Source organism: Carya illinoinensis, chromosome 2 (assembly GCF_018687715.1).
Source record: "Carya illinoinensis cultivar Pawnee chromosome 2, C.illinoinensisPawnee_v1, whole genome shotgun sequence".
Taxonomy (NCBI): domain Eukaryota; kingdom Viridiplantae; phylum Streptophyta; class Magnoliopsida; order Fagales; family Juglandaceae; genus Carya; species Carya illinoinensis.
In genome coordinates this window covers 6,795,990-6,940,168 of record NC_056753.1, presented here as the reverse complement: position 1 = coordinate 6,940,168, position 144,179 = coordinate 6,795,990, and the positions used below count along the sequence as shown (strand labels likewise).

At 35.9% G+C, this 144,179-nt stretch overlaps 7 protein-coding genes and 1 pseudogene across 10 annotated transcripts; 3 read left to right on the top strand and 5 right to left on the bottom strand.

Annotated features, from left to right (window-relative positions):
- Nucleotides 1–53,524: 53,524 nt before the first annotated feature.
- On the bottom strand, nt 53,525–77,064 carry LOC122299328 (acidic endochitinase-like). Of its 2 annotated transcripts, XM_043109540.1 has the most exons (2): nt 76,396–77,064; nt 53,525–54,149 (listed from the first exon to the last, which is right to left on the bottom strand). In XM_043109540.1, exons 1-2 carry the CDS (start codon nt 76,814–76,816, stop codon nt 53,677–53,679), a joined length of 894 nt encoding a protein of 297 aa, XP_042965474.1. In that variant the 5' UTR covers nt 76,817–77,064; the 3' UTR covers nt 53,525–53,676. The 2 variants fall into 2 exon arrangements, with proteins under 2 accessions (XP_042965474.1, XP_042965465.1); XM_043109531.1 differs by lacking the exon at nt 53,525–54,149 and having other exon boundaries at nt 75,687–77,047.
- Nucleotides 66,196–67,445, bottom strand: LOC122299323 (hevamine-A-like). Its single transcript, XM_043109520.1, has one exon. It carries the CDS (start codon nt 67,322–67,324, stop codon nt 66,428–66,430), a length of 897 nt encoding a protein of 298 aa, XP_042965454.1. The 5' UTR covers nt 67,325–67,445; the 3' UTR covers nt 66,196–66,427.
- Nucleotides 77,065–81,160: 4,096 nt separating the features above from the next.
- Nucleotides 81,161–82,497, bottom strand: LOC122301982 (protein BPS1, chloroplastic-like). The gene is made up of 2 exons (XM_043113320.1): nt 81,869–82,497; nt 81,161–81,730 (listed from the first exon to the last, which is right to left on the bottom strand). The coding sequence occupies exons 1-2, from the start codon at nt 81,957–81,959 to the stop codon at nt 81,381–81,383; spliced, it is 441 nt and encodes a 146-aa protein (XP_042969254.1). The 5' UTR covers nt 81,960–82,497; the 3' UTR covers nt 81,161–81,380.
- A 1,335-nt stretch (nt 82,498–83,832) lies between these two features.
- LOC122301980 (acidic endochitinase-like) lies at nt 83,833–84,954 on the bottom strand. The gene has a single exon (XM_043113319.1). The coding sequence runs from the start codon at nt 84,895–84,897 to the stop codon at nt 84,004–84,006; it is 894 nt and encodes a 297-aa protein (XP_042969253.1). The 5' UTR covers nt 84,898–84,954; the 3' UTR covers nt 83,833–84,003.
- A 3,022-nt stretch (nt 84,955–87,976) lies between these two features.
- LOC122299310 lies at nt 87,977–93,862 on the bottom strand (annotated as a pseudogene).
- A 4,080-nt stretch (nt 93,863–97,942) lies between these two features.
- On the top strand, nt 97,943–99,276 carry LOC122299317 (probable membrane-associated kinase regulator 6). Its single transcript, XM_043109507.1, has 2 exons — nt 97,943–98,745; nt 98,966–99,276. The coding sequence occupies exons 1-2, from the start codon at nt 98,028–98,030 to the stop codon at nt 98,971–98,973; spliced, it is 726 nt and encodes a 241-aa protein (XP_042965441.1). The 5' UTR covers nt 97,943–98,027; the 3' UTR covers nt 98,974–99,276.
- Nucleotides 99,277–118,901: 19,625 nt separating this feature from the next.
- LOC122301979 lies at nt 118,902–122,546 on the top strand. Its single transcript, XM_043113318.1, has 3 exons — nt 118,902–119,606; nt 121,064–121,102; nt 121,825–122,546. Exons 1-3 carry the CDS (start codon nt 119,478–119,480, stop codon nt 121,984–121,986), a joined length of 330 nt encoding a protein of 109 aa, XP_042969252.1. The 5' UTR covers nt 118,902–119,477; the 3' UTR covers nt 121,987–122,546.
- An 11,314-nt stretch (nt 122,547–133,860) lies between these two features.
- LOC122299301 (U11/U12 small nuclear ribonucleoprotein 59 kDa protein) lies at nt 133,861–142,545 on the top strand. Of its 3 annotated transcripts, none has more exons than XM_043109485.1 (10): nt 133,861–134,021; nt 135,952–136,108; nt 136,305–136,647; nt 136,755–136,838; nt 138,811–138,876; nt 140,257–140,329; nt 140,863–141,239; nt 141,463–141,503; nt 141,864–141,980; nt 142,101–142,545. In XM_043109485.1, the coding sequence occupies exons 2-9, from the start codon at nt 135,954–135,956 to the stop codon at nt 141,940–141,942; spliced, it is 1,218 nt and encodes a 405-aa protein (XP_042965419.1). In that variant the 5' UTR covers nt 133,861–134,021; nt 135,952–135,953; the 3' UTR covers nt 141,943–141,980; nt 142,101–142,545. The 3 variants fall into 3 exon arrangements, with proteins under 3 accessions (XP_042965419.1, XP_042965411.1, XP_042965401.1); XM_043109477.1 differs by having other exon boundaries at nt 141,864–141,985; XM_043109467.1 differs by having other exon boundaries at nt 141,864–142,545.
- Nucleotides 142,546–144,179: the final 1,634 nt, after the last annotated feature.

The following is a 144,179-nucleotide window of genomic DNA, read 5'->3' as shown; positions in this document are numbered from 1 at the left end:
TAAGAGAAAAGTACCTGTGCTATGGCCTATGCTATGTATGTAATGGCTAGAAGAACTGCACGCTGTAGCAAACCGAGTCAGACCGACGGCAAGTTTGATTGTTTGTAGCTTTATTGTTATTTCGGCCACAGACAGTAAGGTTCAAGGTTTTCTTTTTCTCAGTAAAATTACACGCAGATGGTATATAGGAAGAAGAGATGCGAATTTATTCTTAAAGACCATCCAACTTCTATTTTTATTTTTATTAACAATAAAAACCTGTCATTATAATTTTATTTTACATAAAATATATTTTATTTATTTTACTTTAGAATTAGATTAAAATTTTTTAAATTGAACTTATAAGTAAATAATCTATAAAACAAGCCAAGCACCACACTCTACACACAGTTGTTGACGTGAAGGGAGATTATTTTGTCCTCTGCTAGGGTTTCTTTGTTTTCATGTAGGGGTGTGGCCACGCCTCATGGTCTTGTCATGCAACCCTCTGGTAGCCGCCAGAGGGGGGGATGCGACTGATGGTCGGGGAGAGAGATTACGGGATGGTTTTGGTGGCGATGGAAGTGGAAAAAGAGTGTTTTATGCAGGGGTAGATGCTCGTTTGCTGAGGCCCTTCAAAGGTCTCTTCCAACTACAAAATTCAAACTGCCTTTGAGGAAACTAGAATTAATTAATAGGGCTTTGAGTTTTGGTTTTTTCTAATGTGGAGATGGATAGAGTGGCAGAAGAATTGAAGTTTGTTTTGGTCCTAAACTTTGTGTCGAAACGGCCCTCCATTGACTTGCTACGGCTTCAGATCATCAAAACTTGGATTTTTTGGAAGTCCATATGATCAGCTTCATGGATGAGGTCCATGTTCTTTTGCATTTGGTTGATGAGAGGGATTACCTACATGCTTGGGCGAGAGAAGGATGGATGGTAGCTAGCTGCCAATTTCAGTTGTTTAGTTGGTTAGTGGCTTTTGATGTTAATAAGGAGCCCTCCATTGCTCCACAATGGATTTTTCTGCCTGGGTTGCCACTGCACTTATATCATTTGGATTGCCTGCAAATCTTGGACCGCACTCAGGCCACAGGGGTGAGATTTTGTGTGGAAGTGGACCTCCAAGATGATCCAGTCGATGGTTTCCCACTAGTAATTGGCAAAAACCAGATTTGGCAGAAAGTAACGTACGAGAAATGGGGTTTCTATTGCACAAAATGCTATCGTCAAGGGCATACGGTAGTACCTTGTCGTTATGGTGTAAAAGCAGGGGTTAAAATCAACAAAAAAGAGGGGATGTGAGGACTAGGAAAGGATTGTGAAGATCAGGTTTGGAAGGAAGTGGGGAGGAAGGCAAATGTAGTGGGTCCTTTTGGTGAGAAGGAACAGAGTATGGAGGAAGGGATGCCATCTACTGTGGTGCGGAATGAGGGCTAGGTGAATGAGGTGGGTGTGATGACGGAGGTGGGGAAACAGAGTTCGATGAAGGATGGGAAGTTAAATGAGGAGGGGAAGGAATATGTGGCGGTGAGAAAGGAGGGGGAGGTGCCTAATTAGAGTGAGAGGGTATAGGAGGCTACACAAATGGTGGAAAGGGAGATGGTGCAAAATGCTTGTGAAAAGGTGGGGGCGGTTTTGAGTAAGGAGGTCGTGGATGATGGGCAGTAGCCAAAAATGGTCTAGCAGGTAGGTCCTAGCGAGCCAGATTCTCCTCCAGATCTTGTTAAGGGAAATTGTGCAAAATCACAGTTAAAGGTCTGAATGAAGATCTCAGAACTCAATGTTGATACTCTGGTAACTAAAACAAAGGAAGGTGCAGTTGAAAGTGAGGATGAGGGATGTGAGGAGGTGTGGTGCGATATGGATCCCTGAACTGTACGTGAGGAGTCCTTGCTGATTGCGTTAGAGCATGGAGCAAAACTTTCAAACCAACCGATGGAGGAACATAAAAGTCCTAGCTAGGGGATATAAGAATTTAAGACACAGTTGTGTGTATTGTAAAATTGTCACACCTCTATTGCATATGTGAAGAATATATATATACACAGCTAATACAATCATAAAAAGAAAGAACATATTAATGTTGCTTGGTTGTATAGAATATTACACGAGCTAAGATAGGTAAGTAAAAAAACTCAATCAACTCCAGGAATGGTGCACAACCTTGATCACGGAGGAATTGTTGTACGTAATTCCATTATCATCTATTACGCCCCCTCAAGATGGTGCTCCCATCAGTGACATCAATCTTGGACGGTAGAAGTTGAAAACGTGGCCGTGATAAGGCTTTGGTCAGTAAATCAGCGAGCTGGTCATGAGTAGAGACATGAGCGACTTGCAGAAGACCTATGCTAACATAGTCTCGTACAAAGTGTAAGTCAATGGCAATGTGCTTCATCTTCGAATGAAGGACATGATTAAGACTCAGTTGTGTAGCACCAATGTTATCACAGAGAATTTTTGGAGGTGACTTCATGGGAACCCCAAGCTCACGAAAAAGAGATTGAAGCCAAGCAAGTTCAGAGGTTGTACTAGCGAGAGCTCTGTATTCGGCTTCAGTGGATGAACGAGCCACAACTCGTTGTTTTCGAGTGCACCAGTAGATAGGATTAGCTCCAAGAAAAATAATGTAGGCTGAGGTAGAAGTTCTGTCATCAATACTCCTGGCCCAGTTGGCGTTTGAGTAGGCGAGAAGTTGAGGTGTAGACGAGCATTGAAGCTGGATCCCATGATAAATTGTATGTTTCAGATAGTGTAGGAGCCTCTTGACGGCTGTCTAGTGAACTTTAGAGGGGGAGTGCATGAATTGAGCCAGCTTATTGACAGTAAAAGTAATGTCTGGGCGAGTTAGAGCAAGGTACTAAAGGGCACCAATGACACTTCTGTAAGTAGTGCTAACAGCTGGGCTGGAACCATCGTTGAGTTGAAGTCGACTGGAGGTGGCCAGAGGTGTAGTAACATTTTTAGCACCTTCCATACCTGTTTTATACAAAATATCACGCATGTATTTGTGTTGAGAAAGAAATAAACCATCAGAAGTTGGAATAACTTCAACACCCAAAAAGAAATGAAGCTGCCCAAGATCCTTCAGAGAGAATTGAGAACCAAGCTTCGCAATGATGGTGGTAAGGAAACTAGAATCATTTCCTGTGAGGATCAAATCATTAACATATACAAGAAAGTAAGCAATAATCCTATGATGATGATAGATAAATAAGGAGGGATCCGAGGCAGATTTGACAAAGCCAAGTCCACAAAGACAGTCATGCAGAGCACGATACCAGGCTCTTGGTGCCTGTTTTAGTCTATAAATGGACTTTTGAAGATGACAGACATGATGAGGATAGGCAAGATCAATAAATCCAACAGGTTGGGCCATAAAGACATCCTCAATTAAATTGCCATGAAGGAATGTGTTGTTCATGTCCAGTTGACGTATAGACCAACCATTCATGACAATGAGAGACAAGATAATTCTGATTGTGGCAGGCTTCACAACTGGGGAGAACATGTCCGGGTAGTCAAGACCAGGACGTTGGTGAAAGCCCTTCGCGATGAGGAGTGCTTTATATCGATCAATAGAGCCATCTGAGTGACGTTTGATGCAGAAAACTTATTTTGAACCAACTAAGTTATGACGGGGGTTACCAGGGACTAATTTCCAAGTGCCATGACAGACAAGGGCAGTGAACTCCTCACTCATGGCTTGACGCCAATGAGGATCTTTAAGAGCTTGCTGGACACCAGTTGATTCCAAAGTGGATGGAATGGGATGCTTGGTAGCAAGATAAAACCTCTTTGGTTTATGAATATTATTCATCGAGTGTGTAACCATTTGGGTGGGTGGAGGAGGCCGTGTGTTAACAACTGGATCAGCAGGAGAAAGAGTTGGAGCCGTGCATGAGGTGGGACTTTTAGAGGAAGACATCCCAGGGGTGACACTGGTGCAAGTCACTGACGACAAGTGTTGGGAGCCAGCATTTTCCAGAGTGAGATCCATGGCAGGAGAACTTTGAGACACAGAATTAGCAAGTGTCAGGAGAGACGGAGGCGGGCTCACAGAGAGAAGTGGTGGTGAATTTTGGGAAGGCAAAGAATGAGGGAAGACAGACTCATCAAAGCGCACATGATGTGACAGAAAAATTCTATTAGTGATGGGATCAAGACACTTGTAGGCACTTTGAGAGGTAGAGTAACCAACAAAGATACAGGAACGAGACTTGGGTTCCAGTTTATGTTGAGAATATGGTTTAAGCCATGGAACACAAACAATCAAACACTCGAAGTTTGAGATAATTGGGAGGAGAATTGAATAGAATTTCAAAGGAAGATTTGAGGGAGTGTAGAGGTTTGGGCAGTCTATTTATGAGATAGATATCAGCTTGAAATGCCAAGTTCCAGTAAGTGGGTGGAAGATGTACTTGATGAAGTAAAGTCATGCCAGTTTCAACAATATGCCGGTGACAGCGTTCAACCACTCTATTTTTTTCAGGAGTGTGAGGGGCAGTCATGAGGTGACTGATTCCATTGTGACTGAGATAGCTCCGAAGGGCAACAAACTCTCCTCCATTATTAGAGTAGAGATGTTTGATTGGAAGAGAAAATTGTTTTTCAAGTATTGCTTTAAGTTGAGGAAATATAGTTGAAACCTCAGATTTTAGTTTCATGGGAAAATACCAACAATATTTGGTGTGATGATCAACAACTAAAACATAGTATCTGTAGCCTTCAATGGAGATGTGAGGGGCAGGACCCCAAACATCAGTGAATAAATATTCAAGAGGCAAGGAACTTGAGATACTAGAGACATGAAATGGTAACTTCTGACCTTTATTAATAGAGCATGAAGTACATAATGAGTGAGAAACACGATTATTGGATGGTAATTGAAAGGCTTTGATTAAATGGGTAACAAGTTGTCGAGAGGGATGACCTAAACAATTGTGCAAAGTTCAGACGAGACACGCTCAGTGTTGAAGACTGCCTTTGGATTTCCAACAGGAGAGGAAGATGCTGGCAGTGTGTAGATACCGTTGTCACATGATCCTTGCATGAGTGTCGCCCCCAACATCGGATCCTTCTCAAAGAAGTGATAAGGATGAAATTCAAGAACAAGGTTATTGGTTTTGGTAAACTCATGCACTGAGATCAGATTTTTATGAATGCCAGGAACACAAAGAGTATTGTTAAGAACACTACGAGTAGGTAACTGAAGTTTAACATTGCCAACATGGGAAATTTGCAAACTTGATCCATCACCTATGATAACTTCATCAGTGCCATCATACTCTGAATGTATAGAAAGTTTAGACAAATTAGATGTGATATGATGGGATGCTCCAGAATCAACCACCCAAGACTTATCAGAGGAGCCATCAGCAACACAACTTGTAGTCGGAGAAGGGGGATTCCAAAATTTTTTGCATTGGCGTGTGTGACCAGGTGTAGCACAAAACTAACACACTGTGGATGACTTGTTGGAGGAAGATTTTGAGTGATGTTGCTGGGATGATCGCTGAGTAGACCGCAAGTTGGGATTGCTTCTGTTGAATTTGCCTCAATGAGATGAAGAAGAAGAAGAAGGTCCTTTCTTCTGGTGGTAGTTGGTAGTAGCAACGATGGTTTGCTGCAGTGTCTCAAGGCGATGGAGATAGGTCTCATGACTGACCAGTAAGTCATGCAACTCTTCAAACGTGAGAGGGTTTTCACGTGTGCGAATGGACCCTGCAATATCACGGTATTTAGATCCCAGGCCATTTAGAATGTAGAAGGTGAGATCATCATTAATGAGGGGTGAATCCACTAGTGCTAGTTCATCAGCAGTGGATTTGACTTGTTGAAGATAATTAGTGACACTTTTGGCACCATGATTCAAGGACGTTAAAGTATCCTTGAGTTGCATAATCCTGGTTTTGGAACGATTGGCATAGAGCCGAGTCAGTTTGAGCCAAGCTTCTCTGGACTTACTAGAAGTAGCAATAAGGGGCATGATGGATTCAGAAACTGAAGCAAAATGCCATTGAGAAGAAGTATGTCTTGGTGAATCCAACGATTACGAGCAGCAATAACTTCTGCAGTGGGTGAACTCCCGAGCAGGGACAAGGGTGTGAGCCGGTGATAAAACCTTCGAGATCATAGCCAATGACAAGGCTGTCAAGTTGAGCATGCCATGCAGGAAAATTTGAGGAGGTCAGCTTGTAGGGAAGCTGAGCATTGGCATTAATGGCTATAATATTGGTTTCGGGAAGAGGAAGGGGGGAATTAGAGTTGGTGACAGAAGGAGGTGATTGAACCATAGCGGAAGGTAAGAACAGAGGATCAACTCGTTTGAGAGAGAAGGGCTTGTGATACCATATAAGAATTTAAGACACAGTTTTGTGTATTGTAAAACTGTCACACCTATATTGCATATGTGAAGAATATATATATACACAGCTAATACAATTATAAAAGGAAAGAACATATTAATGTTGCTTGGCTGTGCATATTACACGAGCTAAGATAGGTAAGTAAAAAAACTCAATCAACTCCAGGAATGGTGCACAGCCTTGATCACGGAGGAATTGCTGTATGTAATTCCATTATCATCTATTAGGAGAATGTGCTGTTGGGTTATTCATCTGAGTGGTAGGTTAGTGGAGTCTCTTTGTTAAGGGGAAAAGAAAAAATGTACGAATCGGACACTGAACAAAGGCTGAATTCTAAGAAGGTGATCGCGGAAAAAACATTGTGGAAGTCTTAGAGGGTCCATACACGTTCACATAAATTGGATTTATGATTGATACAATTTTATTTTGGAATCTTAGAGGGTTGGGTAGGTCGAGAGCTAGATTGAAAAGTTTATTGAGGAAGTTCCAAGTGGATTTGTGTGCCATCTCAGAACCGTTTATTGCTGAGGAGTGTAAGCCTTTATTGGGAAATTTTTTAGGTTATTACCATTCACTTTCAAATGAATGTCAGGGGGAAATGTTGGTGTTTTGGAAGGATTTAAATGCCTTTGAGGTGATCTTGATTACGACACAAATGATTTTGGGTTGGTTTAGCAAGGATGGACAAAGAATCTTGGTGAAATTTGTTTATGCGAGGTGCTCTTATATGGAGCGGAGAGAGCTTTGGAGGAGCCTGGAGGAGACTCAAGGTTGGGTGGATCCTTGGATGGTCCTAGGTGATGTTAATACAATTCGAACGGATGCGGAAAGGATTGGTGGAAATCCAAGGCCTTTAATATCCATGTTTGATTTTAATGATTGCATACACCAGTGTGGGCTAGTTGATTTATCTGCCACTGGACAACCAATGTCGTGGTGTAATGGCCATGAAGGGGCATCATGCAGTTGGCCGAAGTTTGATTGAGTGCTTGTTAATTCGGTTGTTTCATATCTTTTTTGTTCGGCTTATTTTCGTTACCTAAGTCCGAAGTCTTCTGATCATTGCCCTATGGTGGTATATTTGCATAATCCTTTCTCCTTGTATGGCCCTCCTCCTTTTTGTTTTCAGAATATGTGGTGCTCCTATGATGATTTTTTGCATGTGTTAAGGAGGCTTGGTGCAAGTGATTCGGCTTGGGGTATAGGGAAACTTGCAGTCCGTTTGAAGAGAACCAAAATTTCTCTTCATGCATGGAACCGAAATGCTTTTGGCAGAGTGGGTGATCATCTTCAATCTCTTGAGGAGTGGCTAGAAATTGCAGTTAGGTTATTCGGAGGAAGTGGAAGATGATTTTTTGGCTACCAAGCTGGAGATTAAGGTATGGGAAGGCAGAGAAGCAACTCGTTTGGGAAAAATTGTAAAAAAAAAAAAAAATGGTTAATTGAAAGGGATCAGAATTCCCGTTTCTTCCATTCGATGATCAATCAAAGGTGCAAGAAGGGCTGTCTAGATTGCATGGTTTTGACTGATGGTAGGATTTTAGATGGCGCGGAGGTAGTGCATCATGAGGTTGCAAATTTTTTCCAAAATTTCCTTGAGGAGCCGTCCTTGGTATAGCCTTGTGACCTCTCGGCACTTATACATAAGCAGATTTCAGTGGCTGAAAATAATCTCGTGTGCGGTCCAACAGATGAGGAAGTAAAAAGAGCAATGTTCTCTATCCTGAAAGAGAGTAGTCTGGGGCCTGATGGTTTTGGATTAGGATTTTATATGTCATGCTGAGATATTGTAAAGGAAGACCTCCTGGAAGTGGTTGAGGACTTTTTCCAAGGCACTTCTCTTCCCAAGTTCTACTCTTTATCATTTTTTGTTTTAATTCCAAAGGTGGAAAATCCTTCATGTTTTGATAAATTTCGCCCTATTAGTCTATGCTCAGTGGTCTACAATTTTTTTTCAAAGATTATTGTTTTTAGACTCACTTATGTACACTCTTTACATAAGAAATAGATGAGAGGAAATGTGATGGTCAAATTAGATATGGCCAAAGCTTACGATAGAGTAAATTGGAGTTTTCTTTTGGAGGTTATGAGGGCCTTTGGGTTCGAGGAGAATTTTTGCAGGCTTATAAAAAATTGTGTGGAAGCCCCATGGTTCTCGGTGATGATGAACGGAACTCCTAAAGATTTTTTCCAATCGGCCCGGGGTTTGCAACCAGGGGATCCCCTTTCTCCTTTGTTATTTATTATCATGGAGGAGGTATTGACAAGGCTACTTCGGCAGAATTTTGAGGAGGGTCGCATTGGGAAATTTCATCTTCCACTTGGGTCGTCGACAGTGTCTCATTTACTCTATGCGGACGATATCCTAATTTTTACCAATGGCGGGAAGAGGTTGATTAAGAATTTGGTCAATGTTCTTGAGACGTACGAGAAGTAGTTGGGCCAGAAAATCAGTAAGGCTAAGTCTGCCATTTGTTTTGTCTAAAGAGATAAGCCCAGCTCGTAAAAGGAGTTTACTAAGAAGCACCGGTTTTATGGAAGGAAAGTTCTGAGTGACGTATTTAGGCGTGCCATTGGTTTTAGGCAAGCTCACCTCCCGGGTCATGGAGCCTCTAGTGGATAAGATTCACATGAAAATTGCCGGATGGAAATTTAAATTACTCTCGCAAGGTGGTAGACTGATCCTGCTTCAACATGTGCAGTCTAGCACGCCTATATACTTAATGTCAGTTATTAATGTTCCGAGAGGAATCATCTCCTGCATAAATTCTCTCTTGGTGAATTTTTTATGGGGCGAGGTGGAAGGAAAAAGAAAAGTGCATTGGCTCTCTTTGGGAAAGGTTTGCAAACCAATTTCGGAATGAGGTTTGGGTGTGCGTGATCTAAAGGAAGTCCAGAAATCTCTCCAAATGAAACTTGCTTTCAGGTTGATTATAGCTAATAATTTATGGGAGAATTTTTTCAAGGCCAAATATTGCAGGAATAGCCATGTTCTAGATCGGACGGTGCGACACACTGGTACGCGATTTTGGAGATCGTTGGTGGCAATCATCCCGAAAGTCATGGAGAATGTGAAGGTCTTGGTGAAAGGTGGAAACTCTTCTTTTTGGTTTGACAGGTGGCTAACGTCGGGTCCATTATCTGCGACCACAGAAGCGATAACCAATAAGAAGCTAAGTATTCAAAATTGCTAGTTTCAAAATAATTGGAATTCAGAGTTATTGCTGGAATTAGTGGGGGTTGATAGACCGATGGGAATTATGCAGAATGTTTCGGCTGTAAAAATTGGTGACGACGTCTTTATGTGGAAATCAGCTTCTGATGGCACCTTCTCTACATGAACAACATGGGAGGCAATGAGGAATCGTGGAGAGGTTCTAGAGTGGAATGACTGGCTATGGCATCCTATTCTTCCTAAACAAATATCCATTTGTACATGGAAGGTTTGGTTCAATTGTTTGCCAGTAGATGAGATGGTCCAGGCCAAAGGAATATCGATGGCTTCGGCTTGTGATTGTTGTTCGCAGCGGTGCCAAGAAAATTGTGATCACATCCTATCGTCAGGTGATATTGCTGTAGAATATTGGCGACGGGCCAGTGTGCTGTTGGGGGCCCCATTTCAAAGGCTCACCCCTGAAAAAATAGAGTATCTTGTTGGTTTTCTTATGCAAAAAAATCATCTATCAGAGGCATTTTAATTGGAGTGAAGCCATGTGTGATTACATGGTGCTTATGGAAAAGAAGGTGTAGAGCAAGAATAGAGGGTGTGCAAAAAAATGTGGAACAGGTGTGGAGACAAATAAGGCACTGGATTAGCATTATTGCAGTGAACTCCAATACCTTACGGAAACCAACGATGCCTGACATGGAAATAATTCATGAACTTCAACTTCCATACTGTGTCCCTTGGTCAAGGATAGGTATGCATGTTGTGTGGACTAAGCCTCCTCCCGAATGGGTAAAACTGAATTGTGACGATAGCTGTAGGGGGAACCCGGGTAACTCAGGAGGTGGGGGAATTATTCACGACTACAGGGGTAGGGTGATTGCGGCTTTTTCTACTCTTTTTGGGCACATCACGAATAATATCGCGAAATTGAAAGGCATTCGGTTGTGTAAACAGCTTCAGTATTTTAATGTGGTAATTGAAAGTGACTCGCACATTGTTGTTGATTGGATCCGGAAAGGGCAAATGCTCCTTATGGTACCTTTGGGATTTTTGGGAGGAGCTAGTGGTGGCTTTAGAAGGGGTGAATTTCGTGGTAGTTCATCAATATAGGGAAGGGAATAGTGTAGCCGATTTTCTTGCGAATGAGGGGGAGTTGGGCAAGAATGTGATTTACGATTACTGAGCTTCGCTTCCTCGTCTTCTTAAGGGAATCCTCTGTTTGGATAGGTGGGGTCTACCCTCCTTTCGATCATAGTCTTGCTCGGGTGTTGAGTGGTTTTTGCTTTTTGGTTTTGAGCTTACGATTGCTTTATTAGTTGTTGGTGACTTGCTATAATAGGCATGTTCTGCCCAGTTTTTTGATTGTTTTGTATAGTCAATGCCAGTTCTCTTGCTTATATTTTGGGTTTGTTATCAAGGTATTCATTTGTCATAAATGAGGGGTTTTCATAAACTTGGATTGAGACCACGGCATGAGTGGTTACCGACTATTTAAAAAAAGAGAGTAAATAATCTATAAGATTAAAATAATTTTGTAATGTGAGTAATTTTATAAAGGGAGGGCCAAATTAATTTTTTATATAGGGGCCAACACAAGATAAAATTAATATTACCTTATTAAATTATAAAAAATTAATATATATTAATTTTTTTTCCAACTTTTGGGAGGGCCATGCCCCTGCCAGGACCTTAATAATTTTGCCGCTGGTGTTGGAGATCCACGGAGCTATTGGGCTCCCCTACATGCAGTAAAGTTCATAGGGCCACCATGGTGTTCATTGCTTAGTGCACAGCAGAGGACACTCTCCATGGTGCATGCAGCCTTGCGCTAAGCACGGTGCAACACATTGTGTCTTCAGCATGGGTGAGCGCTACACCACCCTTGTTGGAGAGACACTGCCAAGATGAGCTCAACTCAACTACTGTGTGCTGCACCACATTGCAGGTGGGTTGCACCCACGATGCGCGCTGCACCGTGGTGTTGTAGCACTGCTCCCATCAGCCAACGCTGCTCCTTATGGCAGTGTGAAGCTTTTCCCTATCAACTCCTTAGTTTTGGTTAAGGTTGCTCGTTACACCATGCTGATGGGCGTCTTTGCCTTACGACAACTCTTTCTAGTGCTACATCGTGGTAGCGTTGCACAATCATTAGGTGCCAAGCACCCAGTTGGTGCTTGCAGCGCCATGGGCGATGCATTACCAAGCTAGTGCCTACTGTTCCCATTTGGCTGTGAGCATGTCTGTGCGAGAGGCTTCCCCTTTGGTAGTGCCATGACCTTACACTATCTACTTGAGAAAACGCAGCACTGGTGCACCGGCTGTGTTTCACTAATCGTACTCATCAATCGACGCACCTCATGACAAAAACAAATGTTGCGCAGGGCCTTAGCCAGTTTCATTGTGCAACACCCTCGACGGAGCAACATTGTGGACAACGCTGCAATCGAATGATGCTTATAGTGCCTTGGCAGAACAAGGCTGCTTTTCATTTGCTCTGTCGGGCACCTCTAAGTAGTGGTTAGACAACCCCATTAACCAGGTGGCGGCACTTCATTAGTAAAAAATATGCTTCCTCGTGAACACAAGGAAAACACAAAAGTCCAGTGTACATAAACAAAGCAGATGAAAATGTAAATCGGGTCTAACCCATCTAGATTTGATACTAATGTTAAAAATACTAGATCAAAGTACATAGTAGAAGCGATATTACCTTATTGGCAAATTGTAGATCTAGTACGATTGTTCTATGGATTATCCATCGTAGTTGTTGATTCAAAATCTGTTGAAGTATATGGCTCATACACTGAAAGTATGGTAGGGGTATTTTTGTAATTTTTTTAAATACATCCGTACATCTAGGATTAGTATAAATACACATTACGTAAGTCTAATTGATTGATAGTGAATTTCATACCGCTCGCTCCCTGTAGATGTAGGCACATCGTTGAATCACATTAAATCTCTTGTCAATTTCTAATTTTCTCTTTTGATCATTCCTTACAATTCATTAGCAATCACTACAACAAATATGGCTTTTAGTGACAGATTATAAATAGTGACGGTTTCCAAACTGTGACTAAAACATATTTACTGTGACGGTTTGTGAGAACTGTCACTAAATATTGGGCAAGAATTTTAAAACGTTCGGACGTTTCGCACGTCACAATAACGTTCGAATGTTATGTATATTGACGTGCGAACGTAAAAATTTTAGCGTGAACATTCAAATGTTTTAACTAATTACGTGCGAAAGTTAATATATTAGTGCCAATGTTCGAACGTTAAAGTGATAAGGTTCGAATGTTATATGTTAATTTGCATAAATTAACCATAATATATATTTTTTTAATGGTAAGGTTGAGTAACGTTATATTAAAAAAAAATTAAGAGTAGAAATTAAGCTACACAATACATACATTAAATATTTGTGTCCATTACATATGTTGAAAATAAAAAATAAAATATGATAAATTTTTACAAATCACTTTCAGAACTGCTGGTTTACAAAAGATCGAAACTCCTTAGTCAATGTCTCAACCTTATTGTTTAGCACATCTACATGATGTGCAAGATGTGCGACAGCCTGATTTATATTCGCAATCTGTCTATCGATCTGTTAGTCTATATGCGCCTTCATATCTGTCATCACTGCATCAACCCAAGCAGGTCGCACATTCCCAGCAGATGTAACTCCCGGCTGCTGACTAGTACTCGCCAACGGGCGAGCAACATCGGCCCCAGACTCAGTCGGGGGAACAAGATCTGGCGTAGGACCAGATTGACGCCGAGCTGAGCCTTTCCCCTGTCCAATGCTCCAGCGGTGTGTGGTCATGTCGATGAGGCTCATCTGGTTTATCATCATCTCCTCCGCCTGGAGTGGCACTCCCCTGGCTAGTAATAAGCGGATGATGATGACTCCGTACGGGAGATTATCTATGGTAACAATGTTGGCCTCGTAACGGATCCGGTCAAATATAACAAGGGGCAAGTCAATGGGTTCACCACGTGCCAAGCAAATTAGGAACTGTGCACGAGCCCGACTGAATGTGCTCTTATGTGCCACCGGGTCTACATTTGTTGCAACAAAAATGTGCAACATGCGAAAGAAAGGCAGCAGCTGATTTTGGCTGAAGGAGTTCGGCCTATCGAGCTTCGTGCGGTCCGTGCCAGTGAGGATGTAGAAATCCTGGTCCTGCTCATCATCACCAACCTCAGCAGCAATAGGATGGCCCTCGGGTCGATCTTCTTCATGACTGGGCATCAACTCAACAGGGCCCGAAGATGAAGCAGAAGCGGCTGGATCTGCCTCGAATATGCCAGGGGAAAATGCAGCTGCTGTGTCACCAGCCTAAGCAGTTGTCGACTCAGGTAGTATACACGGAATTTGGAGTAAGTCGACGATAACATTCGCCGAGAACTGAAATTGTACACCGCGTACACTGAGAGTATGGGATGATGCATCATTAGGTATGGTGGCCATCCCAATGTAAAACTCTCGAACCATTGAGGGATAAATCTTTCCCCTCAATGTGCATATGGGGCCCCAGCCTCTGGTGACGAAGACGTCTCTCAGCGTCTTCAGCTCCCAGCTGAGCTCATCAAACTCATTAATGAGGATTTATCGTTCCCCCATAACAGTTCGTGCCCCCAGTCGAGCAATGTTAGGATTGCCTCCATCCCTCTCTCGCTTCCTTGTCGTCATATACTGAGCCATATCCTGAAAATTAAAAAAAATATATAAGTTATAATATTTTAAAAAAAATTATTAGAATCACAGATACATACGTATTATGACATATATAGATTATACAGAAAATTAAAATATCATCCTTATAAATTTACATAATTTTGGCAGTAAAATTTTTAAATAATTTCACTTTTTCAATATCTAAAATAATAATAATAAAAAGAAACAATATAAAAATATTTTAATTGGAAACGTTCGAACGTTAATGAAAGTACGTTCGCACGTTAAAATTCAAACTGTCACGTGCAAATTTACAAAGATGATACGTTCGGACGTTTTATCGAACGTATCATTCAAACGTTCGATAAAAACATACGAATGAGTTCATTGCATCCGAACGTATGATATAAACGTTTGGACGTAATGAATTTGAACTGTCATACGTTCGGACGTTCTTACTAGCCGAAGAAGACCAACGGTTTACGTTCGAACGTTTTATCCAACGTTCTATTAAAGCGTTGGATAAAAATGTTCGCACGTAAAAAATACGTTCACACGTTACAATTTAACATGCGAATGTAAAGAATACTAAAGGTCACATGTTTAGACGTTGTGTCGTGACGTCCGAACATTACAACACGGAATTGCTGAGTCGACTCAGCCATTACCGAAAGCTTCAAAATGCATGTTTCGAAGCCACAAACAACCAAAATAAGCATCTACTAACTGTGGGGAATGTTTCTACGGTCCTATTTTATCAATTTACGGTGAATGGTGGCCGAAAATGCAACGAACAATAACCGGCCTACGGTGGATTTCAAATTTTTGAAACCCACCGATTAAAATGGTACCAAATAGAAGAGGGAGAGGGCACATTACCTTTTAGTGACGGTTGTAGTGGCGTATGACGACGGTTGTGGCGGCATGCGCGGCGGAGAGGAAGAGAGAGTGAGAGTTTTAGTGCGAGAAATGGCCTGGAAACCGTCGGGCCTGGCTTTATATACAGTTAACGTTTGAACGTTCATTAATTAACGTTCGAACGCTTCATCTACATGCGAACGTTATGTATTATACGTTCAGACTGAGAATCATAAGTGCGAACGTATAATGTATACGTTCGGACGTTATATTAACATGCGAACATATAACGTATACGTTCGGACGTTATATTAACATGCGAACGTATAAGATATACGTTCAGATGTTAATCAATATGTCCGAACGTTTGAATTATAACATTCGAACGTTTTTTACACTGTATTTATTACATAATAAATAGTAATATATTATATTATATATAGTATATATTATATAATAAGTAGATATTCATCAATATATATAGTATATGAATTCTTTATTTAAACTTGAAATATCTACTGCTAACACACCGTTAGGACCTGAAAATGTAAATCAAGAAGATTACAGCATAATAGACATAGAGAGAAATTTACAAGATTGGACAATTCCTAATGTACCTAAAAATCAAATATATAAACATTCAACTTTTTCCTCAAAATTATCATTCCTTACAAATTATACAATTAAAACAGTAGAAAAAACTATTAGCCTAAACAATGATTATGAATCATTATAATTATTGACAAAAGAAGCCATTAAACACCATAAGGAGCAGAAATATTCATTTATACATATTGGATTGGTACAAGTGGCTGTAAAACCACTTACCAGAAATTGACTAAATGCTTCTGTATTACTTTGTTTAAGAGATGGAAGACATTATAATTTTCATGATTCATTACTTGGTATGGTTGAATCTAGTTTATTTCAAGGTCCAGTATATTTTAACTGTTATCCTAATTGTTCACTTTCATTATTTGATTCTAATATTCTACATGCTTTAACATTAAATATTAAAACAAATGGTTATCATATGATGAAACAATCACATCCTTTAACTGTAGTATATAGGATCCATTATAAATTAATGAAAATAACATTAGAGCCACAGGCTCTCATTACTAGTCCAAAAGGCTATACATTATTATTACAATCTAGTACACCAAATTCTAGCATACAAATTCCTAAACAAATTCATTGGAATCAGATTACTCTTCCTAATGAATGGCAATTAGAAAATATTATTCCATTACCGAATGTAGAAAATAATTCTAAAAATGATTTAGATTATATAAATCAAAATCAGGACGGAACAATCCAAATTACCTTTCAACCTTTTAGGAGATCATTTTCTCATTATTCTTCACCCTCCACCATACACCACGATCTACAATCAGTAGGAATAGATCACAAAATTTTGATAATAGATCTGCAATTACTTCAGTCTCTAGAAATAAATCACAAAATTTTGATACTAGATCTTCAAATTTAGATACTCAAATCCGGGGAGTTATTCCTGGAAATATTATTAATACACCTGTATATTCAGTCAATCACCCTGATTCAACATCCTATTCTAATCTTCATCAGAATAAGGAACCTTCTTTTCCAACCTATTCACAAGTAGTTGGAGATGACGCCCAAATCTTTACCCTAAGTAAAAAAGAATTTAAAATTAATAAAGAATATCTTAAACAAGATTATATGAAAGAAGAAAATAAACAGAAAAGACTTTCATTTTTCTCTACTTTCTCAAAATTAGAAAGAGATTATATCCAAATAAAATATTATGAATATTTAGAAAGTATACAGATTAATATATCTTTCTTTACATGGTTTGAAATATATAAATCAAATCAGTTGTCGACGATAAATAGGACTACTAATCAATGGATTAAAGTAGAAAATAAATCAAACTATTTATGAAGAATACCCTCCATTTGAAGCTATTAGGTATAATCAAAGAAATACACAAATACTGGCATCACCAATAAAGAGATTAACTTCTCCAGAAACTAAAAATACTGATAATATAATTCAACAAAATAATTATACTAATTTATATCTAAAAACCATGAGTAAACAATTAGAAAGAATTGAAAACTTAATATCTCCAATTAAAACTCCTGTTAAAGAAGTTAAAGAAATTCCTTATTTATTCCCCATGAAATACCTGCTCACTTAAAATCTAGTTTTTCTAAGACTAAAGAAGATCTACTAGAACAAATCTCTAGCAAACTAGAAAAATTAAGTATTGATAATAATGCATCCACTTCAAGACAATCTCATATTAATGTATTAAGTAAGACAGATTCACCTGATCTATCTGATTCTGAAATTAATAATATTGAAAATCAATTCAAAGAATTACAAATAAATAAAATTAAAGGAAATCATAGTAGAGAATTTTATCCTAGGGAATCTGCAAGGCATACTTCTATTACACGTAGTTGGTATCAGAGCCAACGGTTATTATATAATAGATATTATTATTAGCTATTTTATTTTATTGCTGTTCTGTTCTGTTTATGTTTAATTTCATGATGAATTATTACGCACATAATATTGGTTTTCGTGATCGCTATGAATTAAATTGTTTAGAATATAATTTGAGACTTGAATTAAATAATTTACAAGAAAGGATAAAACATCTTAAGGAAAAATAATTATTAATGAAACTAGATTATTGCTCAATGATGGAAAGATATCATGTATATAGAAGTAGACAAGCTGCAATAGAAGAATTAGAAGATCATTGTAACTTCTTAAGATCTGAAATTAAAAGTCTAAGAAATCACTTAAGTATTCTTGCTTTATAAAAAAAAAAAAAAAAAAGAGAGTAAAAATTCGTTGTTATAGAATTTTATCAATAGTAACCTACATAAAAGAAAAATTATTAAATATTTTTATACAATCAAGTGAAGAAGATAAAATCTCTTCATAAGAAGATGAAATTTATCAATTAAAAGAATCAAGTTTCTCAGAGCAATCTTCTGATAATGAGACAGAAGAAGATGTTATTCATGTTTGTAATTGTTTAGATAAAAATAATTGTATCTGTAATAAAACTATTAATGTATTATCGTCACATGAAAATATTATATTGGAATTAATAGATAAAATTAATGATCCCCAGGAAAGAAAAGAATATTTAGAAAAATTAAAAGATACTTTTAGTAATCCCAAAATTTCTGAACCTAATTCAACTCCCCCATCATATAATTTTCTAGAAATAATTAATAGATTCCAATCAGAAAAACAAAATATTACTTTAAAAGACTTATATCAAGAAATTAATGAAATAAAGAAAGAAATTAAAAATTTGAAAGCGTCCAATACCAAACTTGAAGTTTCTAATGAACAATTATTACAAGAAATCATACTATTAAAAATAGATAAAAATAATGACACTCCCAAAAAAGAACAAGGAGAAAGTTCAGCAAAAGTTACTAAAGAAGAGTCAGATAATTTTATAAACATATTTAATAAGATGAATTTTCAAAAATGGTATATTGAAGTAACTATTTTCATTAATGAAGAGTTCTCTTTTTCTGCAATAGCTTTATTAGATACAGGTGCAGATCTAAACTGTATACAAGAAGGGATAATACCCTCTAAATATTTTGAAAAAACAAAAGAAACACTATCTCAAGCTAATGGAGCAAAATTAAATATAAGTAATAAATTATCAAATGCACATATATGTAATGGTGGAATTTGTTTTAAAACAACATTCATTTTAGTAAAAAACATCAATATCAGAGTAATATTAGGAAACCCATTTCTTGCTTTACTTTACCCTTTCTCAATAACAGAAGAAGGAATTTCTACTAAAGTATTAGAAAAAGTAATTCAATTTAAATTTTTATTCCCTCCAGTCTCAAAAGAAATTAATTCCTTAAAAGAAGCCTCATTAACTAAAGAAATTAATTTTTTTAACAAAAGTTAAAATTAAAAGAAAATAAAAACAAATAAATTTCTTAAAACAAGAATTAAAATATAAAAGAATTGAAAAACAATTAAAAGATCCTTTATTAATTCAAAAAATTAATAATTTTAAAAATATAATTGAAAAAGAAGTATGTTCTAATTTACCTAATACTTTTTAGAGTAGAAAACAACATATAGTCGAATTACCTTATGAAAAAGAATTTTCTGAAAAGAATATTCCTACTAAGGCCAGAGTCATTCAAATGAATAAAGAATTATTAGAATTCTGTAAATAAGAAATTAATGATTTATTAGCTAAATGACTTATTAGAAAAAGCAAATCACCATGGAGTTGTGCTGCTTTTTATGTACAAAAACAAGCAGAATTAGAGAGAGGCGTTCCTAGATTAGTTATAAATTATAAACCTTTAAATAAAGTTTTACAATGGATCAGATACCATATTCCTAATAAAAAAAAATTATTATCTCGACTTTATGCTGCTACTATATTTTTAAAATTTGATATGAAAAGTGGATTTTGACAAATCCAGATTGCTGAAAAAGATAGATACAAAACTGCATTTACAGTCCCTTTTGGACATTATGAATGGAATGTTATGCCTTTCGGATTAAAAAATGCTCCTAGTGAATTTCAAAACATTATAAATGAAATATTTACGCCTTTTACTCATTTTTCTATAGTTTATATAGATGATGTATTAATATTCTTTTCATCAATTGAACAACATTGAAAATATTTAAATGCTTTTGTTCAAATTATTAAACAAAATGGATTAGTAGTTTCATCATCTAAAGTTAAATTATTCCAAAACAAGATTAGATTTCTTGGACATGATATTTATCAAGGAACTATTACTCCAATAAGTAGGCTATAGAATTTGTTAATAAATTTTCTGATGAAATAAAGGATAAACAACTACTACAAAGATTTCTAGGAAGTCTAAATTTTGTTGCTGATTTTTATCAAGCACTCAGGCCTTTATGTAAACCATTATTCAAAAGATTAAAAAAGAATCCACCCCCATGGACAGAGGAACATACAAATATTATAAAAAAAATAAAAACTCATGTTAAGAAATTACTATGCTTAGGACTCCCATCTCCTGATGCCTTTAAGATTGTTGAAACAGATGCCTCCGATCTTGGTTATGGAGGAATTTTGAAACAAAAATTATCAGATGAAAAGGAACAGATTATTCGATTCTATTCAGGATGCTGGAATCCTGCCCAAAAGAATTATAGTACTATTAAAAAAGAAATTTTAGCTATTGTATTATGTATTTCTAAATTTCAAGATGATCTTTTGAATGAAAAGTTTTTACTTAGAATTGATTGTAAGTCAGCCAAGGAAGTTTTAATAAAAGATGTTAAAAACCTGGCTGTTAAACAAATTTTTGCAAGATGGCAAGCTATTTTAAGTATTTTTTATTTTGATATTGAGCATATTAAAGGAGATTTTAATTCTCTTCCTGATTTTCTATCCCGAGAATTCTTACAGGGAAAATCATGTCTTCCTCAAAGTCCAGAGTGAAATCCAAATCCTCCTATGCCAAATCACCTTCTCCTCCTTATCCTTCACCCTGTCCTTCTGTCACACCAAAAGCCTATACAGTACTAGGGACATTACCACAGAACATTAGGCCATCCTATAATCCATTTTCACCATTATCTTCTCCAAAATTACCCACATATTCAAAAGCTGTTTCTTCTTTTGGTTCTTCTCCTTCTCAAATAATTAATCCTCCACCATTATCTCAGCCCTCTGTAACTCCTATTGTCTTCAAATCCCATTGGCATCCAGTCTTTCCTATTGAATCCGAATTACAGCATTTATCTGAGCCTTAAAAATTATTTGACGCATTTCTATTACCAGATTGACATTATGTTCCCCAGAACATTACCAAGACCCATAACTTTTATAAATTTATTTTAGTAGATACTGATTCTATTATCATTTCTGAAATTCCTTGCTCTTTACAATCTCAACCTTCTCCACCTGCAACTCCAATTATTGCATTCCACAAAGTTACTATTAAATAGGTCCTTACCTTAGAACAATGGGGAAAAAGCCCATATTTGACTAGAAGATTTTCTCAGCCATATGATCCTCCTTATTTCGGTTACTATGATTATCAACAAGCATGGAACAAAACATTCTTACGACAAAACAAGAATTTGCGCCATTCCTGGTTTCTCCATTTTGATAAATTATAGGAAATTAAAACTCTGCCACGATGGTTCTTATTATGGTGGGATCAATTTGGACTAGAATCTCTCATTCTTCCTCCACCTCTCCAGGAGAGTCTTCAAGCTTTTACATTACAGAACGATTGTCCACCTTCATTGTCACACTGTTCACCACTTCTCATTTTCTTTCTTAAAACCATATTAAATTGGATCATGAAGTGGGAATATGTCATTAAACCTCATCCTTCTCTCAAAAACATTATGATCATGTTGTAAAAATGTTCTAAAAAATTACCAAGGCTCCGGATGTTCTTGTTCAGAGAAGCAGATTCCAAGCTCAATTAGCAACAATTACCAATAAAAAAGATTTGAAAAAATTAGCAGAAGCAATGTCACAGGTATCAGACAGTGATGAGGAAGAAGACCATCAAGTCAGATTATCTCCAACACAGCAGACAACGTCATCGCCACTGCAACAGGCCTCTCCTTCCCAACAGGCCTCTCATTCTCATGACAACTCACCATATTATTCCTCACAGATGATGGATTCTCAAGATCCGTATGAACTGGAACTGGCAAATTATGACCCTCAGATTATGTAATTCCAAAAGATTATTGTCCTTTTGTCTATTATCAGAACACTGTTCAAGATGCTCGTCAGTCAAGAATCATCCAGCTGTCTAGTTATTGTTTAGCCGCCCATGTTTAATAAATGTAGCCGCCTATTTACTGTGTATGAGTTATTGGAGTCACTGTACATGTCAGTAATATTATTGTAAGGTACTGTTTCGGAATCTATAAATAGGCAGTTTGTAAGAGAGGAAGGTATTCAGAAAAATTCTCATCTGAAACCATTCCTAGTCCTTCTCTTTCGTCACTCTCAAAACTTCTTTCTTGTAAACTCTTTTCAATGTCTCCTGCCTTTCAATCCTTTGAGAATTAATCTCCTTGTAAGTATTATGTTTTCAATAAAGTTGATTTTATCTTATATTATTCTTTCCTTTAATTCATGCCCTTATTTTCTGCACTTCATGCATTTCTTTATTAATATTTATTCTATTATCTGTTAATATATCTATTATATTATCTATTATATATCCTGGTTTACGTAGTTGGTATCAGTATTATATTATATCTATAATATATTTACTATATAATATATTATACTAAATTATATAGTTATTATATATAGATCACATACTATATAATACTTATACTATATTATAGACTATAATATAGATAATATATTATATAATACTTATACTATATTATCTAATAACTATATTACTTTAATATAGTTATTAGATATACTATAATATGTACTATTATACTAGTATAATATACAATTTTTCCTATATAATATATTATAATATACTTGTTATAACTATAATATATAATATACTTATTATATTATAGTTATAATATAATATATATTTTATATTATTAGTTAATATAAAGTTATAATATATATAGTACGTTCTTATATAATACTTATGTTATATATATTATAATTGGTACAAATTATATATTAATTAATATTGTATAATTTATAATTTAATATATAAATATATTATGAGGAATATACTAAATTCTAATATGTAAATAATAATATTTACGTTCGAACCTTAATGTGTAACGTTCGGACGTTATAATAAATTCGGAGGGAAATTTCCCGCTGAAACCAAATTTAAACAGTACGTTTTAATGTTTATCTTAACGTTCAAATGTTATAGTCGAATACGTAGGCTGGAGAATCATACGTGCGAACGTACTGTATAATTGCTGGGCGGGATAATTATACGTTCGAACGTTACTGCGTGAACGTTTGCATGGAAAATTAAACGTTCAGATGTTCATTAATGAATGAACGTCCGAACGTTAATTGCATAACAAGAAAAATATAAAACTTTCACGCACGGGAAAGCAAATTCATTTATGCTTTCCTCCGTGCGTGTTAGAGTGAGAGACTGAGAGAGTTTTAGAGAGAAGGAGCTGAGAAGTGGAAACAGATGGAGAGACAGAGAGAGTTTTAGAGAGAGGGAGCTGAGAAGTGGAAACAGATGGAGAGACAGAGAGAGTTTTAGAGAGTGGGAGAGAAGAAGTGGAGTGTTATAGTGAGAGAGAGTTTGCAAAGGTATAGTTTTAAGCATTAAGGTAAAAAAAATTTCTCATTTTTTATTTGTAATTTACATGATAATTATCAATGTTTTTTTTTTATATATATTTAACTAACTAGTATTGTGTATTTTTTGAACGATCATTTGTTGTGAATTGTTGAAAATTTGTGATTTTTGAAGAGGAATTTCTTTAAAGCACAAGGTATATATACTAAACTCTATTGTTACATTTTATTGTGGATTTAATTTGTGATATGGATTGTGTTGTTTGGATGAATTAAAATGAAAAATTATTGTTATTGAATATGTTTATTCTTAATGTGATAATGTTTTAGTATAGTGTATGTTTTTGAATAATAATTATTTGTAAATTTATGTGTCTATTTTAGTAATATGTTGTGATTAAAGAATATATATAACAATTTCGATAAAAATAAATAGTGTGATTATTTGTGTAAAAATAAAAATAAATAGTATATAATTTATAATAACAATAATTATAAATTATAATATTACGATTAAAACTGTTATCTATATAATTAGTTAAATAACTAATATAATAAATTAGATATATTACTAAGTGTCAATTATAAGGCATAACTATATAGTATATATAAAAATTTGTATTACTAAAATTATAATATAAATAAGTATTTATATTATATATTAATAATTATTAATATATAATTATTATAAAATAATAATTCCTAAAAATCTAATAGCTCAATAATAATAAATATTTTATCTAATAATATATAGTATAGTGTTATTAGTATCAATCCCTAATAATAATTATCATGTAATGTATAGTATTAAAGAAGGATTAATAAGAAATAGATAAGTAATAATAATAAAAATGATTACTTGTTTAATAATAAAAATTATTATAATAATTATAATAATTTTGGTAATAATAGTAATAATTATATAATAACTGATAACAATTAAGTGTTATCAATATATAGTATAACTAGTAATTATAATCTAATTTACTATATATTATATTCAATACGAAATAAATAAGTAAAAATTGTTATTTTATGCTATAAAATAACAAATAAAATATAAGTGTTATCAGTAACTTATAATAGTAATTATAAGATATTTTATAGTAGTGTTGTATATTATATAGCTGATAATAAGTATAATTTGTTATTAGGAATTATATAAGTCTACAAATAATTTCTAAGTGTTATCAATCATTAATAATATAAATATTATTAGTACATCGGGATAATTCAAATAATGTGCACTAATTTATTTGTAGACTTTTTTGTTAGATATTGTATAACATTGCATAAATAATCTTAGACCCGTTTGGGAATTAGTATACATTTAGGTGTACATTAATTCCTGAATTGTCCAGTGTGGACAGTTTGAGATTATATTATCTGTATTGCACATAAACGTTATTCCTACTTTGAATGTTTAGTATGAAGTTTCGGTGTCTTCCTCATTTGTTCTTCGGGTATATTGTTCTTAGGGTCATAATCCCTATATGTGAACATGTATACTTGGAGAATTGCCGAAATTTTTACTAACGTTTAAAGTTGTAGAGTGACGGGACTTGTGCAATATGAAGAACATAATCTCGAATGGGATAGGACCAACTACCTTGAGAAAGAGTACGGTTGGGAACATGATGTATCATGACATGCATGTGTATTTAACTCTTATACGTGTTACTAAAAAATTAGATGTTTTTAGAAATGGATAAAAGTTGGATGCGTCTATACGATAGACTTGGAAAAGATTACATACCCTATGCGCGTGGAGTAAGGGCCTTCATTGATTTTGCAAAGGCCTCTGTCGATAGTCGTGGTTACATTAAGTGTCCATGTCGAGGTTGTAAAAATTTGTGTGCGATAGGATTGGATGAAGCTGAAAGTCATATATTTGTGAACGGTATGGATTTGGGGTATACTCGATGGGTACTGCATGGTGAGCCGTATGCAGAATCAGCGGATGACTTATTCAGTCAGCGGGAAAATTTGCAGCACGTGGATGATGATTATGAGCGAGATGAGATGGAGGAGATGTTGAGTGATATTGGAGCTGGGATGTTTATGGATGAGGTTGACGACAATGGCTCAAGTGGGCGACGGAATGATTCAGATAATTTTCCAGAAATGTGGGAAGATGCAAAGCGCGAGCTTTATCCAGGCTGTACACAACATTCTAAAATGTCGTTTATTGTGCGGTTGCTTCACATAAAGTCATTGTGTGGAATGTCAACCAAAGCAATTAACATGGTATTAGACTTATTTAACGAAGTGCTCCCTGAAGGATCTGCATTGCCGAAGAACTTTTATGAAGCGAAACAGTTGAGAAAGGGATTAGGGTTGGAGTATAAGTCCATACATGAGTGCAAGAATGATTGTGTTTTATTTTGGAATGAGAACGAGGAGAAACAAGCATGTCCTGTATGCGGAGAGTCGAGATGGAAGGATAAGAAAAGCGTGCCGGTTAAAGTATCACGATATTTCCCATTGAAACTCCGGTTGCAAAGATTATACATGTGTAAGAAAATAGCTCACGATATGAAGTGGCACAAAGAGAAAAGAGTTCAAAATGATGGATTTATGAGGCACCCTGCTGACTCACTTGTGTGGCAATCTTTTGATAATCAGTATCCAGAGTTTGGGATAGAAGCAAGGAACGTGGGCCTCAGACTCACAAATGATGGATTCAACCCTTTTGGAAATATGAGTGCAAGTTATAGCACTTGGCCTGTAGTGTTGATTCCATACAATCTTCCACCATGGAGGTGCATGAAGGCGCCCAACTTTTTGTTAACTTTGCTTATCCCCGGCCCGAGATCACTTGGGAATGACATTGACGTATATTTGCAGCCGTTGATTGAAGAGTTGAAAGAGTTATGGGAAGTAGGCGTCAGAACTTATGATGCATCCACGTCAACAACTTTTCAGATGCATGTTGCGGTAATGTGGACGATAAATGACTTTCCGGCATATGTGAATCTTTCCAGCTGGAGTACTAAAGGAAAGTTAGTGTGTCCGACGTGTAATAAAGAAACTACTAGTGAGTGGTTAAAATATTCTCAAAAGTTGTGTTTCATGGGTCATCGACGTTATCTACTAACAAATCATGCATGGAGAACAGAATCCGCTAAGTTTGATGGACGAGTAGAAAATAGAATTGCACCAAATGAGTTGTCTGGGGAAGAGATCCTGGAACAATTGGTACATGTGGTTGCAAATGGTTGCAAGGTGTGAAGTTGCCAGATGGTTATGCTTGAAATATCAGTAGATGCGTAAGCCATGATGACTGAAAAATTGGCGGATTGAAAAGTCATGACTGTCACGTATTTTTGCAGAAGTTATTACCAGTGGGAATTCGTGGGAAGCTAACATCTGCTGTACGTGTTGCCATAACTGAACTGTGTATGTTTTTTAAGGATTTGTGTGCTCGGGTAGTGAATCGAGATATGCTGTAGAAATTGGAAGAAGACATTGCTACTATACTATGTAAATTTGAGCAAATCTTTCCACCGTCATTTTTTGATGCCATGGTCCATTTAGCAATACATTTACCCCGGGAGATCATGTTGGGTGGACTGGTACAGTTCCGTTGGATGTATCCAGTTGAAAGATATTTAGGTCGACTGAAGTGCACTGTTGGGAATAAAGCCAGAGCTGAGGGTTCAATAGCAGAGGCCTATATACACGATGAATGGTTAACATTTTGCTCTTTATATATCTTCGTGGTGTTGAGACACGATTTATTCGTCAAGAATGAAATGTTGATCTTGCTGCTCTGCCTCCTCGTGAGCTATTAGTGTTTTCTCAGAATGTACGACCTTTGGGTGCAAAAATGGGTTACGATTTACTTGATACAGAGTTGGGTAAAGTTCGGTGGTACGTGCTAAATAATTGTCAGGAGATTGATCACTATCTCAGGTATGTCGTTGTACAAGGTTTAAATAATTCTAAAGATAATGAGGTTAACTTTAACTATTCTTATGTAAAATAATATGATAAATTATACTATACAGTGAGCACATGGACAAACTTAAGATGGAAGGCGTTGAGGATATAGTGGCAAGACACGAGTCAGAATTTTCTGAATGGTTTGAACGTGTATGGACTAAACTCTATAATATATGTTACATGATGAAAGTTTTAACTCTAGCTAATATTTAATAAATGACATTATTTAAATTGTTAGAGATTGGAACAACGTGCTCGTGATCCCGGATCAGTCTCTTTTGAATTGTATGCATTGGCCCTTGGTCCATCAAACAGAGCACTTCGATACACTGCATGCACAGTTCGAGGTTATAGATTCCATACTCTGGACCGTGAACGTAATAGAAAAACTCAAAACTGTGGTGTCTTGGTCGAGGGGAGTCATGGAACAGATGATATTGATTATTATGATGTCATTTGTGATATTATCGGATTGAAATATCTGGGTGGGTCTATAACATATGTCTTTAAATGTGATTGGTGGGATCTAGGCGGTGGTCGGGATTCGATATATAGGGATAATCATTTTACGAGTGTCAATACTGTATCTAAATGGTACGAAGATGATCCATTCATACTGGCTTGTCAAGCTACTCAAATCTATTACTTGATTGATCCAATGAAAAGTGCTGATGAAGATAGTGGAGAGATAACTTGGTGAGTTGTACAAAAATTTGTCTCTCGAAATATATATGAAGTAGGAACGAGTGCAGATTACGATAATAGTGGAGATGAAGATGACACTCCAAATGTAGAGGCCTACCAAGAAGATGGAGGAGGGGGTATTGACTTATTTGTTGACCTCGGTGCACTCGAGTTGCTCTCCTTATGTAGAGATGACGTCCCACTCATCCATCTCGACCCGTCTTCATTAAATTATCATTCAATTGAAGAAAGTGAGAAAAGTACAGAAGAAGAGTCAGAAGAAGAAGACAAACAAGAATCCGGGGGGAAGTGGATAAGGATGACGAAGAAGAGCTTGATGATGATGATGAAGATGTTATACTGAGAGATTTTGAAACAAACATGGAAAATACATCCGAAGATGAAGACTAAAAGTACTAAAAAGTTTATTCATATACAACCATTATAGAATTTTATAATAAATATAAATTTATTCTAATAATATTTTTTTGTTATATATAATCATTTCCAAGTATGCCGCCAAAAAGACAAAGGAGAAATGTGTCTTCTCCACCGAGTCCAAGTCCTGAACCCATTGAGGACTCCCCACCTGAGGAGTCCGTTTCCGAAGATGAAGTTAACATTACAGAGAACGATGCACAGTCGACACCTACCGGTAAGGAATGTTTATGTTAATACTATATATAATCAAGAGGTTTGTTTCAATAAATAATATATATAACCTTCAAAATTATACTATCATCTATTAGTCGATGCATTTGCTCGTCGCGGTCGTGCCTATACACGCGGCATCTCACTTGAGAAAAATCGAAGGCATGGTAAACTGAAAATCACAATTCCTGATAATTCCACTGGAGGAGTGAATGATAGTGCAGTAGCGCTTTCCTCCTATATTGACACAGTAGTTCGAACTTATGTTCCATTTTATGTGCGCTCCTGGAGAGATGTGCCGAATGAGATTAAGGAACACATTCGGAGTCGTGTGCTGGTGAGTTTACTTATTATATCATTTTTTTCACCCACATTAGTTTATCATATTTTTAATGTAATTAATTTATAATTAGGATGAATTTAACCTCGACTTTGGTCGTAACGAGGATTTGAGAACTATGAATGAGTTAATGGCTACACTATTCTGACGTCACAAGGGACGATGTCACGACCATTTCAAGAAATTTGAGACGTTTGAAGAGGCTGCACAGTGCCCTTTCCAGCAGATGAAATTAGACGACTGGATAAAGTGTTGTGATCTTTTTGCCTCTTCAGAATATCAGGTATTCTAGATTTATTTTCTATAATTATTTACATTTATATTTGTTGTATATATTATATGTATGTACATATATTACAATTAACGGTGGAAATTATTTTTGTAGTACTTAAGTTCTACAAATGCAAATAATAGATCTGCTCTGACTATTCACCATCGTGCTGGTTCAAGATCATTCTATCGTCTTGCTGAAAAAATGGTAATTAATAAACGCAATAATTCATATTTTTTCTTATTATTCTTTTATATAAGTACTAACACTGTCTTTTTCAAATTGCTAATGTCGTTTTCTTAGAAACGTGATGATCCTGAAAGCTTTTCCCTCGTTCATGTCTATGCTGCTGCTCACACTAATAAGCATAGTGAGTGGATGGATCCTGCAGCTGCAATTAATTATGCAAGCGGTGTTCCTTTTGTTAAATAAATTATATAACATGTGATTAAATTATTTTTTATTTGTATTTCTTTTAATATGTTACTTATTGTGTGTTTTGATCTTTCAAACTGCAAGGAAAAATGATGGAAATGCAATCAGCTTCTGGGAAATCCTCTCCTAGTGACTTGGACATTTTTACACAGGTGCTTGGGCCCAACTCTATTATGGCAAGAGGTTTGGGACGATCTTTCAAGCATTCCGGTTCATCTTCCTCAATCTCATCGACATCACAAATTAATAATCTTACCAAAGATTTAGAAGCTGCACGACACGAGAATAGGTATATGAGGTCTAGATAGCAAGAGTTGGAGTCCCTCTTAGAGCGACAGTCTCATTTAGAGACGCGTTTGTAGGATCAACAAAGAGACTAGAGGAAAGAATCCGTAGTGAGGTCCAAGAGCAAGTGCAGCGGGAGATGATGCTGCAAATGGAGCATGATATGTCATTGCAACAGAATCGTGCTGGGCGAGGAAAGAAAAAGAAATGAATTTTATTTGTGTATTACGTTTTTAACATCTAATTTGAAAACAGTTTCAAACAATGTTGGTTGTGAAATATGTACTGTAATATGAAACAATTGGTTTGTTTATTAAGTGGATGAGTTTAACATTTCTGATATGTACGTTCGAATGTAAATAAAATACGTTTCAACAGTATCACACGTTCGAAAATATGTTTGCACGTAACCATACAAAATAATAACAAAACATTCGAACGTTTAAACCCAAGTTAAAAAAATGTTCGAATGTCAAAAAAGTTTAACGTTCCAAACAGCCGAACGTACACTTTACGTTCGAACTCTACTCTCTTAACATTCGAATTAACGTCCGAACGTTATGATACAAACGTTCAGACATTATTTCATTTTCGTTGGATTCGAGATTCGAACGTAACGTTTGCACGTATAAACGTTCAAACGTTTACATTATACGTCCGAACTATAATCAACAAACATTACCTTTTCTCATTCGGATGTCAGCTCGTCTTTTTTACGTTCAAACGTAATTTTCTGTGACAGATTCTAATCGTCATAGAAAATGATACGTTCGAACGTTATTTCAAAGGGCACATCCCTAACCGTCACTAAAAATATTTTTAGTGACGCTTGTACAGTAAACTGTCACCAAATGTAATCCATGACGCACATTACGGGATAGTGGTGGTGACGGTTAGAAACCGTCACCAAATGTATTTCGTGACATTTTTCCCATTTCTTGTGACAGTTTCATCTGTCACTAAAACCTATTTTTGTTGTAGTGAATTGCCGCACGTGTCAACAAAATCCTCTCGTACCAATAGTAGTGTGCTATGTGGTAAGACCAGAACAACACCCACAAATTCTACATCCTAAATGCCGGGACTACAGGGAATTCTTGGAGAGAGAGATTTGCACTTAGTTGTTACAAGCTTGAAAACAGACCAAAATGCTTCGTTTTATTAATCCACATCAGCTGCAGTGCGCAAATGGGTGCGCGTTGTGCCTACATTCAGACTTTTCCATTTTTTTTCATAGCAATGGAGAAATCCTATTTTTTTTTTTTCCAGAGTACTTCTAAGAGCATTAGTATTGGTTTCATCAAAGTCATTTCCAAAATTTAACTAAAAGTACATGTTTTCCATAAATTGAAAATCATTCAAGCCATAATCCCATATTGGATTAGTCAAAATAATAATATATTATTATTTTTTAATAATAATATTAAATTTTTGTTTCATATTTTGCAACTACACTAAGTACCATATGTTAATGAATAATTTAATTTTTACTTAAATTATTGGTGATTGAGTTGAAATATTGCATGTTTTAGTTATCTAAAACCAATGTATTTTAAACTTTTCGTGACACTATTATTGGTTTTAGATAGAAAAATGGTTAATAAGCATAAATACGAGTTGTGATTTTTAATTGATTGAAATCATGTTTATGCTTAATTTTATAATTATGATTTAATTGGATAATGTTTCCTCACAAATATAATATATTTTTGATAATCTATTTTTTATTTTAATTTATTTTTTAGTGTTATTTTTATCTACTTATTTTCAGCTCAAATAAAATTTACATGGATTCGATTGGAACTTTTGACCAAAAAATGCATACTAATTGAGAGGAATGAAGAGAAGGAAGGAAGCGGTGTACTTAGGAAACTGAAAAGTATACAAAATGAAGTTGACTTTGAACGATAAATAACTTTCGGTGGTTATTTTCTTCCTTTGATTATTCAAGATGCATGTGTTCTTTATGGTTGAACAAAAATCACGGAGGCTTAAGAATTTTCGGTGGCGCAACATTAAAATCATATAAGGGCGCTTTTTTTTTGGAAAGAGACGAAAAGAAAACAAAGATGTAGGCAGAGTGTCTTAACGTTTGGCGTCTTGGAGGTCCCATGAAGCACCACCTCCTTATCTTATTTTTGCTTGCTCTTGGACGTGGGAGTGTGACCCTAAGAGGCGGCTAGCTGGGATTGAATTTTCGGTGGTAGTGTGAACGTAATCGATAGCTTGTTGAGCTTGACTTTTATGTTGATAGAGGGAAAAGCAATTCTGGACATATACGGAACACTTGAGTCGGCTCTATATATATATATATATATATATATATATATATCTTGTTTGCTGAATGGAGGTATGGGGTGAAGGACATGGGAGTGTGAAGATCTGTGCTTGATTGACTAAAAGAGAGAGTCAGTGCTGATGGAGAAAAGAAAGCAGATGGTAATTGATTATGTGAAGTCGGTGGGGATTTGAGAGAGGTGTCAGTGGGATTTAAAGGAAGTGTAGGTGAAAGTCGGTGCTTGGTTGTTCTGATTTCATTAAATCGTTTTGCCTTGAATTTTCTAGAAAATAAATTTGGTTTCGGCTGGAATGAATTAATTTTGCTGATTGGAGAGAAGTTGGAGTGAGGGGAGTGTCGGTCTGGGATTGGTTTCTTAGAGGGAGTTTATTCGTTCAGTAGGGACGTGAGGTGGTTTGTAAAAGAAAGGAGAAAAGTCGATGGTACATGGGGAGAGAAGAGATGAGTCAGTCGGCTGAAATAATTTGATATTGCTGAGAGTGTAGGTGTACATGGGGAGTTGAGAGATGCTGAGAGAGGATTGATGTGGTTGGAGTTTTATTTTTCTTGGGCTTCTTTATGTTTTTCGTTTAACATCTGGGGGGCTGCAGCTTCTTCTTGATAAATGTTTTTTAGTTTCAATTTTTGTTTTCTGTAGTTCAACGACGGCGTGGGTTTTATTCTCTCAGCATCGGTTGATTTTCAGATTTTATTGCTTCTAAGTTATTTTTTAGTATTTATTGTATTTTATTTTAATTTTCTAATGGAGAATATTTATGTGATTTCTATAGCACTTGTGATAAACATGGTTGGCTAAATTTTCATACTAAGATTAGAGGTGAAGTTTAATGATTTAAATATTGTTTTCGGATCAACGTAAAATTTATTTTATGAGCTTGATCGATCGAAAGATTTATTATTGAATATTTTGATTATCTATATATTTATCTTAATTCATTATGATTTCCAAATACAGTGAATGATTGAGGAATCCCTGTGATATTCAAATAGATTTATGAATGTTTTAATCATCAATCGTTCACGCTCAATTATTAGCGACTATTTTTCTTGATCTTAAATGCCAAATCTTCCGATTAAACAGAATTATTATTCTAGTTTAATTAAAATAAATCGATTGGAAACAATATTATAAATTATTAGACGGATCTTCGAAACCTTAGTCTTTTTTCATATCAATTCATTTTATCATTTTAGTTTGATTCAATTATTTTACAAATCTTCATCTTAGTAATTTTATTTTATATTCGATTTCACGTTTCTTTTAGTAATTTCTTTTCATTGGTTGAATTTATTTTCTTTATCACAAAAGTCAATTCCAGTGGATTCGACCCTGTAAGGTACTACAACACCTGTATACTTGCAGGTAAAACTGCACTAAATTATTTGTTTATTAATTTGAGTCAAAGTTTAGGCGCAACAACTGGTTCCCAACAAATTTTTTTCCTCAACATAATTTACAAAACCAACTTATTTTTGAAGACTGATACGTGACCCTTATATTTACAAATCCAACTTATGTTAGCCATAGTGAGTGAAGATCTTCCAATAGGCACACCTGAAATGCTACCAACTCTCTCAGCTTGATTCAATAAGGAAGTAAGAGCCTCAGTATATATGATAAACATATATGGAGAAATGGAGTCTCCCTGTCTTAGACCTCTTAATCAAGGAGGAAATGAGCTTTGAGGTTCCACATTGATTAATATAGAATAGGAACTAAAGAGATGCATTCTATGATGAGAGAGATCCATCTATGTTCAAATCTCATTTTATGCAGCACTGCCTTAAGAAAACTCCACTCCACTCAATCATATGCCTTGCTTATGTCAAGTTTAAGAGCGATGTAATTTTCATTATCTTTCTTACTAGTATTCAAAGGATGAAGTGTCTCATATGCCACAAGAATATTATTAGTTATCAGCCTCCCTAGAATAAATGCACTTTGATTTGGAGAGATGATCTTTGGCTGCACCTGTTTTAATCTGTTAGCAAGAACTTTGGCCACTATTTTATAAAGAACATTACATAGACTAACAGGTCTGTATTCAGTGACTCTCTTGGGCTCCTTTACTTTGGGAATAATACTCATAAAAGTATTATTAACACTTCTAAGAGAACCTCCCTTTTTAAGAAAATTCAGCACAAACTTGCAAACATCCTTGCCAACATCTTCCTAGTGAGTTTGATAAAATTGAGCAGGAAAACCATTGGGGCCTGAGGAGCTCAGAGGGGCCATTTGAAAAGTTGCTTCTTTCACTTCTAATTCAGAAATTCAAATAAAAGCATGTTATTCAGAGCAGGAGTAACTCTAGGCTCCATATGAACCAAGCAATTTTCTATCTCTGTAGGATTAGAAGAATGAAATAGATCATGAAAATAAGAATTGAAAATGTCACCTATAATTGATTGATCTGAATGTAAAACTCCTTCATTGTCAGTGATCTGCTTGATAAAGTTTTCCTTTTTCATTTGTTTAGCATAAATGTGATAGAGTTTAGTCACTACAAGAGAATTGGTTTTTTGAGACAAACAATTGTCTCAAAAAATCCAAATTTCGTCCCAAGAAGTTTTTGGAGATGAAAAATTTTTGTCTCTATTTTGTCTCAGAAAGACCGTCTCAAAAATTTTTTTGAGACAAAATTTGATTTTTGTCTCCAAAATGTACTTTTAGGGACGAAATTGGGAGGGACCAGTCGAAACCGTTAGAACGGAATTTTTTTTAGACAAAAAAATGTCATCTCTAAATCAAGTTTGAATGAAAAAATTTCAGTTCGAACTTACACTTTTGTTCAAACAACATGAAATGTTAATTCGAACCAATAACCATATCTGATCCTTTTCGTTCGAACCAACATATTTTTAAGTGACTTTTGTTCGAAGCAAAACATTAACCATTCGAACAAACAATCTATTTTCAGAAATCTTCTGTTCGAATGGGGTTTTGAAAAATAATGTTATTCGAATAAATATTTAATTTTTTGAATGAACGTACGGAATGTATTTCTCGATACGTTCGAATGGGTTATTTTTGTTCGAATGTGTCTATTTTTGTTCGAATGTATGCTTAAATGGTAATTTACCATTTGAACAAGTTATTTAAAGTTTGAACGGTATTGGTCAAACAGAATGAAATTTAATTAAAAGGAACATACTAATATTATACAAATTGTAATCATATATACATCAATTGTTCAAATGTTTACGAACATCATAAATAAAGACAATTAAAAAAATTAAATGAATTATGATTGTGATGATAGTGGTAGTATAGAGTTTTGGGACATCATTGACTGGAATTGTTCAAACCTTTTTTGGTTATTTAATTGTAACCCCTCTTCTAATCTTGCCTCTAAATCTGCTGCTTGATTTAATTGGGTCAGCAACTCTTTTTTCTTCTACCTCAATCATTCTATCTCAAGTGCAGCTTCCTCTAATTCCTTAATCTTGTCGTCATTCGATCTGGTTTTAGAAGATGATGATAATGTTGAGGATGGTTTCATGAAACGTTCTAAGTCCCTGAAATATCCATAACGTGATCCAAAAACTTGAGAAAAGATTTGAGCATCGTTGACAGATGATTCATCAGATGGATTCGCATCAGTTTATTTAAGAGATATCATCTTGTCCTACAAAAAAAAACACATTAAAATTAGTACAGGTAACAAAAATATCTTTAGACAATAGAAGTAAATAAACTTAAACTTACATAATTTGTCTCTGCCTCAGTATTGCTCCAAACACCATCACGATTTTCATGTGCTTTAGCATACAATTGGGTCAGATTATAGTCAGTAGGACTTTCTTCTTGTTGCAAAATGAAAATCAATATCAGAATTTAAATTGAAAAAGTGTATATATTAATATTTAATGGGAACTAGAATAACTAACTATTTTTTTTACAAGTGATGAAAAGATCCAGAACCAGCATGATGGTGTATCGTTAAATTTGATCTATTTGCTTGGTTTACCGTACTCCGTTGCTAAAAAAAAGTATTATAATTTTATATTTAATACATATATCATATATTATTAAAAAAATACATTAGCAAAATTACCTGATAAGCAAGATCTTCAAACAGATCACAAACTTTCTCCTATTCGTTTGGTGGCATTGTTTGGAATGGATTTTGATGCGCCTCTGTCATAGTACTAAACTTTTGATAATGTGCACGACATTGACCTTTGTACCTCTGGAATGCATTTGAAATTAGTTCCTCAATTGTTAGTCAATCCTCTTGCCGGCCAAAATTTAGTTCAAACTCTTCTTTCAAAAAATTATAAACAATTAGTATAATTTCAAAAGTTATTTAAATTAACATGTTATACAAAATAACTTATTACCAGGCAACGATTTTTTATGTGGTCTTTCACATCTTGGGGAACTTTAGCCTAGGTGGATGTAGCCATCGGAGCATACGTGTGAGTAAGGGTACTAACGTAAGAAGCAAGCCAAGTTGCTGAATCCCCAGAGCCACCAGTGTGATCATCAGTTATATCAACTTTAATTTTACCTACTTTGCTTACTTTCTCTAAGCAAACACTAGGGGTGGGCAATGGGGCCCCGCACCCTGCTACCCTGCCCTCGCACGACGGGGCGGGGTACATCGCCCCGCATGGGCCGGGGCGGGGGCCCCCGCCCAGCATCTAGTCCCCCTAGCGGGGGCGGGGGCTGGGGAGGTCCCAACCCTGCCCCGCATTTCCCCCGCCCCGCCCTCACCTATATATATATATATATATATATATATATTATATAAACATAAATATTTATATATACAAAAACATAAATATATGTTTATATATAAATATATACCTATATTTTACAAATTGTGTATATATAAATATATATTATAATTTGTTAGACTTGTTCACAAATTATGCATTAGCAAATTTAAAAACTATATAGTTTAAAAACTACGACACTACAACTTACGCAAAATATGCATTAACAAATTTAAAAATTACATAATTTTTAAATTATAGTCATATTTACAAAATTTAAATTTACAATTTAGATCTAAAAATATATTTTTTTTATCACTTTTAGATCTAGAATAATTTTTTAAAATAATAAAATATAGTTAATATTTGAAGTAAAAATAAGGCTGGGTGGATTGGGTATCCGCCCCGCACCCCGCCTAGAGGGGCGGGGTACCCCGCCTAGCGCCCGCCCCGGGGATGCGGGGGCTGGTGGCGGGGAGGAAAACCCCACCCCCACACCATGCGGGGCGGGGTGCGGGTAGAACCCCTAGCAGACACCCCTCGTAATGTCTCTAACTCGGTGCTGGTTTACAACAGCTATATATACAATAATTAAAACATTTTGAATTCACGCGACAAGACCGCATCATATGTTGACACCCTGTTCCCACAACTCTTTCAACTCTGCCATTATTGGCTGCAAATATACATTTATTTCATTTCTTGGTGACCTTGGCCCTGAGATCAATAGAGTCATAAAAAAATAAGGATCCTTCATACACTTTCATGGTGGCAAATTATAAGGTATTAATATGATAGGCTAGGTGCTATGAGAAGTGCTCATGTTGCCAAATGGATTAAAGCCATCAGTTGCTAAACCAAGACGTACATTGCAAGGTTTTCTGGCAAACCATGTATACTCGTCATCAAATTTCTTCCATTGTAAGGAATCTTTAGGATGCCTAAGGAATTGATCATTTTGAACTCTTTCTGTGCGATGTCAAGTCATATCTGTCGTAGTCATTTAGGAAGTAAACAATCTCTGAAGTCGAGGAATCAACGGAAAATGTCTTAACACTTTATGGGGTACATTACACTTATTTGATGTCCATCTTGACTCATGACACATTGGACATGAATCAAATTCTGCATATTGCTTCCAGAAGAGAACACAATCATTCTTACATGCATAGATGATATTATAATCAAATCCTAACCCTTGCTTCAATTTCTTCGCTTCATAAAAATTTTGAGGTACTATGTTATCCTGTGGAAGAGCCTCTTTAAATAATTCAAGCAGCATATCGATGGCCTTTGCAGAAATACGACAAATAGACTTAATATGGAGCAGCCTGACAATGAATGACAACTTGCTATGACGGATGTACCCTTCGTACAATTCTCGTTGTGCATCCTTCCACAGTAATCCAAAGTCTTCATTTCCCTCAAATGATTGTGTGTAGGTGTTTCTTCTCCATCCCTGTCACCAAATATGCCTGCACGAAGATCCTCTAACATCTTAGTCATATCTTTTCAATTATCATAACTATCATCAGAAACATCAACATTTATGTCCTCCATGTCGATCTGGTTACATTCGTCCATCTGATTGAACTGACTGCCAAATCTAACTCCTTTAGGAAATGGTTCACCATGTAAAACCCAATCTGAATATTTAGGATCAATTTCATTTACGAGTAAATGATCCTCTACTACGATCATATCATGTGAACTAAGGTTTTTGTATTTCTTGCACGGGCATTTTATAAATCATCGACTGTCAACACTCTTACAAGCAAATTCTAAGACTTTAACCCTTGTGCATACTCCTTATAGTCTCGGTCTATCTCCCAACAACATCCAACTCTTATCCTTATATAAAAAACCCAATTCATGGGATAAACACTATCAAGAAACTATTACAATCCAATATGTGTTTAATTACATCTATTTTTAAGGTAGTTGGTCCTATCCATTCGAGAGACTATCATCTATATCGCATATATACTCAGTCCAAAACTACGTTAGTAAAAATTTCAGTAGCATTTCCTTACAATTCTCCAAATATGCTAGTCACGATAAGTCGTTGACCGTATTCATGGGCCGAGAAACTTTCGAAACTACATACCTGAAGAATGTAAGAAAATGATAAAACCAAAATTTTAATTGACTAACACAGGAGTTTTAACTGAATATATATGTCATATAGATGATAGAATCTCAAATTGTCCACTTTGGACAATTCAAGAGTTGTACCTAAACATTCTTTAAAAGAATATTTGACCACACCTCTCAAACGGGTCTAAGGTTTAACTGCAAGTAAAAATAACTAACAAATCCAATAGCTTAGTAGTAAACAGAACAATTGTTACAATCACATTCCAAATCATAAATACATTGCAAAGTTACGTTACAAGTATTTTATACATTATAATTTTTTAATTAAATATTTTATAAGTATATTTTAAGTATTACAAATGATTTATTTTAATTAGATTGCTTAAAGATTTTTAATTATATATTATAATTTTTTAATTAAATATTTTATAAGTATATTTTAAGTATTAATCATTTTAATTAGAGTTCTTAAATATTTTTAATTAAATCATTTTATAAGTATATTTTACGTATTAATCATTTTAATTAGAGTGCTTAAAGATTTTTAATTATACATTATAGTTTTTTAATTAAATATTTTATAAATATATTTTAAGTATTAATCATTTTAATTAGGGTGCTTAAAGATTTTTAATTATACATTATAATTTTTTAATTAAATATTTTATAAGTATATTTTAAGTATTAATCACTTTAATTAGAGTGTTTAAATTGTTTGAACAAATTAGCCAAGTGTTCAAACAGAATTGGCTAATTTGATTCAGAGTGTTTGAATGAAACCAAGCCAGAAACCAGTCACGAAACAGAGCAAAAAACTGAACCACAAATCCTAATTTTCACATATATGATGGCATAGTTCAATACAATACATTGAAAATTATATGATTATACCTAAATATGATTATTAAATAACTTAGAAAAATATAAAAACTTACCTCTAATTTTTGCAATCCAATAAAAGTATCAATCCACAATACCTATATATGCATAAACACATTAAACCTTTGTTCTATCTCAAGAATAAATGCAACAAATATCAAGATAAGTATAAATGAAGATTGGAATGAAAACTAACAAATAAAAACATATTACCTTTTGGTGCACCTCTTTTCTTTCTCAAGAATCTATTTTCTCTCACTTCTTTCAAGCTCTCTCTCTCTCTCTCTCTCTCTCTCTCTCTCTCTCTCTCTCTCTCTCTCTCCACAACACTCTCTCAAAGCCGTCTGCCTCGCTCTCTCTCTCTCTCTCTCTCTCAAATTTCAATTTGAGTGAAAATGAAATGAAAGGATCGGGTTAATAATATGTGAATTCCCGTTCGAAAGTGAAATAAAAAAATTACGAATTTTTCCTACAATATTTTTCCGTTCAAATGGATAATATTAGAGTTCAAACAAAAAAAATGTAATATTCTCTAGCAATACCGATAATTTGGCGAGAACTTTCCCTCCAAACAAAAAAAATTCGTTCGAACATACTTTATCTCCACTCGAACTATTTTGAAGTTAGTTCGAATAGATAATTATAGCAATATATAAGTATACATGATACACCCAATATTATTATTAGTATATATTAAAACTATATACATTATATAATACTAACTATCACTAATAGTATAATACTAAGTTTCTTATAAATTATCTATAATATTAAGTATTACTAATAGTATAATATTTTATTTAGTATCACTAATAGTGTGATACTCATTAGTATCACTATAAGTATAATACTAAGTATCACTTATAGTATAATACTAAGTGATATTATAGTACAAATATTATAAATATATGAAAACTAGAATATATTATAATACTAAAGTATTGTAAGTACTTAATTTATTACTAATATACAATATAAGTATATTTAATATATGTATTTTATACTTATATTTAATGTAATGTTTTACTATATACTATTTTATACTCATCTAATGCATAATATATATACTATATTATATATACTTGTCCAGAAACTTTTTATTATTACAAATATTATTATTATATACTAGTATTAGTAATATAAAACATAGTTTTTACTTGTTGTACTTATATATATATTATATTAATTTTTACTGTTGTACTTATATATATATATATATTATTTTCTCATTATTATATATTTAGTTCGAACAAACACCCTTTCCGTTCAAACGAAATGACGTTATATAAGTCGTGATATAGTTTCTTCTCCGTTCATTTCGTGCTCTCTCATTCGAATCGTCGGATTGAATCCTTCGCCATTCGTAGCCACAACACCGCCACCAACTCCAACCAAGTCCTAAAATCTCCAAGAACAAGAGGTATGGATCCTCATCTTATCCGTTGGTTTGTTGTTTTTGAAAATAAATATTGGTTTTGAGGGGGTTGGATTTTGAATCAATCCGACCCCATTTTGTTATTTTGGGGCTGAATGACACAAAAGTAATTGGTAGAAATGACGAGGCTTCACTCCTAAATCATTTTTACTAATTAAAACCAAGGATTATGATGAATCCAAGTTTTTTAAATTTGGGACTGAGTCGACTCAACCATGTATGTTTGGCTCAGTTTCGTTTAAATGGACTTTAATGTCAATCGAATGAAATTTAAGGCCATTTGAATGGCATTTAAGGTAATTCAAATGGAGTTTTATAAGGTCCTTCAAATGACTTTAAATTCAAAACTCCATTTGAATTGCATTTAATGTCATTCGAATGGAATTTAGGGCCATTCGAACAAAATATGACCTGCGCCAGCTCTTATTCGAACGGATTGGAATCTATTCAAATAAGCAGTTGCCAAACACTCGGCAAGCAGCATCAAACTTCTTCACTTTAATTAGATTACATAATTATTTTTTGGGTCAACAATATACTAATGGCAGGCAGTAGCGGAAGAAAAAGTTCCCGACCCCAAATAGGCCAAAGTAGGGGAGTAGCTCATTCTCAGCCGGCCGTGAGGTCTATACTAGTTGAGTGAGAGATCATTCTAAATGACTTCCACTATCTTACTTGGGAGGGACGGGGCATACATGACATCATCACCGATCGTGAATGGACACCGATTTGTTGGCAGAGGGGCACAACATGTCCTAAGATGGTCGGTGAGTTTTACTGTGCCATAGGAGAGCAGTTTGGTGACGCTTTGTGCTACAATTTAGTAGTCCAGGGAGTTAGTATTATCTTCTCTCCCTGCATTATTGCTGAGTTTCTTAATCTGCGATGGGAGCCTGGTGCATATCCTGCAGCAACAGCGGCAACACCTAGAGCAAGGACTGCACCATCTGATGAGGACACACTAACCGTATCCTCATCACCAGTGCTGGTGTAGAGATCGCAGAGCTGGATGCTACCTCGGATGATAGTGAGAGGGGCGATGAGGTACCTGATGATAGTCTCACAGACGATCAGGTTCGTGAGCTAGTGCGAGACCCTTCTGCTCCTCCATATGATGGCAGTAAAGTGATTCGACAGGCTGACTGTATAACATTTTTTAAAATGCTTAATTTGATTGTCGCGTATAACATTGATCTGAAAAAACACAAGACTGATTTCAAGATCGAGCGGGCCAGATTTTTGTTACGGATAGCATAGGGGGAGCCGATTGACCTGGCATTGTATTTCTTCCTCTGCATTCGAATAGAGTCACACTATTCTGGTGGAGGTAGTCTACCATTTGCACTGCTGATATCTAACCTTTTACTCCAATCAGGGGTTATAATGATTTCGAGTGAACAGAGGTCGCTACAAATGGGGTCTGTTAACAAGATCACATTCAACAAGAGCAAGGGTTACTTGCCGAAGACTCATGCAGTACAGGATTTGCCTCCGCCTACTGATCCAGCTTCTACTGTTGCTATCTGTGATGAGAGACAGCCTGCTGGGGCTACTTTGGATGAGGTACAAACTCTATTGGTGGAGCATCGCCAAATTATGAAGTAGGAGTTCATTGAGCCCATCATGGAGAAGGTTAAGGATCTGGATGTACGCTTATATACCTTACCGCAGGATTTTGATTTACTTAACAAATAGATATTATTAGTTATTAATTTATTTTTTTTATATTGTATAGAACGTCTAACTCTTTTTAGGATGTAATTAATATATAGTTTTTATTTTTAGTGTTTACTAACATCTTTATTGTTAATTATATTTTCTTTTCATTATAATTAATATTCACGATAATACAAAAAATGACACTATCTTTAAAGTAATATTTATTTAACTAAAATATTTTTAAATTAATTACAGAAAATTAATTTATGAATTTGTAAATATTTTAATTCATTGTAAATCATAATAAATATTTTATTTACTTTGAAAATGATAACAAATTAATAGAAAAAATATGTATCATTACAATTTTAACAATATATTATTATAATTAAATAATCCCGTTCGATCAAGGTAATAACCATTTGAACATATTATATTGCATTCGAATAGATTAATTATTTGTTCAAATTAAATTTTATTAGTTTGAATGGTTTAGACTTTTGGAGACGATCTAATTCGTCCCAGGATCTCCTGTTCGAACTAATATGTATCCGTTCGAATGGATTTATAAGGTTTTCCATATTTTGAGATGAAATTCTAAAAGATACTTTTAGAGATGAAATAAATTTCGTTCCTAAAAATCAAATTTATTGTAGTGAGTATTTCTATCCCCATGTACACTGTTGCTTTGCTCTTTACTTCCACTTGAGCTCTTCTTCTTCTAAAAGACTCTCCACTTCCTTTTGTAGTTGCATGATGGTGTTGGCTTGATCTTCATCTGTTAAGCCTTGCAAAAATGAGATTCTCTCCATTCTTTCTCTAACATCACCTCTGTTAGAAGATTGGCTCCATTGTTTCAAAGCATCTTGACACGTTTGAATCTTTCTACAAATGTCTCACCCTTCTATAGAGCCCTAATAAGCTTTCTGCCAAGCATTCTTGACAAACTTTGAGCAATCCTCCTTTAGATTCAATGAGGCTTTATACCTAAACAAAAAAGTTTTTCTCATTAACCCAATCTCTTTTTCATCATGCACTATCTAGAGGGGACTATGATTTGATTTGGACGCAGGCAATACATTACAGTGGGAGTTTGGAAAATGTTGGTTCCACTCTGAGTTTGTAACAACTCTATACAGTTTCTCCTTGGTAAATCCTTTGTCCCTTTTAGTATTAGTCCATGTGAACTTAGGACCTTTTGTAAGAATCACATTGAGAGAACAGAAATCCAAAACTTCATGAAATCTTTCCATTTGTTTGTAGGGTCTTAAGGTAGCACTCACTTTCTCAGATTGACAAGTGATTTCATTAAAATCCCCAACACATATCCTGGGATTTATTAACAAGCTTAATATGCTTAAGAAGCTCCCAACTAGATTTCCTTTTTGATGTGTCAGGGTCGCCACAAACCAATATACATCCATTGGTTATTAAAGTCTGCTTCTATGACTGCAATGCTTATATGCCATGTTGAAAAATTAATGAGTGAAACATCCACATCATTTTTCCATAAAAGGCTAAGCCCACCACTATTTCCTCTACTTTCTACTGCCAAACAACAATCAAAATTCAACCTAGCTTTGACTTCCTCAATTCTACCTCATTGCACTTGGTTCCCATAAGAAAAACCAAGTTTGGAAACTTTTCCTCAGTTAACAAACTAAGAATTCGAACTGTCTATAGGTTTCCAGGCCCTCAACAGTTTCAGCATAAGAGACTCATTGATGCTAGCAAGGCTGGGATCCAACCACTACCATTGAATTTTCAATATCAATACCATTAATATCAATCCTCCTTTCTTTTTTATTGATAGGACTTTCATGGGCCTCATCATTAATAGTTTCGTTGAGAAAACTAGCCTGATTTCTTTTACTTACCATTTTCTCCATTAAAAATATCTATTATTTCCATATGTTTCTTATTTTTGGCCCATCTTTTCCACTTGGTAGGCTAACTCACTAATGTGTTCATTATTGCTACTGTAGGATATTCAAGATTCCGAGTTGTCCCAATAGCATGAATGTTGCTTATGGCGTTCATTTCAGTTTCCATATAAGCATCAATCACCTCATTCTCTTTTTCCATCACTTATTCTGTTATCTCCTTAATTTGCTCCTGTAGATCATGGTTGGTTTCTTTATTGAGCTATTGACCCTTTTTGCTCTCATCCCTCATAATGTAGATCGGGTTTCTGAAAATCAGCTACTGTTATAATAGTTTCTTGATTGGAGGCATTATTTTTTGCTGAATTGAGATTCCTTCCAAAAGATGATTGTGGCCTATCCACGTCATCATCTTCAATTTGATAGACTGCTTGCTATGAATTTGGACTTGATCTACCATCTCTCTTCTTCTGTTTACCGATCACACCAGGTGTTATAGTAGAAGCTCTCAACTATACTCCATATTGTGCATTATCTTCTGAATGTAAATATCTCGCATTGGCCTCTCTTAAACAACCATTACTCCCATGTTTGTTCATACCACATCTAGAACAGAAAATGAATGTCTCCATACTTAAATGAAATCCACACTTTGTTCCTTTGAAAATTGAGATGTATTCCTCTCATTGAAGGTTTGGTAATGCAAATACCAACCTTGACTCTAAGGTAAGGCCCCCATCCGATCCCTTAATCATCAACTTCTACTTTCATCACTTCACCAATGGGTTTCCCAATCTGTTCTCCAATATTTCATGTCATCCCACCAAAAGGAATATTGTGCAATTGAATCCGGCCACAAGTATTCCTTATTGAAAGTAATATCATTTGGAGAAAAACAACCATCAAAGTTCGTAATACAAAAAATAAATGGATCAAGTATCCATGGCCTACCTTGTTCCACCTTGTTTAAATCTTGTTGTTTCTAGAAGTCAACAAGGAAAAGATTGGTTCCCACATCTCTGAATATCACATGACCCTGAGGCTTCCAAATACTTAACATAGTAGTCTTGAAAGCATCTCTGTTGATGACTTTGTTAGAGAATATATGGCCTATCAGACATAACTTACCTCGTTCATGTATGACATCCTTTATAGACAAAGCTACTTCCACTTCAATTTGTTCTGCATCTGTAAGCTTGAGATTGCCACATTTTTCAATTATCTCCTCTGCCATGAGTATCACTATAACTAGATTGCAGAAAAAGCAAAAGACTGAAAAGTGACAACTGAAGCCTTCTCAGTATAAATTAGAAGACAAACTTGCCCAAGGCCAAAAACTCCTTAGTGAGAGCTAGGAGACTCCCGACTATCTTATTGAGATTAACATATTTGAGATATGTATTTGAGAGCTAGGAAACCTTCTTACTGATTTTTGATATATGTATTTAAATGAATGAAATAGGTTGAGATGAATTTAATTTTTTATAAAATGTTGAAAAAGTATAGGTTCATCAATGATTGATTTGAAATGAGTTGAATTGATTTCAACAACTAAAAACAACTTGAAGATATGCAAGCCTTATATACACTCCCTTCGAAAGTAGTAGGGCCTACTATTTCAAAATGGAATATTTGAATATGGTACTTATATTTGCCCACCTTTTTTTAATGAAAATGTGCAAGGTTTACACGTACAATTATTAATCATGTTAAATTTGGTCAACATTGTGTCAACTTGAATTGACCCGAACATGATTATACCCAACCTAATTAACCCTATTATTATGTGTATGATTTGTGACCGGACCGTGTAAAAAAATTGACAGATTTAACCACAAGCAATACATACGGTTAGGAACTACTTTGAATAGGCAAGAGTTTTCCATGATCTGGTGCCAAAGATGCGCTGAAAGACTACTCACACATGCAAGAAGATTGATATAGCTTGTTTAGCATGTCTTATCTTTTATTCCTCATGTATATATGGGTTCTCATTTAGCTCTTATTGCATTGGTGAGCTTTCGCGCGGGATTGCAATAAACAATAGACAAAACTAAATGGGAAAATCATATATTGATGAAGTACCAGCCTATAATGAACGCACAGTACTGTTGGTGCATGCCTCCCTGTATGGTCCACATAATTTCAAACAAAAAACCTATTTACAAGCTATTTTAGTGATATGCCTTACGCACTCAAGTTGACGTGGAATCCTTTTACGTTAACTAGTATATATAAAAAGGAAAATGGTGGTTGGTGTTCAGCGCTTGTCTGCCGCCATGCATGCAACGAGGAGTGATTTTTTGGTGGCCAAGGTTGACCAGAAACATGCCCTAGGTTTCCATTTTTATTTAATTTGGTGATCCAAGTCCCCATATCAACAAGTACTTAAGAACAACTCACTACGTGGCTTCTTCCAGTAATTGTTTTTTATGGGTGTCCTCTCCGTAAGGTAGAGGTTTCCTGCTTTGTCTTTTGACAAAGCTACTGTCTCTTGAACGATAGTTCATAGAGAGGTGATCGTTTCTTGTGTTTCGTTACTTCTCGATATAGACTAATGGACGACGAGCTAGCATCGATATGGAGCTCCCTGAACCTAACCGAAGAGGAGCAACAAGAACTGGTCCTGCCAGAGGAGGCAATCCAGTCCATAAAACAGAGAGGAAGTCACTGCCTCTTTGCCCTCAACCTGAATGACAGAAGTGTTAACCGAGAGGCTTTCAAGACCACAATGGCTAAGGTGTGGAATTTGGAAGGTTGGATCACTTTCAAGGAAATAGGATTCAACAAGTTTCTAATAGAATACCAACTGCTCTCAGATAAGAGGAAGGTGCTACAAGGTAGACCATGGTCTTTCGACCGGCACCTTATATGTTTGAAGGATTTTGAAGGTGACCTGGCCCAAACGAGATTATCTTCAAAACTGAACCTTTCTGGGTACAGTTACACAATGTTCCATTTGCAGTAATGGATGCAGAACAAGGAGGAAAACTGGGTTCAGTGATTGGTAAGGTTCACAAAGTCGAAACAGATGATCAGGGTTGTGGATGGGGGAGGCACCTCAGAATCAGGGTGGATGTCGACATATATAAACCCCTCCCTCGAGGAAAGATGATTAATGTGAGAGGAAAACAGTGCTGGATTTATTTCAAGTATGAACGCCTCCCACATTTCTGCTTCAAATGTGGGCAACTCATGCACATGGGAGGCAAGTGCTCAAGGCAAATCACACCTAAGCAATCCCAGGATCAATATGGTCAATGGATGCGAGCCTCTCAAGCTCCTTCCCAGATTTTCTCAACTAAGAAGTATGGTGGATCATCGGAACAGTCCTCACAAGACAAGTCCTCTCCGGTGAAACCAAATGCAGCAGAGGCCCAGAAGGACAACTCAGCATGGTCCAGCTTAGGTGCAGAGGGGGAAGCAACCAGTCAGAACACTGCAGATGGCGTTCAGAAGCATGGAAGAAGCCTTACCCGGACATGTCAGGCTGACCAGTCATGGAACAGTTCAGAAATAGAAGCCAGCTGTAAAGCCAAGACTCACGAGGGCCTCTCTCAGCCTGAAAACTCAGAAACCAAAAGAAAAGAGCTACCCCACCTCTCCTCAAGGCCTCTGACACAGGTAAGGAACACTGACCAAGTCTCACCTTTCCACTTACAAGATAGTGTTATGTGTGTAGAGCCTAATACACAACCAAACACTTCTAGTACCTGTAAGACAAACAACCCTGTCCTTTTCAAGGAAATAGTATCACGGCAAAGTGGAAGTGCAACTAGAGAGGGTACAAAGTGGAAAAGGAAAGCTAGGGAACAAGTTCCCATACTAGCTGACATAACCAACCAACAACTCATACCTTCCTACTCCCTGAATCTCAAAAGGGCAGCTTATGGAACCGAGACTAGATCCAGAAACAGATTATCAAAGAAACAAAAAACTGTGGTAACAAATGATCTGCAACCAATCAATGAACCAGAGGTGGTGGCTGTTCAACAGCCCCACCTATCCAAATGATCTACCTAAGTTGGAATTGCCGGGGGCTTGGGAACCCCTGAACAATTCATGAGCTTCTCCAACTGGTGAAGACTAAGTCCCCACACATGGTTTTTCTTATAGAAACCAAGAGCTCTAGTGAAAAGTTGGAAACAATTAGAGTTAAAATGGGTTTTGATCACTGTTTTGCTGTAAAGAGTGTTGGACGAAGTGGTGGTTTAGGCCTTCTGTGGAATTCAAGTTTAGAGGTGAAGGTGGATACATATACCAACTGGAACATTTCAGCTTATGTAAAACTGCCAAATGCTGATAAGTCATGGCTTCTAACAGGGTTCTATGGCCACCCTATTACAGCTAAGAGAGCTGAAACTTGGCAAATTCTTGAAGCTTTAAAGCCAGCACCTCAAGTCCCGTGGTTGTGTTTTGGTGATTTTAATGAAATAACTTGCTTAAGTGAAAAATATGGGGCAGCTATAAGACCATATAAGCAAGTTAGGGATTTCAGACAAACTCTGGCACAGTGTAAGCTAAATGACTTAGGTTTTCAAGGGGATAAGTATACATGGGCTAATAATAGAGAGGGGAGCTATTTCACCAAGGAGAGACTTGATAGAGTACTTGGGAACTCCTCCTGGATTGACAATTTCGAGGACCACTCAGTGCAGCACCTAGGTACTTACTCATCAGACCATAAGCCTCTATTGATATCCTTGAAAACACAGAATCACAGACCAAGAGAAAAAAGAATATTCAGATATGAAGCTAAATGGAGAACAAAGGAAGGATGTGAAGCACAAATCAAACGTTCCTGGGAGGATATCCGAGGGTCCATGGTCAGTATTGACAGCACTTTGCAAAAATTGAGAAACTGCAAATTCTGTCTAAAGAAGTGGAGTAAAGACCAGCACAAGAAGGACAAAGCTGCCCTACAGTCAAAGTCTAAGCTGCTAAATCATCTAAAAGAACATAATGAAGGCCAGAACTATGAAGAAATCAGAGCCATTCAGAAGGAAGTGGACCAGTTACTGGATGAGGAAAATACAATGTGGAAACAAAGAGCAAAACAGAGTTGGCTTAAGGAAGGTGACAGAAACACTTCTTTTTTTCACAAGTGTGCAAATCAAAGGAGAAAGTACAACTCTATCTCCAAGATTAGAAATGGGGCAGGGCAGGAGGTAACTAGTAAGGAGGGTATAAGTGGATAGATACAAAATCATTTCAAAACAATCTTCACCTCTTCATCACCAAACAGCATTCAAGATTGCCTGGAGTCTCTACCTTGCAAAATTAACACTGAAATGGCAGAAGTGCTAGACCAGGAATTTACAGAGGTGGAGGTTAGGGAGGCTATTTTCAGTATGAACCCTTTGGGTTCCCCGGGACCAGATGGTTTTCCAGCAGTTTTTTTCCAAGATCATTGGTCGATAGTGGGCCCAAGAATTACAGAAGCAGCCCTCTCAGCTCTGAATGACAGCAAGTGGTCGAAGGGGTTGAATGAAACATTTATTGCCCTTATCCCCAAGAAAGCAAACCCCCTGCAGGTAGCAGATTACAGGCCTATTAGTCTCTACAATGTTTTTTACAAAATCATTACAAAGACAATAGCTAATCGGCTAAAGGCAGTGCTACCAGGCCTCATATCCCTTACACAGACTGCCTTTGTTCCAAACAGACAGATCACAGACAACATAATAGTGTCTTATGAGGCTCTACACACAATGACATCAAGACTAAAAGGAAAAGAAGGCTATATGGCACTCAAGCTTGATATGAGCAAGGCATATGACATGATAGAGTGGCTTTTTCTGAGGGAAGTCCTGAAAAAGATGGGATTTGGTCAGCATTGGGTCAACCTACTAATGAATGTGTAGAAACAGTCTCATATTCAATCATCATTAATGGGGAAGCTCAAGAAAAATTTGTTCCATCAAGGGGTTTAAGGCAAGGGGACCCATTATCCCCTTATTTATTCATCATGTGTGCTGAAGTTTTAAGCAGTATATTGAATCAAGCTGAGAGTGACAGGATCATTACTGGCCTACCTATCAGAAAATCAAGATTATCCATAAACCATTTGTTTTTCGCGGATGACAGCATCCTTTTTTGCAAAGCCAACTCCATTGAATGGAGCAACCTTTATTTCTTGCTATAAAAATATGAAAATGCTTCTGGTCAAAGGCTAAACAAAGAGAAAACCTCCATTTTCTTCAGTTCAAACACCCGAGAGGAAACCAAAGAAATTATCCTAAGCATAGCAGGGATAAGGGGATCCAATGTGTATGAAAAATATCTCGGGTTACCAGCCTTAGTTGGAAGGTACAGGAGCCAATCTTTCAGAGGTTTGATTGACAAAGTGCAAGCCAAAATTTCTAACTGGAAGAATAAATTTCTGTCTCAAGCTGGTAAAGAGGTACTTATTAAAGCAGTCATCCAAGCCATACCAACATACAACATGGGCATTTTCAGGCTTCCTAAGAGTCTAGTGCAAGAACTTAGCAAGCTAGTTAGAAATTACTGGTGGGGGCAACAGCATCAGGAAGCAAAAATAAATTGGGTCAGCTGGAACCAGATGAAGAAGGGTAAGAGCAATGGGGGACTCGGTTTCAGAGATTTCTCAAATTTTAACTTAGCTCTGCTAGCCAAGCAAGGCTGGAAGCTAGTCACTAATCCCTGTTCATTAGCAGCACAAGTTCTGAAGGTGAAGTATTTTCCAAATGGTAAGTTCCTCACGGCAAAAAAAGGACACAATTCTTCCTTTGTGTGGCAAAGTTTCATGGCAGCCAGACCGTTATTGTTGGAAGGGATGATGTGTAGAATAGGGAATGGTAAATCAACTGAGATATGGAAGGACAAGTGGCTCCCCATTCCTACTACCTACAAGCCTCAAGAGTCACTTAGATTCCTACATGCGAGTACCAAAGTATCTGTGCTGATTGATGAAAATACTTCACAGTGGAAGAGAGACCTGGTAACCACCATGTTCTACAAAAAGGAGGCTGAGGCTATTCTGAAAATCCCTATCAGCACGCTGTCCAAGCCAGACAGTTGGTATTGGAGGTGTACAACTTCGGGCTACTTTACAGTCAAATCAGCTTACCATTTAAAGAATGAACTGGAAGATCGACTTATGGGTCAGACATCAAAAGCAAGTACACAACAAGGCCTGTGGTCCAGTCTATGGAGTTTAAACATTCCAAATGCCACCAAAGTTTTCCTGTGGAGGGCTTGTCTAAATGCACTTCCTACTCGCGCTAATCTAAAGGTAAGGAAAGTGGTAGAAGACCCAGCTTGCCCTATATGTTTCCAACCATCTGAGACCATTGAACATGTACTGTGGGAATGTCCCTCAGCAAGGGATGTATGGTCTATGAGCAGTAGGAAGTTTCAAAAGGCCAGTACAGGTTCCTTTTCTTTGGTAGAGAAACTTGAGGGCTTAGTGGAATCAAAGGAGACAAAAGAACTTCAAACTTTTGCTGTAACTGCTTGGAACATATGGAAAAGAAGAAACGAAGTAATCTTCCAGGGGCACCTCACTCATCCTTCTGCAGTAGTAAGCCAATCAAAGCAACTGGTGGAAGATTTACAGAAGCTGTCAGTGAGCAAGAGGGCAGGGGTGCTGAAGCAACAAATCAACCAGGCGTGGGAGGCTTCCTCTCAAGGCAAAATTAAGGTAAACTGGGATGCTTCAGTAGATAGAGTTGCATGCAAAGTGGGAGTAGGGGTTATACTACGTGATTGGAACAGCAGTGTACTAGCAACGCTGCGTATGGAGCAGGATTTGTTCCCTGATCCCCACATGGCAGAAGCCTTTGCAGTCCAACAGGCTGTTTTGTTCTGTAAATCTCTTGGCCATCGGGATGTTGTTCTGGAGGGGGACTCCTTGCTGGTGGTGGAAGGCCTAAAAGCTAAGTCAAATACTCTCAATTATGTAGGCCAGATTGTAGCAGACACCAAAGAAATTCTCAACACGTTCAGATCGTGGTCAGTAAGGCATGTTGTAAGGGCAACCAATGTGGTGGCTCATGCTTTGAGTAGGGATGCTTTTAAAATCAGTGGTCTGTACACATCCCACCTTGTATTCAAACTATGGTGACATAGATATCAATACAAGTCTCTTTTCAAAAAAAAAAAAAAAAAGGAAAATTGTAGTATGACTATCAAAATATATCCACGTGCAAATATGTCCACTCATATATTTTTATTTTTTTCTTAATTGTTAAATAAGTGACTATTAGTGAATTTATATATATTTTTTATTTTTTTCTAAACGGTTAGGGATGTTTAAAAAATACATAAAGGAAAAGAAAATTTAAAAAAGAAAATTCATTTATTCTAATGTGTATATTTAGTGAGCACATTTGATAGTCTCTCTAACATTGTTTATATAAATTAAAAGGTACTTTGACTTGACTTTCTTTTAATAATTACAATAAGTCGTCCAATAAATGTGTTACACACCAGCTGGTAAGCAGTAGAACCTGGATTCAAAAAGTTCAAATCACCTCCCTCAGAGCATTCCATATATATGCTTTTTTTTTTTTCCTTTTTTTTTTTTTAATTTTAAATAAAAGAGAGGTCAAGCCTCTAATTATTAAAACCGTCACTAAGAGGGAGGAAAATCATGATTACAAGATCTACAGTATTTCTATATAAAATGGCTAATCAAAGCGCACTTTAATTATTTTAGCTAATGCCTTTTGCATTAATGTACCATCCATACAACAACTGATCTATTTTTTTCCATAGCAATGGAGAAATCCTCTTTTCATTCGGAGTTCTAAACACTGCTTTTGATGGAAGAACTGTATCCAGTACGATCGTCATAGTATTTTGACCACAACATCACACCTCCATACTTGGCAGAACTTTTAATGGCTGGAAGCACCTTAGAAGTTAAGTCAGCTACAGGAATGAAGCCACTTCCAGCTGCGTTAGGTGCTGCAGGAAGTCCTAGAAATATTTTGGTTGCAGGAATAGAATTCCATTGATTCCATGCATTTACTAGTTTGGCAATATTACCTGAGGAATACTGGCACGGAGGATTGTTATAGAACTGTACCCATACATAATCAAATAGACCGGTCTTAAGAGCACCTCCCATCCAAGCATCAGGGAAAGGGCACTGAGGAGCTGCCGTTAAGTATACCTTCTTTCCTTGTTTGCTGTATCCGGAGAGATACCTTGCAAGCTCATCCCAGTGTTGGGTTGTTCCTTCTTCAATGTCGAAGTCAATCCCATCCAAAACAGCATCTCCAAGAGGGCGAGAAGAGGATTGTCCTCTTGGATTGTCCGTCCAAGAGGACAGTATGACGTCAGTGCATTTCGTGGGCAAAAGGTTAGATAGATTACATAAATATAAGTGGGGACGAGTATTGACTATGGTGGCCCTGCTATTATAAATTGGGTTCAATGCATGTGAAGGCATTTGTTATATTGTAAGAACAGTGAAATATGACTAAATGGCAGTATTGTGTGGCCCTTAGGTATCCAAATTTTTTATTTTTTATTTTTATTTTTATGATTTGAGATAAAGTTTCGATTAAATAGTGAAAGTCGAGACTAATCTGGGAGTGAACAGTTGGTTCTGGAGAAGATGAACCAAACAATTGCGCGCATTGTGCGGTCTCTCTCTGCCAAAGAGTATAGTATTTACACGTGATAAAGATAATCATACAATTGCTTTTGGGGGTTACTATGCTGATCTGCTTTTTCAAAGGAAGGGTAAAAAGCAGCCCACTTAAAGTAAATGCAGGCTGAAAATGAAGGACGGAAAAGTAATATTATTTGTTATAATATATTATATTTATCTTATAATAAAAATAATTTTATAATATAACGTATCAAATCAATTTTTATTAATTTGTAGAGTTTTATAAAATTCTGTTATGTCCAAAATATTTTTCTTTATTTATTATAATTGCATTAATTTAAAAGAAATCACAACGTACAACTCTTTATAGCAAATTCAGTGGATAGAAATAAACAATGAAGCCAATAAATTAGTTTGGTTTATGTTTTTTAATCGAACCAAGAAGCGAACTGTCGTAAAAAGCAGTTGCAAGCCAACTTTAGAAGTTTGATATTATGTTATGAAAAAATCTAGTTGTAAGTATAATTGTGTATTAAGATATACACCGATCTAATGTGATTGGTCAAAAAATAGATTTTATTAAAAACAGTACTAATTTAATGTTAAAATATGAAGAAATTAATATTGGTATGTAGATTAGTGTTGCCCAGATGACTAACACAAGAGGGAGGTTGAATTGAGTTGTATTAAAAAAAATAATAATTATAAATCAAATATATAATATAAAATATAAACAAAATATGAAATAACAATAAATATAAAGAGTAAGGGTAAGAGAAAAGCAAACTCAGTATGTTAACGAGGTTCGGCCCCACTGCCTACATTCTCGCCTCAAGCTATCCCTTGAGGATTCCCAAATTCACTATTCAACCTCATTCAGGTGAAGATAGAAACCTATTACACATTTGAACAACACCGCTACAAAGGATCCGTGTAGAACACCCTCTACACTTGTAATCACCTTACACGTGGTGATTCAACTATTCTCCGTGTAGAATACTTTCTACACGCACAAGGGTTATACACACAATTTTTCTGATACAAAAGCTGATAGTGGGTAGGTTATCAGAAAACACTCTTCAATGAGTGAAATAAGAATAATACAGCGCAAATTATATCTCTCAAAATGAATAAGGATTAAGGCTCAATACTTAGAGAAGAGAGAATGAAAGTTTTGAATGAATGTTATATGCTCTTGGTGTTGTAAATGTGAAGTTCTCAAATGATCTATTTATAGGCATATGAGACTTCATATTCAAATTTAAAAAGATTCACATGTCAAAGATAACATCATTCACTTTTTCAAAAAATTCAAATAAAAGGTTTTTCTTTTTCAATTGTCAAAGACAACATCATTCATTTTTTAAAAAATCAAACCTAATCTTTTACTTTTGGCATATGACAAAATGAGCACACTTTCCTTTTCAAAAAATTCAAACCTAATCAAAATGAGCATACTTTACTTTTCAAAATTTTCAAACAAAAGCATCTACCTTTTGTATAAGTCCAAAAAAGTATCAATCACTTTTAAAAATATTCAAATAAAACATGCACATGTGAAAGATGACAATCAATTATCTTTAATATTTTCAAAGTTCAACCCTTTAATCAAGGCATGCACATGTAAAAGATGACAACCAATCATCTTTCAAAATTTTCAAATTTAATTTTCAAAAATATTCATGCACATGTGAAAAATGTATTTTAATGCTTTATGATAAAATATTAATTTTGAGAATTAATCCTAATTTCGAATTTTGAAGAGATTTACAGCATTACTCTATAATTTTAATGTAAACTTGTTCTCTTCTTGCTCATGCTTGTTTCCTTGATGTGCTTGACTCCATTGTGTAGATAACTTGAGCTTGAGACTTCTTTATTCTTTGAATTCATTTGTTATCATCAAAATCCATGTGTAAATATATAATTACACAAAACTTGAAATCTTGGGTTCAACAATCTACCCCTTTTTGATGATGACAAATACTTGATAGAACCTGAAAGCTGTATTAATACTTAAGCTCCCCCTGAGAATGTGCGTTAGTTTTTCAAGCAAAAGTATAAATATAATTCCAAGCATATATAATAAGTTTAGCAATTTAAACAATGTTAATGTTCTAGTCTAATACTTCTCCCCCTTTTGGCATCATTAAAAAGGATCTGCAACAAGTAAATGGATCTGAAGAAAACGGTGCGTTAGTAGACACTGTAGATAGTTAAAAAAAATAAATAAATTTCATCCGTCACTGGAGATTTCATCCGTCACTGGAGATTTGAAAAAATCGCCTGATGTTGTTGACAAACGAGATTGAAGGCTCCGAGTTTCTAAAAAAAATGTCATTTTCACTGATAGGGAAAAAATATATTGCTTTTTGACTTGGATGATAGCTTGTCTTGTTCTTTATGCTATCTCTATAAAATCAGTCATGAAGTTCATCCAATCCGCATCAAGTTTTCTTCTCATCTCTATAACTCATCTGCATTTCTTCAACATTCTCGTTTTAAGCCTTCTATTCTTTTCTCAATGGCTCATTCTTCTAACATTTCTCTAAATCCATCCATGAGGCATCCTGCATCTCAACCTCCTGTCCTTTCTGCAGTTGCCATTGGTTCCATGTTGCAGCAGGAAAATAATAATTTGACTAATAAGTCAGATTCTGATACTATTTATGACTTGATGAGTCTTGAGACTCGCTACTCTTCCTCTATTGTTGCTTTTTCTCAGCGGCTACAAGCCAAAAATCATGAAGTTGAAAAGCTCAAAGAACAAATTGTTGTACTTCAACGAATTGTTCAAGAGTCTCATACAAGGGAAGGAATCATTCGGCAGAAGAATAAACAGTTGAAATCTTTATTAGATTTTTCATTCTACTTGCCGGTTCCCATGGATAAGAATGACATGATATTGTATGAAGAGAATGAGTGTCTCAAACATGAGGCTAAGAATCTTAAGTTTATGTAAAAGTATTTAAAAAATCTATCTCTATTTTTATTGACTCTAGTTTATCTTTTAAGAGATATTCATAGCATGCATCATACCTATTTCTTTTCTGATCATACATAATCTATCTTCTGGTAAAGGCTTTGTGAAAATATCTGCTAACTGATCGTGTGTGTTTGTGAATTCTAGTACTATATCGCCTTTCTGCACATGATCTCGAACAAAATGATATTTTATTTCAATATGTTTAGTTCTAGAATGTTGTATTGGGTTCTTTGAAAGATTTATAGCACTTGTATTATCACATTTGATTGGAATGTGATTATACATGAGTTTAAAATCTTCAAGTTGTTGCTTCATGTAAAAAACTTGAGCACAACAACTACCCGCAGCAACATATTCTGCCTCAGCAGTAGATAGTGCAACAGAATTTTGTTTTTAACTAAACCAGGAAACTAGTGCATGACCTAAGAAATGGCATGCTCCTCTAGTGCTTTTTCGATCTATTTTACAGCTAGCATAATCTGCATCTGTGTAGCTTATTAGATCGAAAGATGTGTGCTTAGGGTACCATAACCCTAGGTTAATTGTACCACTAAGATATCTAAGAATGCGCTTAACTGTAATTAAATGTGATTCTTTTGGAGATGATTGAAAGCGTGCACATAAGCACACACTAAACATAATATCTGGTCTACTGGCTGTTAAATATAATAAGCTATCAATCATACCTCGATATATCTTCGAATCAACTGATTTACCGGATTCATCTTTATCAAGTTTAGTTGATGGGCTCATTGGTGTTCCAATTTCCTTAGCATTTTCCATCCCAAACTTCTTCAGTAATTCCTTAATATATTTTGATTGATTGATGAATGTCCCACTTTTTGCTTGCTTAATTTGCAATCCGAGAAAGAATGTAAGTTCTCCCATCATGCTCATCTCAAATTCTTCCTGCATAGTCTTAGCAAAAACTTGACACATATTTTCATTAGTAGCACCGAATATTATATCATCAACATAAATCTGAATCAAAGAATCATTTTCATATTTAATGAAAAGAGTTGTGTCGATTTTTCCTCTTGAAAAACCTTTTTCAATCAAGAAACCACTAAGTCTTTCGTACCAAGCTCTAGGAGCTTGTTTAAGTCCATATAGTGCTTTTGTGAGTTTGAAAACATGATTTGGGGAAATATGATTTTCAAAACCTGGAGGTTGCTCAACATATACCTCTTCATTTATAAAACCATTTAAGAAAGCATTTTTAACATCCATTTGAAAAAGTTTGAAATTTTTATAACAAACATATGGAAGTAGCATTCGAATAGCTTCTAATCTTGCGACAGGTGCATATGTCTCATCATAATCGATTCCTTCTTCTTGATTAAAACTTTGGGTTACAAGTCGAGCCTTATTTCTAGTAATGACTCCGGACTCATCTTTCTTGTTTCTAAAAATCCATTTTGTTCCAATAATAGTATAATTTTTGGGTCTAGGAACAGGTGTCCAAACATCATTTCTTTCAAATTGATTCAACTTTTCTTACATAGCTAGAATCCAAGATTCATCAAGAAGTGCGTCATTAATATTTTTGGATTCAATTTGAGATAGAAAAGTAGTATGATTGCAAATATTTCTAAGAGATGATTGAGTACTTACACCTTGTGAAGGTTCTCCCAAAATTTGTTTCACTAGATGATCTTTCACAAATTTTCACTGTTTTGTTGTATCTTGTATTAAATTTTGATGATCTTTCCTGATGGCTCCATGTTGAACTTCCTCTATTGTTTTCTCTTTCTTGAGATTGAGATTTTCCGTATTATTTATATCTCATGTTTCTTCATCAATAAATTTCTTGGAGAGTGAAGAATTAGATTCATCAAATACTACATGCATAGATTCTTGTACAGTCAAAATCTTTTTATTGAATACTCTATAAGCTTTACTATTAGTAGAATACCCGAGAAAGATACATTCATCAGATTTTACATCAAATTTGCTTAAATTATCCCTGTCATTCAAAATAAAACATTTGCATCAAAATACATGAAAGTAACCAATGTTGGGCTTTTTCTCATTCCAAAGCTCATAGGGGGTTTTATCTAATTTAAACCTTAGCATAACTCTATTTATAACATAACATGCAATACTTACCGCTTCGGCCCAAAAATAATTAGGCAAGTTGTTCTCATTGAGCATTGTTCTTGCCATCTCTTGAAGAGATCTATTTTTCCTCTCTACTACCCCATTTTGTTGAGGAGTTCGAGGAGCAGAAAAATTATGCACAAAACCGTTTTCATCACAAAATGTTTCAATATTTTTATTAACAAACTTTTTTCCCCTATCACTTCAGATACTTAAAATAGTATAGTCCTTTTCATTTTGAATTCTCTTGCATAACTTGGTAAAGGCATTATGTGCCTCATCTTTATGAGCAAGAAAGATGACCCAAGTATATCTAGAGAAATCATCAACAATAACAAATGCATAATATTTTCCTCCTAGACTTGCAACTCTATTTGGTCCAAAAAGATCTATGTGTATCAGTTGCAATGGTTTAGTAGTGGAAATATGTTTCTTAGTTTTAAAAGAAGTTTTTGTTTGTTTACCAAATTGACATGCATTACAAATTTTGTCTTTAAGAAAATATGTTTTTGGTAAACCTCTTACAAGATCATTTTTTGAAAGTTTGGAAATAAGTTCCATATTGGCAGGACCTAGTCTTCTATGCCATAACTAACTAGTTTCATTTTGAGCTAAAAAACAAATTGCATCTTGTGGGGTAATTTCTTCAAAATCGATTGTATAAACATTGTTACTTCTAAAAGCAATAAAACAAATATTACAATCATGATCATTCAAAATAATGCATTTATCTATTTGGAAAGTAACTGTAAATCCTTTATCACATAATTGACTTATGCTCAAAAGATTATATTTTAGACCTTCAACAAGTAGAACATCTTCAATTATGAGAGAAGATTCATTACCAATTTTACCTATTCCCACGATCTTCCCTTTCGAGTTGTCTCCAAATGTCACGTGTCCTTCTTCTTTAGATCTAAGATCAAAGAACTTAGTCTTGTCTCCCGTCATGTGTCTTGAACATCCACTATCTAAAAACCATTTGTTTTTGCTTGTGGAAGACTTCATGCACACCTATAAAAACAATTAAAATGATTTTTCTTGGTACCTAAGTTCTTTGGGTCCTCTATTTATTAGTATTAGAAGAAACAAGATTTTTAGGTACTGATATGGTCCTAATAGTCATTGTATGATTTCTTCTAATAGGACAAGTATGATATTTCTTCTAATAGGACAAGTATGATAATTATGACCATTTCTATTACAAAAATTGCAAATAGCATGTGACATATATGAAAAAATTGAATGATTATAATAATATCATTTTTTGACAAAATTATTTTTATGAAAAGAATTTTGAATATTAGTCTTTGATGTAGAATGAATATCAAAGAAATTTTTATAAGGTTTGTATTTTTATTTTGACATATATCCCAAACCTGCCTTGTCAAAAACACATATTTGACTACCAAGAAGTTTTTCAAAATTTCTTTTTCCATTCGTAAAGTTTTCAACAATATTTTCTAAATCGGTTTTCTTCTTATTCAATTCAAGATTTTCATCTTTCAAAATGATACTTTCTTTTCTTAAAATTTCAATTTCATTTGTTAAAGAAAAATTTTTCTTTTTCAAAGCAGTATATTTAATACCCAATTTTTCAAATTCCTCATAAACCTCTTCTAAAATATTTTGCAATTCTTTATATGAAGGATTTTCAATATTATCAAGATTTGTTACCTCAATGTCATCTTTAGCCATAAGACAAAGATTTGCTGATTCTTCATTGCTTGCTTCACTATCTGAGCTACTTGAATCATCATCCCATGTAATTTTCATTGCTTTCTTGCCTTTGTTTCGATCTTTCTTTAGCAGAGGACAATCTGGCTTGATATAACCAGATTTATTGCATTTATAACAAATTAAAGTGTCATTTTTACCTGAATCTTTCTTGGAAAACTTTTTGAAGGATTTTTTCGGAGGAGTTCTATTTTTCTTCAAGAATCTTTGAATTCTTCTTGTTATCATCGCAACTTCTTCATCTTTATCGTCATTTTCCTCATCTTCATCACTTTCACTTTCATGATGAACACCTTTAAGTGCTAAACTCTTCTTTGGCTTTCTTTCTTCTTCTCCTCTTTTCAATGTGTACTCATGGGTGATAAGTGACCCAATGAATTCATTGACTTCGAGCTTCTTGAGGTCTCTAGCTTCAAGAATCGCTGTAACTTTTAATTCCCAACGTTTTGATAAAGAGTTGAGAATTTTTCTTACTATCTCCACATTGGAATAAACTTTGCCAAGAGCTGTCAATCTGTTTATGATGTTAGTAAAACGAGTGTGCATACTAGAAATAGATTCATCATCATTCATCTTAAATATTTCATATTCATGAGTAAGAGTATAAATTTTTGATTCCTTGACTTGCGAAGTTCCTTCATAAATAACTTCCAAGTTATCCCAAATTTCTTTTGCCGTAGCGCAATTCATTATTCTATTAAATTCATTTCCATTAAGAGCATTATATAATAAATTCATAGCAGTTAAATTTAAAGTATAAAGTCTATCGTCTTCACGATCAAATTCTTCTTATTCCTTTTTGACCTTTACTCCATCAACCACTTTTGCTGGAATATAAGGTCCATTTACAATACATTTCCAGATTTCTCTACCTTGAGCTTGAAGAAATATTCTCATTATAACTTTCCAGAATGAGTAATTATCTCCACAAAAGAGTGGAGGCCGACTGCTAGATTGACCTTCACCAAATGAAGCTGCAATGTTAGTCATAAGATCTTAACTCAAAAGATAGTTAATCTTATAATAGAGCTCTTAGCTCTGATACCAATTATTACTGATCATAGGCCGCACCTATGTCACCTAACAATTGTACCTACCAGACTAGCCGGCCACCGTCTCCACCGGTGCACCGTCACTCATGGTCGGAGAGTCTTGCTTCGGTGACACAGTCACAAGCGAGAGTTCCCATGAGTGATATGCCTGTATGAACAGTACAGGTCAACTAGCTCTGATACCAATTGTTGCCCAGATAACTAACACAAGAGGGGGGTGAATTGAGTTGTATTAAAAAAAAATAATAATTATAAATCAAATATATAATATAAAATATAAACAAAATATGAAATAACAATAAATATAAAGAGTAAGGGTAAGAGAGAAGCAAATTCAGTATGTTAACGAGGTTCGGCCCCACTGCCTATGTCCTCGCCTCAAGCTACCCCTTGAGGATTCCCAAATTCACTATTCAACCTCATTCAGGTGGAGATAGAAACCTATTACATCTTTGAACAACACCGCTACAAAGGATCCGTGTAGAACACCCTCTACACTTGCAAACACCTTACACGTGGTGATTCAACTATTCCCCGTGTAGAATACTTTCTACATGCACAAGGGTTATACACATCATTTTTCTGATACAAAAGCTGATAGTGGGTAGGTTATCAGAAAACACTCCTCAATGAGTGAAATAAGAACAATCCAGCGCAAACTATATCTCTCAAAATGAACAAAGATTAAGGCTCAATGCTTAGAGAAGAGAGAATGAAAGTTTTGAATGAATGTTATATACTCTTGGTATTGTAAATGTGAAGTTCTCAAATGATCTATTTATAGGCATATGAGACTTCATATTCAAATTTAAAAAGATTCACATGTTAAAGACAACATCATTCACTTTTTCAAAAAATTCAAATAAAAGGTTCTTCTTTTTCAATTGTCAAAGACAACATCATTCACTTTTTAAAAAATCAAACCTAATTTTTTACTTTTGGCATATGACAAAATGAACACACTTTCCTTTTCAAAAAAATTTAAACCTAATCTTTTACTTTTTGCATATGACAAAATGAGCACACTTTATTTTTCAAAATTTTCAAACAAAATCATCTACCTTTTATATAAATCCAAAAATGTATCAATCACTTTTGAAAATATTCAAATAAAACATGCACATGTGAAAGATGACAATCAATCATCTTTAATATTTTCAAAGTTCAACCCTTTAATCAAGGCATGCACATGTAAAAGATGACAATCAATCATCTTTCAAAATTTTCAAATTTAATTTTCAAAAATATTCATGCACATGTGAAAAATGTATTTTAATGCTTTATGATAAAATATTAATTTTGAACATTAATCCTAATTTCGAATTTTGAAGAGATTTACAACATTACTCTATAATTTTAATGTGAATTTGTTCCCTTCTTGCTCATGCTTGTTTCCTTGATGTGCTTGACTCCATTGTGTAGATAACTTGAGCTTGAGACTTCTTTATTCTTTGAATTCATTTGTTATCATCAAAATCTATGTGTAAATATATAATTACACAAAACTTGAAATCTTGGGTTCAACAATTAGTATGCAGCGTTACTTGTATATAGCAAAACTCTTATATTATAGAGTTTTTATACAAAAGCGGTTGGGTGCAAATGGATTTCAAAAATAAAGAAAGGTATTGATAGAAAGATTGAGAGCTACCGGGCAAGGTTAGTTGCCAAGGGGTTTGCTCAAGAGCAAGGTATTGACTTTATTTAAATTTGTTCACCGGTGGATCGTCGATCTCTTCCTTAAAGATTGGGATGAGTTGATGTCGGTCGATGGTGTGAAAACACTTCCTGATGTCGAATTCCGATAGGTAACTTATATTACACAGTGTTGCCTTTTGGAAAAAAGAATGCTGGTGCTACTTATCAACCTGCTATGACTGCTATATTTTATGATATGATGCATGAGGAATTGGAGGATTATGTTACGTTGATGACATAGTAGTGAAATCCAAGCAAAGGAAAGATCCAGAGTCTTACATCACACACATGTTAAGAACAAAAATATAAAAATATAAAAACAAGTATGTAGTGTAGCGTTACTAAGTAAAATTTTTCTATAGTCGAAAGCTACAAGTAATTATGCACTAAATTAGATTGTTTCAGAGTATGTTGTTCATCTATCAAATTCCGTGGCCCTCCAAATTCCCATCAAGAAAAACAAGAATGCACATCCACTTCCAATCAAGGGATATACCTCTCAAATATCAACGACAGCCTATCAATGTGTCTTTTAGCTGATAGGGGTGTAAAATCCCGAATTCTGGATTTCACCTATATCCAGATCAGCATTTGAGTTTATAATTCAAGAAGGTTTCCATTTATAAAAATCCAGGTATTCATTTATCAAAACTATAACCAGTTACCCTAGCGGATACTCGCAACTGATTTTCTGAGTCTCTGATCGGACCCCAGAAAAGAGGGAAAAAAAAAGGGGTAGTCCAGATGCACAGCCCTAGCTGGGCAGGATGGGGTGTGGATTTCAGGTTCACTTGTGGCAACATAGGTGACGTTGGAGCTTTGATATGGTATTGGCCGATAAGTGACGGATCGTGGGTTGCCAGGCCACCAGGGTTTTGCGTGTCAACTATTTTAGTATGTGAGGCAACAAATTAACTCACACAAAACAGAACAATCGGTATGTCAGGCGGTATGTCGAGTTGAGTTGGGTGTTGAAATTTCCTTAACAAGCAGAAAAAACACCCTTTCAAAAACACAAAACAATTTCAATACCAAACAACAATGGGTAGAAAAAGAGTATGAATGAAATCTGGCACTGGTTTTTTGGTTTAATGAACACAATTCAGACAGTTCTAATTGTGCTGGTCCCAAAGCTAGTTATAGAGGAGAGATAGAGACAAGGAAAATGATAGGGATCCCGCTAACTTGTCCCGCTCCCCTTTTTTTTTTAATTTTTTTTATAGAAAAATTAAGAAAATTATATTTAATTATATTTTAAATTTTATTCATTTTTTTAAAATATTTAAAAATGTTAAAAAAATGATATGAAAAAAATATTTAAAAGTGTTTTTTTTTTTTTTACTTTTTTCATATATTTTTTTAACACTTTTAAATATTTTGAAAAATGAATAAAATTCACAGTATAATTAAATATAATTTTTTTAATCTTTCTATAAAAAAAATTCAAAAAAAAAAAAAAGGTTAGCAGGACAAGTTAGCAGGATCGGGATCTCTAGCATTATCCTAGAGACAATGACTTTGAGAACATGCACCGAATTATAAAAAAAGTCGGTGAGCTTTAAATAAAATAAGGGATCTATGGAGGGAACCTTGAGAACTATTCATTCTCTTTCATGGATGAAAACATGAAGTGACACAGACCTAACATACCTAATTCCTTCAATGGTGGCCAGAGATAGCTCTTAGCTAGGAGACGAAAGTAAGCGAGCCAAGAGGTCTGAGCAAATACATGATAGATATTAGAAAGAAATATAAGTGACAGCACTTGGCTTAACAACAAAGGCACTGTAGCGTATGATTCTTTAAAAAGATTTAACAAAAAAAACCTACAAACTTAAAAACAGTGGCTTATAAATAGTAGAACTCTTATTTACAAAAACTCTTTGATAACAAATTGCATGCTTCCTCTCTTTTCGGTCACCAGTTTAAATTACTCCCTAGCAGAATCGAAACTCTCATTATGGAATAGCCAGAAGAAGTAAACAACCGAAGGTCTGCATGTGAAATGAATGATTCAACTTTTGTGGGTTGGGGCGTAAAGGAAATTGATCAACTTCTTTATTATCCCATTTATGTATTTATATATTCATTTATTTATTACATGATCTTTTAAGACAATAAAATAGGAACAAATAAAGAAAAAACGAGGTCAAGCCTCTAATTATTAAAATCCTCACTAAGGCCGAGGAAAACCATGATTATAACGTTTATATGTCTTATGATCGACAGTACTTCTATATAAAATGGCTAATCAAAGCACACTTTAATAATTTTAGCTAATGCTTTTGCATTAATGTACCATCCCTACAACAAGAGGTCTATTTTTTTCCATTGCAATGGAGAAATCCCATTTTCATTCGGAGTTCTAAACACTGCTTTTGATGGAAGAACTGTATCCAGTCTGATCGTCATAGTATTTTGACCACAACATCACACCTCCATACTTGGCAGAACTTTTAATGGCCGGAAGCACCTTAGAAGTTAAATCAGCTACAGGAATGAAGCCACTTCCAGCTGCGTTAGGTGCTGCAGGAAGTCCTAGAAATATTTTGGTTGCAGGAATAGAATTCCATTGATTCCATGCATTTACTAGTTTGGCAATATTACCTGAGGAATACTGGCACGGAGGATTGTTATAGAACTGTACCCATACATAATCAAATAGACCGGTCTTAAGAGCACCTCCCATCCAAGCATCAGGGAAAGGGCACTGAGGAGCTGCCGTTAAGTATACCTTCTTTCCTTGTTTGCTGTATCCGGAGAGATACCTTGCAAGCTCATCCCAGTGTTGGGTTGTTCCTTCTTCAATGTCGAAGTCAATCCCATCCAAAACAGCATCTCCAAGAGGGCGAGAAGAGGATTGTCCGCCCAAGAAGTTATTCCATAGATAGGTCGCAACTTGTTGAGCATCGTTTGTCGAAGTAAGGGTGTAGCTACCTGCCCCTCCTCCAATAGAGAGCATCAACTTAATTCCTTTTGCTTGACACGACTTTATGTCAGAGCTCAGTCTGGTGCAGCCATTACTATTTGGATTACAGTGACCAGCAAGGTTGATGATTGGTTTTTGGCCATTGCCAAAGGTTGAAAGGAAAGCAATGTTTATGAATGCATACTTATTAGTGGCACAAGTTTGAGCCAAGGTACCTTCATTTCCATTCTGACCCCAGTAGATTGCGATTCCACCGGCATCAGTACTAACCACTTGCATTAGAATCACCGATAAGAGGAAAGCTAGTGAGACTAATATTGAATTTGATGCCATAGCGCACGAAGTTTGTGATTGTTCAGGTCACACACTAGTCACTGTTAGGCTTGGTTTTCTCACGGTGCTCTTGGAGTTCAGAGAAGCATGCTTTTATAGAACAATGATCATGCTCTAATGCCTAACTTCTACTGCTATTGAGTAATGTTTAGAAGTCAATTAGTCCCACCGGTCGAGTTCGCTACATATGAATGGTTGTAGATCAAGACTAGTTAATGCCTCTTTTGAAATCTACAATTAAATATTAATTTCCACATGACTTAAAAATCCCAAGTCAAGAGAATAGACATCCATCTTAAAGTGAATCATTAAAAGAAAGCGAGAAACACATGATCATCCTCGAACAAAAGTCTCATGTATAGCAAAACTCAACATTAATTAAACAAATAGAGACGAAACTCTTCTAGATCTTTGGTCTAGACACGAACACAAATTTCAAAAGAATGGCACGGACAGTATGACGTCAATGCATTTCGTGGGCAAAAGGTTAGATAGATTACATAAATATAAGTGGGGACGAGTATTGACTATGGTGGCCCTGCTATTATAAATTGGGTTCAATGCATGTGAAGGCATTTGTTATATTGTAAGAACAGTGAAATATGACTAAATGGCAGTATTGTGTGGTCCTTAGGTATCCAAATTTTTTATTTTTTATTTTTATTTTTATGATTTTTGATAAAGTTTCGATTAAATAGTGAAAGTCGAGACGAATCTGGGAGTGAACAGTTGGTTCTGGAGGAGATGAACCGAACAATTGCGCGCATTGTGCGGTCTCTCTCTGCCAAAGAGTATAGTATTTACACGTGAAAAAGATAATCATACAATTGCTTTTTGAGGTTACTATGCTGATCTGCTTTTTCAAAGGAAGGGTAAAAAGCAGCCCACTTAAAGTAAATGCAGGCTGAAAATTAAGGACGGAAAAGTAATATTACTTGTTATAATAAATTAGATTTATCATATAATAAATTTTATAATATAACGTATTAAATCAATTTTTATTAATTTGTAGACTTTTATAAAATTCTTTCATGTCCAAAATATTTCTCTTTATTTATTATAATTGCATTAATTTAAAAGAAATCACAACGTACAACTCTTTATAACAAATTCAGTGGATAGAAATTAACAATGAAGCCAATAAATTAGTTCGGTTTATGTTTTTTAATCGAACCAAGAAGCGAACTGTCGTAAAAAACAGTTGCAGGCCTAATTTGAAAGTTTGATATTATATTATAGAGTTTTTATACTCAATAGCCCTACATCACACATATGTTAAGAATAAAAATATAAAAATAAATATATAGTGTAGCGCTGCTAAGCAAAATTTTTCTTTAGTCGAAAGCTACAAGTAATGATGCACTAAATTAGATTGTTTCAGAGTATGTTGTTCATCTATCAAATACCCTGGCCCTCCAAATTCCCATCAAGACAGCCGATCAATGTCTTTTAGCATAGGGGTGTAAAATCCCGAAATCTAAATTCCACCTATATCCAGATCAGGATTTGAGTTTATAATTCAAGCAGGTTTCCATTTATAAAAATTCGAGTATTCATTTATCAAAACTGTAACTGGTTTTCCTAGTGGATACTCGCACCTGATTTTCCGAGTCTTTGATTTGATCCAAAAAAAAGAAAAAAGAAAAAGAAGAAGCAGTCCAGATGCACGGCCCTAACTGGCAGGGTGAGGTGTGGATTTCATGTTCACTTTTGGCAACATAGGTGACGTTAGAGCTTTGATATGGTATTGGCCGGTAAGTGGCGGATCGTGGGTTGCCTGGCCCCAAGGGGTTGCGTGTCAACTATTTTAGTACGTGAGGCAACAAATTAACTCACACAAAACAGACCAATCGGTATGTCAGGCGCTATGTCAGGGTGAGTTGGGTGTTGAAATTTCCTTAACAAGCAGAAAAAACACCCTTTCAAAAACACAAAACAATTTCAATCCCAAACAATGGGTAGAAAAAGAGTATGAATGAAATCTGGCACTGGTTTTTTGGTTTAATGGATACAATTGAGACAGTTCTAATTGTGCTGGTTCCAAACTTTGATAGTTATAGAGGAGAGATAGAGATAGAGACAGTGACTTTGAGAACATGCACCGAATTATAAAAAAAGTCGATGAGCTTAAAATAAAATAAGGAATCTCTGGAGGGAACCTTGACAACTATTCATTCTCTTTCATGGATGAAAGACATGAAGTGACACAGACCTAACATACCTAATTCCTTCAATGGTGGTCAAAGATAGCTCTAAGCTAAAGAGAGACGAAAGTAAGTAAGGCAAGAGGTCTGAGCAAATACATAGATATTAGAAAGAGATATAAGTGACAGCACCTGGATTGACAACAAAGGCACTGTAGCGTATGATTCTCTAAAAAGATTTAACAAAAAGAAAATTACAAACTTAAAAACAGTGGCTTGGAAATAGCAGAACTCTTATTTACAAGAACTCTGAGTATAACAAACTGCATGCTTCCTCTCTTTTAGGTCACCACTTTAAATTACTCCCTAGCAGAACCGAAACTCTCATTATGGAATAGTAAGAAGAAGTAAACAACCGAAGGTCTGTATGTGAAATGAATGATTTAACTTTTGTGGGTTGGGGCGTAAAGGTCAAGACAGCCATCTTTTTTTTTTTTTTTAAACAAAGAACCTCAATTTCATTTATGAATTCAAATTCTTACATCTCCTTTCAATATCCAGACTATGAATAATGCAGTCTGGTACCTCCTCTATCCAAATTTTTTCATCCTCTATGCAACTTTGTTCCTTTCTCTATAATCAAAATGTAAACTCCACTCTTTCCTATTACTCAAAACATCCCTAATATCATCAACTAAGGGACCTATGATAGACAAAATTTCTTCTTCACTCTGCACTGCTGTTATAACTCCTTTAGCATCTCCTTCAAAGATCACTTTCTGCACATTCAACTCGCTGCACACCTTCAAAGTCTTCCAAAGAGCATAGCATTCTGCCACTTCTGCTGATTGTACATTGAACTTTGTGTCACATGCTACAAGCAAAGCCTCTCCATTAACATTTCTCATTATAACCCCCATTCCCATTTTCCCCCTCTTGATATCAAAGGAGGTATCCCAATTCACCTTTACAAAGTCTTCTGTAGGCTTAACCCAAACTGCATTATGACCTGGCCTAGTCTTTAGTTGAAAACCTGCATTTTTCCTTCTGTTAGCCAGCTTAAACTCCTCCAGTACCTCTGCAGCTGATATGAGCAGTTTGTTTGGGCATGAGAGTCTGTTCTCAAACACAAAAGTATTTCTTCTTAGCCAAACCTTCCTCATCTGTATGGCTACAACTTCTAGCTTTTCTCTATCAAGTCCTTCCATCAATTTTTCCCATAAAGCCATAAAATTCCCTTCAGCCCTTTGCCATTTCTGCAGTACACTCATTCTGTTTGCCCAGACATCATTGCTGCTTTGCATTCCCATAGTACATGCATCACTGACTCCTCTCCACTCTGGCATATAGGACAGCTGGGATCCTTCACTATCTTTTTTTGATACAGGTTTTTCTTTGTAGCTAGTAAGTCATTAGCTGCCTTCCACAAGAATACCTTCACCATATTTGGCACTTCGAGCTCCCATATCTTCTTCCATCTATGATCAACCTGATTTTCCATAGAAGACTCCCCTCTGCTCCTCCTTATTTTGTCCCTCTGCAGGTAATAGACACTTCTCACAGAAAAAAGCCCTTTCTTAGATGGCCCCCATACTACCTTATCTTCAGTTCTACCTTTGCATAGTGGAATGCTTAGAATCTGTTTTGCCTCTTCTGCATGAAAGATAGCTTGAATCCTTTCTTCATTCCATTCTCCTTTGTTCTCTCCCATTAATTCATCAACTGTTGAATCTACTCTTAGCACTGATATTGGTGACTGAACTGAAAATGAAGTAGGTGTATTCAACCATTTATGTCCCCACCCAAAACCTATAACCCGTCTCCTAGTCTTCTCTCTCTTTTTTCTTCTAAAAAAAGGAGGTGAAGGTGTGTGAGTGTGCGTAAAGGGCACGAGTGTCAGAGGTGGTTATAACATAAAAGTGCAAAAAGTGAGTATATTCAGCTGAGGGAATAAAAAAAGCCAGTTTAATGGTGGTTGTCAGCCGTGGAAGGTGGTGAGGACTGGGAAGAAAACGGACTAAGATGAATGATTTGGAGGAAAAATGGAGGAAGTTTAAGTTGACAGAAGAGGAAGCTGCTGAGATCATTTTCGAGGATGAAGAAGATGATGTACTGAGGTATAAGGAAGATAGAAGTGTGGTGGGGAAAGTATGTTCAACACGACCGATTAGTAAGGAGGTGCTGGGGTCTACAATGGCAAAAGTGTGGAGGATAAGCAAGGCAGCAGTATTTCTTGAGGTAAGTCAAAACACCTTTGTCATTGTGTTTGAGACCCATGCAGATAAGGAGAGGGTATGGGGGGTGGGGGGGGGGGGGGGGGGGGAGACCATGGCTATTTGATAATCAACTCTTAGCTATGAAGAGATTTGATGGCTTTACTCCCCCTCATCGGATGGTTTTTGAAGCTGAAAGTCTTTGGGTAAGGATGCATAACTTACCTTTGGCTTGTATGAACAGAACTAGAGGAGAACAAATAGGAGGAACAGTGGGGTTAGTAGAGAAGGTAGACACGTTAGAAGATGGAAGTGGATGGGGTCAATTTATGAGAGTTCAAATTCAGATGAAAATCATGGAGCCTCTACCGAGGGGAAGAACCATAAAGGTGAAAGGGGAGAGTATTTGGATCCCTTTTAGTTATGAGAAGCTACCTAAGATATGTTTTGAGTGTGGATGCATAATGCATGGTGAGGTTGGGTGCAAAAGGCAAGAAAAAACTAATGAAGGGGAGGGGCAATTTGGGGTGTGGATGAGGGCTAATCAAGGTGGGAGAGTGAAGAGTTTCAAAAAAAACATAAATGAGGCAAGTGAAGTTCAGTCAGACAAGATGAGTGAGGGAGGGGGAGAGAAGACTGAGATGATTATGGGAAGCTCAGGGGGAGTAAACTGTATAGAGGATAGGGGGTGACAGTTGAACATATAATGAATGACCTACAAGAAAAAGAAAGTGAAGGGAGGAAGGGGGAAGGGTTTAGCTTACTGCAAGGGGAAGAGAGAAGAGAAGGGGAATGGGAGAAAGCTAAAGAGAATGAGCTAGAGGTGGTAGAGAGTCGAGGTGGACAGTTGAGATTGGAAGAAGCTGAGGAGGAAAATGTGATAGAGGCTGAGAAAGGAGGTTCACTTAAGAAAGGGTCGTGGAAGAGGAGAGCAAGAGGAAAGGGGTTGAGAATAGAGGGAGAGAGTAAGGATCTATGTGGTAAGAAGAGGAGTTATGAAGAGAAAGTGGGGAAACAAAAAACAGTAGCAGGAAAAAAAGCAAGGAGTGAGGAAAGGAAGGTGTTACATGATGGTATAAAAGGTGTGGCGGAGGCTGGAAACTAGCCCCGCCATACATTATGAAAATCTTAAGTTGGAACTGCCGAGGGTTGGGGAACCCTCGGACAGTTCAAGATCTCTGCAACCTAGCAGAGATTAATAAACCCAGTGTGATTTTTCTTATGGAAACTAAAAGTTGTAGGGTGAAGTTTGATAGTTTGAAAAGGAGGCTCAGGTTTGAAGGCTGTTTCACAGTGGATCCTATGGGGAAAGGAGGTGGATTGGTACTGCTATGGAATGAAAATGTTAATATAGACATAGAAAATTATTCTCAAAGACATATAAATGCATGGATTCAAGAGGAAGGGTTAGAGGAGAAGTGGTTGTTTACTGGTTTTTATGGGCAACCTGAGGTGGCAAAAAGAAAGGAATCATGGGATCTTCTAGATTCTATGGAACCAAAGGGCAGGGTGGGATGGTGCATTGCAGGGGACTTTAATGAAATATTGACTAATGATGAAAAAGAGGGAGGGAGAGCAAGGCCTGAAAAACAAATGGAGGACTTCCGAGAGGTTCTATCCAGAAAGAGTTTGCATGACTTAGGATGGAAGGGTGAGAAATTTACCTGGAGCAATAGGCATGAAGATGAAACCTTCACTCGGGAGAGATTGGATAGAGCTGTTGCAAACACAAAATGGTTAGAGGTGTATAAGGATGTTTGGGTGGAAGTACTACCTGCTAGTACTTCAGACCACAAGCCTTTAGTGATTCATGTCTTTCAATGAGATAAGAGGAGATGGGTGAGGAAACAGGGGTTCAAATATGAAGCAAGCTGGGATTTAGAGGAAGAGTGTTCTGAGGTGGTTAAGAGGGCCTGGACTAAGGAAGATGGTAGAAGGAATCCCTTGGAGAAAGTAGAAAATTTACTGACCAGAAGTAAGACAGCTTTACAGCAATGGAGCAGGAAAAACAAGAGGGGGGGGAGAAAGTGAATTAGAAGCCCTTACAGCAAGGTTAAAACAATTGCAACATATTGAATGTAAACAAAATGTGGCTGAGATCAGAAAAGTACAAGAAGAAATAAGCTTGCTATTGGAAAAAGAGGATTTAAGGTGGAGACAAAGAGCAAAGGTAAATTGGTACAGGCATGGTGACAAAAATACCAAGTATTTTCATGCTTGTGCAAACCAAAGAAGGAAGAAAAATACCATTAAGCAGGTCATAAATGAGCATAACAGAATGGTGAGTGGAAGTGAGGATATTGAAAGAGCTTTCGGCTATTATTTTAAGGATTTGTTCAGGTCTACTGAGCCCTCTAGAGAGGATTTGGAAGGCTGTCTGAGTGGCATGGAGCCAAAGGTGACTCAGGACATGAATGACAGGCTACTGAAGAATTTTTCTAGAGCAGAAGTTGAGGAAGTTTTGAGACAAATGGCTCCTTTGAAGTCACCTGGTCCTGATGGCTTTGGTGCTTGTTTCTACCAAAGTCATTGGAACCAAGTAGCAGATGAGGTGTGTGTTGCTGTGCTGTCTGCTCTCAATGGTAATTCATGGCTTCCTAAGTTGAATCATACATTTATTGCTCTTATCCCTAAGCTGAAAGAGCCTAAACATGTGAGGGACTCCAGGCCAATTAGTTTGTGCAATGTTTTGTACAAATTAATTTCAAAAACTATTATAAACAGATTCAAGAAAGTCTTATCAGAGATAATTGCCCCAACTCAGTGTGCCTTTCTGCCAAGGAGGCTTATTTCAGATAATATCATGTTAGCATATGAGATGATCCACTCTATGAAGACCAGAAAGAGAGGTAAAGAAGGAAATATGGCAGTAAAATTGGACATGTCTAAAGCCTATGATCGCATTGAATGGCTTTTCTTGGAGGCTGTTATGAAGAAGCTTGGTTTTAGTGAGAAATGGATTGCTTTGATAATGAGGTGTGTAACCTCAGTAACCTATTCTGTACTGGTCAATGGGAAGCCGGGGCAAGTTATTAAACCTTCAAGAGGTTTAAAGCAGGGTGACCCTTTATCACCCTACCTTTTTATATTATGTGTAGAGAGGCTGAGTTGTCTGCTAAACCAGTCAGAAAGGAGGGGGATAATCAAAGGTTTTCAAGTGACAAGAGGAGGTCTCTTTATAAATCACCTGTTGTTTGCAGATAACTGCATTTTGTTTGGAAGAGCTTCTATTGAGGAGTGGTATAAACTACAAGAGTTATTGAAGACATATGAAAAGGCCTCGGGTCAGTTCCTTAACAAGGACAAGATTTCTATTTTCTTCAGTACTAATACTTCTTTAGTTACTAAGAACAGAATTTTGCAAGCAAGTGGGTCAGTAGCGTGTGGGAGCTATGAAAGGTATCTTGGCCTTCCTACAGTTGTAGGAAGATCAAAGTTCAACACATTCAGAGTACTAAAAGAGAAGATTTGGCACAAAAACACTAGCTGGAAAAATAACTTTCTATCTCAGGCTGGTAAGGAAGTTCTAATAAAAGCTGTTTTGCAGGCCTTGCCCACATATACAATGAGTGTTTTCAAAATACCTCTGAAGCTTTGTAATGAGATAAACAACATGTTCTCAAAATTTTGGTAGGGTAAGTACCAGAAGGAATGGGGAATTCAATGGAGGAAGTGGGTAACGATGGCAGGGCAGAAAGGGAAGAGTGGAATGGGTTTTAAGGACCTGAATTGTTTCAATCTAACCTTGTTAGCAAAACAAGGGTGGAGATTCATTCAGTCTCCCAACTCTCTGGTCTCGACTATCTATAGAGAGAAGTACTTCAAACATTCCAGCTTCATGGAAGGAAAATTGGGGTCAAGACAGCCATCTTGACAATGAAGATTGGTGGCAACTCGATACATGGTCTATTCTTTCACTAAAGGAAATTGATCAACTTCTTTATTATCTCATTTATGTATTTATATATTCATTTATTTATTACCTGATTTTTTAAGACAATAAAATAGAAAAATAAAAACAAGGTCAAGCCTCTAATTATTAAAACCCTCGCTAAGGCCGAGGAAAACCATGATTATAACATTTATATGTCTTATGATCTACAGTACTTCTATATAAAATGGCTAATCAAAGCACACTTTAATTATTTTAGCTAATGCCTTCTGCATTAATGTAACATCCATACAACAACTGATCTATTTTTTTCCATTGCCAAGGAGAAATCCTGTTTTCATTCGCAGTTCTAAACACTGCTTTTGATGGAAGAACTGTATCCAGTCTGATCGTCATAGTATTTTGACCACAACATCACACCTCCATACTTGGCAGAACTTTTAATGGCCGGAAGCACCTTGGAAGTTAAATCAGCTACAGGAATGAAGCCACTTCCAGCTGCGTTAGGTGCTGCAGGAAGTCCTAGAAATATTTTGGTTGCAGGAATAGAATTCCATTGATTCCATGCATTTACTAGATTCGCAATATTACCTGAGGAATACTGGCATGGAGGATTGTTATAGAACTGTACCCATACATAATCAAATAGACCGGTCTTAAGAGCACCTCCCATCCAAGCATCAGGGAAAGGGCACTGAGGAGCTGCCGTTAAGTATACCTTTTTTCCTTGTTTGCTGTATCCGGAGAGATACCTTGCAAGCTCATCCCAGTGTTGGGTTGTTCCTCCTTCAATGTCGAAATCAATCCCATCCAAAACAGCATCTCCAAGAGGGCGAGAAGAGGATTGTCCGCCCAAGAAGTTATTCCATAGATAGGTCGCAACTTGTTGAGCATCATTTGTCGAAGTAAGGGAGTAGCTCCCTGCCCCTCCTCCAATAGAGAGCATCATCTTAATTCCTTGTGCTTGACACGACTTTATGTCAGAGCTATATCTGGTGCAGCCGTTACTATTTGGATCACAGTGACCAGCAAGATTGATGATTGGTTTTTGGCCATTGCCGAAGGTTGAAAGGAAAGCAATGTTTACGAATGCAAACTTATTAGTGGCACAAGTTTGAGCCAAGGTACCTTCATTTCCATTCTGACCCCAGTAGATTGCGATTCCACCGGCTTCAGTACTAAGCACTTGCATTAGAATCACCGATAAGAGGAAAGCTAGTGAGACTGTTGAATTTGATGCCATAGCGCACAAAGTTTTTGATTGTACGTTCAGGTCACACAATAGTCACTGTTAGACTTGGTTTGGTTTTCTCATGGTGCTCTTGGAGTTCAGAGATGCATGCTTTTAAAGGAGAACAATCTTGATCATGCTCTATTAATTTCCACGACTTAAAAATCCCAGGTCGAGAATAAAGACGTCCATCTTAAAGTGAATCATTACAAGAAAGCGACAAACACATGATCATCCTTGAACAGAAGTCTCATGTATAGCAAAACTCAATAATTAAACAGATAGAGAGGAAACTCTTCTAGATCTTTGGTCTAAACACGAATATAAATTTTATAAGAATGACATGGACAGTCTGATGTCGGTGCGTTTCGTGGGCAAAAGGTTAGATAGATTACATAAATATAAGTGGGGACAAGTATTGACTAAGGTGGCCCTGCTATTATAAATTGAGTTCAGTGTTAGGTGAATGCATTTGTTATATTGTAAGAACAGTGAAATATGACCAAATGGCAGTATTGTGTGGTCCTTATGTATCCATTTTTTTTTTTTTTTTTTGAGATAAAGTTTCGATTAAATACTAAAAGTCATGACTTATCTGGGAAGCAAGCAGTTCGTTCTGGAAAAGATGAACCATAGAATTGCAATCGTGTCAGTCTTCCTCTGCCAAAGAGTACTATAGTATTTACACATGAAAAAGATCAATCATATAAGGACGGTGCTACAGGCACAGCTGGTGGCTTCCGCTGTGAGTCACAGTTAGGCAAAAAAAATTTTTTACCTTTTTGATTTTTTTTTTAAATTTTTTTTTTAATATTTTTAAATATTTTAAAAAAATATAAAAAATTATAATAATATTATAAAAAAATTACTTAATTTTTAAAAAAAATTAAAAAAAAAAATAAAATAGGGCCAGCGGTGGCTCCCGCTAGGGGCCACCAGCGGTGCCCTATCATTTTCCATCATACAATTGCTTTTTGGGGTTTCTTTGCTGATCTGCTTTTTCAAAGGAAAAATAAAAAGCAGCTCACTTAAATAAACGTTGGCTGAAAATGAAGTACGAAGATTATTATTATTTCATATAATATATGTTAGGTTTATTTTATAATTAAAATAATTTTATAATATAATATATTAGATCAACCTATATTAATTTGTAGACTTTTATAAAATTCTTTTATATCCAAAATATTTCTCTTTATTTTTTATAATTGCATTAATTTAAAGGAGATCACAACGTACAACTCTTTACAGCAAATTTAGTAAATAGAAATTAACGTAAAAAATGACAATGAAGCCAATAAATTAGTTCGATTTATGTTTCTTAATCGAACCAAGAGTGAACTGCCGTCAAAAGCAGTTGCAAGCCTACTTCGAAGGTTTGATATTATATTATAGAGTTTTTAGTATATGTTTGAGATTACGGTGAGAAATATAGCTTATAAGTTTAGAATTTATAGCTTTTAACTTAAATAAAAAATTATACTATTAAAAAGTTATTTACTATTTAATAACTATGTCTGTAAAGCACTTTTAAGGTTAGTTATATTAATTTTTTAAAAATATACAGTTATCTACATGAGCTTTTTGATAAAAACTTCAATTTGGTACTTTTTTAAAAAGTAGATTTTCAACTTTTTTAAGTTATTAAAACACTTTTTATAAATTTACTAAACATATCATTTTTCTTTTAAAAGAGCTTTTAAACAATTAAAAGTGTTTTTTAAACTTTCAAACTCAATCCCAAACAGGCTCTTATATTCAATAGCCCTACACCATACACATGTTAAGAAAAAAAAATAAAACATACAAATATAAAAACAAGTGTGTAATGTAGTCCTGATGAGTAAAATTTTTCTATAGTCGAAAGCTATAAATAATGGTGCACTAAATTAGATTGTTTCAGAATATGTTGTTCATCTATCAATTACCCTAGCCCTCCAAATTCCCATAAAGAAAAACAAGAATGCACATCTACTTCCAATCAAGGGATATATCTCTCAAATACAAAAGACGGCCGATCAATGAGTCGTTGTGCATAGGGGTGTAAAATCCAGAAATCTGGATTAATTCCACCTATATCCAGATAAGTATTTGAGTTTATAATTCGGGTAGGTTTCCATTTATAAAAATCCAAGTATTCATTTATCAAAACTGTAAACATAGGTGACATTGGAGCTTTGATATGGTAATGGTAAGCGGCGGATTGTGGGTTGCCAGGCCACCAGGGTGTTGCATGTCAACTATTTTAGTATGTGAGGCAACAAATTAAGTTTCGGCAAAGTGATGAGGACAATAGAGGAAAAGATGAGTAAAAGGTAGAAAAAGACCTGAAAACAAGCCAACAGCTTCTCGAAAGAAAGACTATTCTGAAAGTTAATCAAAAGAGGCTTGCAAACCAATGGATGTGGTGCATGGTGCTGTAGATGGTTTGCAATAGTGTAGCAAGCGACAACAATTCCAATGTTTGGACAAGTGTTTTTTTTTTTTTGGGGGGGGGGGGGGGGGGGGGGGGGGGGGGGTGTTGGTGGACCAAATGTCTTAGGCAAACTTGGGTTGTAATGTGTTTGGTTATTTGGGTTTTTTCAGTCTCAGCCCATTTTTGTCGGTTTAACAATTCATTACCAAAAACTAACCCAAAACTCACACAAAACAGACCAATCGGTATGTCAGGGTGAGTAGGGGGTTGAAATTTCCTTAACAAGCAGAAAAAACACCCTTTCAAAAACACAAACAATTTCAATCCCAAACAGTAATAGGTAGAAAAACAGTATGCATGAAATCTGGCACTGGTTTTTTGGTTTAATGGGGACAATTTAGACAGTTCTAATTGTGCTGGTCCCAAACTTTGATATGAGAGAGTTTGGAAACGGTGACACATTTCATTGGTGAGTCAATTTGATATATAGATATAATTACATATTTGTATATGGTAATTACATGTATGGGAAATGATTACAAATGAATGGAAGGAATTAAGCTACTACAATTACGGTTCAATAGAAATACAAATGGAAAGCCTTAGATTAAGGCTGAGGATCCCCAGCATGATCCTCAACATGATAGTTATAGAGGACAGATAGAGACAATGACTGTGAGAACATGCACCGAATTATAAAAAAAGTAAATGAGCTTTAAATAAAATAAAGAATCTCTGGAGGGAACCTTGACAACTATTCATTCTCTTTCATGGATGAAAAACATGAAGTGACACAAACCTAACATACCTAATTCCTTCAATGGTGGTCAGAGATAGCTCTAAGCTAGAGAGAGACAAAGTGAGGCAAGAGGTCTGAGCAAATACATGGATATTAGAAAGAGATACAAGAGAAAGCACTGGATTGACAACAATGGCACTGTAGCGTATGATTCTCTAAAAAGATTTAACAAAAAGAAACTTACAAACTTAAAAACAGTGGCTTGTAAATAGCAGAACTCTTTAAGGATAACAAACTGCATGCTTCCTCTCTTCTAGGTCACCAGTTTAAATTACTCCCTAGCAGAACCGAAACTCTCAATATAGGATAGCCAGAACAAGTAAACCGAAAGTCTGTATGTGAAATGAATGATTTAACTTTGCGGGTTGGGGCGTAAAGGTCAAGACAGCCATCTTGACGTATTGAAGATTGGTGGCAACTCGATACATGGTCGATTCATTTACTAAAGGAAATTGATCAACTTCTTTATTATCCCATTTATGTATTTATATATCCATTTATTTATGACCTCTTTCAAGACCAAAAAAAAAAAAATCTTTAGTTGAGCTGTGTTCAACTTGAGTACTCAAATACAAATCAAGTTTATAGCCAAACTCGAACTTAGTTTTCATAAATCAAGCCAAGTTTGGGCGAGTAATACAGCCCCAGGCTCGATCACTAAGGTTTGAAGTTTAGATTTATTTGGCATCCGTTGCTTTCCGGTGAAGGTTTGTGCAGGGGGCATTGAAAGATTTGCTCCCCAGCCATTGTCAAAATCCGTAAGCCTTAGTCCTTGAGCTCTTTGCGACAAAGCAAGAGACCGAAAATTACAACAGCACAATTTTCTTGTGCTGCTTGTAGCCTGGGACCTCAAGTGGAGATTGAATCAGGGTCCCGTCAATTCCACCCAAAACTGGGCAAGTTGATGATGACCCAGAAAGATTCAGGGAGAAGGAACTCCTCACCTATCATCCTCCATATGATATCTTCAGGATTTAAAAAAAAAAAAAAAAAAAAAAGTCTGATCAGAAAATTAATATACAAGATATCTGTTATGGTCCGAGATATGTCAAGAGCACAAATCCTGACAGTGTCAGTATTTTGCAGGGGATCATATCGACAACTTCCTGTGATTCCTGATCAAGTTTGAAATGACAAACTATTCTGCAAACACCACATTCTTTCATTTAGTAGGGACATTATGCTATAATTTATACAGATGCATTCCAGTAGAACAGAGACACAACATTCCTTGCAACTCATACTATACTGGATATGATAAGCGACACAACATGGTACACTACGATAGATAGGAAAACGGAAAACCACATACTCAAACCCATCTGTATTTTGGATTGAGTTTAGTTCCAACATAATCAACTTCAAACTCGCTCTATTCCGTTTCCCTCAAGCCTTCCATCAGAATCAGTACCACTTGTTCTTAGATAAGAAAGCATAGCATCACGCCCAATTAAAACTAACTGGAAAAAGCTACCCACTTCATTTGTAAGAAGATCTGGTCCTTGTGAAAGTTTTTCGGCTCTCCTTCCCAAATCTGAAACAGAATTCTGGAATGCTTCCGCTTCAACAGGGTCGACACCATCTTGGATCATGGGATAAAATTTCGTGACACTTGTATCAACTGCTTCAAGTTCTTTCAAAACTGGAAATCGTCCACTGGACAATATATTTCTAATTTCCCCGTTCACACTAGTCTGCAGGCCAGTAAAAGCTTGTGCCCATATAAATTTGTCAGCAACATCTAAATCTAGCAACTTTTTACCAGAACCAGAGAAAGCTGCAGCAAAGACGCTACAGACAAATATTGTCTCCACCTTAACTCCATACAGAGAACTTATTAAAACCTTACCTTTGGCTGAGTTCTTAACCTTGGGAAGATCCAGTAGTGACTTCACATTCAACTCTAGGGTTCTTTGAACTGACATGCTATCTCCTGCCATCAAGTGAAGGTCGGGCCCGGATAAATATAGAACTTGCTTTATGGTATTTACAAATTAATGAGTAGATCACGTACGTACTCATTAGTGGATTTCCATAGATAGCTGATCAATGCTCATGATCCTCTAAAGGATCAATGACGTTGAAAGTGTGCAGAACAAATAGTCCTTTCAAGTAGTTTGAGAGGCTCAAGCTATGTTATTTTCGTGCTGTAAAAATGTCTAGATCATGCCATTTGTTTAGTAGTCTCTCAAGAATGGTTTTACAGCACCCATGCAGGCTGCCGCGGGCGGGGGTGCTTCATGCTTGAAGGTAACCAAATCCAGTTTGAATTAATCTGGTGCCCAAGTACAGCATACAGCTTTTCATTTAGCTCTTTTTGAATTGGTCATGAGCTGTTGAGACGTCAATTCGTCGAGGCAACTAATATTAGGTAAGGTTTACCACTGAAAGAGAAAGGCCCCTAGATAGAAAGATTTCTTATAAGACCATTTTCAGATGTTTTATTTAAGCTAGGCATGCAAGTTTGCCGGTATGTAGGAGGGATAACAATACAACGGGGAATCTTTTGTCACTGGAAAGAGTTGTACACTAATTTAAAATATTTAAGAGCTTCTCCCCCAACATCCACCTAAAGGAATTAAGTCATGCTCCCAAATGTTAATAATATAATATAAATAATTAAATCTATCTATTTCTATCAAATTAATATAAATTTTTGAGAAAAAATATAATTTTACATGATATCAGAGTAGAGGTCTTAAGTTCAAACGCTGACTCTAGATTCTACATACCTAATTTAATTAGATATTCTATATGTTGAGTCCATTTGTTAAGGGAGAGTCTAGCCGAAAGAGAGTGTTAAGAATATAATATAAATAATTAAATCTATATTTTTTCACATGCTTAAACTTTTGATACAAATAGTAATTTCACACCAAAGGAGTACCAAAACTACCACCGTCCACCCCTGCTGGCTGGGTGGTTGCTGGGAGTGCAGGAAGCTAAGGCTCCATATTTGGTAGCTCTGGTAATGGATTGCAATAAATAAATAATAGAAAAATCTAAATGGGCAATGGGTATTTGCAGGATTCATATGTTTGAAATCAAATCTCAGTTACCACAGCATGCATGTTGATGAATTGCCAACCTAAGGTGAACCCAAATTGTTGGTGCCTGCATGCCTGTACGTATGATCCAAATTATATATATATATATATATATATATATATGCATTGCTTGACATATTGGCCACAAAAGTTAGGATCGTCGACGTGTGATGTTAATACAACTTCATTGATTGGTCAATTCTAAATGAAGCGTTGTGATTAAGTTCTAGTGTGAAGGAAAAGGTATTAATATTAACTGATTAATTACTCTACTTTTATTTTACTATAATGAGGTATTATTGTTCATCAACCTTTGAGTTTCTCTTTAAAAAAACATAAAGGATGATTCAAAGGTACTGAAAATGTCATAATGGCCAGCCAGGATGAAACTGAGATGTAAGTGCTGTACATAGCGTTGCCACATAACAATTCTGCTATCCATATCATAGAGTATAAGCTAATTACCAAGCCTTTGTCATTTCGTTATTATTTTATTATCACCTAAGTTTATAGAATAAGCTAATTGCTTCAGCGCAAATGCAAGCTGCTAGTGATTTGAAAAGTAATTGAACAAATTTTGGTATGATGTCTCATTCATCTGTAAACGTGCAGACAATATTGATAAACGTGCAGACAATTCAGCTGTTATAGTTAGTGGCCTTGTTGCATTCCTTTCTACATGGTCCCACTTCCATATTGATAAACGTGCAGACAATATTGATAGCAGAAAAACAAACAAATTAGAAAAGAAATAAAGAGAGGAGGAGGAGGCAAACATGGATCATATAGATGGATAGATAGATATTTTTATGCAGGCCATCTTATAGACCAATATAGAGCATAGATATGCTTGGAAGATGTGGGGAATCCTACTAAGAGATCATTCTTAATGCATTTATTATAGGGTGATTAAGAGACCCTATTTTGATTTGGAGTTCTAGACACTGCTTTTGATGGAAGAACTGTATCTAGTTCGATCATCATAGTATTTTGACCACAGCATCACACCTCCATACTTGGCAGAACTTTTAATGGCCGGAAGTACCTTAGAAATTAAATCAGCAACAGGAATGAACCCACTTCCAGCTGCATTAGGTGCTGCAGGAAGTCCTAAAAATATTTTGGTTGCAGGAATAGAGGTCCATTGGTTCCATGCATTTATTAGATTGGTAATACTACCTGAGGAATACTGGCACGGAGGATTGTTATAGAACTGTACCCACACATAATCAAATAGGCCGGTCTTAAGAGCACCACCCATCCAAGCATCAGGGAAAGGACATTGAGGAGCTGCCGTTAAGTATACCTTCTTTCCTTGTTTGCCGTATTTGGAGAGATACTTCGCAAGTTTATCCCAGTGTTGGGTTGATCCTCCTTCAATGTCGAAGTCAATCCCATCCAAAACAGCATCTCCAAGAGGGCGATTTGAGGATCCTCCCCCCAAGAAGTTATTCCAAAGGTAGGTTGCAACTTGTCGAGCATCTTTAGCCGAAGTAAGGGAGTAGCTCCCTGCCCCTCCTCCGATAGAGAGCATCACCTTAATTCCTTTTGCCTGACACGATTTAATGTCAGAGCTTAATTTGGTGCAGCCATTACTGTTTGGATCGCAATGTCCAGCAAGGTTGATGACTGGGTTTTGACCTTTGCCAAAGGTCGGAAGGAAAGCAATATTTACGTAGGCATAGTTTCCCGTGGCACAAGTTTGAGCCAAGGTACCCTCATTTCCATTCTGACCCCAATAGATTGCGATTCCACCAGCATCAGTACTAACCGCCAGCATTAGAATTACCAATGAGAGGAAAGCTAGTGAGATGGTAGGATTTAATGCCATAATGCACAAGGTTTGCGATTGTTAGACTTGGTTTTTCTATTGGTGTTTGTGGTGTTCAGAGAAGCATGTCTTTTATAGGAGGAAAAAGATCATGCTCTGCTGCCTAACTTCTATGCCAATGAGTGCCGTTTAGAAGTCAGTCAATCCCACCAAGTTCGGTTCACAGGAATGGCCTGGTTGAACTCGACAAGAAATATTTCCACATATTTAAATCCCAATTCGAGAGAATTAAGATATAGTATGATTATGATCCATCATTTTCCCACAAACACTCCATCAATGAGCAAGAGTCTTTAAAAGGCTTTTTTTTTTTTCCCCCGGAAAAAGCTTAGTGTGCGCCATGTCAATATCTTGGATGTTATTTTCATGGAGTTTTTGAGGTCCATTTAGTAAAAAAATGCAGATGAGTTAGTTTTGGAACTAAGGTAAAGTTCATAAGGTCATGTTATCATGAAGACTAGACCGATCGATTAACTCTGGCTAAGTTAAAATTGGACTTCCACTTTTACATCCACCAATGAGTAGACTATAACTAGTGGTATCTCAAGAACTGTTCAAAATGGGTTGTTTATTATTATTATTAAATGCCTTTGTGGCATTTACTAATGAGTGGGCATTTACTAATGAGTGGACGACTTACTGATTTCCATGAGTATCTCAATTAAGGCTTGAAAAATTAAAATTGAATTCGAGATTGGAGAAGGACCGATTCAATGAATTAGGTGCTTCAACAAATTGAATACAATGATTCATGACAATTTTAAGTTGGTTTTTCAATATTGATAAAAGATTATTAAAAATCATATACATTAATGCAACTTAAGTATTTAATATCATGTGTAAAAGTATATAAAATATAAATTCTTTCACTAGTTTTAAGAAAAATATGATACGAATCTAAGTAGTTTCAATAAAATATCTAACTCATGTATCTAATGTCAATTGGCTCACCCTTTTTTTTATATTTTTTTAATTTTTTTATGCTTCATATATATGACATATATAAAGAAGATAAATCACCATTAAGTTATAAGTTCATTCTTTAGTTTTGATGCTGTGTGTTTTTGGGTGAGATCTGTCTTTTGACAATACTCATTAAGCAACTGACGATTATGGATGCAACTCAGGACGGCATTAGGTTGCTAGAGTCTATAATTGGCAGTTGACAATGACAAATGGCGCAATCTAAATTGTGAATGATGATGTTAGGAATATTTTGGATAATAAATGATATACATGCAAACGATTTGTAAACAAGAAAATATGTCAAATAACATGAACAAATTAGAAAGAGAGACCCTCTTATTGAGACATATGATGGACGTTTTGCTTAAAATAGATTCTGCCTCATTTAAATTTAAACATGCACTAGATTTTTTAATAGTCTATTCTCAAGATACAATAACATCAGTTCTCATTAATCTCCTTATCGATATATACAAAAGGAGATCTTTGAACTTGATATAAAAAGAATAAGGAAGTATTTTTCTAATTTTGTAGAGAATTTAGAGTGAGTAAGTTTGTGGGTGGGATTTCCTATTTATAGAAAATTAAAGGACACTTGTGAAAAGTCACAATTAAAATAAAATGTCACTTGTGAAAAGTTACAACTCATAAATAAAATAGTATTTATGAAAAGTCATAACTTATATTAATAAAATGGTACTTGTGAAATGTCATAACTTATATGAAAGATCACTTGTGAGAAGTCACAACTTTTCAAATTATAAAGAATACATTAAAAATGTTTCTAATTCACTAAAAAGCACAAGTCCTTGTTTGATGGCCGAGCGATTAAGGCTCATATTTCCTGTTTAATCAACAAATAAGATCGATGAGGAAAAAACCAAAAACAAAAAAACAAACAAGACTAATTGAAAAAGCCCAATAAAAGAGTAAGGAAAAATCTTCTACATTTCATATACCAATTCACGTATTAATATTGATATGTAAGGCATATATTTAATAAAACAATATAAATTAAAAACAGAAATAATTTTTCTGAGATAAGAGATTTTCTTATTCTCTCAAATTTTTTAAATATATTTTTAAATAAAAAAGATTATCGATATTTAAATTGATGCACAAAATATATTTATACCTAGTAAAACTCTCAAAATAACGATCGCACGTAGCTTGGCAACACACTAAATAATTGGATTGGCCGGGCTTCAACAATGCTTAGGACAGACTAAATAGAAATTGGGCCAACCCAACAAAAATAAAGGCTTACATGGGCAAACATCAGCTGTGGGCCCTATTTTGTAGTAACTATATGAAATGTAGTTTAGGCGTTGAGTCATTTGAACACCTACTTAACAACTAAACAACATGTAATTTAAAACAAAGCAGAAAGAGAATATTGGTGTTCGACAATTGATAATAATTGTCATATTAATCAAATAATTGATAATAATTCAAGAGCTTGTCTACTCATCATCCTCACACAGTACTACACATTATACTTTTTTTTTTTTCTCTTACTAACTCTGTGGAATATAGATGATGAGTAGAAAAATTCAATTAGTTGAATAAAACTATAAATAAATTTATAAATAAATAAAAATGGTGTGGGGTGTGTATAGACGATGAATAGAATTTTTCATAATTCAAAGATAGGGATAGGGATGCCATCAAATCAATTTGGAATAGAATTATTTGAATATAATCAAAGTCATTATTGCTAGATGAAAGAGACAGTATTACTGTATTAAGTACTATGATTTGAAAATTTTTGAATCTTTACTCTATTAGTATGTCAATTTTGATAGTTTTGGATGTATTAAATTATAAACCAGATTTTAGTTAAAATTGAAAAATGTATGTTTCCTTATCACCAAACTAAAGATATTGCTTTTGAGCAGCATCCTATTTGATTACAAGTCATCAACTTTCTGCAAAGAAAATATGTCGAAGACTCATGATTTTTAGAGCACACTGCTATATATATATATATATATTGTATATAAATGATATCGATACACAAATGAAGATTACCTGTGGAAGACAAATTAATAATGCTATGAGCCTGTGACTATATATCAACTCCACCACACGCAACCTTGATAGAGTACTTGTTTCAGACATGGCTCTTGATGGAAGTACTATATCCACTTTGATCATCATAATACTTTGACCACAACATCACACCTCCATACTTAGCAGAACCTTTAATGGCTGGAAGAATTTTAGAGGTAAGATCAGGTACAGGAATATAGCCACTTCCAGCAGCCTCAGGAGATGCAGGTAGCCCTAGGAAAATCTTTGTGGCTGGGATATCCGATACCCATATATTCCATGCATCTTCGAGATTGGCAACATCACCACTGGTGTACTGGCATGGAGGATTGTTGTAGAATTGAACCCAAACAAAATCAAACAGACTTGTCTTTAGGGCATTACCTATCCAAGCATCAGGAAATGGGCACTGAGGAGCTGCAGATAAGTAAACCTTCTTGCCTTTGTTGCTGTATCCTGAGAGGTGCCTCGCAAGATCATCATAATGTTGGTCTGTCCCTCCTTCGATATCAAAGTCAATTCCATCCAAAACAGCCGGCCCGAGTGGACGAGAAGATGAATGTCCACCCAAGAAGTTATTCCAAAGGTAAGTGGCCACTTGCCTAGCATCCTCAAAGGATGAAAGTGAGTAACTCCCCGCCCCTCCTCCAAGGGAAAGCAGGACTTTGATGCCTTTGGCTTGACATGACTTGATGTCGGAGCTCAAGCCGGTGCAGCCATTGCTGTAAGGATCACAATGACCAGCAAGATTTAACATGGGGAGTCCGACCATTGCCAAAAGTTGGAAGGAAGGCAAGGATGACATATTCATAGTTTCCAGTGGCACAAGTCTCTTTCAAGGTTCCCTCATTTCCATTCTGACCCTATTAACAGACATTCCACATCGGCTTCCAACTCAGATATACAATCATCTAGCTCCAAGTCAGCTACACATGAAGATGCAGAGCCATCTCAGCAACAGAAATTGTCCAAAAATATTTAATTGTATTGCTGGATTACTCTTGTAATTCTGTTTTGTACTAAGGCATTCCTTTCGGTTACACCAACTTCACACAGCTAGCACTAAGCGTACAGCACACCACGTGCCTGTGAGAATGCCAGAATGTTCTTGGCAATTCAATTCTCTCTATAAATAAGCCTCTGTACAAACATTGAAATTATGAAGGAAATATTATTCAGACTTTATCTTCTACACAACTTTATCCTTTACATGGCATCAGAGCCATTATAGACCAACGTCCCCAAAAATGACGGAAGAAGCAACTCTGAAAAAAAATTCAGATTCTGCTTCCTCCTCCCCCGTTCTTCCCCATCTCAATCATCTTGTCTCTATTAAACTAAACAATGACAATTTTCTTCTCTGGCGAGTTCAGATGATCCCATATCTGAAAGGCCAGAGATTATTCCAGTTTGTCGATGGATCAACTGCACCTCCTCCTCCTCTCCTCTCCGATGCACTCACACCTAATCCTGATTTTCTAAACTGGACCCAAACCGATCAAATCATTTTGAGTGCTCTTATCTCCACTCTGTCCGATAATCTCATAGCACAGGTTGTTGGCTATTCCACATCCAGACAAGTATGGTCTGCTCTAGACAAACTCTTTGCTTCCCAATCCCAATCCCGAATCATTCAGCTTCGGTATCAACTTGCCACACTCTCAAAAGGGTCCTCCTCTGTTTCTGAATATTTTCGGAAGGTTAAACACCTCTCCGATACCATGTGTGCAGCAGGAATTATTCTCTCCCCTGAAGAATTTGTTTCCTACCTCCTTGCGGGACTAAGCAGTGATTACGATGCATTTGTCACCACTGTCACCGCCCGTATTGAACCATTGTCTCCTGAAGAACTCTATGGTCTTTTACTCACTCATGAGAGTCGTCTAGCACACTCTTCTCATCTGCCTCACTCTATCGACCTCTCCGCACACTTCACATCTACTTCCCGTGGTCGTAGCACCTTTCGAGGAAATTTCCGAGGACATTCTCGGGGTCGTGGTAGGGGCCGCAACACTCCTTCCTCCACTCCCAGTTTCACTCCTCATTCTTCTCCTTCAAATTTCTCTCCTCTTCCTCATTCGAAACCCACCTGTCAATTGTGTCGCAAAATTGGGCATGTTGTCATGAAATGTTATCACCGATTTGATCATTCCTACCAGAGTGACCCACCTCGTTCTCTCACGGCGAACTACACTTCTTCTGCCTCCACTCCCGATCAGACTTGGTACCCCGATACCGCTGCCACAAATCACCTCACCTCTGATCTTACCCATCTCAATCTCAACTCAGCAGCTTACACTGGTGTAGATCAAATTCGTGTTGGAGACGGCACTGCGCTCCCAATTTCAAATATTGGTGACTCTGTCTTTAAAACTTCCTCTTGTTCTCTTTCTCTCAAACAGCTTTTGCATGTTCCGGATATAACAAAAAATTTAGTTTCTGTTCGCCAATTTTGTCATGACAATCTAGTTTTCTTTGAGTTTCACAATTCTTGTTTCATTGTGAAGGATTCCAAGACGGGGACACCACTCCTTCGTGGCCCCGTGCGTGACGGCCTCTACACCTTTCCAACACCTGTCTGTCCTCAAGCTCTGGTTGGTGAGCGCACCACTCCTTCTCAGTGGCACTCTCGACTCGGGCATCCTTCCCTCTAGATTGTTCAACGTGTCATCTCCAAATATTCTCTTCCTGTCTCCATTCGTGATCCTCCATCAATATGTCCAGCGTGCTGTCAAGCCAAAAGCTCCCAGTTGCCTTTTCAAGCCTCTCATCAGCACTCCACCAAGCCTCTCCAACTTATCTACTCAGATGTATGGGGCCCTGCCCCAGTTCTTTCCCGTGAAGGCTTTCGTTATTATGTAGCCTTTTTAGACGATTTTACCCGTTACACTTGGTGGTTTCCTTTAATACAAAAGTCTGATGTTCTTTTTGTTTTCATTCAATTTCAGAAACAAGTTGAGTTGCAATTTAATTCTAAAATTCAATCCCTTCAAAGTGATTGGGGTGGAGAGTATCGTGCTCTGCACACTCTTCTCAAAAATCAAGGAATTTTCCATCGCATATCATGTCCCCATACCCATCAGCAAAATGGTGCCGTGGAACGAAAACACCGCCACATTATGGAAACCGGTTTAGCTCTCATGGCTCACGCTTCCTTGCCTCAAAAATTTTGGGCTGACTCCTTTCATACCGCTGTTTACTTAATAAATCGGCTTCCAACTCCTCTCCTTCATCATCAATCTCCTTTCGAGAAAATCTTTTCCAAAACGCCCAATTACAATATGCTCAAGGTTTTTGGCACAGCATGTTGGCCTCATTTGCGGCCGTACAATCGCCACAAACTTGATCTTCGTTCCACAAAATGTTTGTTCATTGGATACAGTGACTCCCATAAAGGTTATAAATGTCTCCATGTCCAAACTGACCGAATCTACATTTCTAGAGATGTCATCTTCGATGAAACGTGTTTTCCTTTTTCCACACAATCTGAAATTCCTTCTCACACTCCTTCCGTGTCATTACCCTCCATTCTGGGCCCTCTACCATTCTTCACTCAATCCTCAACTTCTCCACCCACTCGGCCCACTAGCCCTCCAAGCCCGAATCTTATTCCTCCCGATACTACTCAGCCCACCTCTCCTGCACCAACACTCTCCACTCACGTGCCACAGCAGATAAATTCTTCCAGCTCATTTCCTATAGATTCATCTCCCGAAAAGTCCCCTCACGTGTCTCAGACAACTACTTCTCCCAGCTCATCTTCTACATCTCAGCCTCTCGAACTTTCCACCATTCAGTCCACGACTCAGCCTCCAACTTTATCTTCTTCAGATCTAATCATCACCCGCTCCAAAACAAATTCCCTCCGTCCAAAGCAGTTCACCGACGGGACAGTCCTGTGGCCACCACCACGAAGCTGCCTTATCGCCATCTCCACCTCTTTTCCCGAAGAACCCAGCTCATTCACTGAAGCGGCTAAGCACCAACAATGGCGTCTGGCCATGGCAAATGAGTTTCAAGCACTTCTGGCCACAAACACTTGGACCCTAGTCCCTTCATCTGGAATCAAAAATTTGGTCGGCTGTAAATGGGTCTTCCGAACCAAAAGGAACTCAGATGGCACTGTCGAACGTCACAAAGCACGCCTGGTAGCAAAGGGTTTTCATCAACAGGAAGGTATTGATTTTTCTGAAACCTTTAGTCCTGTAGTAAAACCCACTTCCATTCGGACTATTCTTTCCATTGCAATCATTGAATGCTGGTCCCTTAGACAGTTAGATATTAACAATGCCTTTTTGCATGGGGATCTTCAAGAACAAGTTTTTATGACTCAGCCAATTGGATTTATCAATCCCGAATACCCTACGCATGTTTGTCGCTTGAATAAGGCCATTTATGGCCTCAAACAAGCACCAAGGGCATGGTTCTCCAAATTGAGTACACGGCTCCTTGAACTCGGTTTCACACAATCATGTTCTGATCCCTCTCTTTTCTTGTATAAATATTCCTCTGTTACTGTCTATTTTCTCATATACGTTGATGACATTATACTTACGGGTTCCTATCCTAAAGCTATTTCCTCGGTCCTTCATTCTCTAAATTCATCGTTTCCTATCAAAGATTTAGGGCCTCTGCATTTTTTTCTTGGACTTGAAATAAATAAATTCTCCAATGGTCTTCATCTTTCTCATACCAAGTACATCTGCGACCTCCTTAAAAGAACCAATATGGACTTAGCCAAACCCGTATCTTCCCCTATGGCCTTCTCTACTCGTCTCTCTCTCACTGATGGCCCTAACTTCAGTGATCCTACTCTCTATCGGAGCACTGTCGGTAGTCTCCAATATCTGTCACTTACCCGTCCTGATATTGCCTTTGCCGTGAACAAAATTTGTCAATTTATGCATGCTCCCAAACTCCCTCACTGGCAAGCTGTGAAGAGGATTCTCCAATACCTTAAGCAAACAGCTCACTATGGTCTTCACATTCAACCCTCTTCCACTTACACCCTTCAAGCATTTTCAAATGCGGATTGGGCAGGGTGCCCAGATGATCGGCGCTCTACAGGGGGTTTTTATATTTTTCTTGGACCTAATCTAATTTCATGGGGCTCAAAGAAGCAACACACAGTTGCAAGATCCAGTACTGAAGCCGAATACAAGGCTCTTGCCAATACCACTGCAGAATTACTTTGGCTTCAATCATTACTCAAGGAACTCAGTGTTTTTCTTCCCAAAGCCCCTACTCTATGGTGTGACAACTTGGGAGCCACGTATCTCTCAGCAAATCCAGTTCTTCATTCACGAACAAAGCATATGGAAATTGACTTCCACTTTGTACGTGACAAAGTAGCATCCAAGACATTGAGTGTTGCTTTTGTCTCCTCTCGTGATCAAGTAGCTGACATATTTACCAAGCCGCTGCTCTCCACTCGCTTTCTTACACTCAGATCGAGTCTCACCATGGTTTCCCTGCTGGACTCGCGGGAGGGTATTAACAGACATTCCACATCGGCTTCCAACTCAGATATACAATCATCTAGCTCCAAGTCAGCTGCACATGAAGATGCAGAGCCATCTCAGCAACAGAAATTGTCCAAAAATATTTAATTGTATTGCTGGATTACTCTTGTAATTCTGTTTTGTACTAAGGCATTCCTTTCGGTTACAACAACTTCACACAGCTAGCACTAAGCGTACAGCACACCATGTGCCTGTGAGAATGCCAGAATGTTCTTGGCAATTCAATTCTCTCTATAAATAAGCCTCTGTATAAACATTGAAATTATGAAGGAAATATTATTCAGACTTTATCTTCTACACAACTTTATCCTTTACAGACCCCAATAAATGGCAATTCCACTTGCATTTGCACCTCTTAATGTTAGTAGTATTAGCATCACCAAGGTGGAAAAGAATGACATTGAGGCTGCAGAACTGGAAGCCATTGCTGTTACTTCGTATAAGTTGTCTAGCTATGTATGCTCTTCTTGTGCTGTAACTATGTCAGGAGGATCATCAGTCTTATAGTTGGAGGATGCATATATTTTTAACAAAAAACCAATTAACCTTGTCATTATGCTGCAAACTGCGTACGTGCCTTGGTGGTTACTCTGTCTCATGAATGGTCTTGGCTGTACTCAGACGGCCGCGGGGGTGCCTGAAGGTATAAAAACAAAAGAAAACAATTTGAACCCTCCCTTGTCTCTTAGCTTTCGCCATATGGAACGCTTACAAATGTTTGGATCCTGAGTAGAAAATTTGCAAATGACTCGTATCTGCGTATATGTACTATATAAAGTGTTCTCATGCACATGATGGTGTTGTTATCAGATTGAGATAAAAGAAGATGTCTTCGAATTTTTGTTCAAACTCTTTTGATCATCTTAAAAAACTGTCATTTGCCCATTCATTAAAAATAGAAATGTGCTTAATTCTCAGATACTTGCAGATTTTTAAGTGGGTTGTAGCCAGCGGCGGACCTATCAAGGCCCTAGCTGGGGATGGCCCCACTAAAGTTGAAAAAAAAAATTAATATATATTAATATTTTATAATTTAATAAGATAATATTAATTTTATTTTATGTTGGCTCCCTCTCTAAAAAAATATTAAAATTAATTTGGCCTCCCTTTACAATATTATTTTAATGTACATATATAGATTGTATTAAATGTATTTTATTTTTATTTTAAATCTTACTAATTGATAATTCTATACCGTATAAAAAATTGTGTAAAAATAAATAAAAAATATCTTGTTATACTTTTATAGCCTTACTTATCTCCCTCGAAAAAAAATTCCTAATTCCGCCACTGAACATATTGCAACTGCATGAATTCATTGATTGCTAAATTCTCAGTACTAATATAATCTCCAAAGTCCCCCGTACGGTGCATAATTAAGTTGTAGTTTTCCAACTTTCCCTTCTTTTTCTTAGAAAATTACACATTAATATAACCTAGGAAAAATATTACATTATTTTCATGAGTTTTCTTAACAGAGATAAATGCATTAATAGCATTTATTACGATATTATGAAGGATACTCTCCATTTTAAGTGAAACAGATCAGATAATCTTATTTCCATTCGAGAGTTAGACACTGCTTATATAACCTGTACATTGTGGATTTAGGCATATGGCTGTTTTGAAATAGACAACAAATATTTCCAAATCTTTAAATGTTTTGTCAAGAGAATCAAGACATAGTATGGATCGATCTATCTAAAAGAGACTCACCATGCCAAAAATGACAAACACTTCAATATCCATGGACAATCTTAATTACGAGTTTGTTTTTCTTTTTGTCCTTGTGTTTTAAACCTAGCTTTTTGCCCATGTCAGGATCTTGGACCTTGTGTTTCATGAGAAATTTTCTTTGGATGGAAGCAAGTTGCAACTGGGAGGGAAAGTGCATGTGGCTTTTTGAGGTACGTACTCCAATATATAATACATTTTGAGTAATCTTGCATATAGTTTTGGAGTGCATAAACTCAACACAATCATTTTGAAAAAGAGTAGGATCTACTATTAAAAAGTTAGTTTTTTTTTTTCCATATGGATCACGTATTTATTCACTTTTCTCAAAGAGATTATGTGGCGCTTGAGCATTTCACGATTGCAAATATTATTTATCTTGAAAGATAAAATCCTATGGGGCAACCTACCCAGAAAAGTCAATCCACTATTTAAAAATCTCTTACAAGCAAGTTTTAATTACAAAATATTTGTCAATTAACACTCTTATTTGACCAAACAAATGTCTCTACCACAGTAGGAGCTAGAACTTCTGACGGTCTTCAAAAATTGATTTCTCAACTGGAACTCTAGTAGTTGAAACGTTCACACTATCTGAATCTCAGATCATGATCACACCTTTTGATAAAAACAATAAAAAATTCTTAAGAAAATTTTCTCACCAAAATAAGTCCTGGAAAGTGCTCTAAAAAATTTTTAGAACTGAATCTCTGCTCTTCCCAATCAATAGGATAGTTTAAATATATCTCTCAAAGCAATTTCTGAGTCCCGGTGAAACTCTACTAAATGATTGAATCTATTGCAACAGTTTTGCTAATAGTTTGTTGACAACCGAAAACTATCTTCACAGCATTGTAGCAGTTTCAAATTCGAACTCTTTACTGGATAAGACAGGAACCATGAAACTCAGAATCACATGTTTGGGCTTATCTAAAACATTTAATTACATACTTTAGATAAATTCAAAGTATTTTACATTCAACAACTCGTAAGATTCAAACTAAAGATGATGTCTATCATCTTAGTCACCTGTTGCTAGCCAAACTCTTTGAAATTTACATTCTCATTAATTATATTCGAAAGAGTAAACCTGGGAAACAGTCGGACTAATAAATGGAGAATAGCAGCCCACCACTAAATAGCTGACACCTAAGCTTTCCATCTAAGTTATCATGTGTTGCACTATATCTGATTATTGTGTATTTACAGGAACCCTTCACACCCCCTCTCTGCCTTCGCATCCCCCCTCTCTGCCCCTTCACACAGCGTTAGCTTGCACCCCCCTTCTCGCACGACACCCACCTCTTGGACGGCTGGAGTTCGCACGGTTGAAAACCACACGGTTTTTTCTCCTCTCGCGACATAGAGGCTAACGCTCCTTGATTTGCTGACCCACTCCATCTATCTCCAAGTTGAGGACCACTACCGAAGATCTCCACCCCATTCTTCACATCCTTTTACTCTCTCAAAATCGAGCAACCCAAACAGAGATCTTGAGATTCAAGGCCTACGAGCCGTTACTCTTGCTTGGAAGGCACCGTTTCACCAGCGTCAACATACAAATTCGTGTAAAGGGTGGAGGCCACACTTCCCAGATCTACGTCATTTGCCAGAGCATAGCCAAGGCTGTCGTTGCGTACTACCAGAAGTATGTGGACGAACAGAGCAAGAAGGAGATTAAGGTTATCCTCACAGTCCACCATGGATGGCAACTGGTTCACGTCCACTCCACCCATGAAAATCGAACTCGCATCTGGGCTTCGATCTGTGAACGAGTTTCTACGTGAATTTCGTAGAAATATTTCCTATAAAATTTTCAAATAATTACTTCTGTATGATAAAGAATAAATGAAAAGGTTGGTGAATTAGTTCTTTAATGTCAAAAAAATAATGTTGAACGTCCTCATACAAAAAATAAAGGCATGTTTTTACAAATCATTACTGATCAGTTTTCACGTTTTTACAAATCAAGACATAGATTTTTAATTTTTATATAGTTAGTACTTAATTTTAAAAAATTTGCAATTAGATACTTTTATTAATTTTCCCTCACAAGGTAACATGTCATGCATCAGTGCTCTTTACATTAGCTAATATATATGGTGCCACAGCCAATAAAAAACTGACGCATGGCATTGATACGCCACATAGCAATGCTCCATTGAATTTTTAACAGGAGGTTGGCGAATGTAGTTCAAGTATCACTTTTGTGGAAGTTGAGGCCGATTTAAGCCTCAATTTGTAGACCTGGAATTAACAACTTAGATATTGATTTTGCAATTAACTCTAGCTGTTTTATATTCTCGTTTTTACATGTTTTATTTTTCAAAAATTAAATTTAAAAGGAAAATTAAGATCTAATTAAATATAAAAAGAACATATATAAATATATAGCAGTAATTAATTAGTGGTATAATATATGTTTATGTGAAGTATAACCGAGTTAAGCAAAATTCAATATTTGTCACTAAATACTTAATAAACAAGTCATCTTATTTGCAAGCAAAGAACCCACTCTAAATAACCGCGTTGACATGATAAAACTTGATTTATAAGAAAAGTTATTGACAAAACATTAATTTAAACAATTTAAATATATATATATATATATTTTTTATTATATATACAAGAAGGTGGGGTTCCAACCTAAATTTTCTATTTAGAGAACATAGTTTTTTAAAATAATATTCAGTATGGTTTGTTTTTCTATTCTTGTCTGTTTCTAGGAATTGGAAGTACTGTAGACAATATAGGCACTTGTGGTCACCATTGTCTAGAGATCACTCTTAAAATACCCATCATGTGGCTCATGGATCTCTCGCTCTCTACAAGTATATTAGGTTTTCGTCTTTCTTTATGTTCATCAGCATTTTGCACTTGCCAATAACCATGGAAACCTCACAGCCTGATCTAGCCACTGAGAGTTTTTCATACAGTTGGTTATCAAATGCAGAACTCCCTGATCATCTGGATGATCTTGGCTGCATCCCATTTAGAGCGTCAAGTTTTGACGGTACTTCTCATGAGACCAACTCAAAATGCCTGTTTTCCAAGGAAAAGTACTCAGAGAGATACTACTCGGAATTAGAAACCCAGAACTTTGATTTCAATGTTCCCATATCCCAGTCTTCTTCTTCTTCTGATCTTGTTCATGCTGATGAGCTTTTCTCCAACGGCATCATTAAACCGGTGTTTAGAAACCCACAAAGAATACGGTACTACTCCTCCAGTATTGTCTCAAACAGCAATAATTCCCTCATACCTTTCTCTTCTGCATCATCTTCTTCCAGAACTCTTGTTCCAACTGTTCAAGTTAACTGTCCTTTTCTCCGGAGATGGAAAAGAACATTGGCGACCGGGAGAATCTTGCGGAAGTGTTTTGGATATCTCTGTCGGCCTTTATGCCGCAGTGTACTACGGGGCTCAAGAAAATGTACTAGAGTTGATGACATCGACAGGAGATCACTGGAAGTTAAGAGCTGGAGCAGTTCCCCACAAGCATCTCCGGAACAAAGGTTTGCTGATATGGAGAGCTCAATTCATGAGGCTGTTCTTCATTGCAAGAGATCAATAGGTTTGCTGATGCGCGTTATATCTCTTTATTTTTATTTTTTATTTTTAATTTATTTTGGGCTCCCTCAAACAGATACTTGTTAGTAATTTAACGTGCCTGACGGTGATCGTATCAGTTTGTTTATTTTCCAACAAGTGAGCAGATTGATATATGATCTGGTGCATGCTTAATTAGCATGTTTGACTGTAGTTCTTACATGATTTTCTGTTCTTCTTTTCAGAAAAATGATTACTTTCCATAGAAAGGAGGAGGTTGAAGGGAAACCGAGGTTGGGAGCTGTGAGGTTCTAGAAGTCATATATGTACGAGATCCAGAATGCACAACTTGTTCTGTGTCCTATTTCACTGTCTCTTTGTTAATTCTTCCAGGCAGCTCATGTGAATTTTTGTCTTGTAAGAGAAGATAAGCTTCATATCATACACAGCTAGCTGTGATGCCATACCCATGTAAAAAAAAAAACAAACATTGTTTGTCGTCTTCATCTTGCGAGGAAAGTTTAAAATTTTCATATTATTTGTCGTTCTTTGTTAACTAAGATGACTTCAAACTCTATCCTATTTGTATCTGAGAGAGAGAGAGAGAGAGAGAGAGAGAGAAAGAGAGCTTGGCAACCATGATAGGAAAATGAGCAACATAAAAATGAGCTTGTGGAAGAATGAATTTTAAGATGCCAAAAGGCCGATGTTATATCATATTATATAAATATTTTTATTGTATTATAGATTTAACTTATCATATCATGTATTAAAATTTATTTACAAACAAAGATTTCTTTTTTTTTCCTAAAAAAAAATGAGAGATATATAAGTATCAATATTGATGGAGAGAGCTCAAGGGACTGGTTCCCTAAAGTGTTTTTCATACGAAAACAAAGAAAAACAAGGAGGAGACATGGAGAAGGCAATGCTAGGAGAAAAGGACACAATTGGCACTATCACCTTTTCTGTTTACAATTTGTCAATTACTTTTGTCATTAATTTTGTTTTCATTAAATTAGGTGGAGGAATAATGTCACAATAATATTTGTTTTTCTCAGATTTTGGCATCAATATAGGGAGGGGACCAACCCTTCCAATTTCCTTCTTGTCTTCGCTACAATTCAAGTACCTGTACGTCTCTCTCAAAAACAACCAGGCTCCGATTACGACATTTTCTTCCCTGTTTTCTTTTTCTTTTTCTTTTTCCTTTTTTAATTAATAAAAAAGAAGTATATATATATATATATATATATATATATTCACGTACGAGTATATATACGAAACCCAGGGATTTGTTAGCTGCAGCTAGTACATGAACATTATATATATATATATATATACACTCAGAAAATTAGGAGCAAAGTTTCAGGGAATCTGATATTAAAGAACACTCCCCAGACAACATATAAGCAAGAATGTTTAAACAAATTGGCAGCATGCATGAGGCCATAGACATCAGCATGCCCTCCCTCGCCCTGATCACATGTTGTATGTTGGTATTTGATGTCGGCCTTACGTTAATAGCTCAATTATATCGATTATCAAAGATATCGATCGAAAGATACCATAATTATTTAGTGTATGCTAAATAATTACAAGCTGCATGCAGCATGCATGCAACACAAATTATAAATTATTAATGCACTAAATAAAAATTAAAAAAGAATAATATAAATCAGACAAAAACTTGCCATGTTGGAGGAAGCTGCTTAATTCCAATGACCCCCCGGCCCCCACAATTTGGCAACCTTCTCCCGATATTTATCTCTTCACTCTCTTTTTCTTTAGTCTCTTTTTTTTTTTTTTTTTTTTTTTTCCAAAGCATATCATGTAACCTTAATTCCAAGACTTTGTCTTCCAAATAGAATTGAATAGCATGCAATTAGTCCTTTATTTGTCTTATGACAGATTAATGAACAAGGAACGCCAAAGAATATGTATATTTTTTTATTCAATCCTTTAAATATTATAGTATAAACGTACAAGTTGATATTTCATGAGTAGTGAGCAGTGGGTGGTCGAGCCCCTTTCATTTAGTTTTTATTTGACTATGAGTTGAGCTCGAGCTTATTACATAATTATATTTTTATGTTCAAAAGCATCTCACTGAATATTATTCGAGCCACTTCAATCTTAGTTCATTTCATCTTTATTTAAAAATGACTAGGCAAGCTCGATCGAGCTTATTACTGAATTACATTTTATATTCATGAACAACTCATTTTCTTATTCATGGGAATTCAAGCTTTTTTATAACAAGCCATTTGATTTTGAGAACACAGATTATAATTTATAATGTATCTTATAATAAATATTTTATCTACAAACTTTGGTAAATAATATTTGAGTTTTTGTAAACATCTTTCTATTGTTTATATATAAATTTAACAATAGTTATCTTTATAAGAATTCAAGTACATATATATATATATATATATATATATATATATATATAAGTAGTATTAAGAACATGATTTTCCCTTAGTACCTCTTTATATACTAATTACCGAGCTTTATACGAGCTGTTTAATTCGTTTCACAAGCAATCATGATTTTGTATGAATGGCTTGTCGATTAGTCTTATAAGTTGTAACCTGCCTTTCATTTCCTTACAGTTTTCTCAATTTTTAATTGGAGCCCCTATTTGTTACATTGTAATGGTTTTTGTTTCTCAACAATGATAATATCCATACATTGATTTTGCAACCAACCAATCATGTGATGGTTTCACTTTATCAAAATACGCCAGTTTCTATATGAAAATCTTGAAGTTTATATAAGCACCACATTTAAAATATACTTATAAAAATAAATATATCTATGGTTACTCTGATGAAATGCAAAGAAAAAGAATAACATTGTAAAAGAAACTACGAGAAGGAATTATCATTCTGTAGAGAAAATGCTCTCTGTCGTGCCTCCTTCATTAGTGCTCATGCCTTTATATAGGCAGTCGATTACATATCAGACAAAAAGGAAAATGTAAGAAGTATTACAGCTGGAGAAAATAACAAACTCTGCAGAGAAGGAATATTCTTCAACATTCTGTTTGTACTGCATCCTCTAAGGTGGAATTCTCAATTTTATTTTTCTGCTGTGGTGCAGTGGGTAGACATACGTTAATACGCCCCGGCAAGTCCAATGGGGTGTCAAGGACATTGAGACTCGTCTTGAAAACAGAGAATCGATCAGCAACCAGTGGCTTAGTAAATACATCAGCCAACTGGTCTTTGCTACTACAAAAACAGACTTGTAGAGTTTTGGCAGTGACCCTATCACGTACAAAATGAAAATCAATATCCATGTGTTTGGTACGTGAGTGATAGACAGGATTGGAGGTGAGGTATGTTGCGCCCAAGTTGTCACACCATAAAACAGGTGCTTTGAAGAGGGAGAAACCAAGTTCTTTAATCAAAGTCTGAAGCCATATTAGTTCAGTAGTGGTGTTGGCTAAAGACTTATACTCAGCCTCAGTACTTGATCTTGCCACTGTGTGCTGCTTGCGTGAACTCCAGGATATAAGATGATTACCCAGAAAAATGCAGAAGCCTCCTGTAGAGCGTCGATCATCTGGACAGCCAGCCCAGTCCACATCCGAATAGGCATGTAAAATAAAACCAGATTTCTTTGCAAAAAACAAACCATGATTGCTAGTAGACTTTAAGTATCTTAGTATTCTTTTAACAACAGTCCAGTGAGTAATTTTTGGATCATGCATGAATTGACAGACCTTATTAACTGAAAAGGCAATGTCTGGTCTAGTTAAGGATAGGTACTGAAGGCTGCCCACAACACTCCTAAAAAGAGTGGGATCATCAAACGAAGGGGTATCAAATTTGGAGAGTTTACTGGAAGCTGACATAGGAGAAGAAATGGGATTGGCAGCAGTCATGTTGGTTTTTCGAAGAAGGTCGAAAATATATTTTCTTTGGGAAAGTAACATACCATGAGGTAAGTAGTCTAAATGTAAGCCAAGAAAATATGAGAGTCGACCTAAGTCTTTTACTGGAAAAGCATGACTAAGATCACAGAGAAAATTATCAATGGCAACTGACGTGGGAGATGCAATTACCATATCATCAACGTAAACCAATGTGAAAATGCAAATAGATGAATTCCGTAGGATAAACAAAGATGGGTCTCCGTGAGATGCAACAAAACCATAGCTGAGAAGCCAATTACTTAACCGTGACAACCAGGCACGAGGTGCCTGTTTTAGACCGTAGATGGCCTTGTGTAATTTACACACATAATTGGGATGTTTAGAATCAATAAAACCAGGGGGTTGTTGCATAAAAACAGACTCAGTGAGACTTCCATGTAGGAAGGCATTTTGGATGTCTATTTGTCGCAGAGACCAATTTTGTGCAATGGCAAAAGAGAGGACTAACCGAATGGTGGTGGGCTTAATGACTGGACTGAAGGTTTCATTGTAGTCGACCCCCGGTTGTTGATGGAAACCTTTTGCAACGAGCCGGGCTTTTCTCCGTTCAATCGAACCATCCGAGTGACGTTTGGTGCGGAAAACCCACCTGCAACCAACGAGATTAGAAGCAATCTGAGGGGGAACAAGGGTCCAGGTCTGGGTTTGAATGAGGGCATCGTATTCTCTGTTCATGGCCTCTTTCCACTCAGAAAATTTTGAGGCAATGGTGAAGGAGGATGGTTCATCGGGTACGATTCTAGTGGAAATCGAGCATGTTCGAGATGGGTAAGGTATTGACCCATCGGTGAAGACACGAGGACGAGAGGATTGGGTCATGGATCGGGTAATGATGGGGGCTCTTGGGGGAACGAGACAAGTGATATTTTCAGGAGAGGGACATGGACGTTCAGTTGCAGTAGAGGGAGAAGGGAGAATCGGGGAAGGTAGGGTTGACGAGATGGTAGACGAAGGGAGTGTTTGAGTCGGGTTTGGGCTGAGCAATGGACTGGGCTGAGAAGGTGTGTGAGCTGAGTTTGGACAGGGTAATGTACTGGGCTGAGAATGTGGTTGATAGGGTGTTTGAGCTGGATTGGAGCTGGGCGTGACAGTGAGCTGAGGAGATTGGGCTGAAGAATTCGAATAAGAAGAGTTAGGTGGGCTGGAGGAGGAAGTAGGTGGTGGGCCTAAAATGGAAGTAGGGAATATGGGTAACGGGATAGTAGTGGAGTTGGGTTTAGACAAGGGAGTGGGAATCTGTTTGGAATAAGGAAAAGAGTGTTCATCAAAGAGAACGTCTCGGGAGATGTACATACGCTTGGTGTTAAGGTCAAGACATTTGTATCCTTTGTGTGATGAACTGTACCCGAGAAAAAGACATGGAGTTGATCGAAAATTAATTTTATGAGGATTATATGGTCTCAAATTTGGCCAACATAAGCATCCAAAATTTTTTAAAATGGAATATTCGGGTAATTTGTGATGCACCATGAAATAAGGACATTTATTTTGAAGTACTGGAGTGGGAAGAATGTTTATTAAGTAAGTAGCTGTTTCAAAAGCATCTTCCCAAAATGAAAGAGGAAGTGAGGCATGAGATAATAAAGTTAGTCCTGTTTCAACAATGTGACAGTGTTTTCATTCAACGATGCCATTTTGTTGATGGGTGTGTGGGCAAGAGAAACGTTGATGGGTGTGTGGGCAAGAGAAATACTCAGATATGGATTGCTCTCCTCTAGACAAATTTGTCAATTGAAATTTGACTTGAAATTCTTTAGCTTGAGAATAAGAACTGAACATTGATTCAAGTGCAGTCCATAGTTCTCGTGAGGTTCTAGCAGAAATAACATTGCCAACAACTATTTCAGAAATTGCAGAAAACAAAATTGAGAAACAGAAACTAAATTTTTGGTAATAGATGGCACATGAAGTAAGTTATGAAGTCGAAAAGAACATGAGTTAGAGAGGAGGGAGGAGTCACCGATGTTGTTGATGTTCAGTGCATGGCCATTACCTACTCGAATTTGTTCATTTCCAGAATATGGTTCGGATGTAAGGTTAAGATGAGATAAATCATGGGTTATATGGTTTGTGGCTGCTGAGTCAGGGTACCAGGTTTGATCAGTGGTGGAGGATGGGGCAGTGTAATGGGCAGAGAAGGAGTGTGGTGGCTCATGTTGGTATGCATGATCAAACCTGTAGTGACACTGGAGGGTTGAGTGTCCTGGTTTTTGGCAGACTTGACAGGTAGGTCGGTTTGTGGAATAAGCTGGGTTTTGGGAATTTGGGTTGGGAGAGAATCTGCCTCTGGTGAAGGGTCTGGTGCGTCCTCTGGTATTTCTATTCCCCCTATAATTACCTCTACCATGTTGGTCACGGAAGGAGTTACCCGTACTCACATTCACAGATGGTGTAAAAGAATTGAGAGAGCCGGTGTTACACGAGTTATGAGACATTCTGCTTTCATGAATGAGTAAGAGGTGATAAAGCTCATGAGAAGTAATAAGATCAGATCTTGTTGTGATGGATGTAACAAATAACTCATAAGACGGACCAAGACCATTTAGAAGATAGGTCACAAAATCTTTGTCTGAAAGCGGGTTACCAGTGGCCGAAAGTGTATCGGCAAGCATTCTTACTTTGGAGAAATACTCAAATATGGATTGCTCTCCTCTAGACAAATTTGTCAATTGAAATTTGACTTGAAATTCTTTAGCTTGAGAATGAGAACTGAACATTGATTCAAGTGCAGTCCATAGTTCTCGTGAGGTTCTAGCAGAAATAACATTGCCAACAACTGTTTCAGAAATTGCAGAAAATAAGATGCTAAGTATCATTTGATCTGTTTTCTGCCATGAGAGAAAAGCAGGATTATTTTTGGGTTGAGACTCAGATTCTGTGGTTAAAAATCTTGGAGGCACTGTCTGCGTTCCATCAACAAAGGAAAACAAATCTTGACCTCTTAGATAAGCAGTAATTTGGACTTTCCATATTAAGTAATTTTCATGAGTTAACTTGATAGAAACAATGTGAGAAAAGGAGGATGTAACCGATGATGAGGAAATCTTGGACTGTGTAGACATGATGGAGGTAGGATCAAGAGACTGCTAGTCAGCAGCTCTGATACCATGATGAAATGCAAAGAAAAAGAATAACATTGTAAAAGAAACTACGAGAAGGAATTATCATTCTGTAGAGAAAATGCTCTCTGTCGTGCCTCCTTCATTAGTGCTCATGCCTTTATATAGGCAGTCGATTACATATCAGACAAAAAGGAAAATGTAAGAAGTATTACAGCTGGAGAAAATAACAAACTCTACAGAGAAGGAATATTCTTCAACATTCTGTTTGTACTGCATCCTCTAAGGTGGAATTCTCAATTTTATTTTTCTGCTGTGGTGCAGTGGGTAGACATACGTTAATATACTCTTTCTAGCTTTATGAGTCATACGATCTGCTGCATTATCAATAAGGTTGGGCCCGGATCCATAAATATGAAACTCTGAGCTTCAACTCTAATGAGAATCAAAGTCTTTTATGGACTCTAACTCTGATTTTGAGAAGGGCTCAACTTCATCTTCATTTCTATTATAACCGGCTCGATTTGAATTAAGAAAAGCTCTCAATCCATCTTATCTTATCTCATCTCATCATTACAATTTTAAAAAATATTTATCATACAAAATAGAATAAATAATTCAATTTTTTAAAATTCTAAAATAATAATAATATTAAAAAATTATATTTTAAAAATATTTTATTTAAGTTTCAACTTTCATCTTATCTCAATTTTCTAACCAAACCTGACCTAGCTTAGAATCCATAACTTTAAGCTCATACTTGTATTAGAGTCAAAGTTGTTTCTCAACTCAAAAATTTCTTATCAACCAGAAAGAATGAAAGTCAATCAAATTGATCAAATAGATGTACCATACCAAAAAAGAAAACACTATAAACATAGATCTTAAAACATATAAAAACAGGGGTGAAACTCATATTAACGAAGTTGACATGCTGAGTGAGATCGAGACCCTCAAAAGAAAAATTGGGGTGCTAATCAAGACTAAGGGTCAGTTTGGTAAATGAGATGAGATAAAACAAAATTTTAAAATTTCTCAAGATTAGAGTGGAGCAAAAATTCAAAAATCTGACTATGTTCCGACTCAGCACCGTTGAAGTTAGATTTTTCTTTTTTGGATTTTTTAGCCTAAGTTGGAGTCAAAGGTGTCATCTGACTGACTCCAACTCTGATATTATACATATATTATAAACATATATATTATTTATATAATAATCATATATACTATATATAGGGCTAAGCAAAAATCCGAAAATCCGACTCCGACCCCGATTCCGACTCCGCTCCGGCTCCGACAAGTCGGAGTCGGAGTCGGAGTTTTTTCTCGAGAAAAGTCGGAGTCGGAGTCGGAGTCGGAGTCCAGCCGGATCCGACTCCGACTCCGACTCCGACTCCGACTCCCTATTCCGACTCCGACTCCGACTCCGCTAGTGTACATGTTTTGTAAAAAATATGTGTTTTTCTATATAGTAATCATATAAATATAAATATAGTAACATCATTAGTTAAATCCAATAATATACTAGCAATTAGCACTAGTTATTAGTTATAAACTTATAGTAAATAAGTTAATAAATATTATTAATTTACTATATACTAATAGACTAATAGTATTAGACTATTAGTATATAGTAAATTACTAATATATATAATAGTATACTATTAGTTGTATATATTAAATTAATATCTTTAAGTTATTATCTATTAGTAATTTAGTACTAGTGTAGTGTTATCACATATTATTAGTTACTAATTATTACATCTAGACTATCTAGTTATAAGTTATTAGACTATAGTAAATAAGTTAATAAATATTACTATATATTAAAGACTAATAGTATTAGTAGTAGTTTATTACTAATATAATATATATATAATAGTATACTATTAGTTAATATATATTAAATTAATATCTTCTAAGTTATTATCTATTAGTACTAGTGTAACTAGTGTTATTACATATAATTAGTTACTAGTTATTACATCTAGTTATTACATATTTGTTATAGACCATTCACTATAGTAAATAAGTTAATAAATATTACTAATTTACTATTATACCATATACTAATTTACTATTATACCATAGTCCATATACTAACTTACTAATAGACTAATAGTATTAGACTATTAATATATAGTAAATTACTAATATAATTCAATAGTATACTATTGAGTTACATATATATTAAATATATATCTTTAAGTTATTATCTATTAGTACTAGTGTAACTAGTGTTATGGACATATTATTAGTTACTAGTTAGTAGTTATTACATCTAGACTATCTAGTTATTAGACTATAGTAAATAAGTTAATAAATATTACTAATTTACTATATATTAATAGACCAATAGTATTAGTATTAGTGCATTACTAATATATAATATATTTATTAGTATACTATTAGTTATATGTATATTAAATTAGTATCTTTAAGTTATTATCTATCAGTACTAGTGTAACTAGTGTTATTAGATATTATTAGTTACTTTTTTTTGAAAGGGATATTATTAGTTACTAATTATTACATCTAGACTATCTAGTTATTAGACCATAGTAAATAAGTTAATAAATATTACTAATTTACTATATATTAATAGACTAATAGTATTAGTATTAGTATATTACTAATATATAATATATTTATTAGTATACATTTTTACTAACTTAAATATATTTTTACTAACTTATTAATTTATTTTTACTAAATTATTAATTTGTATTTTAACTTTTTTTTTTTCCAATTTTTTAAAAGTGAAAAGTGGAAAACCCTAATGGGTTAGGCTGAAACGGCACTTTTCATTCCCCCCCCCCCCCCCTCCGATTCCCTCCCCTCCCCCTTCAGACTTTCAGTGTTTAGTGCCTTCACAGCTCATTTTTCTTCCTCACTCCTCAGTGCCTCACCTCTCATCTGAACCCGTGCCGTGCCGTCGCCCCTCCGACCTCCGTCACTCCTCTGAAAGCCCATTCTTTGCAAAACCGAGGTGCCTCTCTCTCTCTTTCTCTCTCTATAATTTGTATATCTTAACTATTTTTGCATTATTTTTGTTCATTTTCTTGATAGTTGTGGATATTAGATTTGTTTGTGTGCTGGAATCGTTGGATAGTTGTGGATTTTAGGATTGTTGTGTGCTATTTATGAAAGGCCATGGGTTTTCTTCATGAGAGATGGATGGGGGTCATGGGTTTAAGTGTACAAATGGTTTAGAATTTATTGAAGTATGGAATTTGTTGGAATTTGTTGTTAGGATCTACTATGAAATACACTAAATGTTGTTAGGATCAATCTCCTTCAGTAGCCCTTGATGATCTGAAATGCTATTACTTGTTTTTTCCCATTCCTCTAGTAGCACTAAGCAGATTCGCAGAAGGATTTAACCCAGTAAGCACTGAGTTCGCTCGAGCTCAGTGTCGAGCGAGGGTCGAGCGGCACACTCTGCCTGAATTCGCTCGAGCTCAGTGTCGAGCGAGGGTCGAGCGATGCAACCACATTTATAGATTCATAGGACATTTTTTCTCATTACTACTATATAAGTATATATGTATATCATATAAGTTACTTGAGTAATCTTTACATTAGTTCATGAATTTATTTTCTTTATGTTTATCTTATTTGTTGTGCTCTACAGTTCTAGTTATTAAATAATGGATATGGAAGGCACAAACACTCCTACATCCACAGGTGCATCTTGTCCTGGCATTCCAGCCCCAGAACAACCGATTGATATTCTCATTCCAATAGTTGATGAGTCTAGCGGACCAATAGGCTCTTCAGTAGGTACTCCTAGTGCCTTTCATTCTACCCCTCGCCCTTCACCTGGTAGTAGAAATATTAAGAATAGGTCTGAGGTATGGTCCCACTTCACAAGAGTGCCCGATTGTGATCCCGAAGAGCCTATAGCTACTTGTAATCATTGTCATAGGCAATGGAAATGCCATCCCAAAAGGCAAGGCACTTCGGCCATGAAAACACACATCCAACTTTGCCCCAAAAACCGTAAGAGTAAATTGGATAAGAGTCAAACATTCTTGGTCCCGGATGCAAGAAGTGAAGGAGGGGAAGGGGAGAAGACCTTAGGGATGGCCAAATATAATGAGAAAAAAATACGAGCTGCCCTTGCTAGGATGGTGATAGTGGATGAGCTACCATTTAGATGTGTTGAGGAAGAAGAGTTTCGGGAATTTGTTAAAGCCCTTGATCCAAGGTTTCCTATTCCTTCTCGATTTACCGTAATGCGTGACTGTATGAGGGTATTCTTGAGAGAGAAGGATAGCTTGAAGAAAATGTTTTTGACCACCAAACAAAGAGTATGCCTAACCACCGACACTTGGACTTCTATCCAAAATATTAATTACATGTGTGTGACCGCTCACTTCATTGATAATAATTGGAAGTTGCATAAGCGGATCATTTCATTTGTTCGGATTAGCGACCATAAGGGGGCAACGATTGGGAGGGAGTTGGAGGAGTGTATGCTTGATTGGGGTATTGACAAAATCCTCACAATTACAGTGGATAATGCTACCTCTAACGACTCTGCTATTGATTGGTTGAGAACAAGGGAAATAGGAAGTGCGGATTGTATAGCAAATCACGAGTTTATTCACATGAGGTGTACGGCACACATCTTAAACCTTATTGTGAGTGAAGGTTTGAAAGATGTTGATGACTCAATTGTAAGGGTCCGAAATCTGATTAAGTATGTGAAGTCTTCTCCCCAAAGACTTGCCACTTTCAAGTCTTGTGTTGATAGATCAAAAGTTCAATGCTCTAGTTTTTTGACTCTTGACGTGCCTACTAGATGGAATTCGACTTTTCTTATGTTGGACGTGGCTGAGAAGTATCAAAAAGCCTTCCAACTTTTGCTTGATGAAGATCCCTACTCACGAGTTTATTTGTCTGAGGATGGACATGGGAGAAAGGGTCTAGGAGCTCCTGGGCCGGATGATTGGGAGACCATAAGAAACTTTTCGAAGTTTCTTCAAATATTTTATGGTGTTACATTGCGCATTTCTGATACACTATATGTCACATCAAATAATTATGTCCAGGAGCTTATTGCCATTCATAAACACTTGAATAATTTTTGTGATAATAGTAATCGACGTTTGAGTTCAATGGCTTTCAGAATGAAGACAAAGTATAATAAATATTGGGGTGATCTTGAAAAAATAAATCGGTTGTTGTTTATTGCTGCTATTCTTGATCCGCGGTTTAAATTGGTTACTCAAGCATATTGGTTCAAGAAAACATTGGGTGAGGCGAAGGGTGAGGAATTTGTTGCACTCCTCAAGAGGGATATGGAATATTTGTATGAGGCATATGTAGAGTTTGGTGGTGGGTGCGTAACTGGTGCTAACAAAACTCAAAGCGGTGAAGCTAGTGCATCAATGGGGAGTAGTAGTACAGTTACAGACTATGATCCCTTGGATTTTTTGAGGAAGTTCCATAAAGAGCATACAGCATCTTTGATGGATTGTAAGTCAGAGTTAGAGCGGTATTTGTTGGAAAATATTAAGATTCCTACGGGGAGTTTCGATATTTTAATTTGGTGGAAAGTCAACTCTACCAAGTATCCAGTTCTTGCTCTAATGGCAAGAGATATCTTGGTCATTCCTATCACCACCGTTGCATCTGAGTCAGCATTTAGCACAGGAGGCCGTGTCCTAGATCCGTTTAGGAGCTTTTTGGCTCCTAGAACTGTAGAAGCTCTCGTGTGCTCGCAAAATTGGTTGAAGTCTACTCCCATATGCTTGAGTCAAAATTATTCTGAAGCCATTGATGATGCAGAGAGTTATAAGCTAGACTCAGGTAATGTATTTAGAGATTTTTTTTAAGTTGTTATATGAGTTGATTTTAACATTTTGTAATACTAATTTCCTATACTTTAACATCTTAATGCAGAATTAGCCAATTCTATGGCCAGCATACTCCGTGAAGAGGATTGACAATCTTGTTTCTGGTATCTTATTTCAATTTTGCTTTCTTTATTTTTATAAATTTATATGATATCTTATTTCTTTACTAATTTTTTTTTTTTTAGGCACAAGTTGAAAAATTACATTTTTTGGACCTTTGGTTATATATTTTTAATTTTAGGTTGTAATTTTGGACTTTTGGTTATGTATTTTTAATTTTAAGTTTTAATTTTGGTTATGTATTTTTTAATTAACATTTTGTAATTTTGGTTATGTAATTTTAATGTGTGTATTTAGTTTTAATTTAGTTTTTAATTTTAGTTGCACATTTGAATTTAGTTTTATTTTTTATAGTGATAGATTTTGAATTTAGTTTTATTTTCTAATGTGATGATTTTGGTTAGATAAATTAGAAATCTCAAATTATATTTTAAAAAAAAATTGATATAGAAGTCCAAATCCGATTAGAGTTGCAAATTATAAAATTGAAATGTTAATTGGGTTAAAGAAAAAAGTCTAAAAAAAGGCCCAATAAAAAAGCCCAACAAAAAGCCCAACTCCGACTCCGCTCCGACAAGTCCGAGTCGGAGTCGGAGCGGAGTAGGGTGTAAGCGGAGTCGGAGTCGGAGATCGGATTCGGCCTCCGACAAAGTCGGAGTCGGAGTCGGAGGATGCCAAATCCAACTCCGGTTCAATCGGTGCTCAGCCCTAACTATATAGTTATATAACTAGAACTTATATAGCTAAATTTAGTAATATACTAGTATAAGCTAATTATTGTAAATTAATATATTTATACTATAATATAAATAGACTAATAGTTAAGTATATTTAAACATCATAATATTACTACTATTACTACCATACATAATCAAGTATAGAAATAAGTTAGATACTAGTATAGAAATAAGCCTAATATAATAAGTTAATAAATTAGACACGATATAGAAATAAATCTAGTGTAATAAGTTAATAACACATAATATTAGAAATAACATGTAATTAGATACTAGAAATAATATGTAATACTATAGTGTAATAACATGTAATTAGACACTATAGTCTATAGTAAAAGTCTAATATAAAAATAAGTTAGATATTAGTATAGAAATTAGGTCTAGTGTTATTTAATGTTATTTGTTAATTGTTACGTTGGGCCTTAGCTAGATGGTTGAACAATTATTTTATTATTATTTTATTGATTGGGAGTCTGGGACTGTAATATGAAATTGTGAATGATAGGATATCAAGAATAAACTAAATGGCCTACTGTATGTTTTTAATTTTTTTAGTTATATTTTTGGTTTTTTCATATCTAAATTTTTTTTCTTTTTTGTAATGTTTTTAGTAAACTTAAAACCAACAAAAAAATGAAACCCAAAATGGGAAAAATGTGAAGCCCAAAAAAAAGTCCAAACTTAACCCTACTCCAACAATTAGCTAGTCGGAGTTGAATTAGAAACAATAGAAGTAGGAGTCAAAGTCAACTCCAACAAAGTCAGAGTCAGAGTCAGATTTAGTGGAGTTGGAGTCAGCTGTAGGGTATATCGACTTCGATTCAGTAAGTGCTCCCTCTTACTCAAAATGTTTGGTCCTAAGGGTAAGCTTGGAGACTTGTTGGGAACATTGTTGTGGGGAAGCATTAAAGCATTAAAGCATTGTTGGGAACATTTGGTACGTGAAAATTTTCATTTTCCTTTATTGCATTTACACTTACCTTCCATCATATGGGCTTCTTCCTAATCCATCAAAGGGTAAAAATGGTGCATTTTTCTTTCCAAGTGTTGGAGTATTTGATGGTGTAGTGTTTTTCTCAAGTCTTAAATTTGATGAGACATACTATGGTGTAAAATTTTTTCTCAACAATTTTCCTTTATTGCAATTACAATTTTCTTTTATGAGATGAGAGCGAATCAGGTCATTAATGACCAAGTAATTTAGAGCTCGTTTGGATGTTAGGAGCATTTCTGCTCAGCTCAATTTTAGACCTCGTCTAACATCCACCCACAATTGAGTCTTCATTTAGACCATTTCAACTTCAGACTTCGTGGGACTCACTAACAAAATGCAGAAGAAAAAGCTAGACTCTCTCTCAGCATTTCTCTTTTTCCTCAAAAAGTAATAGGACCCACTGACATTCTCTCTCTCTCTCTCAAAAAAAAAGTAGCCAAATTTTCTCTCTTCATTTCTCTTTCCTCTCAAAAAGTAATGGGACCCACTGACAATCTCTCTTATTTCTCTTCAAAAAGTAATTCGTAGGATCCACTCTCACTCTCTCTCTCTCTCTCTCTCTCTCTCTCTCCCTCCCCCCCCCCCCAAATTAGCAGACCAAACAGGCATTTCGAGCGATTGAGAGCTGCTCAAGCTAGAGACAAATGTCTCCAGCTTGATTCTTGAGCAACTGAGAGCCCACTCAAGTGGGAGACAAATGTCTCCAGCACTAAATTGAGCAAAGCTCAATTTGCCGGTGACTCAAAAAAAAAAATTCCGCATTACATGTGTTTTTGTACCTCTAATTAAATAATATAATAAAATGGGGGCATGATACTGTTGTAATTTTATTAATAATTATTTTATTTTGTTTTTATAAATTTAGAATAAGAAACTTTTGTGTTTATAGTGCTGGGAATATTTTGTTTTTATTTTATTGTAATTTTTTTACATGAATTGAGGAAATTTATATTTGATTTATGTTATTTATTAATAAAGGATTTAATAAATTAATTATTCAATCATTACAACAACTGTACAATCATTGGTAGGCCTCATACATTTTTTAACTTTCCATATATAATACTAAACTCATCTTAACATCTAAAATATCTAAATTTATCATGTGCCCCATATAACTCACTCCATTATCTTAACTTACTACTATTAATAAAGAACTGAGATTAGCTCAATATCCAACTGCAGCCTTAGTTGTTAGCAGTGTAAAACCCACCAAAAGATCATGCCTACAAGACTACTTTATTTTTAAATACTTATTAATCTATTGAGTATAAAATCTTGAAAGTATATCATGGGAAAAAAAAAGGCTTCTTGTAGGCAAGATTGTCATTTGTTCCATTTGTGCCTGACAATTTAGTTTGAACTCCATGCTCGGCTAGGTGCATCAGATATTGGCATACCTATAAAAGATAGTATAGAGAAGGCTTACATCTACCTCACTTAGCTTCCTGAACCCCTTAAACTGTTGCAAAGAATTAGAGACATGGACCGAAACCCCAGAGTCAATTCAACAAGAGTTCTCAAGGCTAAGAATTAGGTTATATTCAATGATGAAGAGAGATGGGACATTACTAATGTAGGAATTTATTTCACACATTTTCTTAGTCTTAATTGTTTTGATTCAGTGTTTTGTATGTTTATTAGCTCATTTGTCTAGAATTTTAGGTGTTTTTTACATTTATTTAATTCTTTATAATTTTTTATATTTTGTAGGTATTTCATTATTGAATTAGGTTGAAATTGGAATGATGTGAAGAGACAAAAATCAGGCTAGGCCTAGAGAGAAAATTCTAGTTGGTTTGGTCTAGTCAAACCCAAACACGGTTATTTTTTTGGATTATAACTAGAGCTACATACCTTGATTTAAGGTATATTTTGACTTTTTGGTAAGATAAGACGTAGGCCTAAAATTTTTGTGAAGAGCTGAAAATCTAGTTCTACCATTTTGAAGTTTAAAATTTAGTAGAAATAGAGAAGTTTGAATCTGTATGAAAGTTTAATGTAGCCCAGACCCTGTTTCAATTTTCAGCCTATATCTAGAGTTCTAGAAGTCAGAATAAAGCAAACCTAGGTGCATTGGAAAGCTGAGAATGAGATCTAAAACTTTTATGAAGGTCCCAACTCCAAACTGTATATTTTTTATGCTCTAAATCTAGTTTGAAGTCATTCAAGTAGGAATTTCAAATTTTCAGCGTAGATATGAGGGAAATTTATTTTGAATTTTGAAAAGAGGAATTGAGGTCTTAGCTTCTGAAATACATCTAAACTGGAAAATCAAAATTTTTTAAACTGTGGGTCCCAGCCGTTACCAAGCTTTGCAGCTTTAGAGAACACGCAAAAATATTTAGATTTTCAAGTAGGGAGTTGTTATCAACGGAATGGGATGAGGATGCATATATACATGTGATGTATCTAGCTAAAAGGGAAAATAACAGCTTGATGGAAAATAAATAAAGGTTGTGAATAGATTGCTTGGATGGTTTGGATTTGTTGAGCAACTTAAAATTTGTGGTATAGCTTGCTTCTTCAAAATTTTGAATACGCCTTTGGAATTAAAACTGGACACCAAAAAACAAAAAGAGAGAAGGAAGCCAGCTGCCAAGTTTTTGTTTTTAAATAAAAAAAATTAAAATAAAAAAAAAAGAGATCTTCAACAAGTCTGAATGCTTCATCAACCTATTCCAAGCAAAAGAGTTTTATTCTTTTTCTCTTTAATTTTATTTTAATGCATTTCAATAAGAACATGGTTGATTTCAGATTTTTCATGAACTAATTTTATTATTCTAGGGCTAGGATATAGTCTTTGAATTTTTTATATGACTTGAGTATGGTATAGTTGTATTGAATATATTTTGTTAATTACAATTAGATGATTTCGGTTTTCATTCTTACAATTTACTGGCCATGAATTGTATGGTTAAAATATCAAATGAAGTGATGAAAGGTATAGTTCGGTATTAGTTCGTGAATTCATCAAATCTTGGGAGTGTAATTTAGAAATAAATACACACATTTGTGACCTACATTCAAGAATTCCACAGAGCATAATAAATTTATATTAATTTGTGTGATCACAACAGTAAACATAAAATTAATATAGGTATAGGTGTTATGTCTTGAAAAAGGATATCACATAAAAAATGGAATTCAGTCATTATAATTAGCAAAACATTAATGCAAGCAACCATGTTTAAACTCATTAAAAGAATTCAATTGATGAAATACAAGCCCTAGGAACCTTTCATAATTGATTTTTTAAGTAAGAAATTTGCAGTTAGTCACAACAATTTGGGATTGTCTAAATAATATAATAAATTTTATAAATTGGTACTTGAATCTTCTCCTTATGGAAACGAAACTCTTTTTGCCCTATTCTATTTGTCACAACCCACTTATGGTAGAATCTAGGGATTATCAATTACCCTCATATTTCTTCATTTAGAGAGAGGCTTTGAAGAGCATGTAGTCCCTCTCTTTTAAAGTGGTCAGATTTGTCATGAAAGAAGCAATGTTGTCGGAAGAACGCTTGTCTTAGGGTTTGGGTTTGGGCTTTGGGCTTTTGGACTAGTCTAGGTGCACTAGGACTAGGTTTGGCTTTCTTGGATATTTTTCTTCTTGGACTTACTCAAACACTCTACTACCTGGACATACTGAACTCCCTTTCCAATCTTCATCCTCTCCTCAGCTGCATGGAGGTAAAACATCAGCTTAAAATGGATTGTAAGACGAAGGTAAATGCGACCTTGAACAAGAATAGGCTTTAGGTTTTGATCACTATTGAAAATGTACACAATCATAGTACTATGAGCCCCAAGAAGTCTAGAATTTTGAGATCTCACAAGTGTGTAGATAAATATAGTCAAATGATGCTCGATTTGAATGATAGAGCAGGTATTTGAATGAACAAAAATTATTACGCAATTGTTGTTGATGCAAGGGTGTTTGAGAATCTTGATTTTCAAGAGAAAGATTGTCGAAATTTCATTGACAATGTTAGACATTTAAGGTTGGATAAAGGAGTTGTCGAAGTACTTAGTGAGTACTTTCAAAGAATGAGGGAGATGAATGATAACTTTGTTTCTGTCATAGACATGAATGATGAGGGAAGATTACAAAATGTGTTTTGGGCTAATACTCGAAATCAAGTGGCATACGAATATTTCAAAGATTTTGTTACCTTCGATACGACGTACCCAATAATTGGAACAGCATGCATTTCGCTACCTTTGTTAGTGTAAACCATCAAGAGCAGTCCATACTATTAGGGGTGAGGTTGTTGTCAAGTGAGGACGCACATACTTTTGTTTGGTTGTTTAAAGTGTGGTTGAAGTGCATGAATAGTTAAGCGTCCAAAGCCATTATAACCGATCAAGATCGGGCAATGAAGAGTACTATTACCACTGTATTTCTAAAAAACTCATCATAGATATTGTTTATGGCATATAATTCGCAAATTTTAAGAAAAGTTAAGATCTCACTCCCAATTCAACGTAGGGCTGAACACTTCCGTTTAGGCTGCATTATATGATTCGTAAAGTTGCGCAGAAATTGAGAAAATGTGGGGTCAAATACTTGTTAGTATTCCTTTCTAATATATATGTATTTTGTCTTGGAATTTAGATTTGAAGAAAAATCGTTGATAATGAATCACAATTGGGTGACCTCTCGGGATCTCAACTTGGTGCTACTGATGAGGGTTTTGGTGTTGGAACTCAAAATAATAATGTCACACAATCGAGACCATTGGGAAATGAGGAGGTATGGTGTTTTGGTTCTTTGATTAATTGTTTCCTTGAATTTTTTTGTTGTCCATCAAATGAAGAATGAATGCATTATTTAAATTTTATTTGTATTATCTCATATATGTGACCATATTGATGTTGTGTAGATCCATGGAGATTTTGCCCCCACATACTCAATATGTCCTATGGTGTTATTAATGTACTGCTTAATAATTACTTACTTGTTTGGCATAATTATTAACTTTTTATCTACTTATTTTATGTCAAGTCTAGGAGATGATGAAGACATTTGGTGCAGTAGGTGACCAAAATCTGATTCTCATATGGGTAGAGTTGTGTTGTGAAGGGGTTGTTGCTACAACTTGTCTAGTTAGTGAGCAAGGCAGTTGTGAAGGGGCTGCTTTGCATCCAGTTGTGGAAATGCACTTGGGGTTGCTTGTGTAGATTGTAGACTACTTGTTTTGTGTTAATTTAACTTTTGTACCATGTGCAGAGCATATAATATAAGTGGTGGTGTAATTTTTGTATCTTGTGGAGAGGCTATGGTGTAAGTTGGGAAGATGTTGTGATCTAGTATGTAAGCCCCGTTTGGTTCCATAACCAAGCCCAACTACTCTGAGTACAGTTTACTTTTTAACCCATTCAAGTATCCAAACACAAAACTGAGCTCATTCCGTGTAAAACTCATCCAAGTTTACTTTTAGTAGATATAACTCTATTGACATGGATGCAGAGATTCCTCACAACTTTATTTACTTTTTGTAATTTTTTTTTCCCGTTAACTCCATCTCTTCCGGCTCTCCCTCTCTCTTTCTTGTCTTCTTCTTCCCCAATCCGTTTGTAACCAACACAACACTTTCCTAAAAAATTCTACAATATTTCCAACAGCTTCATGCGACAAAGGATCAGGTAAGCATCTTCGAAATCAAAATAAAAGATTTTGGATACAGATTTCAACTTGCTTGGTCTTCGATCAGATCATCTCAGTCGGCAGCTTCAACAAGAGAAAAGGGCTAACGGCAACCTACTGTGTCAACGGAAAACAACCCACTGTCAACCCCAATTAAAATTTGCAACCCTCGTGCTCCAACAGTTCCTAAAGACAGCTAATCTACCATCTTCATTTGAATTGCTGCAGCCCTCTAGATTCTGCAATCGGCATGGTAAATGATCAGTAAGTCCACATGAGTTTTTATTTTCTTCGGTCAAACTGATCCCTTGCCATATGCATTCTACTTTATTTCTATCTACCATCCTTTATTTCCAATCTCTCATTTCTTTTAACATCATCTCTGTAGGGGTAGACTTGAAAAGCATTTGGTTCTTGTTTGCTGTTGTGTTTCCTATATAAGTCCATCATGTCGAAATGTAGATGCTCCACCACAATCTTACTACGGAAGCAGAGCTCCTCCACAGTCAAGCATAGTCACCGAACTCTTACTATCAAGAGATTATCAATCACGGCTCTGAGGACGCGCTCTTATTGGGTAAGCATCGATCTCCATTCAAACTTGAGTATGTAATCAATTCAATATTTCATAACAATTTTGTCAAACGTGTGGAGTGCATTTTTCTTAATTAGAATTGGTTGTGCTTTGGCGTTGGTGCATTTGACTAGAGAGCACTCAATGGGCGAATTTTGTGTAAAGTAGGTTGTAAAATTAGCATAAAGAGAATTTTTTGATGATCGGCTTTTCATATATGCATATAGTTATTTAATTTGTAGTGGTGGTGATGCTTATATTGGGTTTGAGGATGCACATTATGTAATTTCCATATGTTCTTGTCTTATTCTAGCACTAAATCTGGATCTTCTATTCAATGGATGCCACACCTCAATATATAATCTATTATTAAAAAGTTTGTGATTGATGTCTCAGGTGTGCATAATTACTATATATACTTGTTTATTTGTGATTATTATCTCATGCTAGTGTTGGATTCTGTATGGGTTTTCGGGTTCTTCATTGAAGTTTTTTTTTTTTTTTTTAGTATTTTTGGGAGGCCACTAATTTTTCTGTGTCATTTTGGGTCTTTGTGGACATGGGTTCTTGTTTTTCTCTGCTTTGGATTGATTTAGAGTCCTAGGTCCTGTTTTTATTGATCTTTTCATAATATGGTTATATAAATTTTTGTTTGAATTTATGTAAGGTGGGATTTTCTCTTTGGTTTTACTTTGGCGTCTAAAAGTGGAATTTGCATTTTTGTCACCCTTCTTTGTTTTTTTTTTTTTTCCTTAATGGTTGAGGTTTGAAAATCTAATTCCTTTATTGCAATTCTCGTGATGACAAATCAAGAATGCATATTACATGTTATGATGGAATTCCAAGCTTTGTGTGAGAAGTGTGCTTGGTTTTTTGAGGATTTTGTGATTGCTTTGAGATTGTTTTAGTTCTTAACAAATAATTCGAGTTATTTTTCAAATCTGATTTGTTATAAACTTGGATATTGATTCTTTTTCCTACATCTTAGATTGGACATACTTTCTTTGTCATTTGAGGTAGTTTTTTTTTTCCCCTTTTTTTCCTTTAAATTCATCTGTAGTTCTCTCTGTATCAGAGTAACTTTTGTACGCCTATAAAGTGACTTTTTCATAATATGGAGAATTGATGTAGATTAATATTTTTCTATAGAGAATCTATTTTATTCCTTTACAGTAAATGCTTGAAGTCACCGACACACAATACACAATTCATTGTCGTTATTTATTGAAAAATGCAAGATTCTTCATTAACATCCACCTGACAGTGGGGTAAATTGAGTATGTGTAATTAGAATCGTGGATTCTATTGTTACTCAACTACTTAAGTTTCTGAAGTTGGTGTAGAACATATACGTTTTAGGCGATATTTATGTTTGTGATCTTGGGATCCCCATATATGTATTAAAAGTTGTAGCCCTATTGAATTACTTTCCTAATATTGGCTTGTATTAAAATTTGCAGCCATACTTTTTACGCTCATCCAACAGCTCCTCTTACAAGGTATTAAATATTTCAGTATCAATGTATTATAAATTTATCTTACATTTTTAGTGGGCTTGGAATCCTTCTATGATATATTACATGCATTTGACTCATAAACAAAAATAACATATGACATGTATTTAATTAGTGAATTCCTATATTTCTACACATTGCTTGTACCATGTCTATGATGCATAGCTTGACGTAATAATATGGCTTTAAGTGCATTGTTTATTATTTGCATTGTATATTCTTTGTGCTGTCATTATTGCCCATTAGCAACATACCATGGCTAATGTAGAGGTTCAATGTGATCATGACCTGTGGACTGGTGGGTTTGAGGACAAGCTGATTGACATGTTGTACCAAGAAACATTGGAAGGTAAATTGGTAGGGTCCAAAATAACAAACCGTGACTGTGTCCTACTAGCGAAGCACCTCAATAACCTGCGTATTAAGCGGGTTGATTCATCACAAGTGAAGGAAAAAATCGCCCATCTTAAAAAGATACAACGCCAGTTTACAAATTTAATAGGTCAAACGTGCATGGGTTGGAACCCCATCACAAAAACTATAATTGGTTTGGACGAATATTGGGAAATGCCATCCGGGTAACCTTCCTATTCTTTTGGTCTAATTGATGTATTTTTAATTTATTACTTTATGTAATCAATTTATGGCCCATTAAATGCATTTAACTTTTATAATCAACTTGTTCAATTATTTTTACCATTTCTTAGGTCCAATCTGAGTGGAAAAAGTTCAAGAACAGCGATTGTAGCAACTATAACATCCTCTGCACGATTTTTGCTCAGGCAGTCGTAACAGGGATGTTGCATTTTGTCTCAACACAAGAACCCCCCCCTCCAAAGAAGAGGAGCAGCATCTGGAGGATGAATTGAGGGCTCGAGGTCCTGTGTTTGGCACATACACTGGATTAGACTCGACTATTGATCTGGATACCATCGATATCACTCCCAAAATGCAAGGAGGGGCGCCGCAGCGAATGACTCCTCGACGACGACGTAGGTACACAGCCAGGCCATCAATCTCACTAGATCTGGCTGATGCTTTGAAAACAATTGCCACTAGTTCTAAAGCGCAGGTAGAGTTGGATGCAAAGATATTTGACCTATGCAGTTCAAAGCACAGTAAAGGCGAGAGTTCAAATACTGAGTCTGATGCAGGTTATAACAGTGTTGCATAGTGTAAGTAGTTTTTGTATAATAACACCCCTCTCCTACCTTTGGACGTCCAGCTTGCCGCAGCAAAAGCTTTTTTGGATCTTAATATGATCAATATCTTCCAGGCCATGACTCCAGAGCTGAAATTGCACTGGGTGTGGTCACTATGATAACCACGCATATTGGACTTGCTTTGGATTTACAGAATTATCTGACACTTTCTTTTACTTATATTTTATCTAGAACTTTATTAGTTATATGTTGATTTCTAACAATCATATTTCGTGTGGGCTAATTTAAGTTCAAACATTGGCGTGATAATTTTTTAAAAGTACTTGCTAAGTTTATACACATTATTGTTCCTTTTATTCCTGATATTACAAATACTAAAAATTTCTAAATATTTATGTACCACATATTTTTAAAAGCCTAGCATGGACAATGATAGTAGGTAGAATAATGAGATAAACACTAAGGAGAACGAGGCAAGCGAGGAGGGCTCTAGTCGTAATGTGTCAAATAGATTTGACGAAGATAGATGGGTAGAATGGAACTCATGGAGAAGATGTAACGATGGTACGCAAGAAGAGGTGACCCTTCTAAACATGATGATGGAGGAGCAGCAATCCCGTGCCCAACGTCGTATGTCTAGGCCACAACATAATATTGGCTTGCGCGGAAGGGAGTATATCATCGCAGTCTTAAATGGACATCCTGATAACTGTTACGAGATGTTTCGAATGGAGGTATATGCATTCTGGGCCTTATGCAATCGGTAACGTAGAGATGTGGCCTTGTGTGATTCGACTCGACAGGTCACAGTTGAGGAAGCCTTATGAATGTTTTACTACACCGTCGGAAACGGTGTGGTTCAACGAAATTTAGCTAATCTATTTCAACATTCAGTTGAAACTGTGAACCAACATGTGTATGCAGTAATGCCTGCATTATGTCGCCTTGTGCGCCATGTGATTAAACCAAGTCAGACGACGGGGGTGATGCCTTATATTGAAGGAAATCTCAAATATTATCCATGGTTCGAGATAAATTTTTCTTACATTATCTATTTTCATAGATTAAAATGCACTCTACAAATGACGTAGTGTTTCCAATACATAATTTTGGAATTTATGCAAGTTTAAAACAAAATCTGCAGAAATGTCATGGTGCAATGGAGGGGGTCATGATTGACGTAGCTGTGCCGAGTTCCGTAACTAACGCATATTTAAATCGGTATCAGCAACTTGCCCAGAATGTCTTGTGTGTCTGTGATTTCAATATGAATTTCACATTTGTATACGCCAAGTGGGAGCAAACAGCCCATGATGCTCGCGTTTTAATTGATGCGTTAAGGAGTCTGGAGAATAATTTTCCATGGCCTCAAGATGGTAATTTCTACACATTATTTAATTTATACCTAACAAGTGCTCAGTAATTTTCTATACCATATTTATAAAAAGATTACTGTTCTACTAAAATCTTAGGTTATTATTATTTGGTAGATTCTGCATTCCCTTGCATGGAGGGATATATGTCGCCGTATCCAAGGGTGAGATACCATAGATCTGAACATCATGGAAATCGTACATTCCAAGAATATAAAGATCTATTTAATTATCGGCATTCATCCATTCGGAATGTCATTGAACGAACTTTTGGTGTTTTGAAGAGGCATTTCCGACTTTTAAAAAACATGCTTGAATACCGTCCAACTCGGCAACATTATATTATTATCACATATTGTGTGATACATAACTTCATCCGGACCGTTACGCCTAATGATCAAACATTTCTGGCATTTAACAATCCCGATGATTATCCAGAAATGAGTATGGATCAGAACAGCAATGAACAATTTTATGTTCCTGACATGTCAACTGCATCGGCACAGGTAATGGCTGCAAGTAGAGATGCTATTGCACAGGCTATGTGGATGCATACTACTAGGCAACAAGGAAACACCTAATTGCTAGCATGATGTTGCTTTTTTTTTTTTTTCATAATTTCTGTTGAAAAAATCTACAAGCAAAATGTAGTGTAAAATCAGTTTTTACATGCATTTACTCATTTAAATAATAAAATGATATTATTTATTAATTTTGTTATTTTTAAATAATTTTTAAAAAACTAATTATATTTTACATTTGCAAATAAAAATTAAGAAAGATAATGGTACTTGGTGTTACTCATTTAACTCAAAATATAAATAAGAAATAATATATTTTATGAAGTAAAAGTATGGAAAATAATAAAATAGTAATATGAAAAAAAATATGAAATGAAATGGATAAAAAAATATTAAAGAAAAGGGAATTGTGAATATGTTTGCATGATAAAAAAAAGTGTGATCGTGGTAGTATTGCAAGTGGCTGCTTTATACATGAAAAAAAGAGATGGCATTTAACAATTTCGGATGATGCAGTGGGTCATCCAAACTCATTGCTATTTCGGATGATGCAGTGAGAGTTCACGTCGGTCAACCCTGTCAGATAATACAATTTCGGATGATGCAGTGGGTCATCCAAACTCATTCAACCATCTCAACTCAACACTATTCAAAAATAACTCAACTCAACTCAATTCAGCTGACCATCCAAACGCAGCCTAAGGGATCGAGTTCGTAAAGCCGTAAATATGTATTGTATTATTAACAATGAAACTCTTTTTTATCTATCAATATGTATTGTATTATTAGTTTCATGCCCCATTTGATTAGTAAGAATGGATTTTCATTTATAGAAAAATGGGAGTTAAATTAGATAAGTTTATTGGAGCCTATGGACTGAAAGTTATAATTATTAGTGACTGGTTTCAGCTTTAATAATGATCGGGAAAATAGCCACATGTAAGTCAATGTTTATCTATCATTTTACAGGTTTATACAGGTCTTAATTGCCAACTTGTTGTAACCTCTCATTCACAAGTCCAACAACCAATGGCAGAACTACATGCATCTAAGGGGGGCCAAAAGTTTTTAAAAAATCAAAATATACCTTAGTTTTGAATCATAGTTTTATAAATATAGAAAATGGCCCCCCAAAAAAATTTATAATCTCTATATACTCTATAAAATCTTATAAAATTTTAATATACTTAAAAATGTATCTTCAATTTTTTTCTTGTAATCTCAAAATTTTGTTAATTCCTATATATTATTTTTTTCAAGAGTGTGGTATCACCAAAATTAAATCAAAACTAAGTTTATGAGAAATAATAAACTTATTAATAAGGATTCCAAAGTTTTTTGTTATAGAATATTAGATTTCTTAATTTGGAATCCAAAGTAAAAATGTAGAAAAATAAAGTTAGTAATCTATATGAAAAATAGTTGAGAAGTTTTATCCTCTAGACTTTATTGAGCAAGAAAAATCTTATTTAAGGTCTATATTATAGTATTATATGCTTAATGTGATATGAAAATATCTAGAGTTTACATGAAACTTAATAAACTAACCTACATATAATATACTAAAATGAAAGATGACATTCTAAAAGATCACTTGATAGTTTATACGAAGTATATAAATTATAAATATTTCATTATGAAAATAATAATAGATGAATATTATTTCATAAAACATTATCATCAAAAATCTAAAACATATATTAAGATGTTTTATTTTTAGAATTTTATTTCTACGTGTATATTGTAAATTATCAAGATCTAATTTTATATATTTATGATTTTTAAATTTTAATATGTCGCACACTAGAAAATTTAGCCCCCCTCCAAAAACTTCCTGGTTCCACCATTGCAAACAACAATTCAAATAAGTTAATTGCAAAATATCATATGGATATATACATATGGATACCTGCCCTTGTACACCATAACCAAAACATCACAAGTTAATTATTGTCCAATTACAAAGAAAAAAACATAAGAAGAGTATAATTACATTTGGTCCATACAAAAACCATCTACACCATACCCATTTATCTATATGTTACAATTATCCGAATCAAGCCAAAACTATTACAATTGATTCAATCTAGTACAAACAAAATAATATTCAATTTTCCTTCTAAAGAGTTCTCTCTCTCTCTCTCTCTCTCTCTCTCTCTCTCTCTCTCTCTCTCACTTTATATTTCCTTTTTCGAACTTCATACTCACGCCGCAATATGTCATCCCACATCTTCTAAACTACATTCTCTCTTGCACGAATGTTCTTCTCCAGAAAATAAAATATATCTGTCCAAACGAAAAATTCACATCTTACTTCTCACTGCATACAATACGAACATTTAATTAATATAATAAATTACACCATGCAAAACCAAAATCAATATGTTAATTAGCATGATAAGTTGTTTTACTGTGTTATACTTTAGGCATGTGAAAATTTTCCTTCTAGGATTTTTCTTAGTGTGTCACATCTTTAGTGGTGCTTTTGAACCATACCAACAAGTTGGTGATTACATCACAAAATCATCAACTACAAACGATGATGATTGGGTTGATGTCATGCTTGATTCTGAAAAACCAAACACAAGTTTAGTTTTGTTAATACTTTTATTCATCTTGGGTTGGTATTTAAATACTAAAGTAGAGTAAAGCATTACTCAAAACTCCACATGATTCTCACATATTGCAATACCCAGATCTGCATCAACAATCATTGGGAATTAAGAAAGGCAGAAAAAGTGAGCCTTTTATTTGCACCCAAAAAAAATTAACAAAAATAGAAAAATGATCCCAAACTTGTTTTTTCTGTATTATGAAAAAATTCTTTAAAAGCTTAAACCTAAAATATACCTCTTATGGCATTCAAAAACCAAGTTTTTGGTTTACTCATCTTCGATTGATAAGTTAGGTTTTCTAAGAATTGTGCCAGCAAATCATGACCTCAAATATTTGCTTTCATCTATATCTTGGTTAGGGAAGGCAATGAGTTCTGATTTCTTATGTGTCCAACTATGTTTGGTGCCAGTCCAAAGCTTTCACAGTTCTGGCACATTTCAACACCTAGTAACCAATGCATATACATGTATCCTTTTGATTATTGTTTGTATATGATATGAAAGTCTGGATCAATTGCACTCTAAATACTAAGGTATCTTATGAGCAAGATGTTTGAAACTATGTTCTTGATAGGTCCACGAGATTGTTAAATTTGTCATGGTTTTTCTTGTAATTTGAGCAACAGAGTTTATTCTTATATTTCTTTTTCCTTCAAAATCCACAGTGTAGAAGCTGCAAAAGCAAGGGGAACTCTTATTTATTCCTCTCTTCATATCACATTTTAACACTCACAATCGAGAAATACACAGTCACATACTCAAAAAAAGACACAATCACATACTCAAATCACTTATCAAAAATCTATAAAATATTGTAGAAACATTTTGAAGAAGATTCTTTGGATGAAAAAATATCGTAATGTGGCGTAGTGATGGAAGTCTCACTCTCACTCAATTGTGTTTGGCGTGTTAGGTGATTATATCTAGGGTTTGTTGCGTATTGGTTGGCTAGATCTAGGGTTATCTCAAGGCAACACAAAGATCCAAATTGGTTTGTTGGCGAAAATCAAGACTAGCTCGGGTTAACACTTAACTCTCAAATGTTTTGAAAGAGAAAATTCTCATTCATTGAAAGAAAACATAACAATAATGAAAAACAATGCAAAGACCAAAAATATAAATAGGCACTAGGGTTGGCGCCATCCTAGTTCTAGATCTCAAGCATAATTCACTCCTAAATTTAAGGAATCCTAAATTTATGGAAACATATCTATCAAATGCCTAAAATAAAAGGAAATAAATTAACAAATAAATAAACTCCTAATTAAAATGACATAGCCGGCTACTCTTGTAGAAAAATCACCCACTCCCCTAACTAAAAGGGATTTGTCATCCAAACCCTTAAAATCAAGGCATTGACCAACACTTGAACCTCCTCCTAGTTGATCTTGTCTTGGGCGCCCAAGGACCACCATCCGAGCCATGCGGCCTAGCCCTCATAGTGGCATTACGAATGACTGTTCATGCATCTCCATCAATCCTCCCCCCTTCAAGACCAACCTTGTTCTCAAGGTCCAAATCTGAAAATTGATCCTCGAGTACCCGAACACTCTCTCATGTAACATCCTTGGTTGGAAGCCCCTTCCATTGAACCAAGGCTTCGGTTCTCACTTGGCCACCCTTTCTCACAAGTCTATACTCTATGATCTTCTCAAGTTGGATTGCCATTCTTCCCTCTTAACCCACTATGGCCATCTTACTCACCACCGTAGTTGGATCTCCAACCTTCCTCCTTAGCCATGAGACCTGAAAAATAGGATGAATGTGAACCTCGGCTAGTAGATCTAGCTTGTAAGCAAGCTGTATGCACTTCTTCAACACTTGATATGGGTCAAAATACTTAACCCTCAACTTGATCAATGTTGGTTTGGATAGTGCCTTGTGCTCTCTTGGTAGGTACTTGAGAAATACCCATTCATCTAGTTTAAAGGACTCCATACTCCTCCTTTTGTCAAAGTGTTTCTTCATTTGGTCTTGAGCATGTGTCAAATTATTCTTGAGTTCCTTCAAGACTTCATCCCTCTCTCTAAGCTCCATATCCACCAAATCATTTGGTGAACTCCCCACTTCATAGGCCACAAGCACCGGTGGTGGTATCCCATAAAGTGTCTCAAATGGTGTCATCTTAATAGACCGATGGTATGATGTGTTGTACCAAAATTCAACCCATGCCAAATGCTCTTCCTACTTCTTCGGGTATTGGTGTACAAAGCACCTAAGGTATTGCTCAAAAGTCCAGTTAGTCACTTCCGTTTGCACATCGGTTTAGGGGTGATAGGTTGAACTTCGGACCAACTTCGTCCCATTCATCTTGAAGTACTCCATTCAAAAATTGCTCATGAACACATGGTCTTTATCGGTCACCATACTTCTCGGCATCCCATGAAATTTCATCACTTGATGCAAATAAAGTTTAGCAATAGTCTTATCCGTGTATGGATGTACCATAGCAATTAAGTATGCATACTTGGTCAAGCGGTCCACCACCACAAGCACCTCATCACAACCATTTGAGAGTGGCAACCTCTCAACAAAATCCATGGTAACATCCTCCCAAGTATGAGTAGGGATCGGTAAGGGTTGCATCAACCCCTTGGATTTGCTACTCTTGCTCTTCACATACTTCTTCATCAACCCCAAGTGTCACACTTTCTCACATATTCCCTCACCTCTCCTTTCTTGCCATCCCAATAGAACAAATTAGCCACCATTACCCAAATACGGTACACCCCCAAATGTTCCCCTTCATTGGTATCATGAAAGAGGTTCAAGATCTTCCTTCTAAGCTCCCCCACACTTGGGAACACTACTCTCCCCTTATATTTTAAAAACTCATCATTCATCTCATAATTTTCTACTCCCTTAGCATCCACCTCTAGCTGCTTCATCACCTCCTTACACCTTAGATTAGCTTTTACTCACTCTCTAATCTCATCCTAAACTCCCCATGAAGGACTCGAGAGGGCCTCCAATACCTCAACATCTTTCCTCATTGATAGGGCATCGGCCACCTGAATCCCCCTACCCGGCTTGTACACCAAATCAAACTCAAAATCCAGAAGTTCAGATATCCACATTTTTTTATCTGGAGTGGTGATTCTTTGATCCAAAAAGTTCTTTAAAGGTTGTTGATCCGTGACTATTAAGAACTTCCTTCCCAACAAATAAGGCCTCCACACCCTCATGACCTCTATGATGGCAAGCATTTCCCGTGCATACACGCTCCATCTTTTCTTTTGAACACCAAAGGCCTTGCTAATGAATGCTAGTGGCCTCCCTTATTGTGTCAAAGTAGCCCCTACGCCCACATTACTTGCATCCTTGTGTAGCTCAAATGCCTTATCAAAATTAGGCATAGCAAGGATGGGTGTAGTTGTCATAGCTTTCTTTAAATCTTCAAATACCTTCTCCAAGCCTTCATCTTCCACTTCATGCCCCTCACTCAAGCCCTTTGGTTGGGAGGCCAATGAGATGGCAAAACATTGTCCACTTGCTTCAAGATCTTCTCCATCTCCTTAGGCTCCACAGCCTTGCATCCTCCTCTTCCACTCATTCTCATAGTCACCCATTTACCGCCATCATAAACTCCATATTCATTTTTTTATAATCCGACACGATCTTCCCTAACTCCTCTAACCATTGCACACCCAACACCACATCCAACCCAACAATAGGCAAAAAATACAAATTTACCATAATCTCAAGGCCTTGTGTTTTCAAACATAACTTTTTATATATTTCTCTATACATCAACTTCTCCCCACTAGCTACCTTGACCTCAAATAGAGTGATATAAGTCATAGGCAACCCCAATCTCTTGGCCACTTTAGAGTTGATGAAGTTTAGAGACGACCCATTATCCACAAGATTCGTTACCTATATCTTGACAATGTGTACTTGTGTTCTCATCGTTCTAGACCCAGCAACACCCGCCAAAGCATGGATAGAAATATGAGGGTCTTCCCCCTCGGTCTCTCCTTACTCTTGCTCTTCTTGCCCTTACTACTCCTCCAATACATCTTCCTATTCCTCGGATTCCAACTCTATTAGAAAGATTTGCTTGGCTTTGCATTTGTGACCCATAGTGAACCTCTCATTGTAATTGAAGCAAAGCCCCTTCTCTCTTATTCGTTTCATCTCTTCTTAAGATAGCCTCTTCACCTCCACGAGTAAGGGCTTGGATCCACTTGATGCGCCTCCACTAGGACTTCCCGATGAGAAGTCCTTGTCAAAAGTCTTGTTTGCCCTGATCTTGGAAACCATTGGGGGTGGTTTCCTCACTTCAAACCGGCTACTATTCTTTAGATCTTGAAGTTGATCTTCCTTGACCCGTGCAATCTCCAAAACTTGCATCAAGGTCTTTAGTTTCCTAAACTTCACTTCTGCCGCCAACTAACTATTCAAACCGCCCACAAAGGTCCCAATAAGGGCCTTCTCCGACCACCCATGTGCTTTAGTGGACAAGTACTCAAACTCCCTTTGATAATCTCTTAAAGATTTGGTTTGCTTGATCTTTGAGATAGTCTTATGATAATCCATATATTCGGTTGGCCCGAATCTTCTCAAAAGCTCCTTGACAAACTTCTCCCACTTCAACTCTCTCATTTGAGCCTCATACGTCTTTTTCATCCATTACCACCATTGGTTGGCCTCCCCCTCAAGCAACATAGGACACTGTTGCATGACCCTCCATGTGATTGTGCTCAAAGTATTGCTTGGCTCTACTAACCCAAGTGCTCAAGTCATCACCATTGAACTTTGGAAAGTCCATATTTGGTTTGAGAACTTCCCCCCTACGTGCTTCTTTCCTCTCTTCATGGTTCTCTTCTTCTCCTTCACTTTCCCCGGTTGATTCCTTATTAGGGATTGAGAAATCTTGAGTAGATGAATCGAGTCATCCACCCTCTCTCGGCGTTGGCTTCTTCTAGATCCAATGGAACCCTTGGCACTACGGACTCTTCTCCTATGGCGCCTTCTCTCTTCATTCCTTATTTGATCCACTAATTGGTGAAGCACCTCCTATATTCTTCCAAGCCTTTCATTGGTGGCGGTTTGTTGTACTTTCAAAGCGGCTTCAATATTTTCAATACGCCCCCCTATGCGTTGGTTGTCAATTGACCATAGTTTCCTCTTCTTGGGTTGGATACTCTCAATGAAAGCACCAATTGATGGGAGTCTCACTCTCACTTACTTGTGTTTAGCGTGTTGGGTGATTAGACCTAGGGTTTATTGCATATTGGTTGACTAGATCTAAGATTACCTCAAGGCAACACAAATATCCAAATTGGTTTGTTGGCGAAAATCAAGACTAGTTCGGACTAACACTCTTAACTCTCAAAGGTTTTGAAAGAGAAAATTCTCATTCATTAAAAGAAAACATAACAATAATGAAAAACAATGCAAAGACTAAAAATATAAATAGTGCCACTGGGGTTGGTGCCATCCTAGATCTAGATCTCAAGCATAATTCGCTCCTGAGTTTAAGGAATCATAAGTTTATGGTAACAACCCTATCAAATGACTAAAATAAAGGAAATAAATTAACAAATAAATAAACTCCTAATTAAAAGGACAGAGCCAGCTACTCTTGTAGAAAAATCGCCCATTCCCCTAACTTTAAGGGATTTGTCATCCAAACCTCTAAAAGCAAGGAATTGGCCAACACTTGAACCTCCTCCTAGTTGATCTTGTCTTAGGCGCCCAAGGACCCACCATCCGAGCAATGCATGCACCCCAATGCCACCCTCATGGCCTTGACACTCTTAGCCCTCTTAGTGACATTACGAATGGCTCTTCATGCATCTCCATCATGTAGATCTGAACTTCTAGACGGGTTCTCTTCTTCAAATCTGGACCCAATAACACTCGAACTCGAATTATATTCCATCTTTACCCTATAATCACAAAGAAACAAAGAGATGGGAGTAAAGAGGAAGAGAGGAGCATGGGAGGAAGTGAGAGAGAGAGAGAGAGAGAGAGAAAGGATCTAGATACAATAACACTCAACTCGAATTACATTCCATCTTTGCCCTATAATCACAAAGAAACAAAGAGATAGAGTAGAGAGAGAGAGAGAGAGAGAGAGAGAGAGAGAGAGAGAGAGAGAGAGAGAGAGAGAGAGGATCACACTAAGCTGGAATCACAGAGCAAAGAGAAAGCGAGAGTAAAGAGGAGACCTTAGGCAAGAGAGAATTAAAAGACAATTAGAGGATATGAAGATTTTGGGGAAGCACGGGGAGAAGAATGATTTTGGGGGCAACATCTTAGGGAAGAATTGTTTCACAAAGAAGGGGGGTGAAGCTTCATGAGAGTAGGGTTGACTCAATAGTAAGGCCATTTAGGCCATTGCCTAAGTCCCCACCCTATGCAAGGCCCCAAAAAATAAAAGTGAGTTATTATTTTTTTAAAATAAGTAAAAACTATTTTATTAAATAAATTTTTAAATAATTTTTATATTTTTCAATGTATGCAAGGCCCTATAATAATAAATTTAATATTTAATATAATGAATTATTTATATTTTCAAATAATGTTTTTAAGTTCTTGCTAAATTGAGGTACAAAATTTGCATTGGGGTCTTATTTTAAATTGTTGTATTAAATATAAATTCAAAAAAATTATTTAAATAAAAAATCATTTTATTGAAAATTTTAAAATATTCTATATAATAATCTATATTTTATCTTATTATAACTAAAAATAACTCACTTAAATTTTGCTATAGGTATCAATTTGTATTTAGCTATCCCAACGTGAGATAGAAGTTGTTTAGGACAAAATCGATTCACTTCTTAGTGAGCCCGATTTGCCAAGTAGGGTGTGGAGTGTAAGATAAATAAACCAATTGATGACAAGATTTAGTCTGGTTTGATAACACAGATGAAACTATCTCATCTCATTAATTATTATAATTTTTTTAAATTTTTTCATAAAATATAATAAATAATTCAAACTTATCAAATTCTAAAATAATAATTATATTTTAATAATTTTTATTTAATTTTTAATTTTTATTTCATCTCATTTATATCACTTTTTTATCTAAAATTAAACTATCTCATTTTATTTAATTTTTAACCCAAAAAAAATACGACATAGAATAAACCCTGCGAACTTCCCCCTCGCCCTCCCCCTTTCCCAAACTTCCGAGTTCCCTGCCCGCCAGACGCCCCATCGGTGCAGCCCAGCGCCGCCACTTCTTCCCTTTGACGCCGACGTCTCCGCACCGCCAGGTATCTCTCTCGCTCTCTCTCTCTCTCGCTACAATAAATCGCCGCACCGGCGCTACTTCCCGTCGATACCCACATGAACGGCATCAATGGACTAAGTTGTTACCCACGGATTTACTGGGTTTTGGATTTATTTTTTTTTCTTTCATGTCTAGTTGTCTGCGTCCCACGCAGGGAGGAGTTAGTGTTCAAATTAGAAGAAAAAAATCCATTTTACATGAAGAAATGGGGCAAATTGATTGGATAAGGGCGTCTGAGTTTGGAGCACCATTGCCATGATGAGCAGTGGATAGAAACATATCTGGTGCTTTCGAACACGCCGGGGACTGGAAAACCACCAGAGGAAAAAAAAAAAAAAAAAAAACAGGCGGATAACTTAGCCGGGGAAATGGCAATAGAAAAACAACAAAAAAAAAATTTAGCAGCCGACGAACGGGGACGGGAATGCAGGGGGACGGTGCCCCGGGGGTGGTTTGTGGTGGGGCGCTTATACGGAGGAATCAGAACATAGAAAAAAAAAAAAAAATAGAAAAGAAAAACTTCACTGACGTGGGATCCCTTTGTCTCTAAGTAATTTTCATATCCAAAACTCTCTTCTTCCATTTTTTTTTTCCAAATTTTCGGCATAACTTTGTTGAGCTTTTGAAAAATCTATGAATAATTCTGGCTCCGACTGTTTGCCTAGAAATTCGGTGGAAAATTAAACTATCTTCGACACTTCATGTGGACTTTGAATAGGAACGACTTCAAACATTTGAATCGGAAGTAGAAATCCAAAGAAAGAATTGGTTTGGCTTTGGTAGGTTGGTCTAAGAGCTCGCTTCAGCCAAGCAGTTCCATTATTAGTTGTTTTATTTATCAAGGGTGAGAAATAAGTGTACATATCTAGGTTTTGGAGCATGTCATCTTTCTCGCCAAGTGCTTGTCTTTATTACCGAAAGAGTAGTTTGAGTTCAATTGGCTAAGAACAAACTCTTACATAGTCCAGAACATTATTTGCATCAATAAATGCAACTTCTGAACTTTCTTTTATGCAATTGGCATGCGGTGAACTTTGGACAATTTAAGACTTTTGCATTTGTATTATATTGCTACTATGTCTTCTCTGAGTTAGCACATATTCCTTGTATGGTTTCAAGTTCTGGAATTAGAAAAATATGAACCTGTTACCCTATTACCTGAAAATTTATTATTAGGGAAAAGAAAATGATGGTTTCAATGTACTATATTTCTGTTGTTGTTAGAGAAAAGCAATTGAATGGACAAGGTATCACATTAGATTCTGTTGGTGTCTTTCTGCCAAGTACTATATGTTTTGTTGCTAACTCTTACCATGTGTAGTGTGTATGCAACTACCATGAGAAAAAAACATAAAGGAAGAGTGGAAACAAATATTTAAATGGAATAGATATAGATTTTGAGAGTTTTTATATGGAGCTTTTGAAAAGTGGCTAGCTAAACTAGAAAAAAAGTGAATTTTCTTCACATGTATACATCCAGTGTACCTGGACCATGCTTATCAATAAAATTTCTTATTACTTATCAAAAAAAAAAAAAGGTGAATTTTCTAGTCAAATTGTGGCCAAAGAGTAGGTAGTTCTAATGCTCTTACACATTCTCATTGTTTTCTTCATTGCCAAACGAAGCAATAGAGTTTCAACAATATAATTGTCTTGTAGTTTTCCAGCAAATTTTAACACTTTCTCATGTATTTTTAATTCATTGCCCCATACAAACTTTTTCCAAGTTTCAAATGCCACATATTTGTTTTTTGCCCCCAATTTTATTCAATATGTTTTATTTGAATCTCACTACTGAGCAAGGCAATCACTGATCATAGCGTAATTGCTAGAGCTGAATGTATCGTCTTCATTTGATTATTTTGGTCAATTCTCATATATACATAATTTATGGACATACATATTGTTTGCAGCAATGAATTTGGTTCCATTCCAATCCACTGTACCACCACCGCCATGGTTTCCGATGTTACCTCCCAACCTACCAATGTCCTGTGCCTTTTGGGAGACTAAAAATGTGGAGGACCGGGTTAAACAGCTGCAAGATACTCTTGATCTTGCAAAAGCAATGTATGTCCCAATACGAATGCAAATTTTGTACTTCACTGCCAATATCTTAATGTCACATTTGATAGCAAATGGTGTTTTTCTTCTTCTTCTTCTTCTTCTTCTTCTTCTTTTGTTTTATTTTATTTATTTTTTTATGATATCCCACATTGCACCTTACGGAGATTATTTTTCATGATTGAATCATTATTCTTAATAGGGAGAAAGAGCTAGAGATGTTGGCAATGATCAAAGACGGTAATGGGAGTGAGACAAGTGAGGATTATGGGTCAAGTGGCATTTCTGTTCATAGGTTCAAAAAAATATTAGAAGATAAGGGGGTTAGTTTGGAATCCCAAGAGTCACTTTCTGTGGAAGCTGCAAATGCATTGATGTCAAAATTAAGAGCTCAGCTTGAACCATTCAAGGTGATCATAGATGAAAGGACTCCATGGGAGGAAAAGTCAGCAGCAGTTAGATTGTCCGACAAAATACGGAAATACAAACGAAATAAACTTTGGAGGAAAAGGAAGAGGAAGCGCATTGCGGAAATGTTGACGAAGGTGGCTTTGTTTGACTTAATTAAGATGTCCTTCTTGCCTCTCTTTTTCTCAGATTATGTTAGAGAAATTCTTATTTTGTGTGTGTGCTTTTTTGCTTTGATATTTAGGAGCGTGAACGATTTGAACAAGCTGATCAAGAAGCTGATGAATGGAGGGCTAGGGAGATTGCCAAGGATATTGCAAAGGGCAAGGTACGGCAATACTTGCATGTTCTGCTGCACTTTTTGACTAGTATTTCCCCTGCCAGACATCCACTAGGTGCTAAGAACCTGGAAACTGATTGTATAGCTAAATATACATGTCCATTATATGGTTTAGATATTATTATCAATTCAGAGTAGCAGCTGATGTGAAACTCTTTCTGGAGTCTTTAGTTTGATTCTTGTGGTGTTGTTTTTGTCTTGTCATTTAATGACGAATTGAAACAATTCATCACTTTGATGGAAGCAAATTAAGGTTTTTTTACATGCACACTTATAAAAAAAAAAGGTTTTTTTACATGCGTGGATCCAGTGAGGAGACAATGAGAGGAGTAAAGTAACTGCTTGTTATGATGTGTAAATTGGGTGTCTTTATAAAACGTCAGAAAAGTCTGAGGAAGAGGGGATGCGTAGTGATGGATTGGTGTTACATGTGCAAGAAGAATGGAAAATCTGTAGATCATCTTCTACTTCATTGTGAGGTAGCAAGGGGGCTGTGAGATGAGATCTTTCAAAGGGTTGATCTTGCTTGGGTTATGCCTTTGAAGGTGGTGGATTTGTTGGGTTGTTGGAGGAAGATGCAAGTTCATCATCAAGTGGCAGCGGTGTGAAGGATGATCTCGTTGTGTATCATGTGGTGTATTTGGTCGGAAATGAATGTGTGTTGCTTTGAAGATAAGGAACGTACAATGGAGGAGCTGAAGAATTTTTTTCTCCACACTTTACTGCTTTGATTTTTTGTCTTTAATTCATCACATTTAGAATGTATTTAGGTGTTCTTCTGTATACTTCCTCCTGTGTACACAGCTTATGCCTATTTCATTCATATCAATAATATTTATCTCTTACCTATCAAAAAATAAAAAATAAAAAATAAAATAAAACATCAGAAAAGGAAGTAATGACAGATACGGTCATACTTAACAGAAGGCATTGTCTCTAAATTCCAGGAGACTAGATCAGTGATAATGTTTATGTTGCTTAACTCAAATGTTGGCATGAGCCACTGTGAATAGTGGATTTGTTAGCAAGTCAGCACTCTCTTGAACTCCCGCTTTCTTTATAAAATTTATCTGTGCTTTTCTTCAGTAAACAGATCCATTCAATTAGAATTTCAAACTATGCACATTGTATAACCCTTCTAGCATTTTCAAGCAAATTAGAATTTGCATGGATACATTTTAATAATCAAATAGTGGAGCAGATAAAAAGGTTAAGCCATAGAAATTTTGGTGATGCACGCCAACAATCATCTTGAAGACAGGGAAGGCTCATTGGATGAACTTAGACGTTTCTTCTTTGATACACTAATGTCATGGGCAATTGCTATAGATCTAAATGGACTTGGTTTTTATAATTTTTTTTGTATCTATTTCTATTTCTTGGCTAGGTGTTTTTATTTGTATACATCTTGTGTACTTAGGCTCTGCATATTTTCATATCTATTACTAAATTTTTTTTACCTAAAAACAAATCTCTCCACGTCTTCTGCTTTTTACATGTATGTCTATCTCTTCCTTTTTTTCTTTTTCTTAGCTGCGATGATGAAGTAATTGCTCCACTAGGATGTATAGTCCTCTAGCTTGAACGCTGGAATGCTGACATAATCAGAAGTGCTTTCATATTCTTAACTTTAATCCAACCCAAAGAGGTATCGTAGTGGTCCTGGGGTGAGTGGTATAAACCAGACATGCTAGGTTGAAAACTCTGCATTCACACTCTTGGGGCCATCGGACTGGGGAAATTTCTCTTTGAATTACTTGAGGTGCACTTATGGGAAATTCCTTACTGAGGACCTGTGTACCCCTAGGATTGGTCGAGACTTTGTCCTAGACACCTGGTGCTGATAAAAAAAAAAAAAAAATTATTATTAACTTTCATTCATTTTGCTGATATATTTTGGAGTTTGCATCAAGTGCAAGCTTAATTGTTTTACTTACTAACTGGGGAATTTGATTGGCAGGTAGAGAAGATGAAGGAAGTTGCAAAACTTAAAACAAAAGAGGAGAGAAAGAGACTAGAATCTGAGGTGAGCATTGGTAGTTTATTCTGCAGAAAAAATAAATTAATCAAAGCTTTATAAACTGAGAATGTTATGATACCTCTACTCTTTCCTTATTCAATGTTAATCATCTAGTGTATGTGAACCATATTAAAACTTCCCCTATGATTTGCCTAAAACGGTTATATATACGCCATTTCTCTTGTTTTTCATCTTCTTTTCGGTTTGCAAAACTTCATTTACCACTTCGTATTGCCCCATAGAAATTCTTTTTCTGCATTTTGCTTTCCGAGGTCCAGGCCCGTGATCATATGATTCTGTCTTGACTAGTATTCTCATTGGTTATCCCTCTTACCACCTTCATACACATACAGTAATTAATATCTGTTGCACTCAACTATACACTTTTAATATACAATGTTCAGATATTTCATTATTATTATTTTTTTTTTACTCTTTCTGCTCTATCCGGGATAGGAGTTGCTTCCATGTTTATTAACTTTTGTTTTATCTTCCATTTTTCATTTTCATGGATTGAATAGGTATTTTGTGTTCTTGCATTGTCATACTTAATTTTCTGAAGATGATTTCAAGTTCAGCTTTAGGCTGAAACCGAGATTTTTACCATTTATACTTTGATGAAAGCGGGAACTTCTGATGGGGGTTCTTTTGATTGAGTGATAGACTCATCTATCTGAATTTGCTTCTACTTCCTATTTGTTTTTTAACAAAATCTCTCTCCAACTGGTTGCTCATGTTTGGCTGTGAGGTGATCTCATATTAGTCAGAGATATTTTTCAGTCTAGGATTATCTTACTACCAAACGTATAAACATAAAAACTATCTTACTCGGATTTTTATAATATCAAAAATTCAAAAATAATTTTCAAAATAATATTTAAAAAAAAAAATCTGCAGCCATCAGCTACTGATGGTCAGCCTGGCCACCAGTAGCAGTCCGATTACGGGGCAGCCAGATGGTGGCAGCCGTGTGCCACCAGTGAGGCTCCCAAATCTCTCTCTCTCTCTTTTTTTTTTTTTTTTTTTCTTTTATTAAGTAATTGAAAAATTACTTGATAAAACATGTAAAACAAAGCAGATAGAGAAACATTTCGCAAGACTATAAATCTGTGTTGTTCTCCTGTCACAATAATGATGTGAGTTCGCTGATAGTGAGATTTACTGTTTTACATATGCTATACTCTAATGACACTATCATGTCTCTGTGGAAAGACTTTTTTTCATGAGAAAGACCTCACTTGGATAGCAATGATACGATGTACCTTATAAAAGAAATAGGATTTAATGGGCTGTCTAGTGAACTGTTAAGTCTTTGATGTTCTTGCTGCTGATCTCTCTCTCTCTCTCTCTCTCTCTCTCTCTCTAACATTACGTGTCATTTTTCAGCTTGAACAGATATTGATTGTGGAGAAGTTGCAAGAGTTACGCTCCATGAGGATCCAAAAATTGAAGAAACAAGGTCTGCTTCTTAATCTTATTTTTTTTTCCTGCTTGTCTGTGATGTGGTGAACGTTCTATTTGCTTAAACTGTAAATCTGGTGTGTTTTATATCAGGTTCCCTGTAATGGAAGATTGCATTTCACTTTTATTTTAACAAGTCAATACAAATAAATTTTGGCCATTATATTGTGCCATATCATAACATCCAGTCACATTTTATTACAATATTAAGTTGCCGCTAAAATTTGACATGTACATGCAAACCTTACATTTTTTCCATCTTGGTATAAGAGCTGGCAGTGGCTACAGATGATGCCTTTTTTTTTTTTCTTCTTTTTTGATGAATATGAAAGGCCCTTAGTTTAATTAATATTGTTCATTTTGTGGAAGAGATGGACTTCTTCATGTTTGTCATTTTTTAGAAAAAATGTTTTGTACCTGCAATTTGTATTACATGGTGTCTATGTACCTGAGATTTAAATAGCAGTGTACTATCAAATTTGTTTGATTCTATAATTAAATGATTGTAATGTTGGTTGCATAATCGTGCAGGTCATTTTTTCCCCGAGGAAGATGACAAGTTTCTCGAGAGAGTTCGAGCTGCCGTTGAAGAAGAGGAACGCCAAGCAGTTGCTGCAGCTGACACAGATGCTGCCAAGGGTGCCATTGCAACTGCTGAAGAATCTAGGAAAACCCTCCAGGGTCATGGGTGCGACAATACAAGCAGTGAGAAAGGCAGTAAGGACAGCATAGACTTAGTAATTGAGACTGAACATGATAAAAGCACTATTGTCACTGTCAATGAATCTGGATCACAAAAATTGGAGGGACGAGGAGTTGGTGGAGCTTATGATTTGGTGGCAAATCTGCCATTGGAGTTCTATCATTATTATCATGGCAGCAACGCCGACATGGGCACCCTTATTGAGGTGATTTTAACTAGTCTCTCTTCAAGTTTCTACATACCTTTCCGTGTGCCATCTACTTTATGCAATTTAATTAATTTCCTAATTTTGAGGAGCATTCTTCCATTATATGTGCACATGGGTGCTAGTTTAATTAACTTTTGTGGATGGCAGTGTAATAGATAGCCCCTGCGCATCCCGGCATCTGTTTTGTTTAGATTTAAATCATAATTGCCGTTGCATGCAGGTGAGGAGAACATGGGATGCATATATAAGACCTGGAGGAAGGTAAGGATGCCAGTCCCTTTTGTTAGTTGCTGTTCGCTCTAATGTAATGATAGGCACCATATAGCATGCATTCAGTAAAGAGTTTGGTAGTTGAGAAAATTTCTTGGTTATGGAAACCATTCTATTTCTATAGTTTGGTTTGACAAATGTCACCATTGTCTTCATGGACCATCTGCTGGATGCTACCTCCATTGCTCCACTAGTGGTGATGCTACCACAAATTCCAGCATCAATGCCACAATGACCAACATACCTCCACTAGCATTGCTGCTGCTCCAATCACCATTAATGCCTACTCATGCTGCTTCATGATTTTACTGCCATTGTCATAATTCATCTTTGCTGTTAAATTTGGTGCAGCCGTATTCCAGGGCATTGGGTTCAACCTCCTCCGCCAGCAGATGAGATATGGGCATCCTACCTGGTGAGGCCTAAATGACACGATTACTACAGAGTTTGTGGCCGTTTTTGCTCAAAGTATGGTACGCGGCTCCAATTGATCATTTGTAAACTCGAACTTGTTTTCTCTGACATGCATCTAATTAATGCACAGATAGTATTGAGCTATTCTTCAATTTTTATGTTTTCAAATGTAAGGTTTCTTCCATACTCTGACTCCGGTTGCCCAGCATTGTCATAGCATTAAATCAGAAAGAATGACAAAACACTGTGCAAGCCTTAGCATGTTAGAGTCAGAATGGATTTAACTCTGAACTCTGAAGCGAATTGGGAAACAAGGTGATGCTCAAGACATTCACGAAAAGCATCTACGGAGGTTTTCATGTGGGATCAAGGATCAAATCAATAAGCAAGCTTTTGTTGAAGGTTCCTGCAAAATATCCATGGAATGCCGGAAAAAGATATCCCGAGTATGTTTGAGCAAGAACTTGAGGGGTACGTTAATCAAAGATTCAACTCTATAAACTGTTAATGGTTTTGCCATTACCGAATGGTTTTGTTCAGTAAATGAAAAAAATATTCTCTTGTAAGATAGGTATAGAGATCATCTTGTTGAAATCTCAATCTCTTGTGTTTGCATGCCCATACTACCCAAAATTAAGCACGATGCAGTTCTTTTTTCTTTTAAAAGGAAATTTGGATACAAAATCCGGGCAGGTTTCTCTTCAGGAACAGAAACCAAAGTTCCCAGCAAGCAGATTTAGAAGCTTCTGTCTGGCATTTGCCTGTAATCAAGCCAAGCGGGGAAAGTTCAAATTGTCTCTTTTAATTTTTATTCAAGGAGTTTAGGCATGTTTGGAGACTACGAAAATTTCTAAACGTCAAAATAAAATATAAAAATCAATATAATTTTTACAAACTTCGAAACAAAAATTATAGTAAAAAAAATTTAACTTTATACTTTTTCTATGCTCATTTATTTTTTGAACAAGTTGACAAGTTTGTTTACAAATTGCTTGATTAATCCGTTGTTTTCTTGAATGAATAAACATTAGCATTGAAAGCTAATATAAATATTTAACTTCATAATTATATTAAGGTTTTATATCACTTGAGTTACCTGAGCAAAATTATTTATAGATATACATAAGAAATTATAGAAATTAAAATGACAATTTTGTATCAGTAATAAATTATGACTTAAGTGTAGCATTTCTAAATGGAAAATTTTTCTTGTCATCCTCACACACTACACTTATTTATTTTATTTTTCATTTTTTCTATAATAAATATGAAGTGTGTAGACGATAAATAGAATAATTCAATTAGTTTAATAAGAATAAAATGAAATAAAAAATAAAAAAATAAAAAATAATATTTTAATATATAAAGTGTGTAGTGTGAGATGTTGTGTAGCATTCCTCGTTGTTAACAAACGACTTGAAATTAAGGGTAGAAATATGTTACACGATTCGTTAATCTAACACAAATACGATAATAGTGGGTTAGAATTTAATTGTAACGGATTTGGGTAATACATGTTGATCTACTTTCAATACTAATTTACTTGAAATGTAATACACCTAATTAGATTTAAGTTAACACGATTTTACACCCCAACCTGAAATGTAATACATTTAAGATGGAGAGCAACAACATCGCCCTGACTCTTATATTTATTACATTTTATTAACTTTCATCTTACAAACTTTGAAAAATCCATTGAGTTTATAATAATATCTTTATTATATTTATTATATCATACATATCAATACTAAAATGATATCTATGGTAGAACTCATACAAAATTGGCTCCGCTTATACTTGATTCAAGTACGGAATTCGAATCGAGTTGGCGTCAATCCAAAAACAAACACAAAACAGGGATGAAAAATATCAATGCTTTTAACTCTGCCGCCTTTTAATTGTACAGTGGCTTAATGTAGCTGAGGGTTCAAGAATCCAAACGCTCCATTTTTTAAAAAGCTTATGGGCACTCGAGTCAGAAAAATACCGTGGTTTTTAGGAGAATACATATTATGTGTACGAAAGATTAGATCAAGACAGGCCGAGCAAATAACCCAAAAATAAATGGCTCGGCGATCTACTTTCAATACTGATTTTCGAAGGCAAACTTAGATCAGAAGCGCACCGATCTGAATAGCACTTCCTCTATAGGACCCTTCGGTTATTTAAAAAATAAAAATAAAAATAAAAGTTTAGAACAGAGACGAAATGGATTGAAGATGAAGATGCTCAGTGAATACGAACCATATT

Bases quoted from the DNA above. Each gene is read 5' to 3' on its own strand.
- LOC122301982 (XM_043113320.1), bottom strand. From the start codon at position 81,959: ATGGCAGGAGATAGCATGTCAGTTCAAAGAACCCTAGAGTTGAATGTG. The intron at 81,731-81,868 runs GTAAGGTTTTAA...TATGGGCACAAG, and splicing joins GGTTAAGAACTCAGCCAAAG to CTTTTACTGGCCTGCAGACT.
- LOC122301980 (XM_043113319.1), bottom strand. From the start codon at position 84,897: ATGGCATTAAATCCTACCATCTCACTAGCTTTCCTCTCATTGGTAATT.
- LOC122299328 (XM_043109540.1), bottom strand. From the start codon at position 76,816: ATGGCATCAAATTCAACAGTCTCACTAGCTTTCCTCTTATCGGTGATT. The intron at 54,150-76,395 runs ATGCTGTTTTGG...GCCCTCTTGGAG, and splicing joins CTCTTCTCGCCCTCTTGGAG to ATGCTGTTTTGGATGGGATT.
- LOC122299301 (XM_043109485.1), top strand. From the start codon at position 135,954: ATGAATTTGGTTCCATTCCAATCCACTGTACCACCACCGCCATGGTTT. The intron at 136,109-136,304 runs GTATGTCCCAAT...TATTCTTAATAG, and splicing joins CTTGATCTTGCAAAAGCAAT to GGAGAAAGAGCTAGAGATGT. The intron at 141,240-141,462 runs GTGATTTTAACT...CGTTGCATGCAG, and splicing joins ACATGGGCACCCTTATTGAG to GTGAGGAGAACATGGGATGC.
- LOC122299317 (XM_043109507.1), top strand. From the start codon at position 98,028: ATGTTCATCAGCATTTTGCACTTGCCAATAACCATGGAAACCTCACAG.
- LOC122301979 (XM_043113318.1), top strand. From the start codon at position 119,478: ATGTCGAAATGTAGATGCTCCACCACAATCTTACTACGGAAGCAGAGC. The intron at 119,607-121,063 runs GTAAGCATCGAT...TAAAATTTGCAG, and splicing joins TGAGGACGCGCTCTTATTGG to CCATACTTTTTACGCTCATC. The intron at 121,103-121,824 runs GTATTAAATATT...ACCATTTCTTAG, and splicing joins CCAACAGCTCCTCTTACAAG to GTCCAATCTGAGTGGAAAAA.
- LOC122299323 (XM_043109520.1), bottom strand. From the start codon at position 67,324: ATGGCATCAAATTCAATATTAGTCTCACTAGCTTTCCTCTTATCGGTG.